This window comes from Callospermophilus lateralis, chromosome 4 (genome assembly GCF_048772815.1).
Source record: "Callospermophilus lateralis isolate mCalLat2 chromosome 4, mCalLat2.hap1, whole genome shotgun sequence".
NCBI lineage: Eukaryota > Metazoa > Chordata > Mammalia > Rodentia > Sciuridae > Callospermophilus > Callospermophilus lateralis.
In genome coordinates, this window is record NC_135308.1 from 152,726,577 (window position 1) to 152,870,755 (window position 144,179).

Sequence of the window (144,179 nt, forward strand, 5' to 3'; positions counted from 1 at the left end):
CCGCTAAACCAGAACAGAGGGAAGTAACCAGCGCTTGACAGCTCCCCGCAAGGAGGGGCAGTTTCCGCGACCGTCAGTCAGTCCAACCAGCCAAGTCTGGAGCAGGATGGTCAGCGGCGTAGAGAACAAAAACCCAGGCAGGGCAGAAACTTAGACCCTCCCCCTAACGGTCTCGCCGCAGCTGGCCTCAGGCGGTCTTCGGACTCCAGTTTCCGGCCCTCGCAGGACCACAGTTCCCAGCATGCCCTTGGGGGGGGGGGAAAGGTCTGTCCTTCTGGATGACTACCAATCCCGGCATGCCATTCGGTACCCCAGTAAATCAGAAGGCAGAGTGGGATGACCTCATTGCATATAGGGAATTGTAGTGCACTTAGCCGCAGGCCCGCAGATGGGCGGGGAAAAGCCGGGTCGTTCTCGTCCGCTGAGAATGATTCATAGAGGAGCGTCTGGAGAGAACAGTTCTGTCCGTGAAAGCCCGCTCAAAAGACTGGGCTCTTCTCTAAGGCTGAGAGACCGAGTAGAGCAAGCAGGGTCTCGGGCCTGACCCCGCCTCAGGCCGCTCGCCGGGCCTCGACCGAGTGCTGGGCCTTGTCGGGGACGGCGGCTAGGCGCCGGTTGCTTGGGGAGCGGTGACGTCGCGGGGTGAAAGTTGAGGGGCGGTGACGTCGGGCCTGCCCGGGCGGAGGCTGGCGGGTTGGAGACTGGAGGGAGGGAGGGAAGGAGGGAAGGAAGGAAGCTGGGAAGGAGCGAGCGAGCGGGGGCGCGAGGCGTTTACCTGGAGGCAGCGGCTTGGGAGCGCAGAGCGGCCGCGGCTCCCCCGCACCTGCGGCCATGGATGAGGAGCGCGCCCTCTACATCGTCCGGGCCGGCGAAGCGGGGGCTATCGAGCGGGTCCTAAGGGATTACAGCGACAAGGTAAAGAGCTCTGGCCCCGGGCGTGCGCTCACGCACCCCCGGGCCGCCCTCGGGGCTTGCACATAGCATCCCTCCCCCCCCCCCATTCCGGGGATGCGCGTTGCTTCCCCCCCCCCAAAAAAAAAGGTTTCCCGCTTGGGCATGCGTGTTTGTGCCCCCAGCCTTTTCCAACCGTGCATCCTCATCCCCCCTTACCCCAACTCCGGTGCCCACCCCTCTGATTCCTTGTTCGTCAGCCCGTCGTAGGGACCTCTTCTTAAGCGTGCCAGTCACACCCCCAGAATCCATACCTGTTCGTTTTTTTGCCCGGTGCGGCACTCTTGGATGCATAAATGTATGTGAGGCTTCCTCACTTGCATAGCATAAAAATACGCGCCTCTCTGTGTAAACCCAGCCCTTGACATGCATAAAACATGTCAGCAACCATAGCAGTTCTTTATATACCTACACCACTGTGCAGTTTTCAAGATGTTGATATCTCATATATGATCTCATTTGATTCCTCAAAGTGTTTATAGGGTAGATGTTATTATCCTTCCCATTTTATAGATGAGGAAACCGAGGTGCAAAGAACTGAAATCGCCCCCAAGGTCATGGACATATTATGTTGTAAGTGGGTGGAGAATCTAACTCCTAATAACACCTATTTGTATCGCATTAACAGCTTTGCTATTCATTATATCCTTTAATCTTGACAGCGATCCTGTGAGGTATTATCAGTGTTTTGCAGTTAAGACTCAAGATGGATTAAATAACTTGCCCAAGGTCATACTTGGGAGCCAAAATTTCAGCCTAGGTCTTCAAACTGTCCATTTATTGTTCTTTCCACTTACAACTTTGCAGTGAAATAGTATCTTGTTCTAAATCCCAGTCTCTTCTTTGAATCTGGGACCCGTTAGCTCTCCATTACTTTTCCTTCCAGGAATTTTACATATTCATTTCAAAAGGTAGCATACCACACCTTTACTAGGTTAGAAGACTATTGTATAGGAATGACTGATTACTCCCTTCTGTGAAAGCACACCCAACACCAAGTCACACCCTAGATGTAACATCTTTCTTCCTTCTCTTAGCCTCAGTGCATGGTTTCCCCCTTTGTGTTTGCTCTTTGCCTACTATTGCACTTGCGTATGGTCTATATTATTGAGCTGCCAGTATGCCATTTCTGCCCTGTGTGAAAAAGATCCAAAAATAAGACATGGTCCTTTTTATGAAAAACTTTCATTTTAATGTTTCTGATAACCCTGTGAGTAGAGTGGTGGTATTCCTACTTTCAAAAATGGTAAAATTGAGGATGACAGTGTAATCCTAGCCCCACACAGCTAAAAAAATATGGAGCAGAGATTTGAGTGGAAGTTGTCCAGGTCCATATTCAGTGCTCTCTCTACAATGCCACTTTCATTGGAAGGATGCATTGGTTATATTTTATTCATATCTTAGCCCCTTCACTTTCTTTTTCATTAATGAAGATTGAACCCAGGGTCCTCTACTGCTGAGCTACATCCTCAACTCTTTTTAATTCTTATTTTGTGTCAGGATCTCAGGTAAGTTCCCAGGCTGACCTTGAACTTGGGATCCTCCTGCCTCAGCCTCCCAAATAGCTGGGATTACAGTCATCAGCCATTGTGCCCAGCAGTCCCTTCACTTTCTGATGTTTTAGTGTCTGATTTAGGAGAAATTCACTTGATGTGTAGGAGTTCATGCTTTGTAGATTATATTCTTTTATCTTGATTTGTTACTGCTTTCCAGAAAAGATAGGAGGCAGCTATAGATTGATTTTCAAAAGATAGAAATAGAATAGAGAACTTGGCCATTGTGTTGAAACGACTAATGTTTATTTAGCATTTACTGTCTACCAGATACCCAGCAATAAATCGGAACTTTCTTCCATAGAGGAGGGAGGAAGAACAACCTCCAACTGGATTTTATCACGTCATTCAATATTTCTCTTTCCCTTCATGACTAAACTAATTAGACCTCAGATTTGCTTCCTCCAATTTATCTCTTCCTCTCCTTGATCTCTCTCCAGGTTGGTCTCCATTTACCATTCCTGGCCAAGCATTGTCAGAGCTGGACATCTCCAGCTCCCCCTTTTCACATTGGCAATGTTTTTAAAGTTGTTATTCCCATTGTGTATTATTTAATATGATATTCTGAAGTGCTTCAGAGGATTCCCAGATACTTGTACTTTTTGGCCAAGCCAACCCTGAGAATGTTCTGACTTGATGTAAAGGGGGTCAGTTAGCTCTTTCAGAAGAAAACTGTCATGTTTAATGCTGATTCTAGTAGGATCAGTATAGTAGGGCTGATTATAGTACGAAGAAAATAGCTGAGCTTCATATTGCAGTGAGGCTTTGCTCCTATAAGGAAGAGACTTTGGGAGCAGATGAAATGGAAGGGGAAATATGATAACAGTGGTCAGGCAATAAGAATGGGGGGTGGAGTGAAACTGCCCAGCTTATGGTGTATGGAGACTGAAACTCTAAGATAGAAGCTGGATACCATGTGCTTCAGTTTCTTTGTCTGGAAAATGGATTTGAAAAATGTTTGGAATAAGAGATGATAATGGAACATTGAGGAATTTAAACAAAAGAGGAATGAATGATAGAAGGAACGAATGATTAGTTCATTGATTGGAAGAGGAGAGGGGAAATTCTTTGTTACCTTATTTCTCTAATAAAACCAGACCTTTCAAGTGTAGTGGAAGAAAAATGGGATGTGGCTTCAGATAAACCTTCTAATTCTGACTTTATCATTAATTAGCTTCATGACTATGAAGAAGTTATTTACTTTTTGGTACTGGAGATTGAACCCAGGATGCCTTATCACTGAGCTACATATCCCCAGCACTTTTAATTTTTTATTTTGACACACAGTCTGGCTAAGTTGCTGACATTGGCCATGGACTTACAATCCTCCTTCCAAATCATTGGGATCACAGGTGTGTACTACTGTACCTGGTGTGGATTAAGTTATTTTAGGTCTCCTGTAGCTCAGTTGCCTTATCTGTAAAATAGAGATAATAACATAATTTTCTTACTTTATTGTGAGGATTAAATTAAGTGAAATATAATACCAAAGACTGAGCACAGTACATCCAGGGGGTGTGCACTTAGATTGTAAGCATAACAATAAAGGTACTCAAGAGATTATGGAGCCAGAGCATAGGCTCTTGAGCCAGACTGCCTGGATGCTGATCATCATTTTATAATAGGTGTAGTCTGGGACAGGTTATTTAGCTTAGCTATGTCTTAGTTTCCTCATCTGTCCAATGAGGATAATGATAGTGTCTGTATCACAGGGTTGTTGATAGGCTTAAATGAGTTATATGTATAAAGCATTTTAGAACAGGGCCTGCCATTGAGGAAGTAACCCTTAATTGTTAGCTTTGAACAGCAAAGGCAAAAACCAAACTTGTGGCACCAAGTTAACAAAAATAAGAAATTTAGGGATATATTCCATTTTTTCCCTTTGGCATGACCCTTGCACTTTATAGTGGGTATCATTAGTATGGCGTATCTTGTACCATGTTTAGCACAGCAGTTACCTGTTTGACTTCAGGAATCTCTTATTTTCTACTGTGTTACAGAGTCACTGATTTCTAACTGCTCTTGTTTTATTCACTAGCCCTTGTTATCTTAGAGAAAGGGAAAAATCTCTCTCTCCCAGAAAGAACTTGCTTATTCATCAAGAGCATAATACACATTCAGAATAGGAAAATTGGTGGGGTTTTTTGTTTGCTTTTTAAGTAGGAGCAATTTTTTTTATTACTCTTCTCAGTCCACCTGTTAACATCTATTGAGTACCTGCAATGTAATATGTGTCATTCTAAGAACTTTCACATATCATGTATTATCTCTTATACTAAAAGTTATAAGGGAGAAGGCAGTATTCTGTCTCTTTCAATAGAAAACTGAGGTTCAGAGAGACAGCTCAGCTCTACAGGCTCAAGAGGACATAACTAGAAAGTGACAGACTTAGTCTACACATTCCATATCCAGGACTTTCTTTGTAGGGCCATGTTACCTCTTCCCTGTCCCATGTTTGTTTGTTTGTTTGCGTACCAGGGATTGAACTCAGAGACAGTCAACCCCTGAGCCAATCTGCAGCCCTGTTTTGTATTTTATTTAGAGACAGGATGTCACTGAGTTGCTTAGCATCTTTCTGTTGCTGAGGCTGGCTTTGAATTCACAATCCTCCTGCCTCAGCCTCCGAGCGGCTGGGATTACAGGCATGTGCTACTGTGCCCAGCTGTGTTTTTGAACAAAGAAGAAAAAGCCTTTTTTTCCCCCCTAGGAGCAGTATACTGCTTCCTTTGGCTACCTTTGAGCCCTAATCACTTCTACTTTAATTATAGAAAGAGCTGTTCATTTGGATATGTATTGCTGTAGTCTAAACTATCCAAGCTTCAGTTCCTCCTGTAGGGCATATTCTGATAACAGGTTTAGCAGAGAGATTTGGTTGCTATCATTATCATCATTTTCAACAAAAAACAGCAATCAAGGGCCCTGAGGTACACAGTAAATTAGGATTCCTTGAATCACAGGATTTTATTTATTTATTTAGGTACTGGGGACTAAACCCAGGGTCTCACAAATGACAAGAATGTGCTCTACCACTGAGATATACTCCAAGCTAGAATTATGATATTTTGATTAAAAGGAATCTCAAAGATAATTAGGTTCAAACTCCTCATTTAATAGGTAAAGAAACTGACTTGGAGTCATCAACTATGATGGGAACTGGAAAGCCATCTGGGTATATAGGCTATCCTGTAGCAAGCTTCCAGCAGAATTTGGACATAGGGTAGTTTATGGCCAAATGAAGAGTAACAGTTAATGAAGGTACTATCAGTAGATGGGTCTCCAAGTGTAGTCCTTATAGAGAGGAAAACTGCACTAATAGCTATGAAGTCTTCATTTATATGCTCAAAGAATCTGATTCCTAGAGACCTAATATTGGGACATTTCTAGAAATATAGCCTCTACATTTCATTCGGATATGTAAATGTTCTGGACCATGTAGGGACTTTTTGGTGCTACTTCTAAGGGTGAGCTGATTCTTTGAGTTATTCTTGAGTCTTTGCAGAGGAGTATGTTTAATGGGCTGTTCTTTGTTATACCTTGTTCTTATTTCCAGATTTGATTATGTAATCTATTACTTAGATCAAGAAGTAGTCTCTGTTCATGAAACACAGCACAACACACACCACCCCAGTTAGGTTTATTCCCTTGTATTTGTGCTGTTTGAATATGCCTTCAGAACTTTTTGAAATAATTCCTAGTTCTTTAATAAGTCAATATTCGATCAGACACCGTATCAAGCCATGTAGTAAAAACAGTAGGGCCATTTGATAAACCTCTGCCATGTGCAAGGTGTCATACATAAAAATAAGGAAAATCTGGTGGTGGTAAAGTGGAATAAATTGTCCAAGGTCACACTTAGTGGCAGGCCTGAACTCAAACTCAAGGTTGTCTGATGCCTGAGCTTTGTAGAGCCTACTCATACAGTATAAAACCTAACAGGAGTCTTCATAACAAGTGTTTTGTGTCACAGAGCTGTTCTAGCTTGCTTGATCTCTTGAATGAACAGTGGTTTTACTCTTTCATTTATATTTGACTTATTGCTCCTGTTCCGCTGGAAATTAAGTGTATGGAGAAGGTGAGGTGGTTGACTATTGGGTAACAGTTCTAGAAAGGTGCTTATAGGTAGGAATACTCGCTCCCTTTCCCCTCATTTTAGCTTTAGAAAGGGGAGAGAATAGGGTTAGAGGTACTGAATATGTTAGGTGTGATCCAAATTGGATAAAAGAAACTAGCCTTATAGAAGCCAACATCTGTTGGATCCAGATAATCTTAGAGGGTTGAGCTTCTGAATTGATTAGTACATTGAGTTCAATTTGTAATGCCTCACATACCAATATATTTTCTAATTAAATTAGCCCTCATGCTGGTTAGAGAAGCTTTTTAAAGCTTTTTTTCCCTTTTTAAAAATGTTGAGGTTTTATGATAGGATTAGCCTTGCATTTGAAATGCAACAGAAAAATCAGCCCTTGAGTATTATTCTAAATTATCACCTAAAAAGATTAATTCTACATAGGAACTATTTAAAAGATGCTTTTATAACTTAATGGGTATCTTTCCAAAAGTCAATTTTTTTTATTGTCCCCTCCATATAAATCCCAAAACAGTTTATGAGAACCATAATATATTAATTAGGTACATTTATTTCAGATAATTTACAAAATTAATATTTTATGTAGAATGGCAAAAAAATAAGCCTTCTTGGTTTCTAAGTAGGATTATTTGTTTTGAACATTTGTTTTGAACCTTTACTAAGCTTCTATTTACAACTTAAGCCTGATGTCTGCTGCTTCCTTATCTTTAATATTAGTTTTTAACTAAACCTCAGGTCTATCTATAAATTCCTAAGTATAGTCCTCAGATTTACGACATGTTCTTTCTCCCTTCCATTTTTTTCTTCCTTGTTTATTCATTCATTCTTCATCCTTCATTTATTTATACTTATTTATTTTGTGGTACTGGGAATTAATTGAATCTAGGGGTACTTTACCACTTAAGCCTCATCCCTGACCTTTTTTATTTTTATTTTGAGATAGGGTCTTGCTAAATTACCCAAACTAGCCTCAAACTGCTTCAGTCCCCCAAGTAGCTGGGATTGCAGGAGTGCACCACCACGCCTGACATTTATCCTTTATTTAAAAAATTTCTCTTTTTTATTATAAAAAGAATTTTCCAACGATGAGTCTTTTTAAAATTTGCTATGTAATATTTTATTAGTTTGAAATGATATGTTCAATAGAACATTGTTATATTTGAAATTTTATCAGTCTCTTGTGGTTGCTCAGGTTGACTGTTTTCTTTCACAGTATTAAAAAACATTGCAGTGAATATGTCTACATACAAAATTTTTCTCTCCTGGATGATTTCATTACGATGAATTCTTGGGAGTAGGAGTTCTGGGTCAAAGGGAATAAATATTTTTATGGTTTCTAATATGTGTTGCCAAATCACTTGCCCTTTTAGGGTTTGTAAAGGGTTTGTGTCAGTTTATACTGCCACCGGCAATACTATGCCTGGATGGTGTCCATTCTGATGCCCATTCTGATGCCCGTTCTCCACATGGCTTTATGTCCTCAGTCTTCAGTCTAGCCTGTGAGCTACTGCCTGAAATACTCTTCCAGAATTCTACTTCCCCTAATTCTCTGTTACCTATCTGCTGTTTCAGGTGATGAAATTTTTAAATCCATGCCCTTACTAACTGACTTCATCTGTTTTAATTATTTTGCATCCATATTTGAGGCAGCCTCCTTGAGCTTTCTTCAAATGGTCCATATCTTTTTACCTCTTGGCTTCCCTCTAACCATTTCTTATATTCAGAACTGCTTCTCTGCCAACATTTCTCCATCTCATTTGATTTCAAAGTTGCTTCTTCTACAAAACTGTCAACACAGAAACACCTGTGGTGATTCTATCTTTATTACTTAATATGCTTAACTCTTGGTGGGTTGCCAGTATGTATATGTCAATGTGGCCAAGGAGAGAAATACAAAGGAAAAGTAGAGGGATGTTTAGAGTTGTTTTTTGTTTGTTTGTTTTATTTAAAGGATGGCTTAGGATTCATAAGTGCACATATTTATTTATATATATAATGACTGAAACTTGAGAGGAAAATGAGGAATTCTGTATTCTATTTCTTTGATACCCACTTTTCTGTGGTTAAGTCAGTTTATTCTATCCTCCATTCTCTCCTACTCAGTTCCAAGGTGGAAAATAAGAGCATTGCCAGTTATTTCAGGAGAACCTTAGCATTCTCTTCCCTTTCAGTTATTTTACTCAATATCATTGGCATCATCATCATTATGATCCTAATATTTACTGGAAATTTACTGTATGCCAGGCACTGATATAGTATTTTATATGCCTTAGCTCTTTGAACTCTCACACTTAACCTGTGAACCTACCCTCTGTTTCCAGATGAGAAACCTAGTCAGTTTACTTGCTCAGGGTCACAACTTGTAAGTGGTGGAGCCATGATCCATGATTTAAACTCTTATTCTTACAGAATTACTTTTCTAAAAAAAAATATTGTGTCCTTAAAATTTTCTGAAGATTTATTGCATATGAGAAAGGAAATACAGTTTCCTCTGCAACACTGTCAATCTCTGTTCAACCTACTTTTTCATTCTCATCTTCTTCATTCCCTAACATGTGTCCTGTGTTCTGGCCTCAGAGCTGCTTGTTTCATGAATATATCATAGTGTTTCACACATCTGAGACTTTGTATTTGTCCCTAGGATGCTCTCCACTTGCCCCCTGGCAAATTCCCTTTTATCCTTCCAGAAACAGTTCACATGCTCTATGCTTTGTTCGAGTATTTCAATTTTCCTGGGCAATTAGTAACTTGGTTCTCTGTACTCCTTTGTGTATATTTCTGCTACAGTCTTTCACACTGCTTTATAATTATTTGTTTACATGCCTGTCTCTTCCTTAATAAGATATTGAGATAGGGGAAAGCAGCTTTTTAGAGGGATATTATTTCCTGTATTTTTAAACATAGCCTAAGTTTAAAATCTGTGTATTTAAAATAATTTTGTTTCCCTTTTTTCCCTCCTCAGCATAGGGCTACTTTCAAATTTGAATCAACAGATGAAGATAAGAGAAAGGTAAGCCTTGATGTTACTCTGTGTGTGTGTGAGAGAGAGAGAGAGTGTGTGTGTGTGTGTGTGTGTGTGTGTGTGTTATTCCTGGACATTTTAAGCAGTGGAATTATTTTCAGTTGATTATTAGTACTTAGTTTCTTTGGTTTGTTTTGTAGGAACCCTGCAGGTGAAGAAAGATAGATGCCTAATTTAGTTAACACACAACTTCCTTCTGCTTCATCCCTACAGGACCATTAGACTTGCAAAAATCAGGGGCATGGGAATGTTATGGTAGGGAGGCTTTGGGGGGGATCCTTTCCCTAGATTTCCTCACTGCCAAAGGTTGCCTTTGTTTGATGGCAGTACTTCAGGTTTCCCAAATTTCTTACTAATGTTAAGCTTGGCTGGGATGGGTTAGGTTTTACTAACGCAGCACCAGAAGCTCAACCACATATCCTTCCCCTTACTGGCAGTTATGTATGTTGTTAGCAATTTTCTGGGTCACTGGCTTCATGGGCATAGAGGAAGATGAAGTCAAGAAACTCTAGGAGTTATTCCAAGAAAGGGTGCATCAGAGATATGACCATGCAGGATATGCCTGCCTTTTGGGGTTGCCTGTTGTTGCTTTACTTTGTTGGTTAAAGCATGATGCTGATAAGGATAAACTCACTAGTTTTGCTGGGCTCCATACATCTGTCCTGGTTTCAAAAATACCAGAATCAGATAAAATAGATTAAATCTTTTTTTTTTTTTTTTTTCCTGAGCCATATCCCTAGCCCTTTTTATTTTTTATTTTGAGACAGGATCTCACTAAATTGCTTAGGGCTTGGCTAAGTTGCTGAGGCTGGCTTTGAACTTGTGATTCTCTTGCCTCAGCTTTCTGAGTCACTGGGATAACAGGTGTGCACCACTGTGCCTGGCCAAAAAAAAAGGCTTAAATTTAGTACTTCGCTGATAGACAAATTCAGGGGAATGGAGCAGGTGTCACAGGTCTAGAAGTCTGGACAGGGATTTGGATATGGGGAGGAAGGCCAGGTGCCAAACACTTCCCTGTGAGCTGTAGGAACTGGGATATTTGCTTAGTGCTTCCCAGGCTTCTGCGCACATTTTCCATGAGCTCTTCTGGTCACTCTGATTTGCTTGCACCAGGACAGTTGAATACCTGACAGCCTGAGTGTGAGAATAAAGGTCATCAAAGTGTCATGCTTAACACCCTGAACCTTACTGTGGAAGCAAATTTCTGATACTATTGAGAGAAAACAAGAAGATGGAATTATTTTCAGATAGAGGACAGTCCTCTCTTTCCCTCACGCCTGACACATGAAGAGTTCTTTAACATGGAGGGCAATCTCGGGGTGTTTTCCTGAAAGACATTTTAGAAATAGAATGTGTCACTCCATGGGCCCGCTGTCTCATGTCAGTGGAAAATTCTGCTGCCTGTAGATATGAGACTCTTATTAGAGGAACAAGGTATTACAGGCATTGTCTCCCGATAGAAAAATTATTACATCAATACATATTTATGTTATAAAAACAATCTAGTTCTTCCCTAGTACCAGATTGATACCACCTTGAAATCATCTTTTCATTCACTTCTATCCCCACATCTAACATGTGTATCTATCTAATTTTACCTCCTAAGATTTCTGCAGTCCATTTTCCCTTAATCCTTACCCTGAGACTGTCATCTGGATTACTGCATCAGTTTTCTAACTGTACTTTCATTTTCCAGTTACTTGCTTTTCCAGCTGATTGTCAGTTACTTGCTTTTCCAGCTTATTGTCAATAAGTCTAAAATAGCAATTTGACCATGTTATTCTCAGCCTTAAAACCCTTTAGTTAACTTTTGCCTATAGAATAAAATTCCATCTTCTTAATGTGACATAGTAGATGCTCAGTGATCTGATCTTTGTTTCTGCAGCCTGTATTTTCTCACTTTCTTATATTTTATGTTTTAGCCATATAAGATATTTGCAGTGACATACACATACATATCTCTTCCATTTTTTCCTTCCTACTTTTGCATGTGTTGTTTTCAACTTAGAGTGCCCTCTTCTTTGTGTTTACCTCTTTTCCTTTTGACTAACTAGTTAATCCCTCCTCATCTTAGAGGCACCTCCTTCAGCAGTCCTCCTCCAGCATTTCAGTTAGGATAAAGTTCCCCCCTTCAATGTTATAACATTTTATGTACGTCTCTTATGCTTAATATTTATACCTTATCATTATATTTCTGTGCCTTTCATTGTTAGATCATGAGGATACCTGATGATGGATACTATTATTTACCATTATATCCTTGGCATCTGGAGTACCCAGCATATTATAAGCACTCAAAAAGTATTGAATGAGTGATCATGGAGTGTAAATTTTAGAGACTAAAGGAGACTTTCTTTTGGATTTGAACAACGTAAATAAGACAAAGAATACCTTTAAAAATGGGGATTTCTCAATTAGAAATGTGCTTTTGGGTAGTTTTTCAAGATAGTCCTACTCTGTCCAACCCTTTTATCTACTGAATCAGAATTTAGGGAGTGGTCTATGGTATGTGTATTTTTATAGTCTTCAGAAAATAAATTCTCATACATTTGATGTGAGTGCAAAGTTGCATGGTGTCTGTGGAAGACAAACTGGCAGTATCTATCAAAATTACAGATGCCTTTTACCCTTTAACCATAGAGTGTCACTCAGTATTCTGTGTACAGATTGAACCCAAAGTTATTCATTGAAACAGTGTACATAAAAGCAAAAGATTGGAAACAACTAAGCATCCAGCAATTAGGGAATATTTGAAGAAACTGGCAAATTTACATAATGAAGTACTATAATATAGTAAAGAGGGGAAAATCCTGTTATGTGCTAATGGAAGAGTTAATGGGGGAAAAAGAAGGTATTAGAATGTATTGTTCCGGCTGGGGATGTAGCTCGCCTGGCATGCGTGCGGCCGGGGTTCGATCCTCAGCACCACATACAAACAAGATGTTGTGTCCTCCGAAAACTAAAAATAATAAAATAAATATTAAAATTCTCCCTCTCTCTATCTCTCTCTTTCTCTTTAAAAAAAAAAAAAGAATGTATTGTTCGACAAATTCATGATGGGAATTCAGCCTAGGAAGGAGACTGTGACATGTTTACTTCGGAAAATCTATATTACACATACAGATTCATAGTGCTATAGGAATCTGACTTTCGAATCTTCAGTATTACTTTCACTGGTCAAAATCAGCACATTCAGACAGAGCTTCCCTCACCTAATGTAAATTTTAGTTGAGGGAGAGAAATTTCCCACACAGTTAATAAAGCATGTTGTTTATTTCCTGTAGGGTAGTAGAAAAACCTTACATTTTTCCAAGCACTCTTGTTTCTCAGTATCTACGTGGGTTTGTTCCTGGCTACCAAAATCTCCAGGTGCTCAAGTCCTTTATATAAAAGGGTGTAGCATTTGCATATGATGTATGTACATCCTTCCTTAAGCTTTTACTAGTACAATGTAAATGCATGTAAATACTTGTTATATATTACTGTTTAGGGAACAATGAAAAAGTCTACATGTTCTGTACAGATGCAATTATTTTCCTAATGTATTTGATCTGGATGTTGGTTGAATCTGCAGGTATAGAGATCTTTATTAACTTTAGATATCTGGAGAGAGTAATTTCTGTAGTAGTGCTAACTTTGGTTATAATGTGTAGATTTCTGCTTCCTGGGAGATCTGTTATAAACAAGTGTCATTAGGGACTTTACTAGGTAATCTTCATTAATGGAAAAACATCAGCAAACAAATCTGTTTAAGTCTCCAAGGGTTAAAACCATTATTGACTCCTTCATGCCTAAAACTCTTTTTAGATTTTTACATCAAAACTATTGGGGAGTTGGAAAAGATTACACCCAACAGCATTGTAAGTTATTAATGCAGAGACTCATTTATCTACATTAAACCCAATTGAAAGTAAAATTCGGATTACTGTGCAATTTATTTTGCTGTTTTGTTCTCCTTTTCTCTTTCCTAAATATGTTTCTGGAGTCTTTTGCCAGAAACCACTTGGTAACAGCACCATCCCTCTCAAAAGTATGGTGCTGTCTCTGAAAAATATTTAAAAGAAAAAAAAAAGTAGTAGTGTAAGGGAACAGTGCTCTTCAGAAAAATAAAACCTGATTATATGAGCTTTTCAGGATATGGTTATAAATGAATGGTCCTTAGACTCAGTTCTGATTCTTAGTAGTGTTCTGCATTTTAAGAAAGTTTTGCGGGGCTGGGGATGTGGCTCAAGCGGTAGCGCGCTCGCCTGGCATGCGTGCGGGTTCGATCCTCAGCACCACATACAAACAAAGATGTTGTGTCTGCCGAAAACTAAAAAAAAAAAAAAAAAAGAAAGAAAGAAAGTTTTGCTTCTCAGCACTAGTACCTATAAGATGAGAATATTCCTATTTTATGGATAAGGAAACTGAGGTTCACATGATGACAACTTGCTAATGCTCACACCACTAGGAAGTGGCAGAGCCTCAAACAGAAAACAGATTTTTCTCACTGTTCTGTGCTTTCTTTTCACAACTTACCACTGTATAGCTTCTTCTTATTATCATTTGAGCTATATTTCAGAAGATTTAAAATTATGATCCATTACCTTGTTTTATCTTTTATTTCACAACTTGAGACACTACTTGGGCAACTAGATAGAATGGAAGTTAGCAAAGGAAATTAGAAACTGAGAGTACTTAAATTTTTCACAAGCAGTAAAGGCAGATACAACTTCTAATGTTTGAGCATATTATGCAAATAGTTTCCAGTGCATGTGGATTGTTGTATATTTAGATATAAGCACCTAGGCACCTGTGTTTATTGAAGCATTTGCTTTACATTTTCTACCTAAATTGGTAGACTGTGATTACCTGCTAGCACATAAACAAATGTATCATGCAAATATGTAGGACGGAGGAGGAAAATAATGAATAATCTGAAAATGCACCTCTTGAGGAAATGAAAGTCCAAGACCTCAAAACCAATAAAAAGTACTAATTGCAAAAGTTGAAAAAGATGTCATAAAATAAGTAAAAGCTTGCAGCTCTTTAACCTGTAAGATAAGAATGAAGCCTTATCAAATGTGGAAATACTTGTTGTCTGAGATAAATCTTGGTGAATATAGTAAGTTTCCTCTGAAGAGTAAAGTTTAAAATTTCTATTTTTTGTGCATATTTCATTACTTCACACTCACACAAGTAAGTCCATATTTCTGCTAAGACATGAGGTAATTGCCAAATTGATTGTGAGCTCATTGAGGACAAGAATTCTGGATTACTTATCTTTATATCTTCACCCCTACCACTGCACGTGACATAGAATAGTCACATACAGTAGATGCCTACTAAATGATTGTAGGGAACTTGGAGATTGAAGGAGGCCAGAATTCTTGTGATTGTTACAAGTTGTTTGGTTTTGTGTTTTTGATTCTCTTTTAACTATACAGCAGAATTTTAAAGCACACCTTTACAATGTTGCTTACTAAGGAAGTAGGATTCAAAAGTATGCATATATTATGATCATAACTGTGTAAAACTAATGAAAACTATACAAAGAAATGATATGGGGCTGTGACTCAGTGGCAGAGTACCTGCCTTGTACATGTGAGGCACTGGTTCGATCCTCAGCATCACATAAAAATAAACAAACAAAATAAAGATATTAAAAAAAATAAATGACTACAAGGAAATTCACTAAGTGGCACTACTAGAATACTGTTACTGTGGGTTATTTTTTTTGTTCCCTTTTCTGTATTTTAAACTTTTTTGTTATAACAGACTATAACAATTTAAAAAGAATAATTTTATAAGAACCTAATATTGCTATATATTATTTTATAATAGTATTATTTGAGATGTAAGCCAAGAACAATATTTTCTTTTCTTAAAATTATATATTTTCCTCTAAAATTGAACCTTCTTGATTACTGTACATATTTCTTTTGGGGTATATAAAAATGCTGTTAGGTTTAGGATATTATTAGTTACAGAGCCAGTTTATGACATGAAATGAATGTATATGAATCTAAATGTCCATTTTGCCATTTTTTTTCTTCTTATTCCCCACCCCCAGACTTGGATATATTTGGCATATTAGAGATTTCTGTAGTCCATAATTTTTTAAAAAATAATTCCTGTATGCCAGGTCCTGTGTTGGGCCTAGGTTCCTAAACTGGCTATTTGCATATAATGTTTGATTTGACACTTTCTCTTACAGATACATGAGAATTGCCATTGTAGATGATAGAAAATGAATGGGCTGTATTAAATTCTTCTGAGAAAAATGTGCCAATATAGAACCATATATCCTTGACTGTGAATCTGTGCTTGGGAATAGCTTGAGGCATGGATGCTTTTTCTGAAGGTCCTTTATACTTATTTCTGTCATCTGAAATTGCCAAACTCTAAATTTTACTAAAACAAAATAAGGTTTCTCTCTTGCAGATATGGCTCAAATTTTATTTGATGTCTTTACCTAAGGGGGTGTTTTGATACATGATATATGTATAGTTCTTACTTTGAAACCAACAGCTTCAAAGATAAATTATCTTGATTTCTTTAAAGAGTATACTATACCAAAAGAACATCTAAACTTTTTAATTTTTAAAAGTTTCTGTCTAGCTGGAATCTGTCACAAAACTTGACTTGGAAAGGCTGAGTTATATCTTAGGATAGGATGAATGCCTCACAGTAGTTCAAATAAAATAATTTTAAATTTCATTTCAAACTCCACTTCTCATTTTAGATGTTATGCCAAGACATTTAAAGACACTAAATCTAGGGGGAAATGACAGAATAGCTCTTCTGATGTCGTAGGCCATAGGTGTGGCAGTCTGTACATGATTTGTAGATCACTTTTTGGGTTTTCTGTCTGGGGCAATAAGAATACTACCTTTAATGTGTACTTCAGAGCCCCAGATGCATTGTGTCATATAAAAATTTCATTAATAAGTTCATCTTCCAGCCATAACAATGTATGGAGTTCTGCATGCCTGCTTTCCAATAATGAAATTATTATTTCACTTTTTTAGTTGTCAGTGGATCTTTATTTTATTTATTTATATGCAGTGCTTTACACATGCTAGGCAAGCACTCTATCACTGAGCTACATTTCCAGACCTGGCAAAAATTATTTTAAAAAACAATTATTTTAAGTCTTTGGAAATAATCCCAATAGTATATAGTCAGTTTAATAAACATTTATTCAAGAAAATCTAAAACTTAGTAAGAAAAGTGAAAGACTGGTATTTGAAATGCCACCTGCCCCCTCATTTTCCTCTTTCAGTTAAGATGGAAACTCTTCTCCAGACTGGAGCAGTGAAGAACATAGAGTTCCTTCTTCCCCCGTTGCTCAGCTGGAGAACTGTCTTCCTGGGAGGGAAACAGAATTCTCGTTCTGTTTCCAGCTACCTGTTTCTCAGACCTCTTAGCTTCCATCTAACCACTGCCCATGGAGTAGAGGCTGTACCTTAAGTGTGACACTGCTGAGAAGAGTAAGGCCACAGTTGTGCTTATCCTGGCTGGTGGGACATGGTTCTACCCCAGGAAAGCAAACCAAGAGACCTGGGGCTACTGCACACCTACGTCAACTGAACTCTCAACTTTTAACGTAGGTGTGTCACTCAGAAGCATGCAATTGTCTCTACCTCCAGCATCAAAGGCAGGGCTCAGAAATTTTGCTCAGTGGGAGAAGCAGGCTTTGCAACAGAGAGACATGAATGCTGTCAATTGCACTGACTTGTGTAGTGGAGTGTGGAGAAGTCATGCCTAAGAGTTGTGAAAGGCTGCTGGGGGTAGATTGACAGATTCATTAGAAATACAGGTTAATCTAAAGGCCAGCTAGTTTGTTAGAGAGAAAGGAGGGGAAGGATAGCTGGAAGGAACTTTTGTGGTGGAAACAAATTTCAAGTAACTTTAGGAATTGTTTATTCAGAAGAGCTCCAATGGATTAGTTCAGTTTGTGGAGTAGTTTTTGTCCCAGGACAGTGTAGAAAACAATAGGTCCATCAACCAGCAATTAGAACAGCACCTGAGTGTGGTCAAGAAAAGAGAAAGTCGAAGGGATACTTCTCAAAGACACTGTCATACCAAAGTTCCTGGGCATATCCAAGGGTGTACCTCCTAAAGTGCACCATCAGGGCTTCACACTGAGAGGAGAGATGGGAGAGAATAAACTTCACTGAAATTATTCAGCCAGTCATTAGACAAATAAGCAAATAACTATAGCAAGTCCTAGACCAGGGGAAAAGGAGAGTTGACCAGAAATTGGAGTTGCTATAATGTATAAAATGTCATCACCCCCAAATTATGAGATGGAAAGGAACAGAAAAGAATGACCCATAGATGGAAAAAAGCAGGCAAAAGAAACTGCCTGTGAGAATGACCAGATGTAGGACTTAACAAAAACTTCAGCAATAAAAGATGTGATAACAATGCCAGATCAAGTGAAGAAAAACAATACAGAGAAGAGTTGTTTTTTTTTTTTTTTTTAAGTCAAATGGACATTCTGTAGTTGAAAAAGAAGAGTTAACTACAATAACAAAAATTCACTAAAGGAACTGAACGGTAAATAGGAACTGGGAAAAGGAAAAATAAAGAGACTTGAAGTTAGCTCAGTAGAGAGTAGGCAAAATGAAAAACAGGTAAAAAGAATAAGGTGAAGAAAGCCTCAAGAGAAATGTGGGACAATATTTTTTCACAGCAGTATATGCACAATATGAGTTCCAGGAGGAGAAAGGGAAATGAAAAGAAAACATTTGAAGAAATCATGGCTGAAAACTCCCTAAATTTATTGGAAATCTACTTCAGGAAGTTTGTTGAACTCATAGAGATTCACAGAAGGATTCATCAGTTAAAATGCTAGAAGACAAAGACAAGGAGAAAATCTTGACAACAGCAAGAGAAAAATGACTCATCATTTACAAGGGAACCTCAGTAATACGTGGACCAGAAAAGTCCCCAAAGTAAAGACCTGATCCATGAATCCTGCACCCAGCAAAACTGTTTTAGCAATTCAGGGAGAATAAAGACATTTCTAGATTTCAAAAAGACAAAACAAAACAAAATGGAGTTTGTTGCTAGCTGACCCATCTTACCAGAAGTACTAAAACAAGTTCTTGAGATTGAAAGCAAGTGACTCCAAAGGCAATTTGAATCCATAGGGGAAAAAAAAATAAAGAGCATGAGTAAAGGTAATTAAACAAAGTGACTCCAGAAGGAAACTAGAATTCACAAGTACAAATCAATAGAACCAGAAATGATAAAGACGATGGTTAATACAACAAAAGCTCTTAAGTATATTCTTCTTCTCTTCCCTTAGATTCTTTCAGAGAATTATATAAAATAATAATTATAATAATATACTATTGTGTTTGCAATGTATATGTACATACATATATGTATATATAAAATATGAGTAACAATAATACTACGAAAAGAGGAGAAAAGGAAGAGTGCTGTATAGAAACAACATTTCTATATCCCAAAGGAATTAACAGTATAAATCTGGAGCAAATTATGATAAGATGTATATACTAAGCCCTAAGGACATAATTTGGACTCAAACCTTGAAATCTATTAAACATTGTTGAAAGAAATTAAAATCTAAGTGAGAAAACATACCATGTGCATGGATTGGAAGACTTACTATTGCTAAACTGTTGGTATTCTTCACAGTGATCCACAGATTCAGTACAATCCCTTTTGGAATCCCAAGTAGCTTCTTTGTAGAAATCAATAAGCCAGTTCTAAATTCATGTGAAATTGCAACAGGCACAGAATATCCAAAACACAGTTGGAAAAAACAAATAACTCAAGTTTTCAGTTCTAAAACATATTATAGAGCAATGTTAAGTAAGACAGAACTGGCATGAGGATGAATATATAGCTGTTAACAATTGTGATATGACACCTAGGTAGCCATATGTAGAAGAACAAATATGAATCCTTACCTCATACCATATTTTTTTTAAAAAAAAGGTGGATCAAAGATCCAAATATAAGAGGTAAAGTCATAAAACTTTCAGGAGAAAACAGAAGTAATCTTCATATCCCCAGATTTTTTGACACGAATTTTTATAGATAATACCAAAAGCATGAACAAAAGGAAAAATAAATAAATTGGATTTTCCAAAACTAAAAAATCCGTGCCTCAAAGGATGATTTATATATATATATATATATATATATATATATATATATATACACACACACATATCTCCCACAGAATTGGATGAAATATTTGCAAATCATGTATTTGATGAGATTTATATCTAGAGTATATAAAGAACTAAAAAAAAAACTGAACTTAAAAACGGGCAAAAAATCTGAATAAACATGTTTCCAAAGAAGATATTCAGATGCTCAAAAGATACTTGACATTAGTTATCAGGGAAAGGCAAATCAAAACCACCATTAAGTAGGAGTTCACACACATGAGGATGGCTAAAATAAAAGAGTAAGTAAGAAATGATGATAACAAGCGTTAACAAAGAGTATGGAAAAAGCAAAATCTTCATATAATGCTGGTGAGGGTAAAATTGTGTAACCACCTTAGAAAATAATCTGGCAGTTAAAAGGTTAAACAGTTAACATAATTTAACAGTTGTACTCTGGGTATCAATTTGCTACAATAGATTTATTGTAAAAGAAAATGGGACTATATGTCTATACAAAAACTTGTACACAAATGTTCACCACAGCATTATTCATAATAGGCAAAAGGTAGAAACAACCAAAATGTTCATCAGCTGGTAAACAGATAAAATATGTTATATATTCATATAGTGAAATATTATTTGATTATAAAAGGAAATAAAATAACTTATAAGAGGCAGATGGACCTTGAAAACATTATTGTTAGTGAAGGAAGCCAGTCATAAAAAGCCACATATTTTATGATTCCATTAATGTGAAATGTCTAGAATAGCAGATCAGTGATAAAAAGTAGATTAGTGATTGCCAGGGGTTAGTGGAAGAGGGGAATCGGGACTTACTGCCAGTTGGTTTGGGTTTCTCTGGGGAGTGATGAAACTCATCTAAAATTAGATGCCAATGATATTTGCATATGTGTGAATATGTATACTAAATATAGATGGATATGTACTTCAGTAGGGTGAACTTTTTGGTATGTGAATTATATTTTGATGAAGCTCTTTTAAAAATAAATTCTAATAGATAACATACACTATATGCTCATCACTATTCCAAGCACTGCATAGATATGAACACATTTAGTTCTCACAGCAAAGCTATAAAGTAGATATTGTTGTTTTGCTTATTTTACTGGTGAGGAAACAGGCACACAGAGAAATAACTTGCCTAAACTAGTGAAGTAGGAGACCATGATTCAAGTCTTGGCAGTCTGGCTTCATAGCCATGTGTTTCACCACATTGTCACTCATTAATAATTGGATTGACCCATTGTGTAGCTTATGAATTGATTCTATTCATTTTCTAATTTTAGTCCAAAATTTGAGATTTGATGCAGAGCATAGACAAAGCTTTGACAATGAACTAATTATCAGCATTGACAGGAAACAGAAACATGCTTTCCAGTGTAAGTGACTGAACAGGGTAACTAGTAAAGATGTCTATGTCAGCTCTTCCCATAGACAGTATAGTATTTGACCTGTAGAACTTAGCTGTGTTACAGATGTTGTTTAGATGCCTCAGACTTATTTTTTGCCAAGGTTTCTTTTTCTCTAGTTAGCTTTTTTCCTGCCTTAAAAATGTTGATCACACATGCTAAGGAAAATGGAAATTTCACACATTTTCAATTAATGGAAAATTCAGAGTTATGATAGACTGACCAGCCATTACCAGTGTTTCCAACTTTTCCATTTATAGGTGAAAACTTGAGAGATTAACTTACCCAAGTTCCCAATGAGTTGGAGAGCTGGGACTCAAACCAGGTCTTAGGTCTCCTTTCTTTCTTTCTTTCAGTGATCATCTTTGCAGGGCTGATCCTCAGGGAGCTCACAGCTCAGCAAGGGAATCAGAATATCTTGAGTACAGCGATTACTTCTCAGAAATGCTAGCATTAAGGATCATCACGCTCTGACTGAATACTTTGAGTAATGAGAAGCTCACAGCAGCCACTCTGCTTTGGATAGCTTCATTTAGAAAGCTATACTTAACATGAACTTTAAATCTGCTTTGATTAATTCTCCTGGTTTACCCATATTTTTCTCTACTTCTGTTCTTATTGTTCACCATTTGACTTACCTTTATACCTCCTTCCTGCCAATCAGTTTCTCAGTTTTTTCTAACTGAGATTGTCTAATACATTCCTCAAGAAGCTTTTTTTTTTGGCTAAATTTCCTTATAGTTTATTCCTCCAACCATTTAATACACAACTTAAATTGTTGTATATTGAAAGATACTTGGCATTCCTTATTCATTTACATGAGTTCACTCTACTATTATGAATTATTTGAGCCGCAGTCTTTTATAGCTCATTAACCCAAAATAGATGTCACTTAGTTAGAATATATTTCTCTTAAGTAATTTGTTTGCACTGAATTTTTAAATTGGGAACATTTTTAGTTGTATGCTTGTGTTAGGGCTCTGACTTAGTATTGGATACTATAAAATCTAAATAGTATAGAATCTGTAGAATATTAAATGGCCTTGCCATTAAAAGAAAAATACATGTTAAAATCTTTCCAGCTGTTTTTTTGGCAGTATAGAATATGCCTGGCAGTATTTCTTGATTTATTTCTTCATCTGACTGTCCTTATGATACAATGTGCCTTCTACTAGCCAGAAAAAAACTTCTAGACTAGAAGTTTTAAAATGTCATCTCATTTTATATTTATAAGCCATAGTTATTATCCCTAATTTTAGAGATAAGGAAATGACTCTCAAGTGACTTCCAGAAATTTGCCCAAGATCACATAACCACAAGGGGCAGAGCTAGTGTTTGAATGCAGGTGTTTCCTTTATTTCAATTGTACTGTTTCCCATTAAATAAGATGCCTATACCTTAATGTTCTCTCAGCAGCTGTCTATATTAAATAATTTCATTAAGCCTGTGACATAGATCGACTTCTGTCTTACAGATGAGAAAAATCCAGCTTTAGAACAATTAAGTAAATTGCTGTAGATCCAAGTTCAGAAAATAGTAGAAATATGAACTCGAAAGAACCCAAATATTCTTTCTGCTTTTTCTGCTACACAGTTGGCTTTCCATATCTGGATTTTACATCTACCACTTCAATCATCTACAGATAAATATATTAGAAGAAAAATTATGCTAATTATTTGTGGATTCTTTTCCTTATTATTCTCTAAACCATATATTATAACAACTATGTAGCACATACATCGCATCAGGCATTATAAGTAATCTAGAGATGGTTTAAAGTATGTAGAAAGATACGCATAGGTTATATGCAAATACTGTAGCATTTTATGTAAGGAACTTGAGTATCCCTGGATTTGGGTATCTCTGAAGTAGTCTTGGTACCAATCCCCTGCAGATACCAAGGAATGACTGTACTACTAATGGGTTCCTATACCTTGGAGACCTCTAATATCACAACACTATCGCATTGAGACAACTTAGCTTCCCTTTTGTCCCTGTTCTTAGCTGCCTTGATCTTCTTCATAACAAAATATGTGTGGCTTAAACAACAGAAACTTGTTTCTCACTGACTGGGAATTCTTAGATCAAGGAGCCCCCAAGGGTAGGTATCATTCCAAGGTGGTTTCTCTTAACTTGTATGCATCTGCCTTCTCCATGTACTCACATGACCTCTTCTCTGAATTACATGCAGAGAAAGTAAGTTCTTGGGTGTCTCTTCCTTATAAGGGCATTCATCCCACCAGTTCTGGGTCCCACCCTTATTACGGTCTCCTATAACCCTAATCACCTCCCGAAAGCCCCATCTCCAGATATCATCACAATGTGGGTAGACCTTCAACAGGTAGGAGGTGAACAGGACACATTCAGTCCATAGATCAATTTACCCTCAGAATCCCTATCATCTGTACATTCCTAGGCTACTAGAGCAGAGAAGCAGGGAATCAAAGAGACAGGAACTAGTTCAGAAGAAGTCATTGATTATTGTGGGGTAGATGACAGTGGAGATAAAATAAGAGAACTCCAAAGAAATGTTTATAGGAAAGATCTTAGTGCATTGAAAAAGACTACAAAGATCCATGGGAAGGCTGGGGTTGTGGCTCAGCGGTAGAGCGCTTGCCCAGCACGTGCAAGTCCCAGGGTTCAATCCTCAGCACCAATCCTCAGGAGATATTGTGCCCAACTACAACTAAAAAAAATATTTTTTAAAAAAAAGATCCATGGGATCAGGATCTATATAAGCCATCAACATGAGGTAAATGTTATGATAGTGCTCTTTTCCAAACTTGTTAATATACTACATAGTCAAACTACTTACGCTAAGAACTTTCTAATGACTAAATGGGCTCATATGGTAAATTCTAATATCCAACAAATGTACATACGTACTTCTGTATCTAATGTATTAACTTAAAAGACCAAAGTCTCATAAGCAATGTGGAGAAAAAGACTTTCTGGAAAACAAAGATGCTTAAGTAGTAGGAGAAGCAGAGGTATCTGGTACAGTGTTGAAGATAAATAAAAAGTTTTTACATACCCATTTCTGCCACTAGACAAGAAAGGAAGGCCAACTGATTGGTTTTGTAAGCTTTCATTTGCACCTAAGTTGTCTCTCTCATCTGCTAATGAATTCTTGATGATGCAACATGTCTTTCTCAGGATTGCTAATGAGTAAAGAAAGTTGAGCCAAACTCATTTAATTATCGTTACTTGGAACTCTTGTGTTTTTGGCAGGATCACCACAATATAAAACATAGCCAGAAGGATTTTGTTACTGAAAAATGTACATGTATAAGAAAGAAAGTTAGAGAAGAAATATAAGAAGTGAGATAAAACCTCATCCACAGACCTTTTTATTCATTAAATAAAAGAGGGAATTTTCATTTCCTCCTGTACTATAAGTAGGAAAAATCCTCAAAGTGTTTAGATATAATATTAAGCTAAATATATGTGAACCGAGTTGCATAAGTATTTATTTTAAAAAATCTCTCTTTAGCTTTTTACAAAGAAATTCCAAATTGGACCTCCAAAATCCTTTCTCTGACTTTTATGAAAAGCATATTTTAACATTTTGTCAATAAGTCACTGTTAGTATTTTTGTTAAATACAGTTTTTGCATAGGTCTGTCTTATGGAACTGACAATATCATTGCAAGGATTAATTATAGTAAGCTTATTTCTATTAATTATAGTAAGATTGTTCCCCTCTTCCTTTCTTATTTCCTCTTCCCACCCTTTGCTTACTCACTCACTCTATACCAAGGGCAAAAGTTTAGAACTATCAGATTTAGGTGGCTGACCTTCAGTTCCAGTTAAGAACTAAAATTAGATCCCTGTGGAATATATATCCACTGACATCCATCAGAGGAAAGAGTTTAGGCATAACCTTGAGAGGCCAGGAAGACATCTTCCAAGGGAGTCTGCGTTAACCACTAAAATTTCTTTGACATTTCACTTTTTAATCTTAAAAATGTATGTGGCTTTTATATTGTGATTTGTTTAACGTGTTTGTTTATTCTCAGTTAGAAATCCATTCCCTCTAATAAATCTCTTAGTAAAATAGTGGTTCTAGAAGATACACTGGGATTATCCTGTGACTTTGAGTATCTCTGGCACTGGGCCACATCTCCCAGAGAATGTGCATAGCCTATTTTAAGAGCAGAATGCTATCCCATCACTATAAGAGTACTGGTTGATTAAGGAAGAGTACAGATCAAGTGTGTGCCTACCACTGTAGCCAGGGGCAGGGGGTGGGGGTGGGAACGCAGAGGAAAAGTCCATGCTTATTAATGAGAAAATGGCAGATTATAAGGATAGGTATTTTACTACCACTACAGTAGAAGAACAGAAACGTTAAACAAATGAAAAAAGCAGAACTGTGTTTAAGAACTTAAGTCTGTTTAATTAAGAAGAAAAAAATCCGTCCTCATTTCCCTTCACAGGCCTAGGTGAACCTGAATTACTTTTAATATCAAGAACACCTATTTTTTGCTTTTTTTTTCTTTATATCATTAGATAGAAAAGAAACTAGAACTGAGTCAAATAGAAATCTATGAGTCTCCTTTGTAGTGTAGCTTTCTGTGCTACTTTAATTAAATCATTTATCTCTTTGAGAGTCAGTTTTCATGTCTGTAAAATGAGAAAAGTATCCCCTTGTTCTGAGTCTATTAGTGTTATTTTTTAAAAAAGAGTTCTGTGGACAAATAAATTAAGGAAATATCAGTTGAAAAAATTAAACAGGTTTATTTTCCATAGTGCATAAGTTTCCCAAACTTATTTGCCCAGAAAACCTACTTTTTAAAGACCTTTTGCATTGCTAATGTTCATAAGACAGTCACTATAGCCCCTTGTAACTCTTAACATTCTGATTCAGGAAATTGTACTCATGTCTTTTGACTATTTGGCTCTTTTCTGGCCTTGTAGTAACTTATTCTAGGGCTAGATTATTGAGTTGAGTGCCTGTGCTGTGTATGTACACTGCCCTTCTTTCCAGTTTGAACTGGAAAGCTATTGTGTTTTCCTGTTTCTTGTAAATAAAGCAAACATTAATCCTTTTCTTTTGCAGTGTTCACTTTTTTTTCACTGTGTCAGTTTTTAATCATTGGCCCATTTTTATTCTAATCTATTAATTATTACCCAACTATCACCAAGAATTCTGAAGTCTCAGGTCATTAAATCCTTTTGATAAGCAGTAATGTCAAAGAGAAAACTGTAAAGTCTGCCCATAAGGCTTATTGTTTCAATCAGGAAAATAAGTAAAGATACTGTTACTGGTTTGGGTCTTATAGGTCTTGTTCTTGGTGGTATAAAATTTTAGCTTTTACTGTGTATTATCATCTCATTCAGTAAACAACATTGTAATGCAGGGCGTTATCCCCATCTTATAGGTAATAAAACTAAAAGTCAGAGATACCAAATACTTGCCCAGATCTTACAGGTAATAAATAGCAAAGTTATATCTGTCTGATAGCAATTCATAATACCTGGTAGCTTCTGAATGGAATATTAATAATGATATGTGTGTTGTAGTTATAATGATAAGTAAAATTTACTGACTGTTTAATTTGGGGAAAACATATACATCATCTTTTTAAATTCCTCAACAATTCCCCTTACCCTATGAGGTAGATGCTATTATACTCCATTTTACAAATAAGGAAATTAAAGAAGCCAATCAATTTATTCAAATCATACATCTAAAGTAAGTGGCAGCATATATCTAAAAAGAACAAATATAAAGAGTAAAGTCAGTGGCAGCTAGGAATTAAATGCAGAACTTATGAATTTTGGACATAATGTTCTGTAATACACAGTGCTTTCAAGATGCCACACTTGGTATATACATGTATGATTTTCAGCATGTTTGACAGTATCTTTGTACCAAATATATTAGACAAATTCCCATCCCGAAAAGTTGGTAAGAGATAAGTCTCCAAAGTCTCCATAAATATAATTCAAGGTCAGAAGTGTTAAGTTCTATAACAGTAGTAGAGATTAAGTACTCTGGATTTAGAACTGGAAGAGATTACTTCCTGCTGGGGGATGGTGAAAAGATGGCATTTCTTTTGAAGATAGAAATAACTTAAGAAAGTCAGGGGTAGGAAAGATTTCTGAGTAAAGGAAATAACATTAAAAAAAGGCCTAGAAGTTCACACAATTATTAGAGCAAATTGTTGTGCCTGGATCAAGGATATTGTGACAAGTAGTTGAATATGAATTTTAGAAAGGTAAGTTACAGGGACTCTGACCTCTTCCTAGTTAATGAGTTTGGATATGTTTTATTTGAGGTATCTACTGGGGGACTATCAAAGAGACATGTCTACAAGGCAACTCTTTTTTTTTTTTCCAGCCAGTTTTTAGAATTAAGTCCTCTTATCTCAGAAGTGAATGACATTACCATTAACCAGTTATCCAGGCTAGGGACCTGAGAGGTTCCATGTCTCTTTCTTCTTCACTCTCGGCCAATCATTCAGTCATTTCTACTCCCTTAAAATCTCTTTTTTTCTCCACTTTCCTAATTCTATTACTACTACCTTAGTTTAAACAGCCATTATTTCATTGGGACTACTGCAATATCCTCTTAATTGGTCTCCCTGCTTCTGGTCCTCCCTCCTTTGCTTATTCATTTTCCACATTAATATCAGAGTAATGATTCCCAAAGTACAAATCTTATGTCATTCCCCTACTTAATACACTGCAAGAAGTTCCTCATTTTCTTCAGGATTAAATGCAAACTCTTCATTCCTCTTATATAGACATGGACTAATATATCCTTTCTTTAAAAAAAAAAAAAAAAGCTTCTCGACTTTATAGTCCCTCTTTTTTTTTTTTTTAAATATATTCTCTGGGATTAACCTCCTGAGTAGCTGGGGTTACAGGCATGTACCACTGTATCCAGCTTTTTTTATTTCTTATTACGGTTCTTTCTCTCTGCTTCCTTTATGTTTGAAAGGGATCTGTTTCTTTCTTCACTTTCTCACCTCCCAAGTATCTTCAGAAACTTCTTTTATCAAGGTTGTTGTAATCTAGTATTGCCAAATTCTTATGCCTTTTGATCTTTCATCTGCATTTGAAACAATTGATTACTACATTCAGAAAATACTTTGTCCTATCTTGTCTTCCAGAACCCCACACTCCTAAATTTTCTGTTGCTGATATCTCCTAATCTCCTTTGTCTATCTTGGCATTTTTCAGGACTTCTCTTCTGTCTGTATTTTTCTCTAGGCAATCTAATCCGTTCTTAAATGAAATGCCCTTACTCATTCTAGAAAGCATGGCCCCAGGGCTTATAGCTCACATACATTCAGTATCGTACATGATACTTCTTATAAACATTTCAAACTTTACGTTATCTTGCAGAATTTTCCCCAAACTTGTTCTTCCCCTAGGCTTTCCTTCTTAATAAGCCATAAATTTCCTTCTCACTCATAAACAGCAATTCTTATTGATCTTTCCTCTGAAATTGGAGCAAGTGCCCCTATGTCGCTTCCTCTTCACTGATAGCATACTTAAAGCTGTGTTTGCTCCCCTTTAATCCTTTTTTTCACATAGCCTGGGTGATTTATTTGTTTGTTTGTTTTGACTTTTTATTATAATTGAGTTAACACCTCTTCTTTGCATAAACTCCTTTGTTGACTTTTTATAGCAGTTGAAGTCAAGTCTGATTTCCTTACCCTATAAAACTAAAACTCCACATAATCTGGTTCCTGCTTGCCTCTTAATTTCATCTCACAGTAGTCTACGTCTACTCTTACATCATCCACCTAGCTTTCAGAACCTTAAACACACCAGACTCAGCCCATTTTGCTCTTTTCTTTGCACACTTGGCAGCTATCGGAACTTTGCACACTATCAGAACTTGGCTTAAATATCACTCTATCTAAAGTTGATTCTTTCTCCAGTTATTTTCTATTAAAACGTCCTGTTCATTTCTCTTGTAATATTTAGTAACATTTTAATTATATTCTTTTCATTCATTTATTACCTATTTTCTCAATTAAACTAAACCCCAGATTATGTCTTTGTTTACCACTCTACAGCCATCACCTAGCACAGTACCTTGAATACTGAAAATACTTGTTGGATGGCTGAATGGAAATTGAACCTGTGTGTTTTGGGTATCCTTTTAGATATTGCTTCCTTAGGCAGCTTTTGCCTGGATTGGTCTGGTTTCCTCACATAAGATTTAATTAAGGTGTCTCAGGTTTTTATTATAGTATTTTATGTTTAGTTCAGTGTTTCTCAATAAGATAATTTGATTTTGCCCCTCCGGAAATATTTGGCAATTTCCTTTTTTTTTTTTTTTTATTGGTTGTTCAAAACCTTACAAAGCTCTTGACATATCATATTTCATACATTAGCTTCAAGTGAGTTATGAACTCCCATTTTTACCCCAAATACAGATTGCAGAATCACATCGGTTACACATCCACATTTTTACATAATGCCATACTAGTAACTGTTGTATTCTGCTACCTTTCCTATCCTCTACTATCCCCCCTCCCCTCCCCTCCCATCTTCTCTCTCTATCCCATCTACTGTAATTCATTTCTCTCCTTGTTTATTTTCCCATTCCCCTCACAACCTCTTATATGTAATTTTGTAAAACAATGAGAGTCTCCCTCCATTTCCATGCAATTCCCCTTTTCTCTCCCTTTCCCTCCCACCTCATGTCTCTGTTTAATGTTAATCTTTTCTTCCTGCTCTTCCTCCCTGCTCTATTCTTAGTTGCTCTCATATCAAAGAAGACATTTGGTATTTGTTTTTTAGGGATTGGCTAGCTTCACTAAGCATAATCTGCTCTAGTGCCATCCATTTCCCTGTGAATTCCATGATTTTGTCATTTTTTAGTGCTGTGTAATACTTCATGGTGTATAGATGCCACATTTTTTTAATCCATTCATCCATTGAAGGGCATCTGGGTTGGTTCCACAGTCTAGCTATTGTGAATTGTGCTGCTGTGAACATCGATGTGGCAGTATCCCTGTAGTACGCTCTTTTAAGGTCTTCAGGGAATAGTCCGAGAAGGGCAATAGCTGGGTCAAATGGTGGTTCAATTCCCAGCTTTCTCAGGAATCTCCATACTGCTTTCCAAATTGGCCGAACCAATTTGCAGTCCCACCAGCAATGTACAAGAGTACCCTTTTCCCCACATCTTGTCCAGCACTTGTTGTTGTTTGACTTCATAATGGCTGCCAATCTTACTGGAGTGAGATGGTATCTTAGGGTGGTTTTGATTTGCATTTCTCTGACTGCTAGAGATGGTGAGCATTTTTTCATGTACTTGTTGATTGATTGTATGTCCTCCTCTGAGAAGTGTCTGTTTAGGTCCTTGGCCCATTTGTTGATTGGGTTATTTGTTATCTTATTGTCTAATTTTTTGGTTCTTTGTATATTCTGGATATTAGGGCTCTATCAGAAGTGTGAGGAGTAAAAATTTGTTCCCATGATGTAGGCTCGCTATTTACCTCTCTTATTGTTTCTCTTGCTGTGAAAAAACTTTTTAGTTTAAGTAAGTCCCATTTGTTGATTCTTGCTATTAGCTCTTGTGCTATGGGTGTCCTATTAAGGAATTTGGAGCCCTACCCCACAATATGTAGATTGGAGCCAACTTTTTCTTCTATCAGACGCAGAGTCTCTGATTTGATATCAAGGTCCTTGATCCATTTTGAGTTAACTTTTGTGCATGGTGAGAGGAGGGGGTTCAGTTTCATTTTGTTGCATATGGATTTCCAGTTTTCCCAACACCATTTGTTGAAGATGCTATCCTTCCTCCATTGCATGCTTTTAGCCCCTTTATCAAATATAAGATAGTTGTAACTTTGTGGATTAGTCTCTGTGTCCTCTATTCTGTACCATTGGTCCACCCAAATATTTGGCAATTTCTATAGACGTGTTTTTGATTGTCATTACTTGATGGTAGTGGTGGAATGTTACTGGCAACTAATGGGAAGAGGCTAAAGGTAGCTATTAAAAGCCCCGCAATACACAGAATATCCTCCCCAAACAAATGTTTTCCAATGCAGAGACAGTAATGTTAGGGCTGAGAAACTTCTCGTCTAGACTTATCCGTAGCTTGAGTTTCTTTGTAATTCTTCACTTGACTTTAAATTTCTTAGAAGTTTACTGTTGTCTCTCCACACTGCCTTGGACTTATAAAATAGACATTTGGATAATTCTTGCTTGATGGATGACTGAATGAATAAATGAATATAGAAACCAGCCATGATACATCAGTCTGAGTTGACCTACCTTCTGGTATTAATAGAGAGAGCAGTTGCTTAGTCTTTGAGTAAAATATAACATTTGTTATTTATGGAATGATAGTATAAGAGCTTCTGTATGGGGCACTGATAAGCTGTCATATTAAAACTTGCATTCTATTTAGGTTAAAGCTAAGTTTTTTTTTGACAAAGGAGTCAACAACTTGAACATTAAGAAGGAACAAAATAGAGATGAGTATGGTGGCACACACCTGTAATCCCAGTGGCTCAGGAGGCTGAAAGATTTCATCTTTGAAATCAGCAACTTAGTGAGACTTAAGCAACCTAATGAGACTGTGCCTCAAAATAACAAAATAAAAAGGGCTGAGAATGTGGCTCAGTGGTTAAGTGCCCTTGGGGAAAAAGAAGGAACAAAATAGAAGTGGTTTTAAGGAATATAGGTGTTTGTTGCCTTTTCAGGTAACAGTTCTGAGGTAGTTATCCAGGTAGGTGGATGGCTCTATTTCATTAATTTATTCAAGAGAGCTTAGTTTCCTTCCAAATTTGGGGACAAGAAAGTAGAGAAGTCACATCCACTGTCTTAGAGACCCAGACTTGGAAATGGTATTGAGCTAGTCCATATATATTCTGTAGGCAAGAGCTTAGTTCTGTGTCTATGAAGAATATCTGGGGAATGTGGTATAGCTAGGCAGCCATGGACATGACACAGTTCTGTTACTACATACATACGAAGGGGAGAGTAGATTTTGTTGGTGAACAACTTCAGTTTCTACCACAATGCCTAACAAACTCTTAGATAAGCACATTTATGAAGATTTATATTATTTATTCATTATTCCAGGAACTAAGTTTTACTATCTTTTCTGTACAGTTTAAGAAAAAAGGATTAAATAAATCATCTAGAACAGTGCTTCTTAAGTGATTTATGACCACAATTTTTTGTTTGTTCATTTTCCCTAATTTGCAGTAGAGCAGTACTTTTATACTGTAAGTTAATCACTTTAAAAAAAAATCACTTTCTTAAATGTTAGAGTCAAATTTGAAAGATTTCAAAATGCATACTCTGACTATTTTATATGTATCCAAACTTACCTATCACAACATGTCTAGTAATTGTTTGTGAACTGGCACTAATCTCACTTGTCTCAAAAGTGTTTTCTGGGGATGGGGCTCAGCGATAGTGTGCTTGCCTAGCATGTGCGAGCCGCTGGGTTCGATCCTCAGCACCACATAAAAATAAATAAATAAAATAAAGATATTGTGTCCAACTATATTTTTTAAAAAGTGTTTTCTAACAACCTTTTAGGTTATTTAAGTGTAGTTGACTATGATGTCAGTCTTTTAAGTAAAGTCATTTTTTTTATGTATAAAATTTGACTTCTAACTTTTTATTATTTTTAAAAATCACCTCTTAAGACAGTTTATAAACCATGGTAGGTCTTTTGAGTGTTCACATATCCTTCAGAGTCTGTTTTGCTTGTTTCTTAGCTAAAATCAAAGCTGATCTTGTAGTTTTACAGATTCATGATGAAAACCTGCCATTATGAAGCTGGAAGAAGTTTGTTTTAAAGGACATTTTGCTTTAATGCATGATACAGAGGGAAAAAGATGCCTAATAAAGTGACATGCTCAAGATTATACTAAGTAAGAGACAGCTATGGTACTATCACTGATTTACATTGGAAATTACTTTGTAATCAGATGATCTGGATTGAGTCCTGGCCTCCTTCTTGGTTAAATGTCTTTAGGTTCTTACTTATTATTTGTAAGAATTATGTAGTGTTCAATAAGCATTTTTTAGATTGAATAAGAATATATAATAAACATATATAAAAGTTACTTGTAAACTACAAAGTACATAAACAAAAAATAAAATTGAGAAGCTATGCCTTCTAATGCCAAATCCATTGTTCTTTCTGGACTCTGCTGCATTTCATGCTAAAGACTCATTGAAAACAGGAATTATATTTAATATTGCATCCAGTTAAAATTAGGTTTATGAGAAATCTGTAGTAATGTGGAAAAATGTTTATGTTGAGTTAAAAAATAAATCAGGAAACAAAATTATATGCACATGTGCCGCAGTCTCTGGCTGGGCACAAATCACGAGTCTCCACACAGCTTGTAGATTCAAACAGCAATTCTTTATTCCCGATCTCACACCGGCCGTCTACAAACACGCTCTGGGGGAATCCACGTTCTCTGCCCAAATCCACTCTCTCCCAAATCCACCTCTGCCCAAATCCACACCGCATGGGCTTCTGTCTCCCAAAATATACTGTCTGACCCTAAGCACTCAAGAGGAACTCAGCAGCAGGATACGCCCTATTCTAAAGGGGGAACACCCTAATCTCCTATTATGCTAAACTTCCCTATTCTAAAGGGGGAACACCCTAATCTCCTATTATGCTAAACTGCCCTATTCTAAAGGGGGAACACCCTAAACACGGATCCTGCCCTGGTCCTTGAGCAAGGTCACCTTTCAGAAGTCCTTCCACTAGACAGTATGGGAGTAAGCTGGCAAGGAATTTGTCATACCTACTTGGCTGATGGCTCCCAGCACACATGGGCTGGGGTTGTAGCTCAGTGGTAGAGCACTTGCCTGGCATGTGTGAGGCACTGGGTTCAATTCCTAGCACCATGTATAAATAAATAAATAAGGTCCATTGACAGCTCAAATATTTTTTTAAAAATTATATGCACAGGGGCTGGGGTTATGGCTCAGTGGCATAGCTTTTGCCTCGCACATGCAAGGCCCTGAGTTTGACCCTCAGTACCACATAAAAATAAATAAATAAAATAAAGTTAAAAAAATAGAGAGTGTAGTATTTTTTAAAAAATTAATATATGTATTACTGAAAACCAACTAGATTGAGAAAGAATAAGGCCTTCTGTCACTCATAAAATATAACAGCTAGAATAATTGTAGACATTGTTTCTATTTTCTCTAAAGGTTTTTATTAATTTTATATTTATAACATTTATAAAGAACATAGGTATTTAAGTAATTTAAGCTCTTCAGGAAAAACAAACAAAACTTTAAATGAAGGCAGATAACTTCTATTGCCTATGTGTAAAGGCTTTTTTACCCAGTGGGGCAAGTCACCCTACCAATACAATCACAAGAACAGTCTGTGCTACTGAGCTTTGTAATATTTTGAATAACCAATAAAAAAAAATTTAAAAAAAGACAATATTAATAGATCTCTACTAATGTTTGAGATTTGAAGAACTTCTTAATCTATTTTTGGCAGTGCTAGTTGCTCTGCTAAGGACTATAAAGATTATGAAGTAATAATATTAAACATAATAAAAGTCACTATTAAAAATTACTTATGGGGGTATAGGTAGGAAGGACAGTAGAATGAATAGGACATTATTACCCTATGTGCATATATGACTATGTGACCAGTGTGATTGTACATCATGTACAACCAGAAGAATGAGAAGTTACACTCCATTTACGTATGATGTTTCAAAATGCATTCTACTGTCATGTATAACGAATTAGAACAAATAAAATATAATTACATTAGATGTGGATGATATTACTCTTATTTAACAAAGGGAAAACTGAGGATCAGAGAAGTTAATAACATATCTAAATTGTATAACTTGCAAAAAAACAAAACAGGTATTAAACCCAGGTCTTTCTGACTCAAAAGCCACTGCAGTGCATTTATTTCATAAAAAGAGATGTCATTTCTACTTTCAGAGAGTTTTTAGTAGTTGAAGCAAACTCAGAAGGAAAATCAACAGGACAGATGTGCTAAGCCCAAAATGATTGCTGCAAATTGTGGTTTGGATATTGCTTGTAAAGGAAGATGTTGAGGTCTGAAGTGGTTATGAAAAACTTTATATTGAAAGTGTATTAAATATTTGAAACCTATATAACCAGAGAAGAAAAAGGACTGATGCATGTAGAGGCAAGTGATAAGAAAGCAGACGGGTTCAATGTGAGTAGTTTGGACAGGTAAGTACCTAGAAGATGATTTGATAGAAATAGTATGAATGAATAAAGACTTGGAAAAGAGCTCATTAGGGATATTAAATGCCAAGCTGAGGACTTTGAGAATTTATCTTAGATAACCTGTACTGAACATTCTTTGCATGCTTGGCACTGTCCTAAATGCTGTAAATGTGTGATCTCATTTGATTCTTACAGTTAATGAGGTCCAGAGAAACTAAGTAACTTGCCATGCATATACTATTAATAAGTAGAAGAGCCAAGATCGAATGTAAGCAGTTTGAACCCACTACCTCTTCTCTTAATTACCACACTGTTTTGGCTCTAGGGGCCATGGTAGGATGAATACGTTTTAAGCCCAAGACCAACCTTTAACAAATAATGTGCTTCATGTCTCTGGTAGTTTTTAATATTTGAAAAAGGCATTGTGACCAGAGGATGACATCCCATTCCCATCCCTGCCACCCTTGTACATCTTCAGCACAGGGTAGTGAAGAAGTTAAGGTGTTTGTGCTAATGGCCTTCAACTTTGCTTATCGTTCTAATATACTTCTGGTCAGTTACCCTCAGCTAACCCTTACCCCTGACATCCAAGTTATGTCAGTCTGTTGCTAACCATAATACAGTAGTTCTCAGTGTGGCTTCTGGATCACTACCAGCAGCAGCGTCAACTGAAAACTTGTTTAAAGTTACAGTTCTGGAGCCTCACCCCATACCTATTGAATCAGAACTTCGGGGTAGGTGGAATAGTCTGTGTGATGAGCCCTTTAGGTAAGTATGATGCATACTGAAATTTGAGAATTACCATAGTCTACTCTAGGGTCTCAGTTCAGGCACAGACTGCTGAAAATGTTTTTGGCAACCCTAGGTACTGGCACTGGGAAACTGTTTGGGATTTTTTATTTAAGTTTCTGCTGTAGGTCTTGTAGTATGACATTATAGAAATAACCATACCTTACTAAGCTAACAGACATGTAAAAAGAGCTTTTTCTTATTTTTTATTAATTTTATTGTTATATTATAATTATACATAATAGTGGTTTTGTGACACATTTGTACATGCATATAACATAATTTGGTCAATCCCATTCCCTGGTACCTCCGATTTTCCTCCCCTCCTTCCTCCCCCTGGTTCCCTTCTTCTACTCCACTGGTCTTCCTTATATTTTTATGAAGTCTCACCTTGATTTTTTTCTTTTTGTCTAACTTTTCCATATGAGAGAAAACATAATTTTTGACTTTTTGAGTCTGGTTTATTTCACTTGACATAATGCTCTCAACTTCTATCTGTTTTCCTGCAAATAACATAATTTCATTTTTCTTTATGGCTATATAAAACTCATTGTATCACATTTTCTTTATTTAGTCAGTTGTTGATGGTTATCTAGGCTGGTTCCATAACATGGCTATTGTAAGTTGCACTGCTGTAAGCATGGGAATGCATAGATTGCTTTTAGCAGGCTGACTTAAATTCTTTTAGATAAATACTGAGGAGTAGTGTAGCTGGGTTATACGGTAGTTCCTTTTGAGGAACCTCCTTATTAATTTTCGTAATGGTTGTACTAATTTACAATCCCACCAACAGTGTATTATTAAGTGTTTCTTTCCCCCCCAAATCCTTACTAGCATTTATGGATATTTGTATTCTTGATGATTTTCATTATATATATATATATATATGTGTGTGTGTGTGTGTGTGTGTGTGTGTATACACACATATATATATACATATATATGTATGTATATATATATATAGTGTGTGTGTGTGTGTGTGTGTGTGTGTGTGTATTAGAGCTTTACAGTTATACATAGTAGTTGGGTTCATCCAAACAAAATCGTACATGTGTAGAATTTGATTTCCGTTCACAGTTCTCCCCATTTCCCCCTAACTAACCCTTTTTCTAACCCTTTGTATCTTTATTGTGAGTTTTGTTTTGTTTTTCATCCTATATTCTCACCGTGTGGTTTTGATTTACATTTCTCTGATTACTAAAGATATTGAACTTTTTTTTTAGTGTACTTTTTAGTCATTTGTATTTCTTCTTTTGATAAATGTCTGTTTCATTTGCCTGTTGATTGAATTTTATTTATTTATTTATTTGGTAGTAAGTTTTTTAAGTCTTTATTCTGGATATTAATTTTATGTCAGAAGAGTAGCTGACGAAGATGTTTTCCCCTTCTGTAGGCTCTCTGTTCATGCCCTTGTTTCCTTTGCTGTTCTTGAGAATTATTTCTTGAGTTTTAGGAATCCTGTTGAGGAAGTAATTGCTTTTGCCTTTATGTTAGATATTAACCCTGTGTTTTCTTCTAGCTGTTGGAAAATTTCTAGGCTAATTCCTAGGTCTTTGATCCATTTTCAGTTGACTTTTGTGCCGGGCAAGAGATAGGGATCTAGTTTTATTCTTCTACATATGGATATCCAGTTTGCTAGCACCATTTGTTAAAAAGGCTGCCTTTTTTCCATTGAATGTTTTTGGCATCTTTATCAAGGATCACATGATTGTATCTTTGTTGTGAGTTTGTTTCCATGACTTTTGTTCTGTTCCCTTGGTCTGTGTGTCCATTTTTATGCCAGTACTATGCTGTTTTTGTTACTGTAGTTCTGTAGTATAATTTAAAATTTGGTATTGCGATGCCTCTAGCCTTTTGCTTATAGTTGCTTTGACTATTCTGGGTCTTTTATTCTTCCATATGGATTTTGTAACTATTTGTTCTAGTTCTGTGAAAAATATCTTTCGTATTTTCACGGGAATTGATTGACTCTTTAGATTCATTTTGGTAATATGGCCATTTTAACAATATTAAGTCTGCCTATCCATGAACAGGGGTGGTCTTTCCATCTTCTAATATCTTCTTCAATTTCTTTTTTCAGTGTTTTATAATTTTCATTGTAGAGGTCTTTTATTTTCTTGGTTAGATGTATTCTTAGGTGATTCTTTTGTTTGTTCTATGTTGATTTAGTATATTGCTACTAGGCTGAATTAATTAGCTCTGCAGTTTTCTGGTCAGATTTTTTGGATTTTCTAAATACATTATCAAATGATTTGCAAATGGTGATTATTTAACTTCTTTCCTTCTATTTGTATCCCTAAAAGGGATGATACAGGGGATCATGATACAGGGGATTGAAACCAGTGGTGCTCTACTACTGAGTTACATCCCCAACCCTTATTTTTAATTTTGAGACAAGGCCTTGCTAAATTGCCTAGACTGGCCTTAAACTTGACGTGGCTAGTGTCATTATTGCATGCTGATTTTAATTTCTGTGGGTATTCTTGTCAGGCATAGTGGTGCACATTTGTAATCCTAGCAACTCAGGATGCTGAGATAGGAGGATCTCAAGTTCAAGGCCAGTGTCAGCAACTTGGCAAGGTCCTATCTCAACATCAAAAAGTAAAAAGAATGGGGATGCAGTTCAGTGGTAAAGCACCCTGGGTCAATCCCAGTACAAAAGCACAAAATAAATAAATAAATAAATAAATAAGTAAAAAAAAAATTCCTGCTGTAACATTGACATTAAAACACTAAAAGAAAGTTACTTTTAGTTATCAGATATGACAGGATAAAGTTGTTATTTTATGAATTTTTTTTTAGCTTGTCAGGTAAGGTTCCTTTCCATCTCTATTTAGAGAACATATTTTCATTTAAAGTTAGTATTTCCATAGCTGTATGACCAGGATATACTGAGAAGTTGCACATAGTCTGGGATTCTTGCCAAGATCATGTTTGACCCCAGGTAGCCTCTTTTTCAAGGATTTAAGTCTGTCAGTAAGTTAATATCTTATATTGGTAATTGTTGTTTTTATAAAATGTAAGGGTGTATAGTAGTATCCAGCAATGAAATGAGTATACTTGTTTGATCCACATATAAGGATAAGAGAAAGCTTACATTGAATTTGGAGGGAATGATCTGTGATTTTAAAATTTGACAATAGTATAAGTAATTTTCACACAAATAAGATTGAGTATACTTTGGGTTCATCCTAAAAGAATTGTTTCTGAGATGATGTTAGCAAAATTTGGATCCACCACTGCTACTTATTACTGTTACTGTTACAGTTACAATCTGCACCCTACACCAAGGCAACAAAGGAGAGTTAAGATTCTATCTTCTCAGAGCTTCCCAAACAATATGTCTTAGCACAGGGCTGCCCAGAGGAAGAGAGACTTTTTCCTAGTTTGCCCATCTAGAGGGAACCTTTTTAGCATCTAGTCTGCCTAGAGGGGTCACCTTTTTTTTTGCAATTGGTTCAAAACATAATATATGCTAGCTGAAACCTCTTTGGAGCCCCATATTTGGAATAACTTTTATCAGTTTTTGTCAGCAAAAGTACTTCTCTGGGTCATTTGATGAGTAAGTATTATTAGATTTTAGCTAAAGAAGAGGGACACTTGGGATGACTGCCATGGAAGAAATATTAAGAAATATTTAGAAGAAAGAGCACAACTAAACATTGGCAGAAATGCTTATCTCCTTCAGTTATTTTACAAGAGCATGTATTGTGGGCAATTGTGAACTAGTTCTTAATCTTTATTTCTGAGGAGGGAGTAGCTATGATTCAGACTGATTGCCTTCAAACCTGATACTGTTTAGTCTGATGTTGAAAATCAAATAATGGTTTTTGCATATTCTCTTGTTTTTCAGAAACTGTGTGAAGGCATATTTAAAGTCCTTGTAAAGGACGTCCCAACAACATGTCAAGTGTCCTGCCTGGAAGTACTCCGAATTCTCTCCAGAGACAAAAAGATTTTAGTTCCTGTAACAACCAAGGAAAACATGCAGATATTGCTGAGACTAGCCAAGCTAACTGAGTCGGATGATTCTTTGGAGAAGGTGTCAGAGTTCCCAGTTATTGTGGAATCATTAAAGTGTCTATGTAACATAGTGTTCAACAGTCAGATGGCACAGCAGCTCAGCCTGGAACTTAATCTTGCTGCAAAGCTCTGTAACCTCCTGAGAAAGTGCAAGGACCGAAAATTTATCAATGACATTAAGTGCTTTGACTTGCGCTTGCTCTTTCTCCTGTCACTTTTGCACACTGACATCAGGTCACAATTGCGCTATGAGCTCCAGGGACTACCGCTGCTAACCCAGATCTTGGAAAGTGCCTTTAGCATCAAGTGGACCGATGAGTATGAATCGGCCATAGATCATAATGGACCTCCTCTCTCACCTCAGGAGACAGACTGTGCCATTGAGGCCCTCAAAGCTCTCTTCAATGTGACAGTAGACAGTTGGAAGGTGCATAAAGAGGTAAGGTTGAGAATGGTATTCTTATCTACCTGGAGTTTAATTGTCTGGTATGTTCTTATAGCTGTCTGCAAGGGAAGCATGCTAAATTGGAAAATGGAAAAAGTTACCAGTTCCTCCATGAATCAGTTGTATGAACTGTGATATTTCTTAACCATTACTAAATCTTATTCTTTCCATTTGTGTAATACCTGTTGGAAGAATGGGGTGGAGATGAACTACTGTTTTGTAAGATGCCAAATATAGTTTTCTGACTTGTACTATCACTGTCTTTTTCACAGTCTTTTTCATGAACAAGATAAGATTTAAAGGGAAATAAAACAAGGCAGTTAATAAAGGTATAGGTATTTTTGATGGCTGCCACCTTAAAAGCTCAGATAATGCCAGTCAATTAAAACTGATGAGTCTTTGATGTCAGCTCAGAAGAAGAAAAAAATCCTATGTGTATATATACCTATTAGCCCATTCTCCTAGGTGTTCCTATGTAGTGTAAGATAACTGTCAAAAATATAGGACCTCAAACTAGAGATATCCATGCTTATACATAATTCTAGAAAACAAACATAATTACACAAGGGGATGAGAAAGGTTATTTCAAACCATTTAACTTATTTCTAGACTAAGAGTCTTCTGAGGCTTGGACCTTCCAGCAAACCAAAATGAGGCAGATTTGGTAGTTTATATTTGAATACCCACAAGAACAATATGCTAACAATGAAACTTGGCTTAAGGAAATCAACAATTTTAAGTAAAATGGACATAAACTGTTCCTTTCTTCTAAAATCCAGACATTTCACATTTTCTCTCTCTTTAACCATAAATGACTAGTGAAATTTACCCTGTGCCTTTAAAAAAAGACATCTGACTTTAGGATTTAGGTTAATATTTTGATGTGTCCATTTGAAATAATTCTCACCCATGAATAAAGATCTGTATTTGCCAGAAAACTACTTTAAAAGGATTATCTCAATGCAGTGCTATAGTGAGAATATGCAGGCATGAGTTTTAAAGTGCAGATAGGTCTGTATTTTGAAACCAAATATTTGAAGATCAGTCCTAACAGCTGTTTTAGATGACTGTAGCATGGTAAGTTTTTTTCCTGAGAGTTGGCAGGAAAAGATGTGGAAAGCCCACATGCTCCATTTAAGCTTTGAAACCAAATATTTGCAAGTATTTGAAATGTTATGTCTCTATGCTTATTTGGTACCTTCTATGGTTATTTTTCTTATACTGTTTGTTTTGGTGTTTTTTAAGTTCTTCATTTAGTTGTAAGAGGTACTCTAAGACTGTTGGAGTCCCTATTATTTTAAGTTATACCTAAAATAGTAGCTCACAGTGTTCAGATTCCTAACAAAAACACTTTATAATTTAGTGGCTGCACATCAGTAGATATGTGGGATGACATGTAATGAAAATTAGTAAATTAAGATTAGCCCTTATTAGTGTGCTTTAGTTATAAGTAATAGAGGGACTGGAAGGAGCTTTAGAAAATATTTAAGTAGCGTATACTTATTCTGTGTTATAGAATGGTTTTTCTCCAAAACAAAAGTATCTACTGATAAAGGGCCCAAGATTAGGTATCTCAGACCTCCTACTACCTGTTTGAGTCTGGATCAATTGATACAGCCATTACAAAATGTGCAAAATCAGCATGACTCTTGGCTATTGTTGAAGTTTTCAGAAATATGAATAGTATTGAAAATAGGATCTTTGCCAACCATTTAGAAAAGAATGTCTTCATGAGTCTCCAAATTCAGCTCTTAGCAAACATTTATCATTTATCATTGTCCGAATATTTATGGACAATTACTAGACATTACACTGGGCATTATATAATGTATTGGCAAATAACAGGCATTGTTCATGAAACCTCCATTTTGTGGGTGAAATAGGTGATAAATCAGTAAAAATTACATAATTGAAATTGTGTTATTTGCTATGAGAGAACAATGCAATGATTGACAATATATAATATAGTTACAGAAGACTCTGAAAGTCTTAGATTCTGAGATCTGAAGATTCAGAATGATTCAGCTATCTGAAAAATAGAGGGATGAATGGTTCCTAGAAATTGTGTAGCATGTGAAAAGACCACAGAAACCAAAACAGGAGTTTTTAGGAAAATAGTCACAACTTAGTTCAAAGAAACCTAATCAGGGCAGAGAGACTTACTACTAAGAATCTGTTTACTGGGTTTCAAGATCTCCTTAGTTTGTCAACTGAAGTGTTTTACTTTGAGCAAGCACCCAAAGACTAGTTAACACTTTAAAACACCAACTGAAATAAAGGAATATGAAAAACTTATTAATCAAAAGAATCTAACTTTAAAAATAACTAGAGGCTCATTGTAGAGGATCTAGGAAAAAAAAAAAAAAACATAGAAGCAAGAAAATACAAACTACCTGAAAACTCACCCCTGAGAAGATAAGCACTGTTTGCATTTTGATGTGTATCTTTCTAACCATTCTCTGTTATGTAATATATAAATAGAAATATATATTTCTGTCTATATATTTCTCTCTATATATATTCACATATACACACAAAATGTAACCATTTTATTATTTTCATCTTTGTGGCACAACCAATGTTCTTGAAGACTAGTTACTAGTTTTCAACTCTGGGGGTGTTAACTCTGTGGAGAGCGCTTACTGGGCATGGGTGAGGCCATGGGTTTGATCCCCAGTAACTCCCCACACACTTACACAGAGTATTAGTTTTCAAAAATGCGTTTCTTGAAGCTGGGAGGTTCCTAGGAGTATCCTCTAGGAGTGGGTGAGTGATATCCCAGGTTCCCCACTTCCACTTTATAAAACAACCTTTGATTGTTGTTGCTATTGTTGTTGCTATTGCTGTTGTTTTAATTTAGGTTTGTAATTAAGATTTCATTTGGAGGATAAAAAAAGAGTTCTGCAAAAAAACCCAAAACTTTGACAACTACTCCATAACTCCTATTTGTTGAAGATGATAAATCCTTATGAAAGAATGCATACAAATACTTGTGAGCAAGTAGAATACTTCACCCTGGCATGGTGGCACACGCCTGTAATCCCAGCAGCTCAGGAGGCTGAGGCAGGAGGATCACAAGTTCAAAAGTAAACCTCAGCAAAAGTGAGGTGCTAAGCAACTCAGTGAGACCCTGTCTCTAAAAAAAATACAAAATAGAGCTGGGGATGTGGTTCAGTGGTTAAGTGCTCTGAGTTCAATCCCCAGTAAACCCTCCCACCCCCCCACAAAGAATACTATTAAGTATAAATATAAAAATACTTATGAATATTCCTTCATAAGGATTCTCAACCTTTGACAAATCCTGTTTGGAGGCACTTAAATCATAATTGCTTGCTATTTTAAATATCAATATAGTAAATTCTCTGGTTGTAAAAGTTTTAGTATAACCTGAAATTGATGGGCCAGAGCATTTCAAATTTTTCAGGTTTTTTTGATTGATAGCTATTGCCCAACTGACTTCAAAAGAAGGGTGCTGAATACACCTTTCCAAATGCTAGGCATTTATTTCACTTCTGTAGTTTTTTGCCTGTTTCACAATTACTTAGTCTAACAGTTACAGAAAAATACAGACATTTGGTTTTGCTTTTAACTGTTTTAGCAAGTATTTTTATGACTTCCTTCATTTATAGTTCACAAAAAACAGAAAATGAAGGACTAGATGTTTTGTGAGGTTTAGCAAATTAGTGCCATTTGTGCATTTCAGATTTAGGCCTCAGTGTTGAATTCCTGCCTACCTGTTGATATCATCAGCAGATTAATTTGGAGATTTCCTTTTCATGGGAAATGTAGCTGGCTTTATTTCCATGTGTAGAGACAGAGTCTCCCTCCCTCCCTACTCCTTGTCTCCTCTTTCTCTCCCTTTCCTAGAGATAGTATATTTGAAAAGGTTGAATGATTCCTTTAGCAGGACATAAAGTTAGCTGTAGAAAAGTTAATTGAAATGGCCTTGTCTTCTTCCTGCTTCAACATTTTCCTAAATCTCTGTTGATGGAGGAGAGCATGTTAATCTATGGGTCCTTTATGTAGTACACATTTCCCTGTCTGGTGCTTCCTAAGTATCAATGCAGGGTAATAAGGAAGTACAAGGACCAGTAGACTTGATAGAGCCAGATAACTAAGTGCAAACAAAAATACATGTTTTTAAGGAGTCAAAAGATGCTGTTTGAATGAGATAAAACAGTGAGTGCTCACAGAAGTTATTGAGAATGTCACACTGTAACAGAAAGGTTAGTTCCCTCATTATTTAGAGACTTTGAAGGAAATGTAGAAAAGGATAGGATATTACTTAAAAATAAAGCTTCAAGCTGTGCATTTTTTTCTTGTTGAATAAATTTTCCCACAAACATTAAGTATCCAGTTCGTGCCACCTTTTATGTTAGATACACAGAATGCAAGGTAAAACATCACTGTCTTCAAGGCAGTAAAAACCTAGTAGAGAAATTAGTCATGTAAACACACAGGTGGAGCCGGACATGGTAGCACACACCTATAATCCTTGCAATTCTGTAGACTGAGGCAGGAGGATCACAAATTGAAGGTCAGCCTCTGCAACTTAGTGAAACCCCCATCTCAAAATAAAAAAATAGAGCTGGAGATATAGCTCAGTGGCAGAGCACTCCTGGGTTCAATTTCCAATTGCTGCTTCCCCTCCCCCAAAAAACTCTACACAAGTGGTTGTGTGGTTCTGTCTTGGTACATTTTATGTTGCTATCACAGAATACCAGTCTGATAATTTATAAATAATAGAGGTTTATTTTGCTCATGGCTTTGGAGTCTATATGAAGTCCAAGATCTAGGGATCATAACTGGTGAGGTCTTTTTTCTAAGGGAGCATATGGTGAAAGAGCATGCATGTGTGTGCATGAGAGAACCTGTGAACATATAAGGGTGCTAGGACTCACCAGAATTTATCCTAACCCACTCCCATTATAATAGCATGAATCCATTCATACATGACCTAAACATTTCTTAAAGATCCTACCCACCCAGTACAGTTAAATGAAAACTAGATTTCAATATGAAGTTTGGAGGGAACATTCAAAATAAAGCAAGCTGTTTGTAATATTATATTATTATTTTCTATATTTTCTGTATGCTTAAAAACAATAATCACTTCAGCAGTGAACAGCAGCTTCAGGTGCTGTATATTCTGGATCTTTGGGCTTTTTCTCTGGCATTGATTAGAAAGGTTAAAGTTTGAATAAAAAGAGAGGAAAATGGATATTTTTTTTCTAAATAAAATTAAATCTTCCACAGTTTGCAAAGGAGGGGGAAAAAGATTTCATATAATAACGGAGTCTGTAATTAAGAAGCAAAGCCTTTGTAAAAAAATTCCAAAGAATTTCATAATTTTTATCTTGCTTTTACTATTATCTGATTTTAATTTCCACTATTACAACCAAACCTACTTTCTCACTTTTTCTTCCCCTGCTCTTTGTTCTGAGGGATTTTCCCCCCTCAACCTTTGGAAGTGATATCATTTTAGAGTAGCAAATGTTGATATCCTAAAGATACAAAAACTAAATCATGAAGCAAGTAAATAACAGTTGTAAAAGCTGTGATTATATACTGTTTTATAAGAGCAATCACATTCAGTCCTTCTGGTATTCTGGTGAGCAGCATTATTAACCCCACTTAAGAGATGAGGACATCAGAGATTGGAACATTGAGAAAACTCACACAGCAGAGTAACCAACAGTGGGAAGTAGTGACCACAATAACCTCTGTTAAGTAAGATTTCTTAAATAATAGCATTGCTTTAACAGCTATTTATTGAAACATTGACTGATGGTATAGAATAAAAATCTAGAAATAAACCTGCATATCTGCAGTCAACTGGTTTATGATACAGGTGACATGAAAGTACAGTGGGGTTTTTCACAAATAGTACTGGATCATTTGTATGGAAAAAAACCAGTTTTGAATCCTTACCTTATATTGTATACCCCAAAAGAGAAGTTGAGTTATGTGAGAGCTCTAAATACCCAGGATAAAATAATAAGGCTTTTAAAGTTTACTGCTGTGACTTTATCTCAAATAAGTTAAACCTTTCTTTTTTTGTGTAGTACTGGAGATTGAACCTAGGGGCGTTCTACCACAAAGCTGCATCCCCAGCCCTCTTTACTTTATTATTTTTAAAAATTTGGACAGGGTCCTGCTAAGTTACTGAGGTTGGCCTTGAACTTTCGATCCTCCTGCCTCAGTCTTCTGAGTTACTGGGGTTATAGGCATGTACCACCATGCCTAGCCAAACATTTCTTAAATAAGCAAATATTTCCAAATAAAATGGAATACAATATGGATCATATCTAAAGGAAAAAATTGTCCTTCATTAAAATGAGTACCTTAGAAGAAGAAAGGAAAATGGCAGCCCACTAAGTGGGACAAGATATTTGCAGCACATATGTACAATAAAATATTCAGAACTCATTAGAAAGTCTTACAAATCCATAAGGATAAATCAGTCAACCCTATAGAAAAATAGGCAAAAGGTTTAAATAGGAACTTTCAAAACAAGCTTTCCAAATGACCAAATAAACATAAGACATACAATAAAAATAGGTGTTCAGTTTTATTAGTCATCATGAAAATGCAAATTAAAACAAAAAATAACCTACATATCCATGAGAATGACTAAAGTTTAAAAAGCTGACAATATTCAGTATCAATGAAATTATAAAGAAACTATTATAAGTATAGGTTAAAACACTGACAGTACCTTATAAAGCTTGATGTATGTATGTTCCCTGTGACTCAGTATCCCCTCTCCTGGATGTATACGCGTGCATTCCAGATGACATGTAAAAAGCATGTTTATTGCAGCACTTGTTAGAATACCCCCCAAACATTCAACAATTAAAGTGTCATCAAGAGTAGGATGGAGCTGGGGCTGTGGCTCAGCAGTAGAAATCTTGCCTAGCATGCATGAGGCACTGGGTTCAATCTCCAGCACCACATTAAAAAAAAAGCACACACACACTAAATAATAAAGGTATTGTTGTCAATCTACAACTAAAAAATATTTTTTTAAAGAGTAGGATAGATAAGTTAATGATAATACATTTATACACTAGAACACCGTATAGCAGTGCTTTCTTAACCCATCTGTGGTGGAGGGACAAGATTTTTTTCCCTAGCTGTCAGAATGAAAGTCTTGTATGATCCAATATTACACACAATGTCAAAATGCTCAAAAAGTTTATAAATGTTCCTGCGATACCTTCTGTACTCATGACTTTGAAGATGAGTGACAAACAGGGTGTGGACCAACACCACACTTTGTATAGCGCTGCTCCCAAGCAGTGGAAAAGAAAAAACTAACTACATACAACAACATGGGTGAATCTCACAGTCGCTGGCAAGAGGGTCTATACTTTATGGGTCCATTCATGTAAAGTTCAGTGACAACACTAACCTGTGATATTAGAAGTTAGGATTACTTTTCAGGAGCAAAAGGCTGTCATTGGAGGGAGTGTGAGGAGAATTCTGGGGTTCTTAATCTTGGCCTTGCATGATTTTTTTATTGATGTGCTCATTTTGTGAGAAGTTATCTAGCCACACACTTATAATTTGGGCATTTTTCTGCTTATTCATATTATACAACATTTACATTAAAACCTGTTGATCATGGGCTGGGGCTGGGACTCAGTGATAGAGCACTTGCCTCACATGTATGAGGCACTGGGTTTGATTCTCAGCACCGCATATACATAAATGAATAAAATAAAGGTCCATCAACAACGAAAAAAATATTTATAAAAAAACAAAACTGTTGATCACCTATTAAAGCAGTGCCCTCATCTTCATGAGGGTAATAGATTAGTGGAGAAAACAAAGATATATGAGTAAGTAAACAAATGTGAAGTTACAAATTATGGTTTCATGAAAAGAAATCTTTAAGATAGAGAATCATGAAGGAATATACTTAGATCAGTGATCAGAGAAGGGGCTTCTCTAAGAAGATGTTTTAGCTGAGATCTGAAGGATGAAAAACAATCAGCAATGTAAAGAGCAGAGGCAAATAATCCAGTCATTTCAGAAGTTGTTTTGAGTAGAGAATGGAGAGAACTTAGTAAATGTTGGGTAAAAGAGAGCATTGCAGTGAGAAAGTATAACTTGGGAATAGGTGTTATTAAAAACTAGAAAAGGAGGAGATGCAATGGAAAGTAGGATTTGGGTTTGCAGTTACAAATAACAGAAAGACCAAAATGGATACTTTTGCAGGAGGCTTGTCACTATCAGCATGAGAAGAGAAAGAGTGTTATATATAGAACAAAAGGAAGTAGATCCCCCAGTTAATTTTCAAAACCCAGGAAAATGTGACCTTATCAAGAGTTTAGTAATAGTTGAGTTTGGCATGGGTTTTAGTATACCTCATGTAATTTGTGGTAAGTGAAAGTATATTTACATATAGAGAATTTTCACCCAAGCATTTGGGGATGGATGATGAACCCTGCAGTCTCAGTGCCTCTGGCATTCCACTGGTCCCTCTTTCTCCTTTCCCTCTCTTCCTACCCATACAGTTGTTTTTTCACTTCACAGTCTCACTCTTTGACTTCTTCCCCCACACCCTCACATATTTTATTGAAAGTTTTAAAGCATTTTTATGCATGACATTTTCTTTAACTTAATCCTAAGAGCCTTGTGTTTGTGGAGATGCATGTGGGGAAACCAAGGTTCAGGAAGCTGTATGAATTGTTTTAGGTCAGAAGGTAGGCTTCTGACTCCATATCCAGTACTTTTTCCATTAATACCTTCATCTCTTGTAAATGTACATGTTTTTAAAATATTATCACCCACATAAGTAATGAAAGTTTACCCTGTATGCTAGATGAGAGACATCTCCCTTAAAGGGCCTGTGTGTATGTGTTTGTATATGTATGTATATAGTATATGTATGTGTGTGTGTGTGTGTGTGTGAGAGAGAGAGAGAGAGAGAGTGAGTGAGTGAGATATACTTCACTTTACATGGACTTGAAATCAGGTATATGCTAAGAAATTTTTGAAAATTTTAACAGTATTTCAAGTGTTTAGAGCTTTCTGAAGTATGGCATATCCAGGATCTCTATCTTAATTATCTCTAATTTCCTGTGTCATATTAATTTCTTAAGAGCTAGGACCTTGATGCAGATGGTTGTTTCTTTAATACCATTGCCAACGGTTGTTTTTGGCAAAGTAGGAGGAGATAAACTCAGATCACTTTTTTTTTGACTCACTTTCTGGTAGTTTTGTAGGAACTGGGAGATTAAGAGGATTGATCAAAATGAAGTTGATGAACTATTTTTGAAAGTTGAGAGCAGACATTTTTTATTCAGGATGTACAACCAACTCAAAATAACTATTCCAATTTGAACTTTGATAATGATTAGTGAATTGGAGCAGTTCATCAGAGAATGAAAGAATCTTGACTTTCTGAAAATGAAAAATAAAACAAAATGAGTAGAATTGAATCTTCATCAAAGGTAAAACAGAGTGGCTAGATCAGAAACTCACTGGTGTCAGCTATTACTGGAAGTGGTTGGAGTTGTTGAAATAAGATAGTGACCATTTACTTAGTAGTGCCTTGGGAATTCTTTCTAGAGTATCCTGCTGTCTCCCTGTATAGTGTAAGAAGGTTTGGAGGAACAGGTGTTATAGTAATGTACTGGACTTTTTCCTTAAGGCATTCATCTCCCAATTTTTCCTCTCCTTTTCTTTTTTGACCATAGAGTGACTCTCATCAGTTCCGTGTCATGGCAGCTGTCCTTCGCCACTGTTTACTAATCGTAGGTCCAACTGAAGACAAAACAGAAGAGTTGCACAGGTGGGTATTCTTTGTATTGATATCTCAGTGAAGGGTATCATTAGATCTTGTTTTTTTTAATGCATTTAATTTCAATCATTATAAGCACAAGAAAATGGAAATGTTATAGTAAATCAGGTTATTGGTAGGTCAGAAATTGTAACAACTTCCTGATGAGAAATTTTCATTCTGTCTTCTTTGACTTCATTATGTTAAAATCCAACAAGAGAAGAGAATTTGAAATTTTGTTGTATTCCATCATAAGCCCCAGAACAACCAATAATAAACATATCATACAAGTTATTGAATACTTTTTTTGTATGGCATTATTCTGAGTGCTGTTTAAAATCAACTTCTAGGATCGTGATGTAGATCAGTGGTAGAGCACTTACCTAGCATGTGTCAGATCTTAGGTTTGGTCCCCATCACCGAATATGTGCCCGTGCACACACACAAGATTAACTGCTTTTTTTTTTTTTTTTTTTTTTTTTTTTTGAGAGAGAGAGAGTTTTTTAATATTTATTTTTTTAGTTTTCAGTGGACAGAACATCTTTATGTTATTTTTATGTGGTGCTGAGGATCGAACCCAGCGCCCTGCACATGCCAGGCGAGTGCGCTACTGCTTGAGCCACCCCAGCCCAATTAACTACTTTTAATCATCATACCAACCTTATGAGTGAGGAACTACTATCTTCACGTTTCAATAAATGAGGAAACTGAAGCATAGAGAGATCAAGCAATTAATTTCTCCAAGATGGCAGTCCTAATAAGTTGAAAGAGCTAGGATTTAACCCTGGCTTTTAATTACAATACTCGAGTAATACTTGTATTAATTTCATTTCAAGAACATTTCTCTTAAAATGACATATACTTACGCATTGATAATTTTTAAAATAATTTATAAAAATAGGGTCACAATGTCTAGTATTAAAATATATTAAAATAGTTAAAAATTTTGTGGCTTGTCTGTTAGAAAATTAATAGGCTGATGTTAAAATTTATTATTCTCTGGGGCTGGTGATATAGCTCAGAGATAAAGTACTTTCCTAGCATGTACAAGGCCTGTGTTCCATCTCTAGCACTGGGGAAAAATACATATATATGCGTGTATTTTCTCTTGAGAAAAACTAAGTTAGAATTAATGCATTTTCTAGTTTTCTTACTTTCTATTCGAGATCAAATTTGTAGCAATAGGACTTCATACTTTATCATAAGACTATTTGTACTTTATAAGAATATGAATGGTATCCATTTTTTAATATATATATATATATATATTTTACAAATAGTAATTTAAGCAGTAAAGATATATTCAGATTTTCAAAGAAACAACTTTGGCATTAACTGATTCATGAAAAAATTAACATGGGTTCCTCTTTTGAGCACTTAAAATTTTATTTTCTACTTTTTAAGCACTTAAAGTTCCATTTTTCAAAATATGGCTCAATTAAAAACTGCATAGAAACAACCAGAGTACAAATAAAACATACCCTTGTTATTTTTCAGTCAAATCAATATTGTTTTAGTTACTTTTGGCAGGTATATTATTTAACATTGAACTGAGTTTGTAGGTATGTTATCTTTAGTCTCTGCTCTATGAGCTTTCAAAATATTGTTTTCTTCATATTCTTGAACTAGGGTTTTGGCTCAGCGGTAGAGTGCTTGCCTTGTACTTACGGGACTCTGGGTTCAATCCTCAGCACCACATAAAAGTAAATAATAATTTATTGTAGTTGGAAATAAAGGTATTGTGCCCAATTACAACTAAAAAATAAATATTTGAAAAAAAAAAAGCATATTCTTTTTTCTGCAGCTATAGATCTTTCTTTCAACTTTCTTAAAATTGTGCCCTTAAAAATTAATCAGGTTGTTGGGTGTGGTGGCACACATCTGTAATCCCAGTGACTCAGGAGGCTGAGGTAGAGAATCTTATTTGAGGTCAGCCTCAGAAACTTATAGAGATCCTAAGTAACTTAAGTGAGACCGTGTCTCAAAAAAATAAAAAATAAAAAAATAAGGCTGGGAATGTGGCTCAGTGGTAAAAGCACCCCTTGGTTCAATCCCCAGTACCAGAAAAATTAAATAAATAATCAGGTTAACTGCAATAAATCATATCCTAAAAAGATTTTTATAAACCATTTTCACCCACTGTAATTTTTTCATACTTCAGAGACACTAGAAATCTAAACTGTAAACACTAATATTAAAAGAAAATTGACATAAACTCAAGTAAATGGACTTTCTTTTTGGGGGGGGAATCAGATATAAGTTAAGGATGTGAGGGGAAAGAATTTTGATACTAATTGTTATGCTAGTTAAAAATATATTGGTAAGGATTTCTCTGTAGAATGAATTTAATATCTAATAACAGCATAATATTTGTCAAAAAGAGAACATAATTTCATAGTTTTTTTTTTTTTAATCAAATATTTTGGTTTTTACAGTTCTGGGGATCAAACCCAGGGCCTTGTACATGTTAGGTAAGCACTTCAGCCCTCAGCTATACTCCCAGCCACTAAAATCAAATTTTTTAAAAAGACTACTTTTTTTCTTTGTGATGTTTCCTTTTTTCTTTAAACATGCCTTTATTTTAAAAGTTGCTTTGATAAAAATCTAGACTTTACTGTAAATAAGTAAAGTAAAATAAGAGCCACAGACAAGATTATGAATATTTCTCAAAGGCTTTCCTGGAAAATTGAGGTTGCTGCTGACTTAGCTCTTTGTCTATAATGGTCCTACATGTCCCTTTAATTGGAATTAAAGTGATTAGTATCATTTTGAGCAGTAATGACTTTAGGCTAATCCACTTAAATACAGAGAAAACTGCATCAACCACAAGAGCTATTTTAGGAACTTACTAGAATTATAAATCTATTAAAATCTGCTCTCTGAAGCAACTCTGAAAATAATTTCTGTGTGTGTTTGTATGCACATGCATGCAAAGTATACATATGTAATGCTTAATTTTTTAAAAATAAGAATGTTTCAAAGTCATCTCCCATTCTCCTCCCCCCATTCGTTAGTTATTTTTCTCTGTGTGTGTGTGTGTGTGTGTGTGTAAAATACTTTGTTTCAAAGAAAAATGTAATATATGAGTAATCATAGATAGACTCGTTTATGGTTGTACATTATCAAACCCGTAGGATTATGATGATGATTAAATGAGAAGTTCATAAAGCACCCTGTCCCCAGTGCTGAATAAGCTCTTAGTAAACAGGAGCTGCTGCCACTGCCGCCACATTACTTTTTTTTACTGTTATTAAAGTAAGATTATTGGCTCTTAGATCTAATACTCAGTTCTAATTTTTTTAAAGTTGTTTCTTTGAAAAATGATAAAAATAAAATAGTTTTTGGATTTTGACCTTTTATTTAGAACATATTTGTATGTTTATCCTGTAATCGTAAAGAAATTCATTTTCCATTATTTTGAGTATTTTTCTGAAGTCAGATATATTCAGTGAACAGCATGTCCAAAGCCTATAAAGGTGATGCAGAAGAGTGACTGAAAAGCCTGGCAACTTTTTCTGGCAGGTTGTCTCTTTTTATAAAGTGGCTGGGTTTTGTTGTTGTTGTTTTGTTTTTGTTTTTGTTTCAGATTAATCAAAAGGACATGAGCATAGAGATAAAATGAGAGCTCACAAAAACAGCAGACCTTGACCTTCATTTCCACTAATCAACGTTTTAGTTAGTTTTTCTGTTTGTTCCATTTCATTCCCTTTTGTCTGTGCTTATGGTAACAAGAATGTTGGTGATATTATCCACCTTTTTTGATACATAAAAAGACATCCTAATTCTGTTTCATCTCTTCTGTTTGTCTGAAAATATTTTCAGCACTTCTGTCCATAATCAATAAGCTTATGCATAAACTTAGCCCCCAAAAGTTGTGTGGGATGTGGATTTGTTTTATTTTGGAGACAAGAGGGAAGCAGGGAATGTCTTATACATTGATAAGGAGAGAGGACCAGATCTGATTTAATTTTAATTTATTTTGGGCTTTCAATTTAGTTTCTTTTAGTCACTTGAGTACATCTACAAAGCTTTTTGTGGTTTTTTTCCTTGTTCTTTGTTTAAATTAATTCATTTTGTCTCACATACCAATGGGACAGTTCAGCTCCTGACTTGTTATTGCAATGCTAAACATTATGTCTTACACATGACACACTTTCCCCCTCCAATTTTTAATATTGTGCTTTACACTTATAAAATTTGCCATCTTTAACAATGATTAAGCATATAGTTCAGCGTTAAATACAGTGTTGTGCAACCATCACCACCATTCACTTCTACAGCTCTTTTCATCTTGTAAAACTGAAACTGTACCCATTAAACAGTAACTTCTCATTCCTTCCTCTCCTTAGCCCCTCGTAACCACCATTCTACTTTTGGTCTTTGTGGCTTTGGCTGCTCAAGTGTAAACTCATACAAGATTTGTCTTTTGGTGGCTGACTTTTTTCACTTAGAATAATGCCCTCAAGGTTCATTAATGTTGTAACAAAAGGCTGCATTTTCTTTCTTTTTAAGGCTGGATAACATTATAGATATATACCACATTGTAGGTATATATGCTTGGGTTGATTCTACATTTTTACTGTTGTTACTAATGCTGATATGAACATGGGTATACACATATTCCTTGAAGATCCTGTGTTCATTTCTTTTTGTGTGTGTGCTGAACTCAGAGCTTTGTGCATGCTAGAGCATTGAGCTACATCCCCAGTCTGTGTTAATTTCTTTTGTGTGGTTTATGCCTAGAAGTGGAATTGCTAGATTGTATGGTAATTAAGACTATTTTTAATTTAGGGAGTTTTGTTTGTTTTTCGTTTCTTTCTTTCTTTCTTTTTTTTTTTTTTTTTTTAATGTGGTGTTAGGGATCAAACCCAGGGCCTTATGCATGCTAGTGAGTGTTCTACTGTGAACTACATCTCCAAAGCCTGTTTTTAGTTTTTTGAGGAACCTCCATACTATTTTTTCACAGATGCTTTCCCATTTTGCAATCCCTCAGCAGTGTGCAAGGATTCCAGTTTCTCCACATCCTTGCCAACAATTTTATTTATTTTGTTTTGTTACAGTAGCTAAACTAATGGGTGTGACGTGGTATCTCATTATGGTTTTGATTTTCATTTTCCTAATGATTGGTGATGTTGAGCATCTTTTTATGTGCTTATTAGCCATTTATGTCTCTTCTTTAGAGAAATGTCTATTCAAAAACTTTGCCCATTTTTGAATTTTTTGTGGTACAGGGGATTTATGCCAGGTTTGCTCTACCACTGAGTTGTACTCCCAGCCCCTTTTTATTTTTGAGACAGGTTTCATAAAATGTCTCAGGTTGGCATTGAACTTGTGATCTTCCTGCTTCAGCCTCCTGAGTTGCTGGGATTAAAGGTGTGCCCCACTGAGCCTGATTTAAATCACATTGTTCATTTTATTATGTTGAGTTTAGGAGTTCTCTGTATATTGTCTTATATATAATATGCAAACATTTCCTCTCATTGGGTCTATTGCCTTGTTAATCTGTTGTTATTGTCCTTTTGTGGTACTGGGAATTGAACCCAGTGCTCTGCCACTGGGTTACACCTCCCTCCTTCCCCTGTTTTCCCTGCCCCCTCTAGTTTTGACACCAGGTCTCACCACTTAAGTTGCTGAGGCTAGTTTTGGAACTTGTGATCCTCCTGCTTCAGGCTCCCCAATAGTGGGAATTATAAGCATGTGCCACTGTTCCTTTTGTTGCCTGTGTATTTGGTGTCATGTCTAAGAAATTATTGCCTAATCCAGTAGGTGAGAGTCCAGCGTCATTCTTTTTGTGTGTGTGTTATTTTTTGTTTTGTTTTGTATTTTTGGTTGTCATTGGACTTTATTTTATTTATTTATTTGTGGTGCTGATAATTGAACCCAGTGCCTCACACATCTAGGTGAGCACTCTACTACAGTCCCAGCTCCCAGCTTCATTCTTTTGCATGTGGATATCTAGTTTTCCTAGCCACCATTTGTTGAAAAGACTGTGCTTTCCCTGTTGAATGGTCTTGGCACCATTGACAAAAATCATTTGACTATATATGTAAGGGTTTATTTCTGGGATCTGTTCTGTTCCATTTGTGTGTCTGCCTTTGGGCCAGTACCACATTGTTCTAATTACTATAGCTTTGTTTTTTTGTTTGTTTGTTTTTTAAAGTTAGTTTTTATAATTTTGTTTAATTTTTTTATGTGGTGCGAAGGATCAAACCCAGTACCTAACATGTGCTAGTCAAGTGCTCTACCCATCCCTAGCTTTGTTAAGTTTTAAATCAGCGTTTTTCTTTTCCTTTTTCTTTTTTTCCTTCAAATCAGTTTTGGCTATTTGGAGACCCTTAGATTCCATATAAATTTAAAGATGAGTTTTCTATTTCTGCAAAGAAATATCATTTGGATATTGATAAGGATTATATTCAATTTGATACTATGGAGTATTGACATCTTAATGGTATTGTCTTCTAATCATCATGAATGATACACTTTTAATAAATTTTTTAATGGAATAATTTTATTTCTGTTTGTATTTATTAATTGAGCACTTAACATTGTTAGGCACCATTTTGAGATTTAGGGCAACAAAGATGAATTCAGTGCAGTGTCTGTTCTCTAGTGATCACTGATTATTTACTTACTTATTTGTAAATAAATAAGTACATTTTTTTGGTGAGTGTTGTTTCAGATATGAACAAGCTTATAGGTGTTTAGAAAAAAGGGAGTTTACTTTTTCTGGAGAGATCAAGGAGAAGGGGGGTTTTATTTTGTTTTGTTGTTTTTATTGAAGTTCTCAGCTCTTTAACCTGATTTTCTGTAGATAACAGTTATCTAAAGAGCTCCACAATGCATGCCCTGCAGGAACATAGTCACTAAGTGAGGAAATAAGACATAAATATTATGAAAAGTGGAATAAAAATTCAGGACAACAATAGAAATATATTATAAGGTAGTTTTTGAGTAGTTTCCCAGTGAATTTTATTCAAATAATAATTGCTAACTAAAGTAATGGACAAGCCCACTGTGGTCCGGAATTCATCATTCCAGAGGAAATCTTCCTCACTCATACTCTTCCTATTCTCCATCCTCTTCCACACCTCTGCTGATTACTTTTTATTCTATCTAGAAGCTCCTTGTAAGGGGTTTACTTTTCCCCGCCTCCTGTCCCTAAACATTGGTTCATCATTTCAACCTCTTTCTTTTCCCTCATTACCATGTCCTGCCAGTCTCAACATACCCATTCTAGATCTGACAGACCACCTCCATTACAGTTGCATACTCAAGCTAATGAACCCTATGGGTAAATTTTATGTAATCTGACAGATCAAAGCAAATGTCTGCTTAAAATTTTCTTATGGCTCCTCTCTGTCTTAAGGAATAAAAGAAGTCTTTTTAAGGGGGTGGGGAATTCACTGTCCATTTATTTTTGATCTGCAGCCTCATCTGGGAAATCTCTTCTTCCTAGTCAGTCCTCTTGCATCCTCTGTTCATGATTTTATCAAATCTTTGATGTGAAATTTCAGCTCTTACCTCAAGATACTACTATGCATATGTTTACAAATGGGGAGCACCTGATACAAGATTCAGGCTGGGTACCATTGTCAGTGTATTTATTAAATGTTAGTAAAACTTCTTTTCACCTTTTTAGATAAAAATTAAAAAATAGAATCTGCACTCCAGTGGATCATTTTATGTGCCATTATGGTTGCATATGCCCCACACCACTTTGCAGTTTAGACTTATTATTTCCATGGATTTACCCTATATTCATTCTTTATCTTACCATAACCAGGCTTCTTCATCTACTGCTTGCCAGCACAACTCTGGTTTAAGGTCATCAATAAACTATCTTATCATAGGGAGAGAAGGGCAGAGTAGTTTGAACACAGAGTCATCTTCTGCCTACTTGCTGGCCTGCCTTCCAGCCTTTCTTCCTTCTTTTCCATTCTTCCTTGAGGAGAAGGAAGAGGATCACAAAAGAGCCTGAATAACCAAAGCAGCTTTGAGCAAGAACAATGTGAGAGGCATTTGATTTCATAATATATTGCAAAGCTGCAATAATCAAAACACTTTTTTGCATAAAAACAGACATTCAGATCAGTGAAACAGAATAGAAAGCCTGGAAATAAACCCATACATATACAGTCAACTGTACTTTAGCAGGGATGCCAAGAATACACTAGACCCTTACCTCACACCATACACATTCAAAATTGATTAATTACTTAAATGTAAAATCTGAAACAATAACTCTTAGAAGAATATTTAGGGGAAAAGCCTAGGCCCTAAATAGGCATTTCTCCAAAGAAGAGAGATAAATGGCCAATAGATAATGAAAAGTGTTCAGCATCACTAATCTTTAGAAAAGTGTAAATCAAAAGCACAGTAAGCACTTCACATGTGTTATAATGGCTATTATAAAAAAAATAACAAGGGTTACTGAGGATGTGTAGAATGGGGAATTTTTGTATGCTGTTAGGAACAATGTAAACTACTATTGTGGTGTAGACATTATAGAAAACAGTAGAGAGGTTCCTCAATAAATTAGAAATAGAATAGAATTACCATTTTTGATCTAGCAATCCCACTTTGGGATATATAGCTAAAGGAAATAAGATCAATATCTCGAAGAGACATCTGTATTCCCATGTTCATTATCACCATTCACAATAGCCAGGATATAGAAACAAATATCTATCAGCAGATGATTGAACAAAGAAAATGGGGCATGTACATATAATAGAATATTATTCAGCCTTAAAAAAATTCTGTCATTTACAACAACATAGGTGGCTTTAGAAGACAGTATAATAAGTTAAATCAGACATAAAAGGACAAACACTTCATAATCCCATGTTTATGAGGAATCTAAAATAGTGACACTTATAGAAGCAAATAAGACAGTAGTGGGGGTGTGGGTGTGAGTTGCGGGAGGTATCCTCCAAGGAACACAGAATTTCAGTTATAAGTTCTGGAGATCTACTGTACACATACAGCTTGTAGTTAACAATACTGTTTTGTATAATTAAAATCTGCTGAGGGGGTAGATCTTAGGTGCTTTTACTATAAAAGAAAAAATTATTTTAAAAAACTTCTTTTTAATAAAGTAGAAGGGAAGTCATTTGGAGATCTTAAGATTTGTTTTAATAGACTTTCCAACCTTGAAAAAAAGATGTGAACCCCAAATATAAAGAGCATTTGACCAGAAAGATTTATTAATGTCTGTAGACATACATGGGATATTAGCATGCTCATCATTGTTATTTGGTGTTAAATTTTGTTTAGTTCAGCGATTGATAGAGGACTAGATTTTAGATTGTCTTCCCTTTGCCACAAAGCTTTAATTGGGCTTTACGGAGCTCTTAAATAGACCTTGCTTTTGAATCTGCATATCAGGAGGGGGCTGGGAGCCAGAGCTGGAGGATGTCATGTCCCAGTGATTAATGATCTCTAGGAAGCTGAAAAGGAGAGAGTAATATACACAGTATTTCTACCCCCTGGAGTAGGAATGCAAACACCATTGTGCAAATCTGTGCATAGTCACTGACTTCCTGGTAGCTGGAGAATTTCATATACTCTTCTACCACAAATAAAACTGTCAGAGAAGTGACAGAGCTCAAAAAGCTGGCCTTCCTTACTTAAAAAGAATAGCTCAAACACAGTGAGCCAGAAAATTAATTTTGTAGTTGTTTGGGAACCCAGTTGTTTAATAAGAAATGAGAATATGGGAACTTTTCTTGAAAAGCCTAAATCCTCCAAATATTTGTTGATTCCAGCCCTACATGTGGTTTCTTAAATTTCCTGAATTCCTGGAAACTGTTTAAATTTAAACAAATTTAAAGGGGAAACATTTTTTTGTAATGAAATGCCCTATCTTTAACTTTTCAGTCTGGTCTTTGATAGATTTAGAGAATCATACTGTTGATGGAGTCCAGCGCCTATTGTCTTATAGTTAGGGGGGAAAAAAAATTCTAACATTTCAGAATGGTTTGTATAGTTTTAGAAAGTCACTCTTAGGTAGTCTTTTTTTTTTTCCCAGTGAATTTATTGTATTTAATAGCAATTTCCAGATGCTTATTAAATCAGAAATGAACCATTTTAAACTATAAATAAGTTTGCAAAAAATTTTTAAAAGAAGGTTTGTGGGGAAAGCATTATATTTCAACTACCTTTGATTATTTACAAATAACCAAAATTAGACGTTGTGTAATAGAAATAGGGGTAGATTTTAGTGAGAACACCCAAATAACTTGTATTTTATCAAGAACTGTTTATTTATAGACTGGATAAATTATTTTTTGCTCATATTTCATATTTTAATGCTCTATACATTATTCCTCATTATTCTGCATTGATTGTTTAATTTTCAAACAGATTTATTACCAATTTTTATTTTTCTATAACATAAAGAGAAAGGAAGTATTTATTCTTGGAGGGATAGAACCACAATTCATGGCAAAGGAAATAAAAACCTTGGTGTTTTTATTTTCCTATTTTTTTAATAGTGTCACTATAATTTAAATTTTAGACTATGATGATCTAAATTAAGACAGTATCAGATAGTTTAAGCCCTGAACTTGGTTTCCAAGTGGTTAGACTTTTAAATTGCATTTGCAAGAGTTTATTTTTAGTCAGGATGTGGTTATTTTTAGAACTGCTTCTCTGTCACTAGGAAATGTAATGCCTGTCTTTCCATTGTTGTTTATCAGGAAGTTCTGAGGCTCAGGCATTTAAGATCCAGTTAGTATATAATACTACCTTTTCTTTTAGATGAAAATATGAAATAATACCTGAAGGGAAATATGCTCATTGAGAACATGTCTAAGTTTTAAACGGTTAGTGTCATTTTTCTTGTACACTGAGTGCAAGATTTTCAGGGAATGCCAAAAATACAAGGTTTGAGTTCCCCCTACTGGTGCATTTCAAGCTCATGTATAACCAAAAGGCCTAGGAGATGGAGATTAGAAATGAGGCTATTTCTAATCTTATCATTTCTGATGAGAGAGAAAAGAAACACCATTTTCCTTTTTTCTGTAAATGTCTTACACAAAATGGGATGACTTAAAAAATTGTATTTGTACATCTAGAAAGAACAAAATTTAGTACTACAGTGTTGTCAGTCTATTGTGATAAGCTGCTTATATGCATTTCTTCTTGAATGCTTTATGGTGTAAGCTAAGGAATAATAAAACACCAGTGGAAGCCGGGTGTGGTGGCACATACCTGTAATCCCAACAGCTCAGGAGGCTGAGGCAGGAGGATCTTGAGTTCAAAGCCAGCCTCAACAACTTAGCAGGGTGCTAAAGCAACTCAGTGAGGCCCTGTTTCTAAATAAAATGTATAAAAGAGCTGGGGGTGTGGCTCATCGGTTAAGCACGCCTGAGTTCAATTCCTGGTACCAAAAAAAAAAAATTAATTAAATTAAAAAGAAATAAAACACCAGTAGATGCACAAAAGGATTTAAAACTGCCCCCTCCCCAAGAAAATGCAAAGCTAGCATTGTTGTCATAATAAATTTAAAGGGCTGGCATTAAAGCTCACTTAATCCTGTTGTAGCATTTCAGAAAGTAACCTGACATCATTTGATTTTTGTCTATCCATTTTACATCTGTTCTTCCTAATTTTGTCAAATGTATATTTGAGACAGTTTTTATTTTCTTTTAGTAAGGTCCAAGTAATATTAATGGCTTATTTTGAAAAAGAAAAATTTTAACTGACTTCTAAAAGTCACCTCTGAACTTATTATTATGTTTGCATTGTAAAGGAGTGTTCAATCAAGTTAAAATATTGTATTTTTAAATTGCTTTTCAGCAATGCAGTCAACCTTTTAAGCAATGTTCCGGTCTCTTGTTTGGATGTTCTCATTTGTCCATTAACCCATGAAGAAACAGCCCAAGAGGCAACGACTTTAGATGAACTGCCCAGTGATAAAACAGCTGAGAAAGAAACAGTTTTGAAAAACAATACCATGGAATACAATGGTATGAATATGGAAGCCATTCATGTTTTACTCAATTTTATGGAGAAGAGAATAGACAAGGTAAGGCTGATAGAGTGGAAGCCTTTGAGAAGATGCTTCTAAAGTATGTAAATGTGCCCTACATACAAACAGACCACAGAGCATGATTTTTAAATCTAAGCTTTTTTTATATAGCTGACATGTTGCTTAATTTTACTTTAGAAAGCATTTTATTGTAATATAGGATGAATTACTGAAAAGTAATGAATTTATTTGTTTAATGCTGAATATTTGTTTTTGCAACATGTTTACCAAATTTGTAACTATTGCCTGAAAATAAAGGTAAAATTAATTACTCCTTCATGTAGGTACTTTGAAAGTCTCAAAAGTAAAAATCATCCCATCAAAAACTTGATGATATTTTCTGTAATGCCTTTAAAAGACATTTAAAAAAATTTTTTTTCCAATTTTCTACTTGTGAACTGTTTATTTTCTCTCATCTGCCATTCAGTTTATCAAGTAATTATGTTAAAAGGCAGCAGGGGAGCATAGGTAGGTCACCATAACCTTTGTTTCATTTAAGCACATAACTTGAGCTGGGGGAACCCTAGAAAATATAGGAAAATCAAGGAAGGATAAAACCAGTCAATAAATATGAAGATAACTGGGGGGAAAAATGGAAATATTGTTAGGAAAAAACTAATGTATCCTGCTCCCCACCACCAAAGAAAGTGATTCATATGCTCATGTAACATGGAGGAAAGGAATACTTTCAGAAACCAAACTAATAGAGCATGTATGGTTTTCTTTGTAGGGAAGCAGCTATAGAGAGGGTCTAACTCCAGTTCTCAGCTTATTAACAGAATGTTCCCGAGCCCATCGAAACATCAGAAAATTTCTCAAAGATCAGGTAACTGCTTAATGCATAATACATCTTAAAGTTAATCTTACTGTATATGTTTTTCTTTTTTTTTTAACACAAAACTAAGAATTCTCACATAATGATTTTCAGAAAATCAGAAAAGTTGGTTTTAATCTTTGGAATCTTCCAATCAGGAAATAAGTGATCTTGCTGGGGATATAGCTCAGTGGTAGAGCACTTGCCTAGTATGTGCAGAACCATGGGTTTGAGCCCCAGTCCTGCCAAAAAAGTTAAAAACAATTGATCTTGTATAGTTTTTTGAGTTATTCATTCATTTATCCAACAAATGTTTATTGAAATCTATGTGTTGTTTTATAAGCATTGTTCTGAGTAATGGACAACAGATGAAATCTGTCTAACCCTAACCTTTGTAGAGTTTACCTTACTGTGGGGGATAAAAAGTAGATAAATATATAATGTACTGACAGGAAATGATAAGTGTTCTGCAGAAAGTTTTATAGCAGGGGAAGAAAAAGGGAATATTTAAGGGGAGAAGGGAGAGCCTCTGTGAGGAGATAACTTTTGATCAGAAAGTTGAATAAGTAAAAAAAATATCTCTGAGAATGTCTGGAAAAGGAATCTACTAGAGAGAACAAGTTCCAAGTCCCTGAGATAAGAGGATGCTTTGGGGGGCTGGGGTTGTAGCTCAGTAGTTGAGCGTTTGCCTCGCATGCATGAGGCACTGGGTTCGATCCTTAGCACCACATACATACAAACATACGTAAATAAAGATATTGTGTCCATCTACAACTAAAAAAAAAAAATATTTTAAAAGGAAAAAAAGAGGATACTTTGGTATGCTTAAGGAAAAACAAGGCAGCCTGTATGATTAAGCAAAAATACACAAAGGAGAGAGTGGTACATCAAGTAAGAGGTAAACAAGTGCCAGATAACACAGGTTATAAGGACTTTTGATTCTAAGTGAGATGAGATAACATGAGTATTTTGAGAGGAGAAGTGAAGTGATCTCATTTATATTTTAAGATTGCTCTGGCTAGGGTAGACTGTAGAGTAGACCTTATTGGAACCAGGAGACCAGCCCAGAAGAGAACTGATGGTGACAGGTTGGCATGGGGTGAAAGCAGTGAGTCCGTATGTTGGGATATGTTTTGAAAGTAGAACTTGTATAATGTGCTGATATATCAGGATATGTGTTGAGAAAGAAAGAAAAAATAATCAAAGATGACTTTTAAACTTTTTGATTATAGTTTAAATTCTAAGTCTTTGCTTGTAACAGTAACTAAAACTGACCTCTAAAATCCCAGTTTCCAGCACCTCCTCTTGGTGCTTCAATTCAGCTTTCTGTTAACCCCAAGAGGACTGGCAGTCTATTATTCGTTTTACTCCATCACTTACCTCTTATATTTTTTTTCTTGCCCAGGCTAGATCTCACCTGTAGCTCTTTACTACAATCTCTGTTTTCCATACATTTTTTTAAAATTAATTTTTAGTTGTAGTTAGATACAATACCTTTATTTTATTTATTTTTATGTGGTGCTGAGGATCAAACCCAGGGCCTTGCACATGCTAGGTGAGTCACTGAGCCACAACCTTAGCCCCTTTCCATACATCTTTAACTAGTATTTCTCATTTCTCTTCAAGTCATACTTACCTGCAAAAATCCAACAAACAGGTTAATTGCAGTCTTCTAGTTACTCTGGGCTTCCACTGAGCACTTAAATAGGGTAAAGCAATGTAGCCATATGGATTAGCCTGGCCCTAAGTGGCTCACCGGAACATTCCAGGATAATTATTTTATAACTCCTTTTCTTAAATCTCCACCATCTATTCTCTCCACACTCTCATTTGTTGACCTTACTTTCTGTTTCCATAAGAAATTGGCAAAACTTCATTTTTCACCACTGCATCTACTGTCTGTCGTATTTTTAGCATTAATACTTTGTCTCTTCCTCTCTCAGTCTTTGAATTATCCCCACTACTGTCTGTGGCCAGCATTTGTTCTGGATCCATTTCCCTTTTACCTGATGAGCTTTGTTCTATACTTATTCTTCTTCTCCCTTCTTATATTCAACATTTTTTTTTAATGTACTAGATTATTTCTGCCAACATCCAAACACATCTTCCCTCTTAAAACAACAACAAAAAAAACCTTTATATTAATCCTACTTCTCTATGTCTTCCCATTTCCCTGCTTGTCTTTATGCAGTGTTCCTAAAGAGTTTCTGTATTCCTCATTTATATTCTTTGTAGTTAACCTTTGACTCTCTCCTGGACCCTCTTTAATTAGGCTTTCATGCTTTCTACTCCAATACAAAGGTGTTTATCAAAGTCAGCAACCCAATATTGCCAAACTAATAGTTCTCAAGTCTTTTCTTTTTATTATCCAATAGCATTTGGTCTAAGTATTCCCTCTTCCTTGTAATTCTTTCTTTATGTGGTTTCTAGACACCGTAGAGAACCTCTTCTTTGATGCTTCTCATCCCAACTGTAAATGTTTGAGTGCCCCAAGGCAATACTGCCTTGTCTCATCTCTACTTTCCTGGTGATCTTATTCAGGAGTTTTGATTGGGAGTGTGCTGATGACTCCCAAGTTTTTCTCTCTAGCTGTGATCTATTTCCTAAGCCCCAGACTTACATATTGAACTGAACTGCCCACTCATCTCCTCCCATTGAATATGTAGCAGTTAACTTAAGTTTAACATGTCCCAAACTTTATATGATTTCCTATGTCCCTAACCTAGTCTTCCCCTTCGTTCCACATTTCAATATATGGTGCTACCATTCACCTCATTATTCATTTATTCATAGAATTTCCCCTAATAAATGAACCAGGTTTATTTTGTCTGTCTGTATTTATGATAAGATTTAGTAAATACTAATGCATAGTGCTGATGAAGAGAAATTAGAAAGTTGGGACTGTATGTTTAAGGAATTCACATTCCATTGAAAGAAAAGAAAGCTATAAACACATAAATAATCATCTAAGCAAGATAAACTAATCATTTGTAGTAGTTTCTAAGTTAAGACATTCTACCTTGACTAAGAGGGCTTGGTGAAGAATAATACATGAAAATGCTATATTTTCTCTATTTTATGCTTTTACAAAGATAATCTTGAGATCATCATTCAGGCAAACTGTTTAGATTTTGTTGTCTCTAACTTGAACAACCAAAACCAGCTTCTTTATAGGAAGTCTTGAGCCATGTATAATGTAGATACAAAAGCTTGTGAGGCCTACTTTCTGTCCTCAAGAAACACTACAATATAGGAAAACAGGTGAAATGTAACAGGTAAAAAGATAAAGATACAAAGTATATTAATCTGTTTTTCATTACTATAACAAAATATCTAAGGCAGACAACTATATAAAGAAAATTGCTTTACTATTTTGGCTCATGGTTCTGCAGGTCCAAGGTTGAGGGACTACATCTGGCAATGGCCTTCTTGCTAGCAGAATAAGGAGATGTAGGGCATCACTTGGAGAAGATAGAGCACTTGTGTTTGTCTCTTCTCATGTCTCTCCCCCACATCTTCTTGTAAAGCCACCAATATTCAGTTGTGGAGGCTCTACCCTCATGATCTTATCTAATCCTAATCACTTCTCAAAGGTGCCAACTCTAATCACCATAATGGGATTAAGTTTCCACCCTCTTAATGACTCATATGAAAACTTGGAGGATATACTCAAACCATATCAAGACCATTGCATTCTACCCCTGTATCTCAATGTTCAATGCAAAATACAACTTTTCCTTCCGCAATAGTCCCAGAGTTTTAACTTATTCTAGCATTAATTCAAAAGAACAGAGTTTTATCTAAGACTCAAAGTGAGCTCATTTTCTAGCTGTGAGCCTAGAATATCAAAATAAGTTATCTCCTTCCAGCATACAATGGTGGGAGGCCATTGTATACAATGGGATATACCTTCCCATTCCAAAAGGAAAGAATAGGTTAATACAAAGGGTGAATTGCCCCAAAACAAGACCAGAAACCAGCAGGGCAGACCCAAGGGGTTGGTCCCCAAGACCTGAACATTCCCACCCCTACAACTTTGCTGGTCACAACCTTACAAGACTGCATACTGATGTGGGTGGCTTTCCTGGATGGGTATGACATGTTGCTAGTTACTCTTGTCTGTCTAGGATCCTTACCTTGGTTCTACTCCCACATATCTACTATGCATCACTCCATTAGGTGCTCCTTGAAAGGGCTCTGACCCTGTAGCATATTTCTGCTTGGCTTCCCTGGCCTTCCTTTGAAATCTCAGTGAAAGCCACCTTGATTCTGTAATTCCTGCATTCTTCATGTCTGCAGAGCCAGTATTATGTAGAAGCCAAAAAGCTGTGCCTGGCCTGGGACAGGAGAGGTGGCCTAGAAGATTTGTGAAATGCCCTCAAAGCCTTTTTCAGTTGTCTTGATAGTTAACATTCCTCCTGCTAAACTTTTTAGCAAACATTCCCTTTGCCTGGTCCTCCTTGGCTATACCTTTACATTCTTTTTCTTTGCTGCTTCCTTTGCCAGAGCGTGAATTCTCTAAATCTTTCTGTTTCCTTTTGCTCCCAGCTCTTGCTGTGAATCTGACTAAAAGCAGCCAGTAATTCCCATGTCACAGCCTGAATGCTTTGTTGTTTTGAAATTTCTAGTCCATCATTATTAATTTCAGCTTTCCCTAAGTCTTGGGGCATGGATGCAATACAAATTCTTTGCAGTGGTGTAACAATAATGATCCTATTTCCAGTTTCTATTCAGATCCTCATTTTCACCAAAAACTAGTTCCATAGTCTTCTGAGCCCTTCCTTATTAGAATAGAATCTCCCATAACTATATGCTTAGAGCGTGCTAGGCATTTTTTTTTTTTTCATTCCAGCTGTCTTAACTACTGAGCTACATCCCCAGCCCTTTTTATGTTTTATTTTGAGAAAGGGTCTCACTAAGTTGCTTAGGGTCTCCTAAAATAGCCGAGGCTGGTGATGCCCCTGCCTCAGCCTCCTGAGCCACTGGGATTACGGGCATGTGCCACCATGCCCAGCTTGAGGCTTTTTAAAAAACTGCTCCTCCAAACTCTTCCATTCTCTACTCATCTCCCAATTCTAAAGCTGCCTCCACATTTTCAGGTATAGTTATAGTAGCAATGCCACTTTGGTACCAATTTTCTATATTAGTCTGTTTTTCATTATTGTAATGAAATACCTGAGGCAGGCTAACATTATGAAGAAAACTGGTTTATTCAGCACTAGAGATTTAAGGACAAACCACTGGCATTGGTTCAACTCTGATGAGAGCCACAAGGCATTGTGGCAGATGCATATGCAGGAAGAATAAATCACATCTTAAAACAGAAAGCCAAAGAATAAATAAGTCAAGTTTGTTCTTAACAACAGCTTGCTCTCACAAGAGCTTCAGAGTCCCACAGAACTTACCTTAATCCTTTCTAAGTGCAGTTCCCCAGTGGCCTAAGGACCTCCCTGTAGGCCCTACCACTTAGAGGTCTCACCATTCTCAGCACTACCAAACTAGGGACTAAGATGGACCTTGGGGTTTGCATTCAAATCATGCCCAAATCATAGCACAAGCATATACGGAACTCAACTTGCTTCTGAGGAGGGTGCCTACTGACTATGATGATCAACAAAGCAAAACTTAAAAGTACCAAATGATTGGATGTGGTAGCTCAATAGCAGAGCTACACACCAAGATCAAGAGAAAAAAAATATATATAATAGCTGATTACCCTTGATAATAGTATAAATGAAACTCTAGTTATTATGGCCAGTCATTACTGAATACCTAATTAAATCCAACTCGCATATACCCAAAGAAAATTGGTTTTGAATATTCCATATATGGACAGTTAGAAAACAGATGGTAGAAATTACTTATTCAGGTTGAATTAGTCTTGAAAGGCTTATAGAAGAGGTGTGTATTTAGTAGATTTGAAAGAAAAACTAGACACAATTTATCAAAGTAAAACTTGTTGGAGGGTAGTACTAAGGGAGAAATACATATGTAGTTGGGGAGTGGTAGAAAACAACAGCAACAATAAAATTACATTTAAAAAAAGGAACCAAAATAAATAGCTAACAACTTTTACATGGTAATATAGATTTTGCACTGTGGGACTATGGACACATGCTATATTTATTACATCTCATTCTTCTAGAAATGAGAGATAAATGGGAGTACAGTTGGCATAATCAAATAATAATTTTTTGCATAATTACTTTGTGCCTTGTATTGTGCTCTACCCTCCCAGATATATTGAAATATGAATTTTATAACATTTGGGTAAAGTATTCAATTTTCTGAGATTTAGTTTTCATTTTTTATTTATAGCCTTATCTCCAATGTTTCCAGTACTTTCTGATTCATGGTAGGCACTTAGCTATAGAAAAAGAGAGAGGCAAGGAAGAAGGTTAGTTGACTGAATAAAGTAATATTTTTCACAAAAGGTCTGGCATATAGTGGGTGCATAGTAAATTATTACTTGACTTTGTGTCTACCCTCATTTCCTAGCACAAGTCCTCACTATATAACAGCCACCTGCTATAGTTTGGGTATGGTTTGTCCTCCAAGGGTTCATGTGTTAGAAGCTTGATTCCCACAGTGGTGATGTTGGGAGTTGAGCAGTTCTTCAATCATTGGAGGAGTTGCCCTCCTGAGGGATAAAGATAACCTTTGTGAGACCCTTGAGATTTTCTGAGAGCAAGTTCTTAAAGAGTGAGCCCCCCACTGAATTGCAGCTTCCTGTTTTAAGGTATGATTTTTTTCCCTCTCACACATGTCCCTGCCATTATGATATTGTTCTCCACCTTACCAAAGCTGTCTTTGATGGATATAGCCACACAGTCTTGGAATTTGAACCTTCAGAACTATGAACTAAATAAACCTCTTTTTTTTTCATGAAATTAACCAACTCAGGTATTTCCTTATAATAATAAAACAGACTAATATATCACTTAATAGAAGTTATTGGAATTAATTCATTTTCCCTTCATTCAATAAATATTTATTGAGAACCATAATATTCCAGGCACTGGAAAGAGAGCAATAAGCAAAGAAAGAAATCCCTACCCTGTAAGTTCTGTAGAAGGGGGCAGACAGTAAACCAAAAGCATATATTATGCCAGATGGTGGTCAATGCTGTGAGCAAAATTAGAGTAGAGGGCTGAGGTTGTGGCTCAGGCGGTGGCGTGCTCGCCTGGCATGCGTGCGGCCCGGGTTCTATCCTCAGCACCACATACAAACAAGGATGTTGTGTCCGGTGAAAAAAACTAAAAAATAAATATTAAAAATTCTCTGGGGCTGGGGATGTGGCTCCAGTGGTAGCGCGCTCGCCTGGCATGCGTGCGGCCCGGGTTCAATTCTCAGCACCATGTACAAACAAAGATGTTGTGTCCGCCGATAACTAAAAAAAATAAATATTAAAATTCTCTCTCTCTCTCTCCTCTCTCACTCTCTCTTAAAAGAAAAACACCTCTTTAAAAAAATTCTCTCTCCTTTCTCTCTCTCTCTCTCTCTCTCACCTCTCTCTTTAAAAAAAAAAAAATTAGAGTAGAGGCAGGGGTAGGGTGGCAAAGGAGAGAATGCTAAGGTTAGTGAAGGGGTGGTCATGGAATTCTTTTGTAAGTGATATTTGAACAGAGACCTTGAAGGAAGTTAAGCGAGAAAGCCATGCAAGTTTGTAGAAAAATCGTTTCTGGGCTGAAAGAACAGTAAATGCAAGGACCTGAGGTAAGAAAACACTTGGCATGTTTAAGAAATTCCATGGAAGTCTGTGTAGCTGAAGTAGTATAAGCCAGGAGAATAGTAAAAACAAAGTCAAAGAAGTAGCAGGAAATGAGTGTATGTCACCTCATAAGGGAGTTATGGGGACCTTACCTTCTACTATGAGAGAGATGGGAAGTCATGGAAACTGGAGCACTCTGAGGAGTGACATGACCTGACTTTCAAAAGATGATCCTAGCTGCTGTGTATAGAATCGTAGAAGTAGCAGGATAGAAGCAGGGACCACTTAGAGGCTATGATATTCGTCCAGGTGAGAAGTGTTGGTAGCTTAGACTTACTTGGTAGTGAAAAGTGGTTGGATTATGGGTGTTTCAGAAATAGAGCCAACATAATTTGCTAGTAGATGGATATGGGGAATGAAAAAGAAGTGAAGGATATTTTCAAGGTTTTCGTACTTAGCAATTGGAAGAATGAATTTTAATTAACAGTTAATGAGACGGAAAACTGTATGAGGAGCTTTGGTGGGAGCATCAAGAGTCCCATTTAGGACATGCTAAATTTGAGGGGTCTATAAAAATCTGGAGGTCATAGCAGAGTGGAATTAGTGTTTACCAAGGGCTTGGGGAATAGTATGGATTTTACACAATATAACATCTACCCATGATTGACTGTGACATATTACATGAGGTCAATATTCTTGTCGTGTGGAATTTTCCATTTGTGGCTTCTCTTAAGGCTCAACAAGTTTTAGATTTGGGAGCACGTCAGATTCTCTGGTTAGGGATTTTATATCTATTCAATGGGTATAATAAAATTTCAGTTACATAAAATGAGTAAGTTCTAGAAACCTGTTGAACAATATTGTATGGATAGTTAACAATACTGGATTATTTGCACACAAATTTGCCACCAGTGTTTATAAAAAAAAAAAAAAGAAAAGAAAGAAATGCAGAATTATAGGTCTCACCAAGATTTACTGAATCAGAATCTGCATTTTAACAACATCCATAGTTATTTGGAATGTACATTTGAAATGCACTAGCATAAAGGTTAGAGGGATGTCTTCATGACACTGATTTGCTCTGTAATCAGTCTGTAAAGAAGGTGGTCGCAGCATATTAAATATTGTATTATGTTGAATATTCTCTGTTATTGTAGATGTAATCTTAAAAATCAAAGTTAATTTTAATATAATTTGTCCTTACATTTATCTATTACTTTCCATAGCACTTTGTAAAATCCTATAATACATTTCTATTCAGTGATTTTAAAAAATCTGAAGTCAGGAAGAAATCAACATGCCAACATAAAATGAACATGCCAACATAAATTCAAGAGTCATGAGGAGGTAGAGATTGTATAAAACTATTAAATTGAATGAGACCACCAACAGTGTGAGCGAATATAACAATGAAGAGTTGCTCAAGAACTCAACCCTTGAATATTCCAAGATTTACAAGACAGGAAGAGAGAAGAGAATTGACAGAAAAGGGCTCAGACAAAGTAGCTTCTCTCATAGGACAGCCAGAGAGAAGTATTTGGGTGGACGTTTGGGTGAGTGAGCAAACAAAGGAACAGACAAAGTAGGCAAGTGACACTAACCCTTTGAGGATAGATCTATAAAATAGGGATGAGAGTCCTGTTGTTACTTCTTTGCAGAGTTACTGCAAGGATTATAAATAATGTACGTATACCTCTATTACCACAACTAACACATAGAAAGTGCCCAGATTATCTCTCACCAAAAATGTTTGAAATTAGGTTGATTTTGAAATATTTGCATATAAACATAATGAGATATTTTGGCAGTGGGACCCAAGTCCAAACAGGAAATTCATTTATGTTTTTTATGTACCTTATACACATAGTCTGAAGGATTATTTATTTTGTTACATTTGTTTTTTGCTTTTGATATGGGGGATTGAACCCAGGAGTGCTCTACCACTGGGCTACATCCCCATCTCTTTTTAAAAGTTTTTTAATTTTGAGACAGGGTCTCACTAAGTTGCCCAGGCTGGCCTCAAACTTGCAATCCCACTGCCTCAGCCTCCCGAGTAGCTAGGATTACAGGTGTGCCCTATCACACCCAGCCTGAAGGTAATTTTATACAATATTTTATCTACCCATGATTGACTATGATCTGTCACATGAAGTCAATTTTCCTGTCATGTGTGGAATTTTCCATTTGTGGCATCCTCTTAGTGCTCAACAAGTTTTGGATTTAGAAGCACTTCAGATTTTCTTATTAGGGAAGCTTAACCCATAATAGTCAGTTTTTTATTATAAACATCAAGAAAGCATAAGTGTAGTTTTTTAGTGAATGCTTCAGACTTAAAATAATGAAGAAATCAATATGACTCTGGATATTAAGGAAGTTTCTGTGGACAAAGGAGAAACTTGAATCGGACTTTGAAATGGATTTTGATAGGGGCAAGAAACAGCATTCCAGGTGCTGAGATGAGTAAAAGTTTGGAAATGCCTTTAGGAGACCCTGGTGATATAGCAGAGATGATGCTGTTCAAATGAAGCCTCATTACAGGCGTCAAATTATTTGAAGTTTGGTTTTTTTGGTTGTTGTTTAATTTTATTTGGAAGCTAACATATATTTGTTTATTCTTTCACTCTTATAAAATTAAGCCCAGTAAATATTGCAAGACCGACCAATTGCAAGACCAACCATCCTCAAAGACTCAGGTACCCTCAGTTGATGATGGTTTTTTCATTTGTGCCATCAGGTTTTACCACCATTGAGGGATGTGACAAATCGACCTGAAGTTGGCTCAACTGTGAGAAATAAGCTGGTGCGCCTCATGACACATGTTGACCTTGGAGTCAAGCAAATTGCTGCTGAATTCCTTTTTGTCCTTTGCAAAGAGAGAGGTAGGTTAAACTCTCTTTGCCTCCTGCTTTTTATCTTTTGGAGGGAACTTGAGAAATTTTCCTGTTGGTAGTAGCCATCTTTTTCCACCCTGACCAGAGCTTACTATCTAACATATTAGAGGGGCCGAGAAGACAATATAAATAAACAATTTAAAAACATTTTATAAACTGGGCATGGTAGCACACACCCGTAATCCCAGTTACTTGAGATGCTGAGGCAGGAGAATAACACAAGTTAGTGAGACCCTATCTCAAAATAAAAAGGGCTTGGGTGTACCTCAGTAATAAAATGAATCTGAGTTTAATCCCCAGTACCAAAGAACAAAAAATTAAAAAGCATTTTATATGCTTCTGAATTCATTAAGACACACACAGACAGATACATTGCCAAGCACATACGTTTATACTTTCTGTATCTTTAACGCAAACTTCTTAATCTTGATGGGGCAGGACCTGGAGCCATTATGAAAAGTCTGTATAATAATTCAGGTGCTACATCATGTTCAACCACAAGAATGGGATCCTAGTTAGAATAAGTTATACTCTATGTATGCATAATATGTCAAAATATACTCTATAGTCCTGTATATCTAAAAAGAACAATTGAAAAAAAAAGAGGTTTAGGGAGGAGAAAATTGGAGTTCCCAGAAAATTTCAATATTCTGTATTAATTTGGGTTCTTTAAATAAAGGAGCTCAGATACTCACATGTATTTCTTTCTTCTAGTTTATAAATATCCTAATATAAAATCCCATATAAGTATATTTTTTATTCTATTTTTTTGAAAGACTCAAGTTTTATGAGATAGATAATTTGAAGATGAAAAAGTTTACTTCTTGGGGCTAGGGTTGTGGCTCAGTGGTAGAGCGCTTACCTGGCACACGTGAGGCACTGGGTTCGATCCTCAGCACCACATAAAAATAAAATAAAGATATTGTGTCCATCTACAACTAAAAAATATATATTAAAAAAAAAGTGCACTTCTCTAAAACTCTTAAGTCAACTGCATTTCTCAACTTTATTTCTAACATTGATCTGAATACTTAAGTTCCTGTTCAGATAGTGTACTAGCAACATGATTTGATCATTATCATAATGGTAATAAGCATAGCTCTTATGAAGTAGAGGTATCATGTGCCTGACATTCTATGCGTAAGTCATGTTATTTTCAAAAGAACCCTCTAAGGTTAATATTATTTCAGTTTCTTCTGTTCTTTTGAACAATTTTCTTCCTTAATGGCTTTGAAAAAAGATTGAATTATTATCTTGGAACAAAGTGGTTATCATAATGTCTTGTGTATAGTTGTCTATAAGTATTGACTAAATTGAATCAATTTTTCTGAGATCAAAAATCTGTTTTTTAAGTATGTGTATGTACATAAATCTAAAGCACTTGTGTATGTACCTGTTAATTGAAAAAGGTTTTCAAAGTCAGACCTGGTGGTGCATGCCTATAATCAATATGATTAAGGAGCCTGAGGCAGGGAACACAAGTTCGAAGCCAGCCTGGGCAAAATAGTGAGACCCTGTCTCAAAATAAAAAAGGGCTGGGGAATGTAGCTCAGGGGTAGAGTGTCCCTGGGTCCAATCCCCAGTGCCACAATAAAAATAAATAATAAGGTTTGTCAAGATATTAAAATTAATATGATGTGATAATATTTTATTATTGATATTGTTACCTCTGAGTAGTAAGATCACTGGTGGGTTTTTTCTTTTTTAGTTCTCTGTATTATAATTTTTCAACAAGGAACATGTATCCCTTATATACTTTATAAAAAAAAATTTTTAAAGGCTAAAATGAAGTGTGTTTCTCCTACCATTATTATGTCTAAATATTGTATTAGCTAAATGCATAACTAAATATATATCTAACTATAATCACCTTACTGATGAGTTACTGTTGTAGCACATGTGGTATATTCATTTATTATAAATTTTTCTTCCATTTGAAATGGTTGGCTTTATTCCCTTATGGACCCAGTATTTTGTAGTTATGACTTTGAGCCCAAAAGCAAATCCACATTAGCACAGGTGTATAGATGTATTATTTTGGAATAAAAATCCAATCATTCAAAAATATTTTTTGAGCTAAACCATGGGATTTTTGAGATACATAAGATAAACAGGTCTCTGCCCTAAGGAGTCACAGACTCAAATGCCTAAGGAGTCACAGACTCAGCTAGGCTAGTGATAAAAGTAAACCAGTTGGGAGCTGGGGCTGTAGCTCAGTGGCAGAGCGCTTGCCTCTCATGTGTGAGGCATTGGGTGCAAACCTCAGCACCACATAAAAATAAACAAAATAAAGGCATTCTGTCCATCTGTCTATCTACAATTACAAAAAAAAATTAAAAAAGAAAAAAGTTAACCAGGTAGACTAATAGATATAAGATGATGAATAAAAACTGATACTTTCCAGCAACTCACTATTGGAGAGACAGTGGGGACACTAGGGGGTTGGAAAAGGGATGTTGCAGTTCAACTTCAACTTACTGTTACCATGAACAATCAGATGTGTTACCAGAATTTCCAAGTTTTTCAAGAGAAACTAGAATACTGGATTGTTACATAAAATCTGTTTATAAATGTCAGCTAATTCAAATATAAAACTTTGGGCCAAAAAAAAAAAAAGAGTCTACCTTCAATTTAAGTCATCAGATTTTTGGAAGTTGGGTTTGGAGAGACTATCAAAATGAAATAGATTTCAAATAATTTGTTAGAGTAACTGAGATTTCCTCTTTAGGATAGGCATAGCTAAGTTTGAAAGTGAAGGAAGGTACTTTGATCAATGCTCAAAGCTCAGACGGCAAGGTAGAGACTGTAAGCAGTAAGCAAATTGGGTTAGGAACACAGAGAATAGAAGTAAAGAAGGAAATTAAAATAAGATGAGATACAGCATGCAAAATCTTATGGAAGATTAGGCACAAAAGGAACCTTCCAGGTGTCTTAAATACTCATCTGTGCCAGGCAAAGTGGCATCTCCAGCTGATAGTGGCCAAAAGGCTAACTTTGTGCTTGTGCCACCAATTTGTTCTCTTAATCCTGCCATAACTAAACTTTTAGGATCACTCTGCAAATTGGGTTCTTTCTACAGGAAACATAAAGATAGACTTTATGTAGTTTAATCAAAAGAAAATAATTTGTGAAAATAGTCTCCTGCTTTGGTGGGGTTCTCCCCCCGCCCCTTTAAACATATTTGCTCAGAGATTAGACTTCAACTCCCTCAGCATGTAGCCCCCAACACTTACAAATTTACTTTAATCTCCACTTAAGTCTCAGAGGAATAGGTGTCTAGCTTGGAGCTAAACATTCTCTCTTCCTGTTGATCTTTTCTCTTCCTGTCTTTGCAGAAGCTTTGCTTCATCAGTTTTTACTCTATACTTTTTTTTTCTTTATTCTCCCCATGTGCTTTCCTCAAACTATATACATACATATCATTGTCCTTCAGATTTTGACATCTTGTAAGACTTATCTGTTTTTCTTTTCAGTTTCCTTACTCAGTCTTCAACTTGGTAAAAGCCAGCAATTTCTAAGGTCATCTTTATATCTGCCTATAACTCTTCAACAGTTGACAGTGCTGACAACTTGTATTGTTTCTGTGCTACCACACACTTCTAGATTATCTATTGATTCCCCCCTCCTCCATTTCTTTTCTTTTCTTTTTTTTCAGTCTCTCTTGCTGATTCCTGTCTTTTTCCATATTTAATTCCCAGTGCTCTCTACAGTCATCTTCTGGCCTCATTCTCACTTTATTTTGCTCCCTGAGTAATCTAATTCTCTCCTTGGCTTTTGCTTCAGCCTTTTTGCTGAGTAGCTTCCCAAATCTCTATCTCTAGCCCCAACCTTTTTCTTGAACCTGTCATATTTATTTACCTGCTCATTGACATCTGCACTTGAGTTTCTCACAGGTGACTTCAACTAAAGTCTAAAGTTGAGTTCATTATCTCCATTACCATTCTCCCCAACATTTTCTTTATCCTTTGGTCAATTTTTCTGGGAAAGTCACATTTTCTATTTAATCGCTAGAGGCAAAAGGCTAGGATTACCCCAAATTTCTTCTTTACCTGCAGATTAATAATCACATCGTATTATTTTACCTCCTAAATACCTCTTTTATTTATTCCCCTTCTTTCTGTTCCCACACCACTACCTTGGTACAGGCCCTTAAAATTATTTTCTTAAACTATTTAAGTAAATCTGTTTCTAGTCAGGTTTTCTTCATTTTATCTTTTACATAGCTAACAGAGGGACTGATATAATCAACAGATATAATCTTGTCATTCCCTCATGTAAAACTTTAAATGATTTCCTGTCACCGGCATAGTAAAATCCAAATTATAGTTTACCTATATAGTGTATTTTACAGCTGTTTCTGCTTAATCATACTAAATGCCTTATTTATTCATGGGATGCTTTCCCATTTTTGTTATCATGAGGTGAACTTTATCATGGGGTGTCCCTGAAGATCAGCTTGAGCCTCATCTCTGAAGACTTCTCTGACCATCACAAGCAAAGTAAAACATTCTTTCCTTTATGGCAGTTTTATTTATTTCTGTTTTTAAAACTTTTGACATTTGCTATGTTGTCATTCTTTATTGGTTGAGCTTGAATTCTAGACATTAAGTCTCTTTAAGCTAGAAATCATATTGTACTCATCTCTGGATCCCCACCATGCTTAACAAAGAACCTTACAGAAAATGAATGCCCCATAAATGTTTAATAAAAGAGCAGTATTTGTGCTCTCTATAAATCCAGTCTAGAACGTATGCCATCTTGTGTATTTCCCAATATAAAAAAATAATAATTTCATTATACTGTAGTAAGTTCCCTAAGAGAGAAATGTGCCAGGTAAATGGTAGCCTGACTGAGGGAATGATTAGGGAGTGTGAAAGTCAGAGAGTGTCTTTGCAAAAGAATACAAAGAAATGGAAAATAACTAGTAGATTCGGGGAGGTGGGGGACTAGTTCAAGATGTGAGAAGTCTACAGTATACGAGATGAATTTGGAAAAGAGGCAAAGGCCACCAAATGAAGAGCCCTTTAGACCCTGTTTTGGAATTTGAGTTTAGCCCGTAATGGAAGGAATCATGTTTTACAAAGATGTCTTGGGCAGTTATGTGGAATAAGGAATAGAGAAATGCGACTCTGGAATACGGTCACTAGGTAGAGAAAACTACTAGTATGGATATCTAAAAGTTGCAGTATTTGACCAGAAAGAAAAAGATCTGTACAGAGAAAGGAGAATGGTATCTGGGGAGATTGGTTTTGCCACTCTTTTCTTCTTGACTACCTATGTAGCTCTCACTGTGCTGCCCTGGTTGCTCGCCTCTGTTCGTAGAGTACCCTCTAGCATCCTGGTAAAAGAGTAGTGAAATGCTACTTGAAATTTTCTGCCTAAATGCTGAATTATTTCATTTCGGTAACATTTTTATATAATTATATGGATAATTATTATGACAAAGAATAAATTGTGCGTGTGAGTGTGTGTCTGTGTGTGTGTGTGTGTAAGAGGATACATGTGGGACCACCATAAAATCTTTTCTTTGTCTTAGCAGCTTACCTTAATATCCAAGGTCAGTCATTTTTCCTTTTCTACTTTCCCAGTATCAAATAGGATATTTTATAGTTTATTCAAAAATAGACTAAAAAATAACGTCAAACACTCCATCAGTGCTTCTCATTGAGAATTTTGCATTCCATTTTTCTCCCTCTCTCTCACCCCCATTTTCAAATATTTATCTCTTTAATAAAAGTTCATTTGCCTTTTAAACTATTGGCTGCGGCCTTAACTGTTTTGAAGGCAAAGTGTGTCTTAAATCATCTTTGTAACCCACACTGCCTGTCAAAGAGTTGGCACATGTTTGCTCCAGTAAAAGAACAATAAATATTTTCACTAAAATGTCAGGCATTTTTACTATTAACTGGCTTTCAGAAGGATTTTCTGTATAAAAAAGCAGTTATTTGGAATTATATTTACTTTTGTTTAGTCTGTTTGGACTTTCATCATGTTTGTGTTCTTAAACTATTTTAATCTTTAGCTAAATGCTTTGTGTCATTTTAAATCGCTGTTAGTTTTTAAGTATTTTATTTAAACCATTTATTTGTGTTGCCACAATTTAGACTTTAATGATTTCAATGAATATTTTTTATGGAAGCATTAAATATCCTTATTTATTTAAATAATAATAAGCCTGGGGGAAAAAAATAGTAAGACTGTGGCTGGAGTGTAGCACAGTGATAGAGCATATGTTTAACATACACACAGCCTTGGGATCAGCACAAAAAAATAAAAATGAAAATAAGCCTTATCAGCAATGCTTGCAGTGAGAGCATCAGTGCTATGTTGGTTTAAGTCTGTGATCTACATCATCAATGGCTTTGTATCTGAACATGCATTAAGTTCATGTCTGACCTCCAAGAATATTAAAAATGCCTATATACACTGAATTTTGATTTCTTCCCCTAGTTTACTGATTCACTAATTTATCTAAATCACTTTATCTTGGGGACCCACTGGTCACAAGATGGGGCATATCAGATTTATTCAGAGGGCTTTCAGGTTACATGATGCCTCTTTAAATTCTAATGTAATCCTATCCAGCATCCACTGAGAGTCATTGGGTGTTTTTTTGTTTGGGTTTTTTTTTTTTTTGGAGGGGGGGTGTTCCTGAAATAATTCTTTTACCCAGTATTACTAGAGAAAAAGAAAGAATTTAACCAGATGCTTTTCTAAATTCCTTGCAGGTATTAACTTGTAGAGTAGATGGTTATTATTTCATTCCTACAGATTTGAAAAGTGGGTTGGTTGCAGGATCTCTTACCCAAGGTCAACTAAGTGGTAGAGTCCTAATTGGAACCTTGTCTGTCTAGCTCTGGACCTATCTTCTCATTGGGCTTCTTGTGTTTACATATTGTTGCTTTTTTTTTTTTTTTTTTATAGAGTACTATATTAGACTAACTTATTTACTAATATCCTTAATTTTCTTATTTCTTACATTTTTACCTCCTATTCTTACAAAGAATACATTATATACCATATTGGTAAAATCCAAATTTGACCTTTATTATTTCTAGTTTCTTATCATTTCTCTTAAACTGAATTTTAGAAATGTAAGATTTAAGATCAGAAACTTTATTATTGCAACATGATCCTTACCAGTGACCTAGCAGTCACAGAGGCCCCACTTCTGCCAAAAGTGTGTTTGGATCAGCTGTTAAGTTTCTTTTTCTGGAAAAAAAAAAAAAAAAAGGCTCTTAGTCCTCAAAACATATAAAACAATTTGTTGAAAGTCCGGCAAAACCACTTCCACATTGGGTGTGAGTGGTTGATGATGATGGTAAGCACCCATAAACTCCTGTCTAAAACCCTGTTCTGTTTTGCAGTGGATAGCCTGCTGAAATATACTGGCTATGGGAATGCTGCAGGACTGTTGGCGGCCAGGGGCCTCTTGGCTGGAGGAAGAGGAGATAATTGGTACTCAGAGGACGAGGATACAGACACTGAAGAATACAAAAATGCAAAACCAAAGTATAGTATCAAGTTTCTTTTCACCTAACTATTGCTGTGCCTATCAGTTGGTTATTTGCCTTTCACTTCCTTTGTCTTTCATTTTCCAGTGTTTCTTTTCTCTTGTGGATTTGGAAGCTTTCCTTTTAATGGTGTTTTTTGAGGCAGTTTTATAGCGAGTGCCTTAGAGAATGACTTTAAGTGATTGAGGAAGGATAATATTGCAAGAAATGTTTAGTTGCATGATGTTTTCAACATGTTCATTATCTTCTCTCAAGATACTAAGAGAGCTGGTGATTTTAGAAGTCTATCATCTACTAAAAACATTACTGCTTACTATTTTCCTTCTTTTCCATAAGAGATTTTATATGTTCTAACCAAGACCACATTTAACTTGGTTATTTGATATTTTGGTCTTTCGTAGAACTCTAAATGTTAAGTTTCATACATTATGATCAACTCCCTTACATAAAAACTCTTACAAGTCAAAAAATAATACAACAAAGGAAGAAGTCTGGCTCCACATTGAATTCTAATCTAACATACACTTATGGATCATTTTTTAACAAGTTAAGTCAGTGCACTAAAAAGGCAAATCTGAAACTATGAAGTCAGAGTCAGTGCTTACAAATTAAAATCACTAATTCTCTGCCCTGCCAAACTCCAAGAAAACCACCTATCATTCCTTCTGCTCTCTCCCCATCCTTTTCATTCCCCATCAACCTCCATCTCAAGTAAATTTCTTAGTTTCTATTCATTAGTAATTATTTGAGCAGTTTTTGCTGGATTCCATTACAAAACATTATAAAGGTATTCCCTTCCCTTTTGGCATTATCAGTAATGTTGATGTGCTCTGTTTTCTATTGATAGTCTTCTGTAGTATGAAGTGATCAAGGATAGACAATCATAATCTGAAAATTTGGTTTTAGGGGACTTGTTTTGGTTTTGGGGTGTTTTTTTTTTTTTAATGTACAAATTATGCCCTGTTGACATAAAAGTAACATAGTTTCAGAAGAGGAAAGAAATGACTGGTCCCCAATAAGATAAATGGCCTATTTCTTGGCAAAATAGGTCTGAGTAGGTAGTGTTGGTTTCAGCATTCCTAGTGCTATCTATTAGACTCTTTAGGATCTTATAGAATGTGTCTTAGGAAAAAAAAGCTTTTTGGACAGGGGAAGCTAGCAGTGACTGTAAACAGTGCATTCTTAAGACTACCACTATTTAGATGTTATAGATTGGGCATTTCTGTCAAGTATTACAAATTCAAATAGAGAAATCATATTCTTTCTTTCTCTAAGTCATCATGCTAAGTTAGTCTTATTAGCTCTTGGTTTTCCCATTCCATTAATTGTTTTTCCATATTAATTTATATCTCTTCATTTGACATGTAAAAATACCCTACTTAAAAAGTCTCACTTTCCTGACCCCCACTGCCATTTTTTTTTTCTGAGATGGGGGTCTCACTGTGAGAACAAACTCAAACCCATGAGTCCCAGCAATCCTTTTGCCTCAGCCTCCTGAGTATCTGAGATTATAGGTGTATGCCACCACATCCAACTAAACATCTCATTTTAAAATGAAGGTGGAGATTACATTAAGCATTCATTGATTCCCAAGGAATATGGACAGTCAATTAAGGCAAAAAACTCAAGAGGTACGCATGGATGGCTCATATTTTTGCATCTCAGTATATATTATCCATTTTATTTGGTGGATGTCTTATAATGCTCATGGTCATATGCTTAGCAAGTACCAGAATGCTACTGTAATAAGAAGGAGCTCAGAGAGAATACAGGAACACTGGGGTCTCTCCTAAGAGTATAGGAAATAGAATTGTTACATAGAGGATTTCATTAGAGCACCTTTTGTCTAAATCAGTAACTGTGGTGTTTGATATTGTTAATGTTTTGGCTATGTCACAAGAAGACTCTATACTTGAGCTTTACATCTTAACTGAAATCATTTTTAGCCTTTGAACTTGGCTTTTTCGGTTCACAGGAGTAGTGTAATAGTATGATCAGAATGATCACCATTGTCAAATATTGTGTCTCTTAAATATTGATTATTACAAATATAAATGTTTTCCAAGTGGCATCTTATCTTCTCCCTTCAGATAGATTTGCATCTGTTTTTCTCTTAAATCATTCTTCTTTTAGATGAAAAGTGTGGTGGGACCTTTAATGTGTTAATTCTTCAAATGGTCCTTGTAAAAGCGGTGGCAAACAGAGTACTTTGTTAGCAAGATGACTTTTGTACTCTAGGGAGCAGTCTACAGAGCTCAAAGAACTTGTTACAAAAACTTTTACTCATCTAGTCAAGCTTAAAAAGTCGGCATCTGAAAGGATTACTTATTCTCCTATCCCCTGATTACCCTTCACCAGTCAGAGTTCCCAAGATCTAGTTTGCTTTTCTTATGATGCATTTATTCACAACAGTTGCTAGTATTGGCAGAAGCAGAGAAATTATTCTTCATCCAGTTGGCCCTAGTCCTATGGTCAAAAATGTAAGTGGATTCTGATTAATGCACCAAGGTAACCTGTAATCCTTTATTGGAATCTGAAACCCAGAATTGCATGGAGCTTACATTCAAGCTATGGGAGACAGTTAATATCACAGCAATTCTTTTTGTGTCAAAATAAATGTATTTAATGGACTGGAAATGACTTTCTACAATTTGCACATTTAGACAAAATATACTCATAGAATTAAATTACGAGCCACGTAAGTTTTTGGTGTATGTCTATCCAGGTTTGTTAACACTTTCCAATGAAGTTTGATCCTTTATCAAAGGGCAACCAAATGTCCAAATTCTAACTTTTATACCTATTTCTTCTATGTCTGTGCGCATGGAGACCCCTTAGCTGTATAGAAAAAATAAAAGCATGACATAACATTACCTTCTGGCTGACATGGTTTTACATCATTCTAAACATTAATAGAATGTGTGTTTAATGACATTTGGCTCATTTTAGAACAGTGGCTTTCAGACTAGGTACACAGGTGTCTGAGGTGTAAAGAGTCTTTATGGAAGACATAAAGGCAAGAGGGTACATATCTCTGAGGTGTAAAGAGATGTGTTTATTGAAGGAAAAGTGGGCAGACTCTTTACCTCAGATATTCAAACTCCACATTAGATCATACTTATATCCAAAACTTAAAATCTTTTTACTGAGCAAATTCAGGGGCACTTCTTAACTATATTTATCACAGCTGTAGCTATGGCAGTAGCTATACAGATGGTTTCTTAAGCAAAAGGCAAGATACTTTTTTTCCTTTTAATTGTCAAGATTTTGTTATGCTGCTTAAGTCAAGTTCTAATATAGTTGTCTCATTATATTTGGGCTATGTAAATAATTTCTTTGTTTTTAGTTTTCTTGAAGTAAGTAAATCAAAAACCATGATTTTTCTCTTTGTCTAGTTTGGGTTGTGATGGTATAATTGATATATAATGGGATGTAATTAGCATCTCTAGGAACTGGGATTTATTACTGCAAGCATTCATGAAGCACATCTAAATTCAGATCACTGAAAGACCAGAGTTGAAAATGAAATTATGACTATTTCTGCCATGCACACCAGTTCTAAAAGTTTACCAGCCTTTGTGATTATTACAATAATATCAATTTTGTAATTTCAAATTTGAGCTGTTTTCTTTTGTATTATAATTTGGGTTAATGACCATCATTAACCAGATGTGTTAGCTGAACTACAATGCTGAACTTTGCTCCAGTTTTTATTTTCTGTAGATTCACAACCATCAGTTTTCTGCCCTTTATGGCAAGGATAGCACTCTTAATCAAATAGCCTAATAGAAAACATTTTTAAAGTACTTTAATTAAAAAAAAATTTAAGTTGTAGATGGACACGATACCTTTATTTTATTTATTTGTATTGGTACTGAGGATCAAAACCAATACCTCACTTGCACTAGGCTGACGCTTTATCTTGAGCCACAACCCCAGCCCCATAAAGTACTATAATTTAAAAAGACATTTTGGAGCTTTTCTTTCTTGCATTCATGCATTTAATATTCATGTAAATGTATTCAGTATTTATGTTTGTGTGGCTGATACATGGTAAACATTTAATAAATATCTGATAATAAATATCTGACACCCATATTACCTAGTTCTTTCCATAGCTAATCTAATGCAAAGACTTGGATTAGGATGTGGTTTCATAATTTATCCTACTTCTTTAATGTGGAATTAATGTGAACATTTATACACTAGTGCTCAAATTACTTGAGACATTTTGAAGAACTGGTTTATCTTCACAGATAAATGTGAATTTAATTATATCAGACTCCAAGAGCCCCCCCACACACACACCAGTAGTAGAAGCGGGGAAAGCACACCCCAAACAGGACTGGCAGCCCACACCCAGCCCTCCCTTGCCGGAGGACAATCAGAGGCACCAGGGAGACGCATCTCGTTTATTGAGGAAGTACACACAGCTTATATGCTGCACAGAAGCCAATCAGAATGAAGGTCAGAGGAGTGGAGCAAGTTCATGTGTACACCTATCCCATAGTCCATAAGGGAAGGCAGGAGCTGTCCATGAGGGCAGCAGAAGAGTCCTGGACCTATCCTGGAGGTGGTCCGCCTTTTCTGTCACCACCCACAGCACCGCCTCCTGGCTGATCACCAGGAGCCATCCCAGCCACATGTGCAGCCCCAAGACTGGGAAGCGGGCAGCCATGCCCTACAGTTGTGTAGTTTCTTTAGTGAATAAAGATTATACATATGTCTCCATAATGATAACTAAATAGAATAAATCACTTCCTGGCTCATCTGAGGTCTTTGTTTCTTATTTCTCAGAAAGTGCCTCAGCTATGCAAATAGTAATAGCTGGTATTTATTGAGTGTTTAACTTGTGCCAAGCACTGTTCTAAAAACTTCACAAATATTATCTCATTTTCACAACTCTTTGAGGTAGGGTTATTCCCATTTTACAGGTGAGATCATTGAAGTCAAGTAACTTGTCCATGACATGACATGGGTGTACATGTCAAGTCCATGACATGACATGGGTGTACATGTCAAGTACATGTCCGTTAGCCTGACTCCAGAGCTTGTGGTGTTTGAGGGATTCTGCTGTTTTTTGAGGTAGCCAGAGTATATTTTACTGTTCTCTTTACTTTTTATTTATGGGTAAAGTACCCATGACATAAGATTTTCTAACCATTACCACTGTCCATCTCCAGAACTTTTTCATCTTCCCCAGTGAAGTTCTGTACCCATTCTCCCACCTTCTAGCCTCTGGTAGCCACCATCTCTCTCTCTCTCTCTCTGAAATCTAGAGACCTAATGTACATGGAATCATATTTGTTCTTCTGTGACTAGCTAACTTAGAATAATGTCTTTAGGATTCACTCATATTGTAATATGTGTCAAATTTTCCTTTCATTTTAAGACTGAATAGTATTCTATTCTATGTGTATACCACATTGTGTTTATCCATTCATCCATCAGCAGACACTTGGGTTGCTTTCAACTTTTGACTGTGGTGAATAATGCTGCTAAACATGAGTGTACCAGTATCCATTCAGGTCCCTGCTTTGACTTCTTTTGGATCAGTACCCAAAAGAGGAATGGCTGGATCACATGGTAGTTGTATGCTTAATTTCTTAAGAAATAGCCATACCATTTTACATTCCTTCCAAGAGTTCAGGGCTTCTCTTTTTTCTGCTTCCTCACAGTATTTGCTGTTTTCTGGAGGGAAGTAAGTTTGTGTTCTCAGTAATAACCATTCTAGTGGGTGTGAAGTCAGAACTGTGGTTTAACTGCTACTGAATTCTGCCTCCAAGCCCTTCAAAAGGAGATGAGTTTTACCTTCATTATAGCTTCCCTATACTTTGATGTAATCAAAACAGAAAACACGAGAAAGTAAATGGGTCTTTATACACCCTGATATCCCTGAAAACACAAAGTTCTATTTGATTCATTTAAATTCTGTAAATATACACATACATCTGTCAGATAGTTCTGGCTGTACGTTCATCATAGTCAGAATTTAGTCACCCCTTATTGCCAGCACTGCTACCAAACTAAAATTTTGTCATTCTCCAGGGTCTTCTTAATAACCTTCTAATTGGTCTTAGGTTTTTGTGTAGTTTAGTTTGGTACTAGGTATAAAACCCAGGGGCTCTCTACCACTGTGCTAAATCCCTGGACCTTCTTATTTTATTTTTAAGTTTTGAGACAGGATCTTACTATATTGCTGAGGCTGGCCTCTAACTTGTGGTCCTGTTGCTTCAGCCTTCCCAGTGTGCACCACTGCTGGCTTGTTTTTTGATTGCAGTGCTAGGAATTGAACCCAAGGCTTCACACATATCTAGGCAAGCGCTCTACCACTTGAGCTACACCCCAGCTCCCGCTGGTCTTGTTGATTCTATCTGTGACATTGTTTTCAACACAGTCCTTTGTGGTCCTTAGAAAATGTATGTCAGATTGTACCTTCTGTGACTAAGAACCAAAGTTCTGGCTGTAGTCTGCTTATACTTGTGCTTTCTCTTGCTGTGCCCTCGCCACTTTGAGCTCTTCACTGTTTGTTAAACACCCCACACATGCTCCTGCCCAAGGCCTTTGCCTTGTGGATCCTTCCTCCTGGAATGTCACTGGGTGCCATTGACTTCCCTCCTTCAAGTCTGTGCTCAGATATCAGCTTCTTATTCAGGGTAGTAGTGCTCCTGCCTTGACCTAGTCACCGCATGCCTCTGTTGCTCCTTCTCTCACAGCACTTATCACCTCCTGCCATAAGCTTCCTTATTCTTTAGATTTATTGTTTCCTCCATTAGAAGATAAACTCCATAGATTTTGTTTGCATCTGTTTTTGTTCCTCAGAATAATGCCTGGCAAACAGTAGCAAATTTTTGTTGAATTAATTCATTTTTCTGAGTTATTTTTTTAGCTGGTCAGCCCCTCCTCAGCGTTAGGATTCTGTGACAATCCAGTTTCCTACCTTCATCAAGCCCCACGTCTAGTTAAGGAGTGGTAGCCAGGGAATGGAATTCAAGAAAAACAAGAAATGGTTAAATGTTTGTTGTGTTGTTATTCTGAGGGGGAATAGGCTGTGGAGTGTCCTGGATGGGCATTTTTAGTATCATTCCCATACACTGTCTCCTTTCCAACCCCACCTATTCCCTTCTTCCCTGATCTGGGCTTACAAAATGCCACTTACCAAAAGCTCTGATCTGTTTCCTAAAAGTTGTAAATTATCGGCACCTAGGCTGGATTTAGCTTACGTAAACATGTTTTGTTTGGCTTACTCATATAGTGTTGATTATGTGGTTTTTGTTTTTGCCTTTTATTTTACGTAGTGCTTCTTAGGATAATTTATTTATTTGCCAACATTTAGAATTCAGATATTTCGTATGAAAATGTGGATTTCAAGCCTTGTTGGAAAAAAAATGGCAGTTCTGATAGGGCCTGCATTCTCATGTCGCAGCCAGCTGCTGGAATTGAGTAGCTGCAGCCCACTTCATCCCAGCCACAGCTTCCTTTATCTTGACAGCCTCCCCTTTCACTTTCATCTTACCTGCCTTGCCCCTGTAGGGATTTGACTTTAAAGCTGCTCCTTTTACTAGAATGCTCTGAGTAAAATTTAAGCCACACTTTAGAAATTGAAGTTAACTTTCATGTAGCTAAGGGGATTTTTCCCCCAATGCTTGGAATGGAACCCGGGGCCTCAAGTTTGCTAGGCAAAGTGCTTTATCACTGAGGCTCAACACAATCCCTTTGAGGGAACATTTAATGGCTTTTTTATTGTTAAATGACCTAGTACTGTTGCTGTTGACCAAAAATGGAAACAATTTGAAGAAAGAGTGAAAGACTTGAAATCTATTTCAGCTTTTACACATGTATTCATATGCTCATACCTTTTTAGTTTGTCTTAATCCTTTTGTCTCTAGGCCCATAGCTGCTGTCAGTTCATCCAGTGGTTTAATATAATAATTTTAAAAATGCATGATGAAGTGTCCAAAGATAGGAGTTTAGATGCTTCCTATCACCTGATTGGAAGACATTAATAATCATAGGATTGGAATGCTAGGAGGATGGAGAGAGGAGTAAAGACAAGGTGGGAGAAATTATGATAAATATAAACTCAATAAAATGTCCACCACAATTAGTGTCCTTAAAGCATTAATTGTCTGTGTCCAAGACTCAGACTTAGGATAAAATAAAAGTAACCCCAGGATTTAGTAGAGAAACCTGCAAAGTTAAATTCCAGACTGCTATGGGAAGTTGTTAAGGTGCCAGGTATTTGTTCAACTGAAATAATCTATTTTATGAAACCGCGCATCATGGTTGTCAAGGTGACCTTTGTATAGTATATTTTTTCTTCCTTTTCTTGGTGGGGAAACTACCAGAGACTCTGGCTTGAAGGAGGGAGGGACAGGAGGATAGACAGAACCATCTTTCTTCAGCTACAGGACAGTGGTGTTTCCCTATAATAGAGTGGCTATGACTTTGTTTATATTCTTCTATCAAGGAGGTAAAATGTCTTTTTAAAGGAAAAAGTGAAACTTGGATCCCTGGAGTGACTTTGGAGGGCTTGGATGTTTTACTGCATAGATGGAGGATGTGATTTTACTCTGTAAGAATGAATTTAAGCTCTGATACAATGTGTTTAAGCTGCAATTACAAAGGATTTCAGAACAAGCCATGAAATCGTTTTAGCAGCTGGGAGACTTAAAGTCAGCTTATAGAAAACAGTCATCATTTCCACTAAACTAAGAAACCAACAAAAGAATCAGCATGTTCTCATCCAAGAATTCATATCTGACTATGTGTTATGGTGCCCATAATACCACAGGGCTCACCAGTGCATCCTTCAGATAAGTTTTTCCTGATTCTTTGTGCTGATATCATATTTGAAACAGTAAATAGTCAACAAATCTGATTTTTCAAATCATACCTCCATTAAATTTGAGAAGTCTTTTCTCAAGTGGCGAAAGAGCACAATCTCCATAGTTAATACATTTACCTTCCCTTGTACTTTATTCCAAGACCTGGTTTTCTTCATCTGCTTGGGATGATCTGTGTATGTAATAAGTACATCTATTTATTTATAAGACAAGGAAGTTTTGTTTTATTTTTCTAATGTATTAGGTAGCAAGGGAGAAACCAGTGAAAACAGATGACTTCTTGTCATTTGCCTGAGGAAATAATGGATGGGGGGTGGTATTGTATTTTCAGTGTAGCATTTGGATATATCTCCATAGTTCTCGAAAATCTTGCCTGAGTTTTTGGGAAATAGGATGACCCAAACAGCATTTTTGTTGCTAGCTTTTAACTAGAGGCCTTTTCTTCTTTTATGGGCACCCGAAAAAAGAACTAGTAGCATACCATGAGGGTGTACACAGACAATGTAGCCCAGTGGTTCCTAACCTCATTGTGTATCAGAATTACCTAGAAAACTTTGATATACACACATGCACACACAAATTAAGATGAAGCTCAAACTTGTTCTTTAAAGTTCCCAAGTGATTCTAATGTATATCTGGCAAAGCTAAGAATTAGTAACTAGCCGAGGGGATTTCAGGTTTCCCCAAAGCCCCAGCATTCCTAAAAGTGCCCTGGGGGTACCTTAAAAGGAAGCAAACAGGTGGAGGACAAACTAGGGGCCCTAGGCTTTACTCTCTTCCACTGCCCTATTCCCCCTTTTGCCTGAACAATTCTGGTTTTTTCTATATTAAATATTGAGGTTCTAAAAGGAACATGTTTTTTAACCACAACTCTAGACATATATGTTCTATGCAAGAATGGCAACACAGATTTTAACTCTGGTTTTCAAAAATGGTGAGCACTGAGTTTTCCAACAAAATTTGTGTATTATGTAGCATCTGAGGAATGTAGAAAAAGAAAGGAAATCCAAGGTAATAGATAACAAGTGTCCCTTGAGCTAGGCTTACTTCAAGTGAGGAAGGGAGGTAACTTGTCCAAGCAGAAATCTCAAACAGGGGCTTTATGCTGGCTACCACAGGATCCAGTTGATTGCAATGTCTTTGTTTTGGCCACATGATATCTTTTAAAATTTAGACAGGCACTGTTCTCGAGTTTACCCCAGTCTACAACATTCCACATGGTTTATACTTGACTTGCTCATTCGTTTGCTTATCATGAAGGCTCTGAAAACTGGTGTTTCTAGACCGTAGAAAATAATTTGTTTATCAGTTTGCTACTTGCAGCGATATTTCATTTGATCAACTTTGGAGGCTGAGGTAGGAAGGATCACAAGTTCAAAACCAGCCTGATGGGGTTGGGGTTGTGGCTTAGCGGTAGAGCACTCGCCTAGCATATGCAAGCTCAATCCTCAGCACCACATTAAATAAATAAACAAACAAGCAAATAAATAAATGGTATTTTTTAAAAAAAAAAAACAGCCTCAACAATGTAGTGAGACCCTGTATCAAAATAAAAATTAGAAGGACTGAGGATGTAGCTCAGTGGTGAAGTACCCCTGGGTTCAGTCCCCAATCAGAACAACAGCAATTGTCTGCACTTGGCTGTACTATAAGATCTTGTAACCTCTTGTCTGCTTCTCTAGAAAAATGTTTTAAGTTACAGATCTTTAGCACCCCTTGGAAGTCTATCTTTTATTTCCCCACCTCAGGAAAAAATAAAAAGAAAGAAGAAGTATGGCTTTTATTTAAGAGAATAATTTTTTGGTATTAAAATGTCATACAAAGTTTTTGCCAAGTATTCATTATAAGAACTGTATTAAATCTGTTTCTAGAAAGCCGAGATGGAACTTTGTCTTTAGTTTGGCTAGATTTTATTCCTTTTTTTTTTTTATCCAGGTCAGATCAAATCTAATTAAAATTGTTCTTCTGCTTTATCTTTTATTATTTAAACACTCATTGCCCTCTGTGGTCTCACTAATGGACTAATTTCCTGAGATTATAAATTGGCATGCTTTCATTTCCAGATTGCAGCCTCTCTGTCATCATTTTTCCAGTTTTTTTTTGACATGTTTGTTTTATGCTGTATCACAAATGGATTTCCTCATTTCACCTTCTATGAAGTCATATGTCCCCTTATAATTAATGAATAAACTGTGCATCCAAGGATATTTATCCAACGGCACCAATCAAATTTTATATTTTTCAAAAGCAACCATGCCTTTAAAATAAGAGTTGGCAAGTCAAGTTTGGTTGTTCTTTTTTTTTTTAAACAATGACTGTAGCCATTTCCCAAATTAGTTGAAGTCAGTTTTTTTTTTAATTACTACAGCAATTCTATGCCATAAAGTTACTACCAATATTATTGCCAATTTTTTTGGCTATTATACTCTTTCTTATTATAACTTAAAACTTGGACCAGAAAAGTATAGAAAGAGCATAGTTTTAAAACATACAGCATAACTTTTTTTTCTTTTTGTAGCATTAATCTTATCACTGGTCATTTAGAGGAACCAATGCCAAACCCCATAGATGAAATGACAGAAGAACAAAAAGAATATGAAGCCATGAAACTTGTCAACATGCTTGATAAACTTTCCAGGTATTGTATTCCCATCCATTTTTTGCTTGGTTTCTAAAAATGTTCTATTTCTTTGTCTCTCTCACTGAGAGTTACCATAGAACAGCAACTCTGGAAATCCATGATGATTGAAACAGGGTGGCCCACGCAGCAGTAGTTCAGACACCTCTTGGCTACCATGGTTTTTCTACATGTGCCGCTTCTGGATGTGCATTCTTAAAACATAAGCTAAGATAGTAACTATTAGATCACTGTAATATTTAACCAACTAACCTCCCTGTCTTCAAAAAGATGCTATGAGTTAGGTTCAATGATTTTGCTGCTTCTTGTATTTTTGTTTTAGCCTGTTTTTGTTTTTGTTCCAAATCATTATGCGCTTTTCTTTCCTTTCATTTTTGATGTGCAAGTTTGCAATTCTGCTTTTTTGGGTTGCTGCTAAAACCAAGAATTCTGAAATGTAATGCATCCAATAGGAAAAAGTGAAAAGAAATAGCTCAAATGAAGGGTTTTCTGAAAGCAGGCACTTGTATTAATTAGAGGTTCTAAAAACAATCTGCCCTTCCCCTCTTGCTTCATGTCTCCTTGCCTTCCAAAAAATAACCAGTTTTGAAAATAATTAAACCACAAATATACTAATCAGCAACAAGTCATCTTGGAGGAGTTATTTGAAAAAAAAAATCCTTTCATACTTGGCTGAATTGCTCTAATTTTCCAGTCATACATTGAGTCACTGTCTCCTTAAGCCATCTTGAGTGAGTGCTTCTGTGTGTTGGTGGCATCTACCATTTTCAGGTGAATTTCTTCTGGTCATCTCCTCTTTCATAGTAGCTATGTGCAGGGGGCGGGGGGTATGAAAAAAAGAGCTAGTATCCCTCAATCAAGAGAAAAAGCAAGTTGGATGTGAAGCCAAACTGGGAAAAGGAAAGGTCTAACAAAGAAACAAACATAGGTGAAGGGTAGAACAGGAGGCTTAGAGTAGAAATAGGCAAGAACAAGAGACTGATGTGGGAAGGATGACAAGTATGGGTATTTTGACACTGCACTCTGAGCTTTTAAATTATGCCAATAATGTGGTAGAAGTTGTTTAGAAATAAGTAACTTCATTATCTACAAAGTGTATACAACTCAAAGACTGCCAGCTTACCGCTTTTAAATATCTGTCCATTCCTAAGAAGGTTAAAGCTTACAGGTAACTGTGCACACAACCTTCAAAAGACATTTTTAACTGTTTGCAATTATATTCTCCATACCTTTGTATGGAATAGACATTTTCTTTTCCTGAAGGAATTAATAGTCACAGAGAAGATATTGATAGGGCAAACCTATTTAAGGCAGAATAAGAAGTTCTAAATGAATATATAAAAATAAGATACAGTAGCTGGGGATGTAGCTCAGGGGTAGAGCACATGCTTGGCATGTACAAGGCCCTGGGTTTAATCCCCAGCACCATTTTTAAAAAATTTATTTATACAAAAATAAGATATGAATGCGCTTGACTGCTTCCAGAAGAGTCTGATGTAACTAATGAAACTCGGGTAGAAGTAGAAGTTGGGAGGAGACCCAACATAGCCCGTGTAGTGGAAGCTAGAGGGGGAATTGTTAACAGAGACCTAAGTGGAGCATTATTAGTGTTTTAGGACAGAGAAGCAGTTAAATATTTCATATTCTGACCAACAGTATGAATTTTTAGAAGTTAGCATAGGTGCTCTTCAACTGGCCCATCTACCTTGAATGAATAAAATCCAAGCTAGGAAAAGTAGACAATGGGGGAAAAACTGCCTAGGATAATGCAATATAATCTGGGAACTTGGCTTGTCAGTAGATACACTACCAATTTCATAAGGCATCCTAATTACAGGCACAGAAAACAAAGGTGCTAAGTCCTTCTTTTAATCTCAACGGAATTATATATTCTAGAAGCTACCAATAAGTAAATACACCAACATTAAGTCTGAAGTACTCAACATCCATCTAATTTAAACTATGCCTTAAAGAAGATGCACACTCACCAGCAGGCACCCAGGGATGCCCAACTCAATTTGAAGGTGGTACTGATTTTTGCATGAAAAAGCAAAGCAAATTTGTCTTGTGTAGGCTTTGATGGTACTATTTTTGCCATTAAAGTTGAAGCAAACAGCAACCTTGAATAGTCCTAAATCATGTACACTTTTTGCATGATATGTGGTGGGTTTTTACATTGTCTGCCTTTGTGTGCTTTCTAACATTTGCTCCTACTAATAATAGTGAATGACAAAACTGTATGAAGATAAGTTGTGGGCATTCCAAAGCAGGAATGCAAAGAATGTAACCATTCTTTATGTGTCTTACTCGTTTGTTGTGCTGTATTCTTCATTAGTCTTAAGTTTCTTCTCTCTTTTCACCTTTTTTTTTTTTTTTTTTTTAGGTTTTAAAAAAAGTCATTAAGCCAAAATAGACTAAATTCAGTACAATTCAGGGAACATTTACTAAACAGATACTCTGTGCTACACTGTGCTAGGACCTAGCCAAGGGAGATGCAGAGGTAAATGGGACAGTCTCTGTCTTTAGAAAACTCACATCCTAACAGAGTGTGATCTATTCTAGAATACAAAGTAGAAGAAAATAATGACAAAATGAGGTCTGTGTTGAACTTAAGCACCCAGGAAAAGGAGCAGTTCATTCTGTTTGGATGATTTAGGTTGTGTTTCACAAGGAAGGTAGTAGCATTTGTGCTGATCATTGAAGTTTAAGAGAGATTTAATGGAAAAATGACTATTCATTGCAGGTAAAGAAAAATTTAATCTCATTAGTAAGATAAGTCTTTGGTATTTGTATTCTTTATCTTTCTTCCAAAGAGCTCAGGTTATTTTATCATGATTTGATTAATACAGAATATTACCAGATTTAACATTGGGGGAAGCAAGGACCAAGTGGCTACTGGAATACCAAAACATTTCCAAGCTATCGACTGATGATGATCCATTTCCTTTTGACGGTTTACAAAAACACTTTCACACACATCTTTCTAGCTTCATAATAAAGTGAGCCTAGGAACTTCATTTTCCAGTACTCAAGATCTTTGCTCTGTCCACTGTGTTACTGTGTCTGTCTGTTACAGGAAGTGTTTGCCAGAATACTTCCTAATCACTCTCTCAGCATTGTACTATTGGTTAGTTCCCTCAGCTGTCACTCTAGGAAGTTCTGCATTCAACCAAGCCTTTATTGTGTTAAAAGTGTACTTCACCTTTGTCTAATTAACTTCCTTTCTCAAAATGAAATCATTTTCTCCTGCACCTGAATTGAAAGGCATGTGAGTAAAGGATAGGGTTGGAGGTGACGTGGCCAAGGAATGGACACTACACACTTCCTTTTTTCCATCCATAGGAGAGCAGATGTGAAGGACCTGCACCAGGATGGTGGTTAGCAACAATGGCCCGTGCCAAAGCACTTACCAAAGTGATGACTAAGGTTGGTCATGCCAAGTACTGTTACTGAGCCTGGTGTAGGGTATAGATGTTATTCACTATTAAAAAGTGTAAAACCACCAATGTAAAGCTTAAAACTACATTTCAGTTTTTCCCCCATGCTGGACTTAGCCACTGTCTCAAGGAGCTCACCACCTTAGCATCTTTATCTCAGCTAGACTTCCAAAGACAGTGGAGAGATTAGTGCTCATATATTTTCTTTCCATTGAATGCCAAATGATTTAGTAGTATTTTAAGTGATTTTGTATTTCTTTAGTATAAGGATTATCTCTGTAACAGATGTTTATATACACCCTTGTATAGGCATTGGCAGTATACCTGGAGGTCTTCAGAGTTGGAGAATCACCTGAACCTTATAATTCCCTTCATATCTAGCTATAATATAGTGCCTTGAACCTTTGGTTTCTCCAGTGCATGGTGATGAAATGATGAACCAGGTGGTCCCCAAATATGAAGGTCAGGTTTCTTGCTGTATAAAATAGCCTACATGGTTTAAGACTTTGGAGCTTATTTTGTCAGTTCCATTTCTTATCCAGACTTGATAAAAGTCAAGGCAGAAAGAGAATTCTACAAAGCACTGTAGACCATGACTAGCCAGTTTAAATATTTAGTGCATAATTTCTTCACCATGGAATGATAATTAAAATATTTATCAAACATAAGAATTGAAGCCTAGGCTGGGCACGGTAGCATATGCCTGTAATCCCAGCAGCTTGGGAGGCTAATGCCAGAGGATCACATGTTCAAGGCCAGCCTCAGAAACTTGGCAAGACCCTGTCTCAAATTAAAAAATAAAAAGAACTGGGGATGTAGCTCAATGGTAAAAGCCCTACTAGAGATGAGAATGTTGATTGTGTGAAAACAAGCCCAGTGTGCCTGAGAACATTGCATCTGCTTGGATGCACCAGGCAGCTCACATGTGATGATGCCTGCTCCAGAAAAGGGCAGAGAACATCCATTAACATAAGTTTAAATTAACCAAGGGAATGATATTCCAAGTAACAGTTTTGTTTTGAATTTTTAAATCCTTAATTGATGCCAGAATTGATTAATCCTCCACTCCACCCTCCCTCTATCACTGTTTAACAAGGTACATTGCCTGTTTGCTTTTATGTTCTACCATTAAAATCTGTTTTAAAATTTATATGTATATAAATAAATTATTGTCCTACCATTTCTTCTTTTTCCCATCCACTCACTTAGCCAAAAATTTGTAGTTTTTCAAAAAATTTCATTTTTTTGCCAGCCACAATGATATTTGGATGTGGCTTTCTTAATAAATGCAAGTGCCAAATATTTTAAAATTCCTTTATTTCAAAGGTCATTTTAAAAACTACTAAGGCTGAGAGTAATTTAGGACTGAAATGTAACAGCTATGTAGTTTTTCTTTAAAAATATTTTATTCTTCTTAACCAAATATCAACAACTATGATTACATCTGTCTTGTGATGAGTTAGTCAAAAAAATGTTTTTCAGATACATTTCAGAAACATGATCCATTTCTTAAAGCACTGTAAAAACTGTTGTAGGTATTAATGTATAAAGATCTAATTGGTTCCATCAGAATATCCTTCAGATCTGCACTCTCTAGTACGGTAACCATTAGCCTTACATACTGTTGAGCACTTGAAATGTGGTTAGTCCAAATTGGGATGACCTCTAAATGTAAAATACTCACTGGGTTTCAAAGACTTAATAATAATAAAAAAAAAAAAAAAGAATGTTAAATATCTTAACTAATTGTTTAATATGGATTACCTGTCAATGATATTTTTGATCTATTGAGTTAAGTAAAATACATTAAACAGCAAATTTTAACTATTTTTTTCAATGTGGCTACTAGAATATCAATATTACATATATAGCTTACATTGTCTTGCATTTTATTTTTATTAGCATTGCTCTCCATCATTAAAATGTACTGTAAGGTTGCTTGGAAATTCAATTACCAGGACTTGGATCCAGTTAAATTAATAACATACAGGGGCAAGGGAGGATTAATTTGAGAAACTCAGTAGTTCTATCATTAGGTTATAGAGGACCTTTCCAATGGTAAGATACCTGAGTAGGGGGCCATATTCCCTGTGGAATGAGGTAGCCTCCATATTCCCTCTAGGTAGTCAGTGTCTTTTAGATCTGTAACAGGAATGACCGCTTGGAGTTCTTGGTTAAAGCACTAGCTGAAATGGCTTTTGACCCTTAGAAAAGGATAAAATAAGAATAATCTCCACTGGCTGTTTATAAGTTAAAAGTTTTTTTAACTTTTAAGCATTCCTAATTGGGAAGAACATAGAAAGGACTTCTTTTTTTTTCAACAGTGTCAGTTAGCATGCTGACTGCTTCATGTTTATTTTGTCAATTTGGACTATAGGGTAGAAAAGTTCTGAGTAGATTACCAAGAAATAATAAAGAACACCATCACCTAAGGATAAAACTGAATTTTATTCTTCTAGCACTGTTCCTAAAATCTTTCTCTATATTTTCTTAACCATGCTGTTTAATATGAGGTGGGCAGCAAATTTTTAGAAGCTTTGCATGCAATCTTCTAACAGAAATGAGAGCAATAATAAAACACTAATATTTACATAGTGCTTAACTGTAAAGTGCTTCCATATATATTATCTCCATTGATCATTAAAATAGAGGTATTTTATTAAGAAGTAAATGTATCAAAGATTAAATAAATGAACCCAGATCAGGTATCTAGTTAAGGACATCTACCAGGACTTGGTTCTCGGTCTTCAGACTCCAGATATTATACTGTTTTGCAAACTTACCAACAGCTCTCAAAAGATTGTCAGTCTGATTATTTTTAAATAAAACTTCTAAATTTTAAACAAATGTGGAGCACAAAAGACCAGTAGTAAACACAAATGTCTACCTTGAAAGAAAATTAAGATGTGGAAAACACAAGCATCATGCAAGTTGCTTTTCATCCCATAGCTGAGCTCTTATCAAAGATTAGATCACGTGCCCAAGAAATACTTTATATTATATGAGGGAAACCATAACATTTCTGATTCTGTTAATACAAGGTTTGGTTTTTTTATTATTTTAAAGAGAAAAACGAATGATGAGTATTCTAACATTCTTACATGTTATTACACTAATAAAACCTAACTTTTAGACATCCCAATTACCTTTACAAAGTCAAATGACATGGTAATATGAGCAGTATACCATATCTAGTTGTCTTGGGAATAATATTTTACTTTCCCAGCAGTACCTAATCTCAAAGCACGATGGTGAGAGATAAGGAGAGACACTCAGAATCATCTATGAAAGATGCAGCCAGAAGACCTCATATTTGGTATGGAAGAGCCACCATACCCTTCTTCCTACTGTGTTAAAAACTTAGTGAAAGATCAATAGAACTGGTCAGCACTCAGAAGCCACTAGATGAAAGATGCAATGAAAGAGGGTCAGGGTCCAAGCCCAAAGGATACTTTCACAGTATCCAATTGAGCATGATAACCAGTCTCAAAGGTTATATAATTTCTCTAAGAAAAAGGGGTTAAAAACACCTATACTAAGTCACAGCTTATTGAAAAGTCCATTGCACTGCAGTGGATCATAAGCAGTGTCCTAGACTTGGAATTATAACTAAGACTATAGAGCTGCTTTCTCCAGACCATCACATGCTCCATTCTAGCAGACATTCTTGGAAGAGCTCTGTGTTAATGAAAATGCTTATTTATATACTAGTTTTTCATCCCATCTTTCAAATGTGAAAAGGAATTAAATATGAAATGCCTAATTTAAAATGTCAGGGTCCTTTTTTCCAAGCCAACCTTACATTAAGAGCAGGAATCCCTGAGCCAAATAAATGGTTCCCAATTATCTTGTCTTGGGTTTTGTTATATATTGTTCAGAAGTCAACAAAACAAGTATGTAACAGAACCTGCCTAAATAGCAGCCACCCTCATTAAAAACGGAGAATTAATCAGGGGTGATTGAAGGAAGCAATGCCTCATAGATTCCCTCTACACACACACTTTTCTTCTTTTCTAATCATAGAACAAAATATGTTACATAAAAGGATCGGAACGATTATTCAGTACTCAATTAGAGGGAGGTGAATAGGTCTCTAACATGCTGTTTTATCAAAAGAGCAGACTGGTGTTTGCATGACTGTTGTTTCATTACAGACCCTGTCATTAATTCCATGTGTCAATACTGCCCTGTAGTACACAGAGCAGACAAGAAAGAAGAGCCCTTGAAAACAAGGGAATGATTTTTGAGTCGTTATCAAGCTAAGTGGCAAGCGGGAAGCTGAAACTCGTATAGGTAAATTCGAAGGGACTCTTGGGAGATCTGCAAGTGGGAAACAAGAATGCATTTTACCAACTGCTTAATTATGTCCTGTTTTTCAGCAAGTACACTTGAATTGAATGCTTTGTTTGTATTGCACAAAAACGTGCCGTGGGCAAGAGTATTCTCTTGCTTCCAGGTCAAGTAAGGTGTTCTATACACACACACATCTGACCTATTCTGTAATGTGCAATTGGGTATGTTAGTATCTGAGCCCCAATTCTGCACTCTCATTTCTGGGAAACAGAGCCCTAAAAAGTGGGACCTTCTCTAAGGTCCTGAGAAGTCATGTAAGCCCAGGCATTCCAGAGTGCCATACCTACAGGAAAATGGTGGCTCAGGAAACTGTTAACATATATCTGGGGAAAGAAAACAGCCAGAGAATTTAAGTATGTATAAATCCCATCATCTCCCACCCCTAGATCATTAAGAAATTTTTTTTGGTTTCCATTAGCAGTTCCAAGGGTTAGGCTGGGGCAAAATAGGGTTTCCTTTTTTGGACGTGCTTTACCTGTGTCCTCTTGCCTGGCCAAGCCCTTATAGATTATGGTTCCTTATCGTTTAGTAAGATCAAATTTCTAAATGATGTTTCGTTCCAGTTGAACATTCTTGGAGGCTTATCTCTTCCCTGGCCAGATGCCTGATCAGATGAGAAGCCCGCCATGATACTGTCACAGTGCCTAGAATGGGCTCTTTATCCAGTAGACATCACTGTACTTTTTGATGATAACGAGGGCAGTCTTAACTTATGTTAAGGCCTGTGTATAGCATTGAAGGTAAGTATGAAGGAGTTGTTGCTATGTGAATATCTTAATCCTGATACACATTTCAATATACAGTATCTCCATTTTATAATGATAAAACGGAGATACTGTATATATATTTATACTGTGTGTGTATATATATAGATATATCTATATATATCTATATATATACCTGACACCTAGCCATCCTTTTTAGATAGGACTTTCAGGACCAGTAACTCTTCATGAAATGGCCTGTTTATTGAGGGCCATGATGGAATTTGGATCCTTCTGTGTAACACATGCCATTGCTTTGATTTGCCTATATAATCATTTTAACCATCTGCTGGTAGATTGCAGAAAGGGTTTGTGGTCTTGGTGTATGCCAGTGACAGGTAGGTAGGATGTTGTGTTTCATTCTTAGGTCTAGACTCTCTTGACTAGAAACAAAGGCTTAGAGTAATGACTTGGAGTGTCTTTAAATTTAGCAGTTTTTCAAATAGATCAAAATTACTTAGTAACTTTATCTTAGACTCTTGAACTTAGTATATAATTTTGGGGATCATCTTGTCCAACCCCTCATTTTATAGATAGGGAGACTCAAGCCTGGAAAGGCAAATGACATGCCCAAGGACACGGAAAAAGTTAGTAAAAGATCTGAGGCTAGAATCTAGAGATCTCTTGACCCATACACAAGAAGCCGAGTCTAACCCAGTTTATTGTTGGTAATTCTAGGCTGTATAGAAACGGGGTCTGACTTCTGGGCCATCAGAATGTCTGATGACCTTGACTCATCAAGGAAATAATTACAGTTAAAATAATATGAGAATGATTTCTGACAAATGGTTCTCTACTATTCTCCCTTTATGTCATGACCCATGTACTGTAGTCTCTCAGAAAATATTTACTGAGCACCTACTATGTCCTGTTTCTATGCTAGGTACTGGCAGATTACAGCCAGATAAGACATGGACTCTGCCCTCAAGTTGCCCACAGTCTAGTGAGAACAAGAAATCCCTGGAAAGCATAATTCAGAATTTCCTATGGAATATGAACTCCTTTCCAAACTCTGTTACTCTTGATGAAAGTGAATCTTTTACCTACAAATTTAGCTTACCTCTTGTTCATGGTTTAGTTATTAGGAGTCCTATAAGACACATCCCTTTTCTTTTTGTGAAAATGCAAGATGATATCAAGTGCAACAAAAATGTAGTTCATAGACCTTATTGAAGCTCTACTCTCTGCAAGGCACTGTGCTAGACACATAGGGATATGGGAAATGAATAATTAGAGCAAATATACTTTTAATATATCAGAACAGTATTGTTTCATAGCTTTCAAACTTTATAATGACAATCATTTTTTTAAATATTCTTAAATATTGGGGCTCTTGAAATAGAAGACAAAAATACCTTCATACTCAAATCCAGACTTGTCAGCCTAAGATTCAGGTCTCCATTCAGATTCTCTTTCATACCCCATATCTCTTGTGAGCTTTCTTTTTCCTTTTCCTCTGCTAAACCTGCCTGCTTGGCAATCCCTGCACACAACTAACTCTTGCTTCTGTGCCTCGCCTGACTAATCCTTCTGCTTTGGGGATGCTTTTCTTCCCATGAATCCATGTTCATCGCTGCCATTATAGCCTGACCCTGAGTCCACCTCCTGCAAGGAGCCTGTAGTCAGTGTCCCTGTCTCCTTCTATGTCCCTCAGACATGCATAGCCTATATGACTGGTGGAGGAACATTTCTGTGGTATGCATTAAAGCTTCCCATTCTCTGTCCACATCTTTCTGATTAGATACAACAGAAAATAAATGAAAGCAATCTAATATAAACATGTTTTTGCCAAGCCTTTTAGGAGCAATTCTATAACAAAGATTTTATTTTGGTGTTTGTGGGCTATAGTTATAGATTAGAAAGATCAGAAAATTAGGATGGGAGATTGAGAAACTTGGGTTCATGGAACAGTCTCATGTCTATAAATGATCATTTCCTACTCCCACTCAGGACAAAAAAATTTCCTTTAAGCAAAGTACAAATACAATGAGGGTGGATCCATGACTTTCACACTCAGGGAAAGCAGGGCTCTGCTTGTCAATCATCTCAAGCTTATTGATCTGCTGTTCTGTAATTCTTTGAATATTGTTTAATGTGTGTGTGTTTTATCTTCTGAACTGACTAAAAGCTTCTTGAGGACAGGGACCATGTCTTTTTTTTCTGGTTGTTTGTTTTTTGTTTTGTTTTTTTTTGTTGTTGTTGTTGTTGTTTTTCTGTTTTTGCTTTTGCATATTCTTCCCCAACTTATTCCTGACTGGCATAGGGAAAACCTGGAAGCATATAGGAACAGGAATGCAACTTGTGAGTTCCAACTACATCTAGCCATTACACTTCCATACTTGATATGTATAATAGTCTTTGCCCTCATGACAACTTAAGGAGGTGGGTATTCCTATCCTAATTCTACAGATATGGAAATTGAAGTTCAGAAAGTTCAAGGTCTTATGGTTAGTGAGTGTTGGATCCAGAATTAGAACTCAGATCTGACTCCAAAACCTGTTTGTATTTTTTATTACATCACAATCACGGTAAATGTTTGAGTCCTTTACAGTTCACAGAACTCCTTAATTTACATTATTATTGCTAACGTTACTGCCACTATTATTACTAATATTATAATTATTCCTTACATCATTACTAGGAAGTAGGTAGTGCTAGTATTATCATGACCCCCCATTTCACAGATGGGGAAACAGACCCAGAGACATGCCTGAGATCACACAACTGGTAAGTGGAAGAATCAGGACTTCATACAGACCTCCTGACTCCACGACCTGTTGTTCTTTCCACAAGGTCAAGTTGCTGCCTTAACTCATTTGCATGAATGCATGATGATGTGGCAGTGCTCACTGATGCCTTCCTGCAGAAAGGCCAGTACACCTGAGCCATGCAAAAGAGAAAAGGAAAATAACTCATACCTTCTGAGGAGCTTCCATTTCCATGGAGGGCTGATACAAAGCACCAAAAATATAAACACTTAAATAGTTCACAAGTGAGAACTAGAATACAGGGCACTTTGTTCTATGAATGAATTCCCATAACTTGGCAAAAAAGCTATGTGATATTTTTCCATCATAAAATAGGATTAGGAAATAGGGATGAAGCTTACAGACGTGATTTGAAATGTTCCCCCTGGGTTTAGATGAGAAAGTGCTAGACGCTTATACAAGTTGGTAGCTGTCCTCAGAATCTTCCTGTTATCAAAGAGGTGCAGTAGTATTTGTCCAAGGGATGATGATATGTCTACCCAGCATATCATCCTTGGTAGATGATATCCTGTCCTTGGTAGAATCCCTCTAGTCCCATCTGCCAGGCCTACTTCTATCTCTCCCTACCCTGCTGCCCCTACCCCCACCTCCCTGCCCTCAGTTCACCAAGCCCTATAGGCCTTTGAACTTCCTCATTCTTTAGTCTCCATTCCCAGCAAGTTGTCCCCCTTCTCCTTTGGCCTCAGTTGTTTGTATGTAGTGTACAGTACCACAGTTCTTCAGCACAGTCACTCAGAATTAGGAAGATATATACTGTAAATTATAACTATATAATTTGTGCATGCTAGAGACAAGTTTTAAAGTAAACAGATGGTTTGTAACTCTCCACCAGACATTTCTACCTGGTTGTCAAACGGGCAACTCAAGCTCTTTGCATACTGAAAGATAGCAGTGTGCCCCACCAAATCTGCTCTGTCTCCCTTCTTCTGCTCCAGTAGATAATATCACATCCACTTGGCCATCCACCCCACAGCTAAAGGACTCTACTCCTTGCCTTCACCGACCCTTTCCCCTCTGTGGGTCATTAGATCTCCCTCAGCAGTGTTGCCTTCTGTTCCCACAACCTCAGCCATACCCCAGCTCTGTCTCCTCTCCCATACAGCTCTTAGAGTAACCTCCTAAGGACTTGTCTCTCTGCCACCTCTTCCAGTGTGGTCTCCCACACTGCTGCCAGAGGAAGCAAAACTGATCAGATACTCTTTACAGGATGAAGTCTAAGCTCCTTACTTGGGCATTTAAGACATTTGACTATTGGGTGGCAGATGACCTTTGCATCTGCCTCTCCTGCTGCCCCTTCCCTGAGCCCCTTCACTCTCCAAACACCAGGCCCTTTTCCAGCTTTGTTAGAGCACACTGAGAGAAAAGATGAACTGGCACAATCAGAAGAGGTCTACAAAAGCACCACAAGGTGATGGGACCACATTCTGTGTGGTTCCATCACCTTGTGGTGCTTTTGTAGACCTTTTGTAGGCTCCTGACATGGTCTCCTTGTCCTGAAACGTGTACCCTTTGCCTAGCACAGAACCCCTTGGTGGCACCTTTCCCCATCTTCCCCAGGCATTTGGTTGGTGCTTCATCTCAGGAGCTGCCACAGTTCTTGGTTCATAATTCTCTCATAGCATCTCCCCCATTACGTTCCAAGTTATTTTCCACATATTTATTTTACTTGCTCATCAAAGGCAGCAGCTGTCCCCAGTCTTCCTTTTCTTCCCCAGTATGTGACATAGTTCCTGTCACATAGTTATTGAACAGATGCTGAACAAATGCACTCAGGGTGTGCTCCGCCAGAGCAGTTAGGCACTTAGTCAGATGTGTTGTGCTGCAAAGAGCACTGGACTGGGATCCAGAAACCCATGTCCCAGGTCCAACTCTACCACTAGATAAGTGACCTTGGGTAAGTCACTCAGTCTCCTCTATTAAAGAAAGGGGTTGGACTAAATGATCTCTGCGGCCCCTTCCAACTTTAAGCTCTGTGATTTTCACTCCATTTCTTGGATCAGGAAACACCGCCTACTTTATAATATTCAGGAGCTTCACTGGAGCCAGCCAGCCACCACATTTCCCAAACAGATTTTTCAGACTCTCAGAAATAGTTTTTCATGCAGGCCAGAGCTTCTCCAGGAGGCTGCTCTTGGTCTTACCGGCAATCACTGAGCTTTCTCACCCCTCCCCAGGTTTTGGGTGCCATCACTCAGTCGTGTGGCTACCCTTTCCCAGGAGGGAGCTCCTCTTTGTGCTGGCCTAAGGGAGGCAGGGGGAGAGGAAGTGTTTTCCTTCACTGCATGTCCCACCAGTATCACAGCTGCTGCCATCATGTTTGGGGGAAGCAATGCCCATTTCTGTGAGAAACAAGTTTTAAGCAGCTCATGGCCCTCTTAAGTATACTGCTGACCTTTTGAGGATGGGAGGAGGACTGGAGTTAGCAACTCCACAGGTACATTTGCCATAATCTCTATGTAATAAATAAGAGTCTATGAAAAGATGAAATAAATCTTTCCTGATGCTTTTTGATTGGTTTAATCAATAATTAATCATCTTCAGATGAGGCTGTAACTTGTGGAGTAGATATAATTGGATTAGCTGAAAAGAGGCAGTTGGGGAGCTTTGAAGAGATTAAAATGGCTGTCAGTCCCATAATTAAACTGCCACAAACAAAAGCAATGGTGTTTTAAACAAGAAGAAGGGAAAGAACAAGCAACAGACAGAAAAGGGAAGAAAAATGGGGAAGAAAATCAGGGAAGGCCAACTGATTTGAAATGCATCAACAAGTATTTATGTATCACTAAAGACTGAAGGCAAAATCTAATCTGACAGATTGATTCCATTGAATGAAATGCATACATACCAAATCAGCCATTTAATTATAGGCCTGGGGTAGGTGAAGTTTCACAGCTTTAGCTTCACTAAAACAAAACAAATCCACAAAAGGGGGAGGAAAAGTTACTTATTGAAAACAGAAGAGACCTGCTCCTTGTCCTGAGCCCATTTAGACCTTGACTTTTCATACTTTTAATTGGCTTAGTAGGTTTGGCCTGTGTGAATGAAGTCTTTTATCTCTTTTTCTTTCCATGCCCCTTTCATCTTTCCTATTACAAACACACAGAGAGAGCTTGAGAGAAAATACTTTGGTTTTTAAAGACTTTTCTTTTAAAAGGATGTGGATTTGGGTGGGGGGAGGGGCGTGTGTGTGATGCTGGTGAATACTTTTTTTTCTCTCTTTTATCTCTTTTTCCAGAGAGGAGTTGCTTAAACCAATGGGACTAAAACCTGATGGGACAATAACGCCTTTGGAGGAAGCACTCAACCAGTACTCTGTCCTGGAAGAGACCAGCTCCGACACAGACTGAAAGCATCACCTGCTCAGCTCCCAGTATTGCTTTTATCAGCATCTTTTCTCTGTAGCTCCAGGGGAATCTTTTCTCTAAAACATTTATGCCCTTGCTTTGGCTAGAAACACATTAACTGGTTTACTCATTGAGAATCCAGCGTATTTAAGAGGTGATCCTGTGTTTTTTGCGATATCGAGGCATTCATACAGAGCTGCAGTGAGGCAGAGTCACAGGGACTAGAAGCAGAAAAACAGTAATTCCATTTCATCAGATGGAACGAAGAACTTCATTCTGTAAAGCAGCCCTGGCCGAATCTGGCCATTCTGTTTGCCAAGATTCTTGACTGAAGATTTAGCCAGGTCCTTCCTCTCACTTGGGTGAGCGGCCCCTTCTGAGTCTCTCGAGCAGCCAGAGGCACATGAGAGCAGAATGAGCTAGTAAATAAGGACTGAGGCAAGTGACTCCTTAGGTCAGTACTGACTAAATGGAAGCCAAGCAGCTGCTCTGTAAACCTAGCCCCACTCTTCAATTTTATATACATATAGAAGCACACACACAAACACACACACACAGGCCCCAGATTTACAAACTGACTACACTAGAAGTTTGTATGTCTTAGCTAAAATTTCAGAATACATTTCTCCCTGTCAGGAGTTATGAATGATGGTTTAGTTCCCAGGCAGCTACAGATGCCTATTTATTCCCTAATGTACCTGAACACTAGTACTGCAGAACTGAACCAGGGTATGTACTGAGGTGGGGGAAGCGTGCATTCTGAGGTCTGACTCGGGGTGCCAGTCACATATACACCCTCCATCCCAGTGAGAGAGTGAGGACTCCCTGAGTATGGGAACTATTTTGTGGCCTCTTCTAGTAGGAGAGTCAAAGGCACCCATTTGTACATAAAGGTCATTCATACATCATGTTTTAAATTGGGGTCAGTGTATATGCTTGTGTGTGTGTATTCTATCTTTCTACCATATGTGATCGGCTTAATGGTAACTTTATTTATTTAAAAAAAAAGGAAAGAAACACAAATAGTTACCATTAAACTGATTAAGGCTGTTTATTTTTACTGTTAGAACTGGTCATATGAAGATGTAGAGACGCCGTCATGCCGTAGACAGTGGGCCTAGCTAATCAGTGGCTAAAGTTGGAAAGGGGTTGGTTTCCTTTGATATGTATGTATGTATGTGTGTGGATGCACATGCATATATACATATGTATACACACACATAGATAATGTGCTTAACCACTGCCTTTTAAAACTTTAAATTAAATAAAACATTGGGGTTGATTGAATTTAGCCATCTGTGTGTGTTTCTTTATGGCTACATGGGCTAAGCAACACTATTTCATAGTTAATCCTTTTTAAAAATGCTTTTCCAACCATTATCTTAACTTCTCATCATAATAGCCTTTGTAAGGACAGGTAAAATATTTGGGGTATTAGCAAAAATGTCATTTATCCAGAAGTTAACTTCTCTGGCAAAAAAAAAAAAGTCAGGAATTGAGTCTTAAAAGGCCTTGGAGCTGCCAGACAGATGTCATAGATTTCTTGCAACTACTCCTAGGGGAGATCCACAAGATTTCACTCTTAGCCTTTTTACTAAAATTTGCATACATCTCTTAACATATTGAGATATCTGCCCACACACACACTCAAAGAAAAAAGAGGCAAACAAAGAGGCTGCTAGACTGAAGTCAGGCAGACTGAAAGCAGAAAAGACCACCAAAAACACTGTGTTAAGATGGGAAGAAACTAGTCAAGGTGAAGCAAATCAAGACTCTCAATTTTGCCATGGGATATTGACCCAGCAAATAAATGTTTAATAGTATGGCCCATAAACTCATTCTCTGCCCGTGAATTTCTTTAAAGGAATAAATTAGCCAAAATATTTTATAAAAGACCCAGAAGAATAAAGACATTAAGGAATTTCATCCAAAATAGTTAAGGGAGAGATTATGAATGACCTACATTTTAACAACAATAAATAAAATAAAACTTGACAATTCTTAATTTTAGATTAGTGAAAAGGGGTTTTTAAAAACTTGATATTTTTGTTATTCTACAAATGCATTTTTTATAATTTCTAAAATCACTTTGGGATGAGTGTCAGCCTGGGGAAGGACCATCCATCTTGAGAGCTCTGCAGAGTGAGCAAGTGAACAGACTGTTAAGAATCTGTGATTTCCTTTCAGTTTGCATTTCCCATTGCTGGGGTGTTAAACTTGGATTTTAAAGAGGGAGAATTTTCAGGGGAGAGGATGGGAGTGACCTCACCTTGCACACGGAAAAGAGCTAACACCAGTGGGTGCTGATGGCACGTGAGCTCTCCTGCAGCCTTGCCGTGGCATCCCTAGAGCCTCACAGCAAGCAAGAGTCCAACTGTGGCCACCTGACCCCCAGCACCCTCCTTCCCCGGCCCCACTGCACCTGGAGTACACCATGCCTCCCCAGGCTTTGAAGGTGGGGAACAGAGTGGGATGGAGAAGGTGTCTCAGGCCATTTTAAGCAATAGCTGTCTCAGCAGAACTTGAAACATTTTTAAAAATATTTTAAGCAGGGAGGGGCCTTGGAATGGAAATATGAGTGGGAAGCTTGCTCAGTTAGGTGAGTACTTGATTTCAATTGAAGACCTGGAAAACTTTAGGGTAAGACAGAGGCCAGGGATGCAGGCCCCTCTACCCACACCCCTCCTGACCTCAGAAGTGGGGTGCTAGAGTATGTTGTGAATAAAGCATTTGAGCTGCTGCTTTGGAAGAACAATTGCCAAATTATTGCAGCCCTTTCGCATGTGTGGTGATCCTGGGCGGTGGCAGGGCAGATGTAACCCCTTCTTTGGGAATGAGGACATAGGCTTTGCGAGGGACTGAACACCAAGTAGCAGGTCAGTCTTGTCACCTCCCAGACAGGTGTCACTTGCATTCATTTCCTTTTTTTCCCTGATCGTAAAAATAATGTCTGTTTTTTGTAGAAAGCTTGGAAAATGCAGAAAGCAATAAAATTAATTTTACCCAAAATCCCACCACCCAGAGAGAATCACTGTTAACATTTCAGTGTATTTCCTTCCTGTATTTTTTCTATGCATATATAATTTATTTTACTACAAGATTGGGATCATGCTGTACTTCAGATTTGTATCCTGTTTTCTTTAACACATTGTGAGCATTTTCCCATGTCAATAAATATTCTTCAAAAGTTAATGGCTATACGATATTCCATCATATGAACTGTGGCAAAGTGATTGCCTACCCAGTAGTTTTCCTAAAAAAACATCAAGGCCTAGACCCCCTGCCCCCAGCCACCAAAAATAAGTTATCTGCTGTCTTCCCACGAGGCAGCTTGAGCCTCGGCAGCACTGCAGAGTCACAGGATCCGGGGATGGCTGGGAGAAGCAGACGATCCACCCCATACCCCCGGTCCTGCAGAAACCTGAGCAGCACACATGACTGATCATCAAGGTAGCTCCACAGCTTTCAAGACGAGCTATTTTAAAGGTAGCAAGAGAGCCGAAATGTCTGCGTGTTCTAAAAAAAAAAAAAACGATGTCAACCTTGTTCAGTATGCAGTCCAATTGTTGACATTATAGTTCTTGGAGAAACTTAATTCTAGAAGCAGAGTGAGCGACCAAGGTTCAGGAGCCATGTGCTTTTCTTACAAGAAAAATAAGATGGTGCCTGTCACCATATTGAGTGTGACAAGCACAGTGTGGAAAAGGAACAAATCATGAGAGGTGGGGAGAGACTTATAACAACTGAGAAGCCTCTGGAGGAAAGGCAGAGGTTTCTAGAGAGCACACTGGAGGGGACAGTGCACCATGCCAAGCCCTTCTCCATGAGCCATCAAAGCAGCCCTGGCAGCCAAGGAGTCAGGACATAGGCAGACGGCACCCACGTCACAGGGCAGGTGCCGAACACACTCCCCTCTACATCTGTGGTGGTGATGTGGCATCCTCAGGAGAACTGAAAAATGCCAGTCCCTGTGTTCTGTGGTCTAGGTCTCTGACCACCCTCTGCCTAAGAAAAGAACAAAAATATTCTCTGAGACTTCTAGAGTCCAATTTGCATGTTAATGTGACACAGTGACCATCCTAAGCAGTAGTCTCTAGCTGTATCCACATCTCAAAGACCTCTACCTTTTCTGCATTGAACAAAATCACAGCCGAAATATATTGAGCAATACTGTGGTGGACAGTGTGCTGAGCACTTCACATGCACATTCTAATTTATAATTTATAAGAATATTAAGAGGTAAGCCCTATTTGTAAAAATTCTACTTCTCAAATGAGAAAACTAGAAAAACATTATTTGCTTTAAATTTGCTATATATAGAAATTTCAACTCAAGCCAGACACCAAAGTGCACGAATTGTTTTTGTAATCAGAAGAAAATGCATAGTCCTTTTATTTATTTAAAAGAAGAAAATGTCAGAAGATTTAAACAAGAAAATCAATTAAGAAAATGACTGGTAACACATTTCTTCATTTCCTTATGCATAGGTTTCCATGCTGGAGTTAGTCTCAAAGAGCAGCCCATATTCACCAGCACCTGATCCACATCAGTTTGTTCAGTAAGCATTGATCAGGCATTACCTGTGTGCCAGGTACTGTTCAAGGTGCTTGACCAAACATGGCCAAAGTCCCCATCCCCGAAGTGCCCACTGCACCAGACGTCCATGACTAAAATCTGAAGGAAGAGTCGCAGGATGTCAGGGGGATTGTGGGGTGAATAACAGGAAGTTTCACAGGTGACATGTGAGCCTGAGCATGAGCTTACCATGGGTAAAACTGCTCAAACAAGCTCCTGGGCAAAAGGTACATGATGCTACAGACTTGAGGAGCAGAGTATGACGGAAACAGTCTCTTGATTAGACACGTGAGCAGCAGCACTTCAGGAAAGGGACGTGGGAAGATCACTGTGGCCACAGGATAGAGAACGGATTGGAGAAAGGACAGACAGAAAAGAGACCAGGCAGAAAGCCAATGCCTCAATATCTGAAGAGTGAACTGGGTCCAGACTAGAGCACTGGCAGTAGATGTGGACAAAGAGGTGGATTCAGGAAACACTTAGAAGCTTGAGTTAACACAATTTGCTCTTAGAGAAAGGCAAGAAAATTCACTTAAACTCAACTGAGGAATAAGAATGATTTGGGGAAAAAATACATCTAAAACTCTAGCTCGTAATCTATTGACTAAGTAACTTTAGGAGCAGAAGAGTAAAGCTAAAAGTTTCTTCAAAGACTGAAAATTTATATGGTTCCTGTGTTAGCTATCTGATTCTGTAATAAAATGCCTGAGATAATCAACTTAGAAAAGGTTATTTTAGAAGTTTCAGTCCATGGTCAGTTGGCCCAGTTGCTTTGGGGCCTGTAGCAAGACAGCACAATATGGTGGGGACTGTGTGACAGAAGAAGCCCCCTGTTTGTACACCTCACGGCCAGGAACAAAAGTGATGAAAAGAAGGAGCTGAGATCCCACATCCCCTTCAAGGGCACACTCCCAATGACAGGAAGAACTCTCGGTAAGCCCCATTTCTTAAAAATACAACACTTCCCAGTAGTGCCAAGCTGGGTACTAAACTTTTAACACAAGGACTTCAGAGAATGTTCCAGAAACTACAGCGATCACCAAGCATCTACTGAATAAACAGTGCCTTGCACATGCACATACTCTGTGTATGCGATTAGTAAAATCAAAGTTCATTTATGAACATTACTGAATTCATAGCATCCTTTTGCCCATCTGTATTTTCTCAGCCAAAACATGATAAAAAGTTATCACGTGGAAAGGAGATCCTGGAAAATCTAGACCTCAAAAAGTAAAATCATTCTCCATTTATGTATGATGTGTTCAAGTGCATTCTACTGTCATTATGTAACTAATTAGAACAAATTAAAATAATGATTCTCATATTTGAAAAGACATAGAAGCCTTGGTAACAAGTTATTAGGAACTAAAATTGGACTAGCTTAGTACTGAAAGAACATGGAGGTCTCCTAAGGAAGGAGATGAACCACGATTCTATAGAAAGAGATGTGGCAAGGTTACAGTCTCAGCCAAGACATAGATCTCATCACACTTCGTGGGGAATAGAGAGGTTTATAAAATCCACATTCAGGATGTCCCCATGGCAAATTGAAATCTACTATGGGGGAAGTGTTTTATATTGGGGAATCAGCAAACTCTCAGGGCATTTTCCCTGGAAAGCCAATCAAACCCTGCAGAGCCCCCCAAAATGGCTTAGGAATCAAATACCAGCACCTCTGAGAATGAGATGGGTGGGGCTTAAAACAGGCAAATCCCCCCACCTGTCCATCACATACACCTGTCCTGTTCTCTACCTACCCACCCCAAGGATAAGCCAGGAGTTTCCCTGAGAAGAGGTTAATTCAAAGGACTCTGGCCCTGAGGACTTAAGCACAGAAGATGGGGAGAGGTTCCTCACTGAAATAGGTAAGAGACCTGTGTGGAACTCTGCATGGGACCTCCGGCCTCCCTCTCGACTTGCTTCCTGTCAGGTGCAAGAGCACTGGCAGCCAGGACTCTTCTGACTGGGAAACCTGACCCAAAAGAAGGAGCCTAAGGAGACTGGATATTAGGGATTCCTGAATGAACGGCCAGAAGACGGAAAGAAATATTACTTGCATTATGGCATTTACTAAGGCCATCGATGGGGAAGGACCTTTTAACTATCAGGCTCAGAGTAACAAAGCTGGAAATGGCAGCATGGAAATCTCATGCCCATTGTTTTAAGTTACTGTGTCACACTGTCAGGAGCTGATCTACAGTCATTCTGTAAAAATCTGTGCCCATCAAATCATATTGCTGTATCATGTGTACATACAAGTATTAACAAGGAATCCCACCACCATGTAAAATTATAATATACCAATAAAAAATATGGAAGAGAGAGAGAAACCTGTGACAGCCAATCACTCTCTCCCAGTTGCCTGGCAGCTGAGAGGGAAGGAAGAGAAGAGAAGGGATGGGAAGTCAAGCCATTATCAACCAGTTCATTTTCTTGATCCCAATTCTCAGGAATAATAATGAAATGTATCGAGCAGGAACTCCATGACAGATCATGAACTAAGGGCTTTCCATGATGAACCTCCTCACAACAATCTATGGCATGGCTACTTATTCCTCATTCACTGATGGGAACTGGAAGCTGAGCAGGTCGGGTCACCTACCTAGTTAGCAGGAGATCTGTGGTGGGCAGATTCTAAGACGTGCCCTCTGCCATCCAAGGGAACATGGCAGCCTGATCTAATATGCCTCTTCCTTGTGCATCTCCAACTAGGGAGGCTTTCTAAGCACCCCTTGATACATTTCCTTTCTAGTTTTGAATCTAAACGTCTTGTAAAAAACTGTGCAGCCATCCAGGAAGCCCAGATATATCCTAGGGTTCCTCTTCCTGGGTCAGATTCCATTTCATCAAATATTTTCATGGAAAGACTACAGAATGCCCCCACAGAATCACCTCCCACCGACGAGCTCATTTACTGCTCACAGCAAAGCTGGGTAGTGAGTTCTTCTCCTATCATTTTTATTTCACAGACAGGGACCCTGTGGCTCAGGTACATGGACAGAGCCAGGCAGAACTTGAGTCCAGTCCTCGGGGTTACATGTCCAGTCCATGAACCACCTAGACTGCTGGTTCTTGGGAGTAGATAATCCAGCTTCATTCCAATTGCATTAGAAAACTTGGTCCTTTGACCCCAACCCTCAAGTCCTCCTTCCTTTCTCAGGGACAGATCCTGGTTCAGGTTGCCAGAGGAGAGAGGTTGGGGGTGTGGGCTGCCAAGGACATCTTTTGACCATCTACTGTGAACCTGGTGTGACTCATTCTGCTACTTCTAGTCTCACACCATAATCTAGCAACCAGCTATGGATATCTTACCTTTTTTAAAATCCATGAGAGTGTGTCCACCTTCCCACCCTCTGCGCACACCTCTGCCCTCTGCCCCCATACACACTAGCCTCCCTGATACACACCAGGAAGCCTTCAACAGCTCCCTCTTTGGGGTCTTCAGCAAACATAAGAGGAGTTTTCTCTCCAGCAGGGCTGGGAGAAAACTAGTCTGAGGCCCACTATGCTTGGCCTGGTAAATTTGTTTTACTTTGCCCTTCATTGTCGGAGAGGAGAGAGCTGGAGGCAGAGGGCAGGGAGGATTGGTGATTACCAGCCTCCCCGACCCCCACCCCAACTTTCTTGGTGTCAATTAGCATAATTTAAAAGGCCAGCGGGTGAAACTGATACCTTGGAGACTGCTTCTGGGCTTGAACTTCTCCATCCTTTGGGGCTGATTAGGGCCAAGCGACCCATATTTAAAAAGCATTTACAATAAAATGATGCACTTTCCTTTGTGCCATCGGCTTTGCTGATGAAAAGCAAAAATGTTTTAAAATTGTCCCTTTTTGTCAGCAGTAATGGCCATGCTATATTTCAGCTCCGTCCCCCTTGTGGGTGTAGAAAAGGAAGGGCAATAAAGGGCACAGCTGTAGACACTTTATGGCCTGCTTGGGGGGCTGCATGGGGGTGAGGGGAGTGGAGGCAAGAAACAGATTGCCTGTGTGTCAACAAATGCAGCTGGAGAAAGAGAAAGCTTCTAAAGACCTCCATGACTTAAAGTCCAAGATTAATGATGTTCCTATTTGGAAAGAAAAAACATGGAGGTGAAATTCAATAAAGGCTGGCTGAAAAGAGCAGGGTTCCAAAGGCCTTTCTCTGCAGCTAGGCAGCTCCTAAGAGAAATGAGCAAAAGTGGCTTCAGGCAAGGGGGGCACAGCCCGGAGAGACAACAAAGGCCCATCCCAGCCAGCGCACCAAAGCGGACAGACGCCAGGCTTGGCCAGGCCAGGCCCAGGGGAGCCTCGCCAAGTCAGAGGAGGGACGGTCTGGTTGAGAGAAGTCCCCCAAGGCAATCAGACTTGAGGTCTGTCTGGTTGGGACTTGCCTGTGCAGAAAAGGCAGAAAAGCATATGACCCTTTGGGGGAGTAGGCAGGGTCACTTTAGGATAGAAAATACCACTGCACTGGGGTCAGGAGACCCAGGACAGGCCACAGCTCTGGCAGTGACAAGCTGCATGAGATGAGCAGGCAGTGACAAGCTGCATGAGATGAACAGGCCCTGGCAGCCCCGCAGACGTCGACAGTTTGTGAAAACCTTCCCTTCTGTATCCTCTTTGAATCTTACCAACAACCCGGGAGGCAAGTTTGGATGCATGGCCCCCAATTTACACAGAAGGTGCAGGGCTGAGGGCTCAGCTCCGTGGTAGAGTGCTTGTCTGTCCCTCCATGTCTAGTCCCTCAACCCGGGGCCTGGCACCAGACACCTGGCTCCCGATCCCAAAGGCCGCAGCCTCTCCAAGGTCCCCCTGTACCCCAGTCACAGCTCTGTGTGCTGGTTCAGCACCTCGCTGGGCCTTTCACGACCCCGTCGGGACTTGTCCTTCCCTGGCATGGACATGCCCAATCCTCTGTGCCTTGAATGATCCCAACTCCCACACTTGCCACGAAGAATTTGTTTTCTTTTACATTGAAAATATGAGACAAACAAGCTAAGTAAGAAAAAGAAGGAGAACAAGGAAAAGAAGGAAACTTGAAGAGACAGAAAGGAATGTGCGCAGAAGGAATAATCCAGGGCCATAAATCGAGTCCGTGGTGAAGAACAGCGGTTGGCTTCTAATTGAATACATGCATAGACAAAGGACAGGAGGGGACTTATCACTACCCACCCACGGAGTGTAAATGTCATCAGCCTCGAAGTGGGAAAAGGGGAAGTGAGGAGAAAAGAGCTGAAGGGAAGGCAGACGGCCTAAAACCCACCCTGTGGAGTAAAGCCCAAGACCCTGCTGCCACTCTGCCTCCAGGAGGACAGGCTCTGCCCTGCTCCCGTGTTCTCCCACATCTGGAGGAGCAAGTACTTGCTCCACGAAAGGAGACCAGAGAATGTTGAAGCCCAAAGGCACCGTGGAGACCATCGAGGTTCACTCCTCTTGCTTCAAGATGGGGCACTGAGGGGAAGCCCAGAGGCACATGCTATTTTGTAGCCAAGGCAGAGCTTAAATCTAGATTCTCTGGCTCTTCAGTCCCATGTTCTTTCCTCCATGCCGCCGTCCTCAGCAAGAGCCCTCTCTGTAGTTGTCACAGGGTAGAAGCGTCACCCTGTGCTTTGCCAAGGGACTCTCCCAGCCTCAGGAGTTCGTCCCAGCACTCACACACACTGGCCTGGAGGAGCTCAGGGAGGAGAGTGGCCTTGGAGACCCTGGAGGCTGAACTAAGACCAGTGGTGGCAACATCTGGGACAGAGCTGTGGGTTAATAGCTTGCTGTTTCTTGCTAGTCTATTTTTTTTCCCTTCACATTTACATATTTTATATTTGTGATCCCATTGAACACATTTTGTATATGTGTTCACTATTTCATTATTTTAACATGAGCATTGGTCCTTGTTACTGTATGGTCTGAAACACTTGGCTTTTAATAAATTTCACAGTGCATCTATGCTCCATGTGGCTCACGGTCGTAACATAAGCACATCCACACTGTTGGATAGTTAACTGGCCTCTTTTAGTTGTTTATTATTTGGGCCTTACTACAATAGTATCCGTGAAGAGCTCTGTAAACCACGCTGGTTTCTCTGGTTCCCTGTTAGTCCATTTAAATTCTATGTGGCTATTTGCATTGGGAGCTTTAAAAGTTTTGTTTTGCCTAAGAATACTAATCCTTTTATTCTATAGCCACTTTCCCCATCCCATGTCAATATCTGGCACATCATTCAAGCCATTCATTCATTCACGAAATATCAAACAGGGCTAAAGATGTAACATAGTGGTAGAGTGATTGTCTAGCATGCATGAGGCTCTGGAAATTTTGCTCAGCACTGCAAAAAAAAAGGAAGAAAGAGAAATGGCATTATTACTGTCTCAGTTTTACAGCTAAAAAACTAAATACACAGAGAAATAAATTATCCAAGGTTATACCATGGAGAGTGAAAGAACTGAAATTCAAATCCAGGTCCACTGACTCCAAAACCCACTGGCTTTCCTCCATCATCCAACATTGGCCCCACATGTGGGCTGCTGGGTTGGCCTATGGCATTAATGGCTCAGAGAGATATTCAGGGCCTTTCATCAATTCCTTTCCCCATATCCCAGTATCTGTTTTACTCTGATCTCTCATTACTGCCGCTGTAAACCCCACTCTCCTCTTCCCTTCACCAATTATTACAAGAATACATTTTGAGCACCTGTTTTATGCAAGGCCTGTGATACAATGCTACACAACAGACATGGTGGTGCCTGACTCTGTGGAGCTTATTGTATAGTTGCTGAGAGGAAACAGTAAGTAGGGCAATGATTATTAGCATAGCATATCAAATTGGAAAAGTGCTTTTCTTGTTTTGCTTTCTATTGCTGTAACAAAACCCCTGAGAGTAGATAATTTATAAAGAAAAGACTCATTTTGATTTACAGTTTTGGAGGTCAGATGGTCCAAATTCTGGCTCCTTCTTTCTTCCTTCCTATTTCTCTTGGGGGCTACTTGCTGACTCAGTTCATGGTGGAAAAGCAGAAGAGAGGGCAAGTGCCAGACTGTGAGGAGAGGGGGCACCAGGCTTGTGCTCTTGCATTCCAGAGAACTAGCCCAGTCTCCAGAGAAAGACTTAAATTCCTTGATGAGGGCAGAGCCTGGTGACCTCATTCCTCTCAAAGGCCCCACTTCCCAACACCTTTACTTGGCAATGAAACTTGAACATGAGTTTCCATGGAGACAAACCACAGCCAATCCATAACAGAGCTGGAGAGAGGATTGAGTGAGAGGGTAGGAGACGCACTGGGAAGGCCATCCACAGAGGAAGCACTGAAGCTGTGTCACAGTCCTGCCATCCAGGCCCAGTGCTGACTTTCTCCACAGAAACCAGGCCTTGCTCCAGTTTGGATCTGGAATGTCCTAAAAGATCATGTGTTAAAGACTCGGTCCCAGCCCAGGATGCTGTCAGGAGGTGGGTTCCAGCCAGAGTCTTCAGGTCATGGGGGCGTGCCCTCCGAAGGGACAGGGGACCCTAGTCTCTTCCTCTTTTTGTCCCCTGCTGACTGGCCCTGAGGTGAGCAGCTTTGCTCCACCAAGCGCTCTGCCTTACTGCAGGTCTGACAGCGCCAGAGCCAGTCAACCACGGTCTGAACCTCTTCCCTGTGAGCCAAGACGACACTTTTTTCTTTATGAGTTAATGGTCTCAGCTGCTTCTTATAATGAAGGAAAGCTTCTTAGCACAGAGCCATATGATCCCTTCCAATCCTAACTCTTGAAAATCCTAGGACAGGGGCTGAAGTTGTAGTTCAGTGGTAGAACACTTGCCTAGCATGTGTGAGGCCCTGGGTTCGATCCCCAGCACCACATAAAACTAAATAAACAAAATAAAGGCATTGTGTCTATATATATATATATATATATATATATATATATATATATATATGACATCCCTAACTGCTCCCCTACCCTCCCTCTAGCTTTGAAATTTTTTTCTAGCTCTGTGTTTTGAATTTGTTCTCCGAACAATGACCTGCAAACTTTTTTGATGGCATATGCCATCAATAATGGCACAGAGCTGCATATACATGGTTTTTAAAAACTTCTCAACATATTCACATAAACCACAGTATAAATATACAGTCTAAGCCTCTTCTCCCACATGAGGCTATTCAAATTTTATGGAATTTCCTTTTTTTTTTTTTTTTTGCATTAGGATTGAACCCGGGGTGCTTAATCATTGAGCCACACCTCCAGCCTTTTTAAATTTTTTTATTTTAAGACAGGGTTTCTCCAAGTTGCTTAAGGGCCTTGCTGAGGCTGGCCTCAAATTTGTGACTCTCCTGTCTCAGCGCCCCTGCCCCTCCAGTCGCTGGGATCACAGGTGTACACCTGGCTAAATTTAAATTACTTTAAATAAAATTTATAATTCATTTCCTCCATTGCACTGAGGAACATTTTGCCACCACAAAAAGTTCTGTTGTACAGTGCTGTTCTAAACTTCATACCAAAATAGATATGTTTAAAGGATGAGAAAAAAGAAGAAATTCCAACACTTTCCTCCCACCCTGGGGTGTATGCAGCCACTCTGTTCTCTAGAGATCCCTGCTTCAGATGTTTGATGCCATGAAATTAAAAAGAAAAATCATGCTGAAAGCAACATTAAAGGGGTTTTCCAAGATGACCCTGGGTTATCCCCACCCTTGGGGGTGCTCAGAGACTTGAGATGCACAGCAAGAGGTCATCAGACTCTTGTTTCATGGACATTTCTTACTAAGTGTACATGCTCTTTTCTTTATTGTCTAGAGGACCCGTAGTCCTGTCACAGACTCTCCATTTTCAGCTCCAGAAGAAATTTCCCCACAAAAGAATTTTTCTGCTTTGTAATAAAACAACACCTGTTATAGAGTGGATATAAGGTGTCTCCCAAAAGCTTCTGTGTTAATGTAAGCGGTGAACTGACTAGATTATGAGAGCTGTGACCTAATCTGGGCATTAGTCCATTTGGTGGGTTAATAATTTGAATTCATAATTTGAATGGACTAACTGGGTGGTCACTGTAGGCAGGTGGCATGTGGCTAGAGGAAATATGTCACTGAGGGCATGCCTGGGGGTTTATACATTTTGTCCCTGGCTCCCTTCCTCCTCCTCCTCCTCCTCCTCCTCCTCCTCCTCCTCCTCCTCCTCCCCCTCCTCCTCCCCCTCCTCCTCCTCCCCCTCCTCCCCCTCCTCCTCCTCCTCCTCCTCCTCCTCCTCCCCCTCCTCCTCCTCCTCCTCCTCCTCCTCCTCCTCCTCCTCCTCCTTCTTCTCTCTCTCTCTCCCTCTCTCTCTCCTTCCTGGTCACCATGAATTGAGCAGCTCCCCTCTGCTGCTTCCTTGTGCCATGATGTTCCACCTCACCCCAGGCCCAAAGCAATGGAGTCGGCTGACCATGCATGGGCTGAACCTCTGAAATCATGAGCTCAAAACAAACATTTCCCGCTCTAAGCTGTCCTGCTCAGGTATTTTGGTTGCAGCTGCAGAAAGCTGATTAACACAACACCATTTGCTTATATAAGCGCCATGTTCCCTGCCTTCTTTCAAACACTAATTTAGAGCTATGTTTCCTGAATTGTACTTCCTAAGACTCCAAATAAAGTCCTTTTTCTTTGTACAACTTCTGAGTTGAACTGAGAGATAAGCATGAAGTAAATTAAGCTCATGCAAGCGCATGCACAGACACACACACACACACACACACACACACATACACACACACACATACACACACACACACACACACACACACACACACACAGCCACACTCTGCCTTCTTGATAAATATGCCTGAAGTTATATACTGTAATTAGGATTAGCCCATCTTCATGTTTTTCTATCCCCATTGTCACCCCCATATGTTTTGGATCTGCAATGTCCCCTGAAGCCTCCTGTATTAAAGACTCAATTCCCACTGCAGCAATGGTCAGAGGAGGGACACAGGAAGTGGTCAGCTCATGGGGCTCTAACCTCATCAGCAGACTCACCCACTGACCACTACGGATCCATAATTTGAATGGATTATTTCGAGGCCCTGTCATGGCCCTGGGGCTCAGCCTCTGCTTCCCTCTGCCACACACGCCCTCTCATCAGGATGTCCTGCCTTATCACTGCAGTCAGCTGACCATGGACTGAAGCCTCTGAAACTGTGAGCCACACAGATCTTTCCTCTTCCAGGTTTGACTTTTCCAGGTATTTTGTCACAGCAACAGACAGCTGATAACACGTCCTCCATAACTAATATCCTACACACACTTACCTCACCAACATTCCCAGAACTCCTAGTGTGCCTTTTATACCTGCCAAAGCTCCTCTGGAATAAAGACTCCCCTCTTCTCCGTTGGGTGAACTCAGATTTCAAACTTCAGCTCAAAGTTGCCTCCTTCAAGAGGCTGAGAGCTCCTAGGCAAAAAAAGTCAGTGATTTTCTCCTTCCATTATGCTTAACGTAAACAACACTTCTTATAAAGTCCCTACCATGAATGAATATACGTAAAGAGCTTAGACCAGGGCCAAGTACATCAAAAGCACTGCATAGGTGTCAGCCATGATGCTGAGGATGCAGCCGCTCTAGACATCAGAGAGATGACCAACTGGCAGTGCCTGAGCTTCTGCAGTCCTAGGAACAGGAACTTCCTGATAGAGCACATGGCTCAGGGGGCATCACATACACAGCATTTAGGTTCTGGAAGAGGCCAGAGAAGTTCCTCCAAAGCAGCGGCGTACAATGGTGGGTTAAATAAATAGAAATACATATTCCAAGAAGCTGCTGAGACTCTGACCTCTCGGTTCCACTCTTCAGATGTATGTGCACAGCCGATTTACACAGAGCTAGAATCAAGCCATGTTTCTGACCCAGAGTCTTGGCCACCCATCTTGTTCAAGACACGCAGCTCAGAAGTGGCAGAGTGAAGACGTGGGTTCAAATATGACTCAGAAACTTCCAAAGGGAAGTTTGTCCTGGACCCTAAGAGACAGCATTTTCCTTTCACAATTCTCACAGCTTGTAATTACACAATCAAGTCATCCATGTTCTTATCCACAGCTCTTGGTGGCCTCTTAACGTCAGTTGCACCATCTTTACGATTTGTCAAGAGCTTACTCTAACAGTGCTAAAGACATAATACCATGGTGATCTAATTTTCATAGCAATCTTCAGACATACATACGATTACTGCTTCTAATTTACACAAGAGAAAACTGAGGCTTGTTCAGGCTCATGAAGCTCAAGTTCAGAGAGCCTTGGGAGGGCCTCTGTGAGTTGTTAACTCTCCCTTCGATGTTCTATGTCCATTTTATATGCAGACCTTTGCATATGCCTTGTCCTGTGCCTGACTCTCTTCTGTCATCCACTTGCTAATCTCTGCTGTACTGAATGCAGCTCAGTTTAAGTTTCAGGTTCTCTAAGAAAGCATTTTGTCATTCTTTTTTTGCCTGACAAGGCTAGGTTAGGTGCTGTCTATACCTTCCCCCTGCAGCCACGTGGCATCTTGTGCTTCTCCTTATCTGAGAAGTCTCAATCAGGCTAGGTTGTGACAGTAGCCTTACAGACTGTCTCAACCACTTGATTGGAAGAAAAATTTTTAAAAAAGATCAGGAAGATGAGCAATAACCTAACTGTTGCATTGAGATTATGGGGTTGTTTGTTTCTGCAGCATAGTATAGCCTATACTGACTGATATATTCCTAAGATTCCTTGAGTGGAAGTCAAGAGAGAGAATAATAAATCTTTCTCTTTCAGAAAAGATATGAGACATACAAACTGCTGACAGTCACATGAAGAACATTGATCTGAGAACAAAGAAGAGAGGCAAGGATGGAGAGGTTGTGGTGACAATCACAGATCCCTGATTCTGGTTGTCTATGAGACCCAGCTGGATCCCTGTTTCCTACACAGTATGTGAATCCATAAAGCTCTGAGCTGCCTCTCAGAAAACAGTATAAAACTTATTAAACCACCAAGAAGCCAAACTCGGAAGGTCAATGGTCACATTTTCTCTCATATGTAGATGCTAGAGAGGAAAAAGGGAAAGATATGATGGAAGGTATGTCTCCTGAAAATCAAAAGGAGATCAGAATAGAGGGAAAGGACAAGGCAACGCGGGGAGGGAAGGGAAAGGTGAATCACTGGGAATGACATTGACCAAATTATACTGTCATGTTGAGTGCATGAATAAGTACGTAACAACAAATCCCGTCATTATGTACAACTATAGTGCACCAATAAAAATATGGAAAACTTTCTAAACAGACCAAAAAAAAAAAACCAAAAAACTTATCAAACCACCATATGGCTGAGATTTAGAAAAGACCTAAAACATAAAGAATCAGAGCTCGAAGCCCAAACCCTAATGTTTTGACATATGGGGGGACTGGAGCAGGGTCTGCTAAGTCACTAAGAACCCCAGGGACAGGTGCCTAGCTATTCTGACCTCCAGAAGCCTACACCACAGGTCTGAGAGGTTTGAGTCGAGAAACTAACCAGTTAAGGTGTGGTTTCTGAAATCCTACTGTGGATCTCCTATTAAACGAGGGTCTCCAGAGAGTTAAGTTTTGTGAGCAAAGCAGAAACCCATTTTCAGTTGACAAAGAAAGTGGGAAAAAAGGAGGCTGAAATGTGGCCTCAGTACATTAAGAAGCCAGCCTCCCCCCACCCCCCACAACCCAGGGAGGAAGGAACAAAGAGGCAAAGGAGCTGTTGGGAGCCATACGCAAAGGAGCCCTGGGGAGAGGTGAGCCTGCAGGACCAGAGGGACTGATGGGTGTGAGCCCTGGAACAGCCACCCTGAGCCTCCCTGACTCCTTGAAAAACTCGAATGTGCTGAGAAAGAGGCTGAGAACATATTGAGAAGATGCCTGTTCAGAGGGCCCCAGGGAAAGACAATCTCCTCGAATCCCAGGCTTTCTGGACTCTTCCCTTAGTGCTTCCTTGAGGACTGTCCCCAGCCACTCACACTCTGAATCTTCTGAGTAACATCTGTGTCTGCCTTGGCTCCAGAGGAGGTGGCACAGACAGGTGTCACCACAAGAGGGTGAGAGTATTCTACCCCAAAGTGAAGCCTTCAGAAATGGAGTTTCTTTCTGACCTTCTCCTGTCCTGTCTCCTCTCCACTTTCTCGTCCTAGGGAAGCCTTAGAAACTAGATTTTCTCTTCCTCACCGAGGGTGATAGAAACCAGAACTCTTCCCCAAAGCCAGCCATAAAGTCTAAAAATAGTACTGGAATCTTTCCCCGTTCTGTCTGTCTTGGAGCTGGCTATAAAGAAATTCTGTGACTTGTCTTGTCTGATAGATCATAAGACCCTCATTTCAGAAGGAGTCTTGTCCCAGACCAGGAAAGAAAGAATGTTGCAGAGAGGCCAAGAGGAACCTCAACAGACGGTGTTTTCCTCCAGTGGCTCGATTTTGTTTAGGTCACACCCTTTTTATCCAATATATTTCTACGTGTCCAAGCTCCCTCAACCCAAGTGTGAAAACAGAGAGCTCACCCTTGGTCTTTGGGGGTCTTTTCCCTGAGGTTCCCATGTCATGTAAAACTATAATCAAATAAATTGGCTATTTTTTCCCTGGGTAAAACACGTCTTGTTCCTGGTGATGGTCATGATCCAGTATAACTGGCAGGAAAGGAATCGCCTTCCTTTCTGCCCCTGTGCCCTTAACCCGGTAGGTGTGACATTTATACTTGCATGTATCTGCAGTGGGTTCATTGCCAATGCTCTGTATTATCTCACTTCATGAGTACCACAATTTATTTTTCCCTTCCACCCGGACATTTGAATTATTTCCTGATGGTGGCTATTACAAAAGAATGCTCCTGTGAACATTCCCGTGCATGTCTCCTGATGCTCCTGGGTTCACTTTGGTAGGGTATGTACCTGTGAGCAGGTTTATGTTTGTTTCCTACAGAGAAGATAATGGCACTTTGGGGTGGATATATCCATTCACACTTTCTATGGCAGCGTGTGCCCAGAGTTCTCATTCCCATCCTCTCCCACTGCCTCCTCTGTTCTCCAGGGGCCTCCAGTTTTGGTCTGGGTTACGGAACACAGAGGCCTTGGTGGCAGCCCTGGGTCCCGTCCCTATGTTCCTGGTGGCTCCTGTTGTGCTCACAGGGCAGCAAGCCCAGCTGCTCGGTCTCCCACTGCATCAGGCCCTTCCTGAGGGCGGACAGTAAACGGCAAGCCCAGGCTGCTCTCTGAGGACGGGAGCCAGGGAGGGGAGGCAGAACGGACGTACCGTCTCATTCCTTTTGAAAGGATGGACACTACCTGTCTCACAGGCCCGTTTAGTGTGGGCCTCTGGAAACCGAGTCAGGACGTGGGGTGCCTGAATCCCTCTCTTTGCTGGGCTATGAATTAGTCCCATTCTTGGTCACAGTCATTAGCTTCTCTGTAGACCACTCTTCCCTCTGGGAAAAAGAGAGAAGCTAAAACCTGCCTACCTCCTGGGTGGGAGCTCTCCTGGCATCCCCAAGTGACAGATAAGAGGGCCATCAGAAAAGAATGCAAATGCCAGTCACATTGTACTTTGTGTTACTTCTTGATTTTGCTAATCCAAGTAATAGGCAAAACCACTTTTTTTTCTTCCTATAGATCTATTTTTTAAAAAAAATCTATGGTGGACATTTTACTTCTAGTTTTCTCAAAAGCCTAGAATCTCCGTGGCTTTAAGCAAGGGAGAGAGCCATTCCTGCAAAGAGCAGAGGGTAGATTTCTACCTGGTCAAGTGTTATGCTACAAGGGTTGTTCATGTCACCACTCACAAGTGACAACCTGTGTTCCCTGTGGTGTCCCATATAGAGAGCTCTTGAATGGTGGGGACCCCCCAGGGGTTCTCCAGCAGAGGCTACCAACATCTCAGGATGTGACAGGAAGAGAAAGAGAAGTACATTTGACCCAAGTGCAGGATCAGAGCCACTTTGATACATCTGAAGTGGACTTTATTACCTTCATTTTCCAATGGAGGAAATTGAGTCTTGGTGCAACACATTTTCCTCAGAAACCTACCTAGTAGGCTGAAGTCTGCCTGCAAATCTGTCTGCCTTGTTCCAGGAGCCAAGGAACTCCTACTCTGTAACTCTGTTTCAAAACTACCCTTTTCTTTACTGTGGGAGGTTAAGACTCCAGCCTGCCAAAGCAGAGGACTCCATTCTGTCCAAGTGGGAAATTTCACAAACTCCTCCATCAACAGCAAATGGGAGAATTTTCCTATAAATGCTTTGGGCATCTACAGAGTGGATGGAGCAAGATCGTGTTTCTCCATTAGGGTTCTTCCACGTAGGTTTCAGTTCACGTCGGTTTCAGTTCACGTCAAATGAGGGGGGAACAGCGGTTCAGGAAGCTCCTGGTGGCTTCTAAGGCTTGACTTCATTTCTCATCCTTGGAGACCACAAGATGCTGAGATGCCCCTACATCCATAAAGAGACCTTCCTTCCTTCCTTCCTTTCTCTCTCTCTCTCTCTCTCTCTCTCTCTCTCTCTCTCTCTCCTTCTTTGTTTCACAGTGACCTTTTTTGATAAGTAGGGAGAACAGATTTTTGCTTCTTGCAATCACACAAACTCTGGTTAAGACAGAAACATATTGATCCAGATCTTTCATCTCTCATTTTCTCAAACCTTTCTGGAAGCTTCCATAATGACATTCACGAAGTCTCAGACACCAAACCTGTCTAAACACCGGTCCAATTGAACAGCTCCCTTGTTCTTTCAGCTTGTCTTCCTGTAAAAACAGCTGCCACATCCATGTCCCACTTTCTCCCAGATGCCTTTCCAGGAAGCCCAGCCTCATGGGAGGACTCAGGCTTTAGCATTGGAGCAGAGTTTGAATCCCTATTGTTCAAACCTGATGGAGCAGCATTTCCCCGACTATCGAGTGGGCATGAAATCTCCACTGCATGGATTTTTAAGGACTTTAGAAGATAGAGTCTATAAAACAACCAACGCAGAGAAAGCAGAACTAACTGGAAAGTACTGCTTTGATTTTCACCTCGGATTTGCAGGGACGACCTTGATGGCAGTAGTCTCTGCTGATGCACGTGAAACCGTGGAATTATCCTGGACATTGTGATATTTTGGTATTTAAAAGGCATCTTCCAAACTGAAACCTCATGTTCTAGTGTGGTTTGGAATCTATGGTCTTTGCCCTTGAGACCTGGGCCCCAGGGAGGTGGGCATGGCAGGGCCCAGCGAGGTCATGATTTTATCACTCCTGGGCTGAAGAATCCTGCTTTAGGGTGACAACTTCGAGCAGGCAGCATGGTCCCTGCTGTCCCACAGAGCTGCCATTCAGGCCCTACGCTTGATCCTGCCAAGCTCCCAGAACTCTGGATTCCTGTCACTGGTCTCCAGTGCCAGCCGGGTGAAAAGAGGCCACTTTACATTTGGTACAAAGCCTTAGCCGGTCTCACTCATGGTTCCTGGAACATACTAAGCTCCGGACACACGGCTGCTAAGTAGCAGCCAGGCACTAACTCCCTGGCCTGCCTCCTCCCCGCAGGCCCTCACAGACCAAGACAAACATGCTGCGGCTTGTCTCTCCCACCCCTCGTCTCCCCAGATGTTGAGCACTGTTGTTCTGGGGGACAGCGCGAGAAAAGCCCTATTCTCCTGGCTTCTCCTCACCTGCCAAGAAGCCCCGGGGCCTGCAGGTGCCTGGCGGAGGCCAGCGAGCTCCCAGAAAGTGCCAGCCCATTCATGCTGCTGAGAAGTGGCCTCCTCCTGCCAAGTCCCAACCTTGGCAGCTCCGTCACAGGGCCTGGTTCCCATCAGCAGCACCTGTCGGCCCAGGCCTCAAACCCAACTCCCAATCCCCTGCTGCTTCACACAAATGCAGGTGACCCCATGACCAGGGCCTCACTTGGAGCCTGTAGTTCTTCTCTTGACAGGGTCCTGCTTGTTTTAAAGACTGGGTTTCAGAGAGGTCTTCGGAAGAGGAAGCAAGGGAAGTTGAGAGCCTGATGTTCCCACTCAATGTGCTCCTTATGGATGGAGGAATCCAGGTGGAGCAGGAGGGGACCGTCAGGAGTAGCATCTGGTCCCATGCATCTCCAGCCTGGCTGCAGTTAGAACCACCCAGAGAATCAACTGAGATTCTGGTTTCGCTGGGGAGTGGGAGTGAGAACCCTCCGTGGAGCCCAAGTTGAAAATCCCTGATCTGGATCAACCTAGTTATCATATAGACAGGAAGAACTGGGGCAGAGAGAAGGGGCTTTGGGGATTATTGACCTTATTTAAACCAGCTGTTTTACAGATGGAGAACTGAGGCCCAGAGAGGTTAAGCAGACACCATGGCTCCGTAACCGTATGATATCTTTTAGTAATTTGGGCAGTGTTATGGTGTCCCCCAAAACCTCACATTTCAGACAACGCAAGAAGGTCTGGAGCAGAAATGATTGGGTCACAACCATAACTCAATAAGTGAATCAATCCCCTGATAGGGATGAGCTGAGTGGTAACTAACTGAAGTGGTGGGGTGTGGCTGGAGGAGGTGGGCATTGGCAGGTGGCTTTGGGGTATATATTTATATCTGGCAAGTAGAGACTCTCTCTGCTTCCCTCCGCCACACTCTTCCGTCACCCTGAGCCCTGAGGAATGGAGCTGGCCTTCTATGGACTAAAACCTCTGAAACCGTGAGCCCTCAAATAAACTTTTCCTCCACTGCGATTGTTCTGGTCGGATCTTTCAGTTGCAGCCCCCAAAGAACTGACTAAGACAGGCAGTTTGTTAATAGTCTCAAAACGGTTCTACCTCTATCATCTCTAGTTTTATTTCCTTAAAGATCTGCTGTAAACCCACCGAGGTTCCCCACTGCTCAAAAACTAGTCCTAATGAATAATCTAATTCCTTAACACGGCACCTGTGGCCCAGACACAAGCTGGCCCCCACATACTCTTCCAGAAATTTCACCCACACACCCAGGCAAGAAGTCCCTAGTTCTGGTCCCTTCCAGAAAAAAATAAAAGAAAAAAGAAAAAATGTGCCACCAGGATGCATGCTTCCAGGCCTGAAGGTGGCCGTGCAGCAGCTGTTCACTGAGGGGGGTGGCTGGAGCTTGCACAGCCAGGCTGGGTGCTTGGCCCTCTTTGTGCGGACTGGCGTCCACGGTGAGAACCAAGGAGCAGGCTGCAGGCTGTGAGCTGGCCCCTCTGTGCTCTGTAGAATCCAAGAATTCTAAAGTCACACCTTGCCTTTTAGATTGTCACAAAGGCACACTTGTCAGAGTGGCAGACTAGAACATATTAAACCATTGGATTTATAAATTTTAAATACTTTGGCCTGGTATGTGGACCTCCATCTCCACCCTGACCTTGACCTTGTATGTTTCAGGGACATTCAGCTTTTCGATCACGGCTCTTGTAAGTGGATGCTTCATGGCCCTGGACCTGTGAGAAGGTCCCCCTGGTCATCCTAAGGGAAATTAAAGGAACTGCCCTCAAGGTTGACACCTGTGAGACTTGGCAATGGAGGGACAGCGGTGTGGAGTCCCCATGCCTTGGGTTTCATCCCCCTTCCTTTCATCCTAACCCTTTGATAAAATTTTTTTTCAATTCCAGGGCTATAGATTTTTCCTTCAATTGAATTTCTGTCATAGATGTAAACTAGGAATGGGACTGCGGGGCCATAGGGTATCTCTACTTATTTGCTTAAGTAACTCCAGATTGTTCTGTGGAACAGATGCACCTCTCTGCCATTGCACCAGCTGAGCATGGGGGTCCCCTGTTTCCATGCTTCTGCCAAGAAGTGAATCACAATTCAGCTTTTCAATTTTTGACAGATCACTGTAGAAAAGTTATATCTTGCTGTTGCTCTAATTAGCAATTTTTAAAATAACTCACGGTTTGGGGCATTTCGTTCTATGCCTGTTAATGTCCATCACCTCTGGATCCTCCCATAGGATGACCATGCACCCCACCTTTCTCTAGGGTTCTGTGCAAGGATAGGTGGGGAGAGACCCCACACACCAGTTTGCTAATATCTAGATTTGATAGAGGAGAGACCCATGATGACACTGGGCTTGCCATTCCTGCTACTTCTCCCCTCCTGGGGCCTTCCTCTCCCCGCTCTTCCCCTGTAGCTCTCTGTTCTCCCTTTGTCCTGGGGAAAGCTGGTCCAACTGTAGCACCTAGGGACTTGGACTCCCTCCCCCACCTTCCCTCCCTTGGGTATCTGCTCAATGCCATCTCAGCCCTATTTCTAAAGGTGCTTTAACCACCTTCTCCTCTTAATTTTTCTTCTTAGTACCTCCCACCCTGTGGCACCCCCATAGCTCATGGTGTGTATTTTCTGGATTGTTTATTTCTTACCTCCTTCTTGGGTGCCACAAAGGCAAGGAGTGTCTGTTTCCTGTATCTCAAGTGCTTGGAAGAGTGCCAGGGGCAAAGTATGCTCAGTGGATACCTAGATATGCTGTCAAACACCCAAACGGGCACATATGGATATTATCAGTCTGCTAAGGGATGTTTTTAGATTTTAAGAAAAAAATGAGTTAATGGGGCTAAGGATATAGCTCAGTGGTAAAGTGCTCGTCTCTCATGGACCAGGCCATGGGTTGGCTCCCTAATACCACAAAGGGGGTGGGGTATTTATACAAAGAGAGGCATTACAAAATGATAAAATGCACAACTAGGTGACTAAACTTTTGACTGAGCGGTATTCCTGGAGGGATCCAATTCATTTCTCAAGGGTCTTTGGTACTGTACCCAAACCGCTCAAAGTATTTCCAGATCTGGCTTTGGAAAAAATGGAAAATTTCTCCTATATTCAAGATTATTCCCTAGAGCTCATATACTAAAATTATTTTGGTTGTCATGTATTGTTTTTGCTATCTTTAGTTTCAAATGAGGTACTGGGAATTGAACCCAGGGCATTCTACCACTGAGCTATATCCTCAGACCTTTGTAAATTTTATTTTGGGACAGGGTCTTGCTAAATTGCTGAGGCTGGCCTCACACTTTCCATCCTCCTGCCTCAACCTCCCAAGCTGCTGGGATTACAGGTGTGCCCCACTGTGCCTGGTAATAATTTTCTTATTTACAAAAATACATTCCTCAGTAAGCAAGGCTCCATTCTTTAGGCTTAAAATCTTAATCCAATATAGTGACAGATAAGTTAAAAAGCATCTGGTTACAGTTGCATATTAGCACTTTCTAAAAAATATAACTTCACTAGCTTTCTCTGAAATTCTAAAAAAAAAAAAAAAAAGGAAACAATGCAGCTAGAATTCATTCACATCGTTCTTTAAAAAAAAAAAAAAAATCGGTTGGAGTGCCAGTTGTATAGGCTCTGTCCTTTGTTGACCAAAAAAAAAAAAAAAAAAGTTTTAACTCCACAGTGGAAAAACTAACATTGTCACTAGGATATGAAGAAACCATGGTGAAGAACTAAGGACAGTGAGGCCGGGCAGAATGGCTAGCGGCATCTGCTCCGAGGGCCTTTATCAGCAGCCTTGTATGTTCTATTCAGGACTCTCAGAATGATTGTTGGCATGATGTAGACAAATTGACGCAAATTAGTTTAGCACGGGCTATGCAAAGTTTAAGCTTGTTGAGCAACACGCGGGCCACATAGCAACAGCCCCCAACACTGCGCAAAAAAGTGCTGGATGCAAAGTACTAAGTACCCTAGAGCCCCGTCTTCCAGATGGGAGGCAGAGCTTGCAAATCACTGGTGGAGGCTGGGGGAGGCCATGGGGGAAGGGGGGCAAGCTGGCCATAGAGGACAGAGCCCCCACACTGACCCTGAAGGCCAGCGATGGTTGAAAAAAATGTCTCCTTAAAGCGCTGCCTGCTCTGCCTCAAATCGACCTCCTGTTATTTCATGGCCACAAATCCTCAAAGGACTGGCCCCAAAGATTAAGGGGATTCCGCCACTTTGCTCTTTACTTTGGGTTCAAATATCTGAAGACAATTCTTTGGGGGCTGGTGTCACACAGACCACCTAGAGGGACCTTCTAATTGTATTTACAGTAATTTAATTACAGCAGCGAGAGCTTCAGAAGGCAGGATTTACCCAGAGCCACACTGTGGGTGCCGCTGGCAGTTTTAATCTGTAAAATCAACAGAGAAATGGTAAGAAACAAAGCCTCTCCAGAGTTTGGGAGCCACTTCACCGACTCTTTCTTCTTTTTTCTTAGGGAAGGCTGGGCGGGTGAAGAAGACGTTTTCCCGGGGTCAACAGCTTTCTCACTTTTACTCATATTATTTTATACTTTATGCCTGCGATCTATCTTCCTGATCACTCCCACATACACTCATACACACAGAGAGATCAGAAATTGCACCACGGCTGGGTGTGCGTGTGTGTGTGTGTGTGTGTGTGTGTGTGTGGTTAAATCTCTCTGGATGGCTCTTGAAGACCTGGTCGTCTGTCCTGCTCTGGGAAGGAGACCTGAGACTTACTTTTAACTTCATGTCTTATTCTCCCCCCCGCCCCCGCCCCCCAATATGTTTTTACACAAAAACATTTAAAATATTTTTTCCAACATATTCCTAGGGCAATGTTCCCTGTAGATATCAAATCACAAAAGTCAGAGATCTGTATACAATTCGGTGGATTTTCGATGGCTCGGCCAGCTCCTTACCCCGCTTTGATGGATGCCCTGGCCTTCCAGGGCCTCAGCTTCCCCTCTGTAAGATGGGAGGGAAGGGAGCGGCTGCCCCTGAGGCTCGGTCCCCTGAGTCTAAAAACAGCACGTGCTGCTGCTGCCACCTAGCGGCCCCACGCGGGCTGTGCGCGCCCCGCTTTGCCTCGGCGTTTGGAAACCCTCAAGGTCGGGGCGGGAGCTGTTCAAAGACCCCGTGGGATCTGCGGACGCCGCAGCCCCTAGGCGCCTTCCGAGCAAGAGAGAGTGTGAAAATACAAACCCTCAGACGTTCAGAAAGTGGTCACGGGCGGGGATTGTTCTCCCCCACTCTCTACCCATCCCTGCCCCTTCCTGGCCAAAGAATAGGTTGTGCTCTTCGTTTTTGCGTCACCTCCAGGGTTCCACACGTGTACACCAAAGGATGTAAATTAAAGCCCAAAGCCTATTCCCTGGTCGAACAGATAGGGAAAGTGTGCCCAGGGACAGCGTGGCCAGCCCAACGGTTGTCAAGAAGCCACGACATGCTGCCACCTGTTGGTGATGCGTTGAATTATTTTAAATTTTAAGCAAAATTCAAATTTAGCATTTCAATTTTAACTATACCCTAAGGAATTTACACACCAATTTACAGTAGAAACTCATTACGGTGCCAAGGTCAAGAAATCTTTTCTCTGAAGGTGATAATAATTAGTAGATTAGGAGTAGTAACAATAATAATAAGTAACACTTAAGGAGCAGTCCCCACACTGAATCCTCCCAGCTTCAGGGTTCTTGGATTATCCTCAATTTGCAGATGAGAAGACTGATAGTCAATGAAGGGGTGACTAGCTCAGGTTCACCTGGGTGAAAAGTAACAGATGGAGCTCACTTCCTTGTTCTTAACAGGGATATTCCAAGGTCAGGGTATTCTACAATGTTGATTTTCTTGCTCTGAATTTGAAAAGTACTTAACATCATTGCAGACTAATCCTAGCACTAAAAGGAAATCAATGCTGATATTTTGTGTATATCTCTCCAGTGTTTGTAATGCTTATATTATGTCTGTAGTTTTACTTTTAAGCATAATTATAATGTCGGTCAAAACGAAAAGAAATTTCTTTTTTCAAATTCATTCACTTATCCAATTAAGTTTAGTAAATGCTTAATCTGTGCCTGGAAGAGATACAGTGGATGGAAAGAGATGCCGAAGCTAACTACGAGAACAGGTTACTGCTTCAAAGGAAGAACAGATCCAGGTCACAAGAGAAGCCTGGTCTTGACTGAGGAACCACAGAAGCTTCGCTGGGGAAGTGGTGTTGTCCCAATCGACTCTCCAAGCAATTCTTGGCTTGGAGGAGGGAGAAGCCCACCCTCTTCAGCCTTTCCCTTACACACTAACGCTTTGTCTCCCGTATAAGATATTACACATTCTGGCTGGACATTCTAGCTCTATACTACAGAGCAGAAATAATGTCACAACTGAGTTGTCCAGGGCTCGGTTGAGGAAATCTCTTTGTTCTGAGGAAATCTCCACCCCAGGCACGGTGTCCCATCAGCTGGTCCTTCCCTAAGCCGGTGACAGAGTAGGAGTGTTAGTCTTCTCTTATTGCAGGCACCCCAATATTTACAAGGGATCTCCCCTCTCTTGGTCTCAGAGGAGCACTGCACCTTCATCCTCACCATTAAGGTGTGGGGGTGTCTCGCCCCCATTGTTGGTACCTGCCCTCTTGGGGGAAAACTGAGTCCAAGGTTTTCTGTTTAGGTCACAGTGTTGATTCCTGAGTGACAGGGAGAGCGCCTCTCAGCAGCGGCACTGCTGGTTCTCGATCCTCCCTGCACCCTAAAATCGCCCCATCTTTGGTCCTCACCCACAGAGATTCTGCCTCCATCGGTCCCGGGCAGTGCCTGGGTTCTGGGGTTTTTAACAACCCTCCCAGGTGCAGGGCAGGCTGACGAGGACCGTGCCATGCTTGGTGTTTCTGCAGCATTTAAAACTGTGACTCAGTTCCTCTCCCTCTGGTGTGGCCCCGTTCTGATTCCGTGGGACCCTCGGCATGCCCCCATCCCTCCCTTTGTTCGTTGCTGGACCTCTTTCTCAGACTCCCAACCACAGGTGTCCCCTGGAGTCTTTGCCTTCTGTATTTTATGTGTCCAGGGATTCAGCAGCCTCTCCCTAGGCCGAGTCTCTTGCCCCAAACTCAGACTCATACTTTATCTTCCTGTTGGACGTTGGCACCTGGGCATCTGGCAAGACCTGCAGAACTGTCGCGTCTTCCTGTCCAGGCTTCGCGGTGCCCAGTTTCACGACCCTGCCATAGCCCTTAGAGACAGCTGCACACTCGACTCAGGGCCCCCTCACAACTAAAAGCCAGCGATGGCCGGCTGCAGCTCTTCTGCCTCCTCGTCCCCTAGTGAGGATCCCTGTGACGACGTTGGGGCTACCCGGGAAAACCAGGACAATCACCCTATTTTCAGGTCAGCTGGAACCTTCATCCCTCTCGCCAGGCAGCTGAGCCTGGGCACGGGGTCTGGGGACGCCGATGTGGGCGAGCTCAGGCCATTATCTCTCCTTTCTTATTTCTCATCTTCTTGGTCTCCTTCTTTTGCTCCTCCTCACTTGCTCTGTCCTGCGGTGGACTATAGAACCAAGCCCTCTCAAGAACATTCAAATAAAGCCATGAACTTGGTCAAGACCTGCCTGCACATCCCTAGATGAGGTCTTCCCTAATTCCATCCTCTTCCCTCCTCCCCAGGGAGAGGGCCCTCTTACCTACATGAATTTAGGGACTTGCTGCATAGATAAGCCTAGTTTGAATGTGTTCCCTTAAATTCCTTGAGAAACTTGGTCCTCAATGCCATAGAGCTGGGAGTTGGGGCCTAACAAGAGGTGGTGAGGTGATGACGGCTCTGCTCCCATGAATAGATTCATGTTACCACAGGGGTGGGTTAGTTATTGGGACAATGGGCTTGTTAATAGAAGTAGGTACTCCCCTCTCTTGGTCTCTTGCCCTTTTGCCTTCCACCAGGGGATGATACAGCATGCCTGATGTGATGGGCTGCTTCCAATCTCCAGAACTGTAAGAAAAATGTTTTTCTTTATAAATTAACCAGTCTGTGGCATTCTGTTACAGCAACCCAAAGCAGATTAAGAAATAGGATGTTTTGAATATATTTAAAATTTTTATAGAACTAATATCCCACTATTTGTATCTTTCTGGAAATTGCTTTTTTTTCCACTCTACTTTGTTTTTGAGATCTCTATTTATTTATACATACAGAACTAATTCATTCTTTTAACTGTTATATTGAGTAAATTGAATGCATATACTATATCTTAGTTTTCAGTGTTTATTTTATTTTGGATGGGTAATCCGTTTACATGGTTCAGCAGTGAAATTAAATAAAATAGTACACCCTAGGCTTTTTTCTACCTCTCCTTCTATCTACCCTATTTCCATCACATCACTTATAACTGAGTTTCTTATGTAACATTCTAGCATTGCATCATACAAACAGGTATTTATATTTTTAACTCCTTTATTTTTTTAAAAAAAAAAAGGTGCCACATTTTCTTCAGGCTTTTTAATTTCACTTATCACTGTATTCCAGAATCACTATGAAGTCGTGGGTTCTCAGTTTTATGGAGGTGCAGGGACCCAAGTTCCCTTAAATAGGGAACCCTGGGGCCACAGACCTCAACTGGGAACAGCTGTGTCCATCCCTCGGGCCCCAGCCCTGGCCCACGTGGCCCATCTTGTCACGGGGGAAAGAGGTGCCTGTTTTCAATGGGGCAATGGCAGTGGTGGCCCCTCGGACCCGGCCCTTCCTAGACCACTGAGTTTGAGGAAGGAAAAGGACATGGGACTGTAGCGATCAGTGATACCCACCCTTGATGACAGATGGAAGCAGTTCTGACCACAGGCCTCAAAGCATTTCCCGTGAACACAAAAGTACTGTCTAGAAGTTCGTCTTATGTCAAAGACCCGCAAGTCCACCAGGAGGCGTGTCCATGGGTCTACCTATTAGCCAACAAGCGACAGACCAAGAGCACGCTTGAGACCTGGAGAAAGCGTATTCATGAACTTGGGGTGAATGAGCAGGAACGATTTAATCAGGATGGTAGTGGGGTATCCAGTCGCAGATGAAACAGGGCAGACAAGCTTGCTGAACCCACTCTGTTTCAGCATATGCTCTTCTATTAATGAAGCTCTATGTATTTATTTATTTTTATATTTTTAGTTGTAGATGTTTGGTTATCTTTGTTTATTAACTTATTTTCATGTGGTGCTGAGGACTGAACCCAGCGCCTCACACAGGACAGGCAAGCGCTCTACCACTGAGCCGCAACCCCAGCCCCGGCATATGCTCTGAATGAAACAAAAAGGAACCCAACTCCTATAAACTCCTCCCCAGGAGGAGTTTAACCCCACCTCATATCGGCTTGGTGGGTCACTAGGATTTCTGGCTAGATACTTTTCTTGTTTTTAATATAGTGGTTTTCTCAATTTTTCTTCTTTTCCTTGCAATAGCAAATCTGATGCCCTAGAATAATAAAGAATCCCAAAGAAACTCACAGAAACAGAGTAGAAGAGTAGTTTACCAGGAGGTGGGAAAAATGGGGAGGCGCTTGTTAAAAAGGATAAACTTCCAGTTATAAGAGAAGTGCCCGAGGCCTACCACACAGCCCCGTGACCAGAGCTAATAAAACTGTATTGTACACCTGAAATTTGCTAAGAGAGTAGATCTCAAGTGTTCTCACCACACACACACACACACACACACACACACACACACACACACGGTAACTACCTTGATTGTGGTAATCGTTTCATAACATTTGTCAAAACATCATGCTTTAATAATGCTTTAATGGATAACACCTTAAATACAATAATATTTTTTAATTATGCATCAGTAAAATTGGGGGGAAACCAAGTCTCATCTTTTAAGATGATTTATAAGAAATTTAAGGAACTAAGTCTTGAGATCTGGGAATAAATACTTTTTGAAATGAGCAGCACTCCAAAAACAACTTTAAATTCTGTATAACTGATTAACTCTGTGTATGTCTAAAATCAAATTAAAACTAATGAAAAAGCCAGGCACGGTGGCACATGCCTGTAATCTCAGCAGCTGGGGAGGCTGAGGCAAGAGGATCCAGAGTTCAAAGCCAGCCTCAGCAAAAAGCGAGGTGCTAAGTTACTCAGTGAGACCCTGTCTCTAAATAAAATACAAAATAGGGTTGGGGATGTGGCTCAGTGGTCCAGTGCCCCTGGTGCAATCCTTGGTACTTCTCCCCAGGAAAAAAAAAAAAAAGAAGGGAAGGAAGGAAGGAAAAAAAATCAACAATCTATTTTGGAAATCTTTCCAATTGAGTTTTTAGCTGAACTTTTTAATGGCTACATAGTATTTCAATTGTGGCAGTAGCATGGTTTGTTTAATCATTGCCCTATTGAAGTAAAGCTTTAATGGATAACCATGTATGTCATCATCTTTGTACATTTGCAAGTGGGTCTTCAGGATAAATGCCCAAACATGGGAATACTGCGTCAAAGGGTAAATGTGTTTGTGATTGTGTTACATGTTGCAGTATTGCTTCCTGGAAGAGTTGATAATTTAGCACTCCATCAGCACAGGGTAGCAGAGATGTTTCTCTCTAAGCCTCTCTGACAGGTGTTGAACAACTGGGATTTGCTGATCTGAGGGGGAGAAAAGAGCGTCTCAGTGCAGCTCACACTTGCACTTATTCTGTTACATTTAGGAGTCAGAGCCCACATCTTTCTGTGTTTAAGAGGCATTTATCTTCTTCCTTTCTTCCTTTTGGAAATCTCTACTTTGTCTAATTTTCCTTTTGTGTTGTTTCATTTTTTATTATTTTCTAGGAAGTGTTTTATAACTTACTAGTTGATTAATGGACTAACCACAACTGCCTGTAATATGAGTTTAATATGAGGTTTAAATATTCTTTCCAACCAACGATTTGTTCTTTATTATGGTTGTTTCTTCCCCTCCCCTTCCTCCATCTTTCTCCTTCCTCCTTCCTTCCCCTCCTCCTTCTTCTTTCCAACTCTTTTTTTTTTGAAACAGGTATTAAACTCAGGCATGCTTAACCACCAAGCTACACCCCCAGCCCTTTTTATATTTTATTTAGAGACAGGGTCTCACTAAGTTGCTTAGGGCCTCACTAAGTTGCTGAGCCTGGATTTGAACTTCGGATCCTCCTTCTGAGCCACTGGGACTACAGGTGCACCACGGTGCCCAGCTGGTTCCTTTTGCTAGAAGAGCTATTTGGTTATTGCATGGTCATATTTGTTAATTTTTAAATGACACCCGAATTTTGTGTCATAGTTAGATCTTCCCAAGCCCAAGGTTGTAAAGATATTCTCATGTTTTTCTCTAATACTTCCCCTCAAATGATCACCCAACTCTGTTTATCTTAAAAAGCATTTTTTTGTGGGCCAAATGGAGATGTGACCTTTATCATAGAGAAAATTCTTACTCTTACTTGGCTCTTCTGGATTTCCCATCATATGACTCTAGTCTATTGCATATTAATGCAGACCATTTTAATTATTGATGATTTATAGTGTGCTTGGTATCTGATTGGACTCGTTTCCTCTCATTTTCTTTTTCAGAATTTTCTTGTCTACTTTTGCATGTTTATTTTTTCATATTGGCTTCATATCCAGTTTACCCAGACTTTAAAAAAATGGTTAGTATTTTTATTGGGTTCAGACTAAATGAATATGTGAACTGTTACTTCTTTTGATGTTCAAATTGTCCTATAAGAAGAGCTTTAAATTGATTCCTGAGGATTTTTAAAATAAACTTTTGACTATAAAAAATTTCAAACATGCACAAAGTGGAGAGGCATGAACTACAAATCCCGCTCCTCATGTACACATCATGCAGTTTTAAATACTCTCAATGAGTGGCCAGTTTTGTATCCTCTATGACTCCACTCACAAACCCCCTACAGGTTTTTAGGCAAATCTTAAACATAATATAATTCAATTCAGAAATACTACAATAGGAAGTGAATTATAAGAACTCTTTTTTATAAGAAAAAAACATAGGCACTATATCACTGTCACAACTAAAAACTTAATAATAATTCCTTACTATTATTAAATGCCTGGACAGATTTTAAATTTCCCTTAGTGTCTTAAATTTTTTTTTAAATAATGGTTTGTTCAAAATGGGACCAAATAAGGTTTCTGTTGATACGGTAAAAAAACCACCTCTACCTCAAATCCAGTTTCTCCACCGTGCTTCTGGTGGCCAGGTGTACGGGGGTTTCTCCCCACCAGTAAGCAAGCAATTAATTCTGCAGAGGACAGTGCAGTTGGGTGTCCTGTAATCCAATCGCGTCTGACACTATCTACCTGCAGCCAGTGTGTCCCACCCTGCAGGCTGAGGGCTGAGTCCCCAGGACTGCTGCTGACTGCAGATGCCAATCACAGGCCCCAAGTGTTTTATGTGCTTCTGACTCACCAGCTACCGACTGAGGTTCCCATGACCCTCTTCCTGGGTTCAGTTAATTTGCTGGAGCAGCTCTGAGAACATACTTACAAGTGTATTATAGAGCCTATTTTAAAGGCTACAAAAAGAATAGTTGAAGACTACATGGGGTGAGGTCTGGAAGGGTCCAGAGCGCAGGAGCTTCTGTCCCATGGAGTTGGGTGCTCTGTGCTCCCTGGGAAGATGAGTCATTGTTTACCTACCTGCCTCCACCGTGTCAGCTGTCCAGGGCGCTCCAAGCCTTTTTTTTTTTCCTAATGATGACCTCATTGTCCAGGCATGACTGAAGCAAGACCCCATGGAAAAATGTCATTGGACAAGAAGGGTATGACCTAATGCTCACAGACCGCGTAGACTCACCCAGCAAAGCCCAATTTCGTTTTATCTGGGTATCATGGCACACGCCTGAAATCCCTGAGACAGGAGAATGGAAAGTTCAAGACCAGCCTCAGCAATGTATAGAGGCCCTAAGCAACTTAGCGAGATCCTGTCTCAAAATAAAAAGAAATAAATAGATCAATGTAGCTTCCTCGTGGCCTCTCTGTGCGGTATCCCCCCTCCCTGGTGTGGGGCAACGCCCCTCTGCAGTGGGGTTCTTCTGATCTCCTATCAGACAAGTTAGATGGGAGAATTTCTTTTTGACCAGCTACAGCGGGTCTCAGGGAGAGAAATTCTAGTTCCCCCGACCTGTCCTGAGGAGACAGTGGTGAGCCAGGACCCACAGATGAACACCAGTACGTGCAACATTTTTAAGGGCCATAACTCTGGTTGCCATGACTCTTAAATTTCCTTTCGTCTGTGGGTTCTCTCTCCATTTTTTCCCTTTTCCTGGAACTTCCCTCAGTCTGTGATCGTTGATTGCATTTCCAACCCCACAGTTTTCAAGAAGCTCTGTGAGTTCTGGAAGCCAGATTCCATTTTGATAATGTGCAGGAATCCTCCCCGGAGCTGGAGGTGTGTCCTTCCATCAGGAGGCATCTGGTATTTGTGTCTAGTGTTTTGCTATCACAAATAGCATGGGGATGCGCATCTTTTCTTGTGATGTCAGCCTCCATTGATGGATTTAGACGATGATCCATATCCATCATCGTCTATGGATAGTAAATCCTCTATGTCGTTAATGGTTCACAGACTGATGATGGTGTTCTGATTTTCTCAGTCATTATTTCTTAGCTGGGGGGGAGCTTTCTTTCATCAAGTGTTTTAGTTATTCTGCGCTGTAGTTCATGTAAGAAGGAAGTCAAATGCTTGATCCTTTCCCTTATTTACTAATTTTCAGAAAGATTAGTTGATTTGCTAGCCATGTCCAAAAAGGACTACAGGTTTTTGGGGTTTGTATACCATTATAAACTCATGAATTTTTTAATATTTGATGTGTTTCACGCCACTGCACTTCCTCAAATTGTTCCATTTTTGGCCTGGGAAAGCCTTTTTACAGAATCCTTCTCCCAGGCCTCTCATTAGTGAATTTTTAATCCCCTCCTTTCTTCAACAGTCACGTACTGAAGCGTACACTTCTCCACCTGCTTCTTTCACGTAGTGCTACGTTCTAGAAGCCATCCCATGGTAATACGCCAAGAGCGGTGTACTCCTTTACACAGGCTCACGATTCTCTTGTGGGAATAATCCTTTTGTGTGACTGTATCTAGTTTTTAGCATGATTCTCTTCTGTGAACCTGTTTCTGGTTTTTTTTGCTATCACAAATAGCATTGAAATGAACTACCTTGTGTGTATATCATTTCATAATTTTTTCAGATTCCTTTTTTATTTGTTCTTTTTAGTTATTCATGACAGTAGAATGTATTTTGACATATTCTACATACATGGAGTATAACTTACCATTCTTGTGGTTGTACATGATGTGGAGCTACACTGCTTGTGTGTTCATATATGAACATAGGAAAGTTATGTCTGATTCATTCTACTGTCTTCTCCTTTCCCCTATTCCCCCCATCCAACGGAATGAACCTCCACTACTTCCTCCCCTCTGCCTGTTGTGAGTCAGCATCTGCTTATCAGAGAGAATTTCAAATTGGGTTTTATGGAATTGGCTTATTTCACTTCAGGTAGTCTCCATTTCCATCCATTTACTGGCAAATGCCATCATTTCATTCTTCTTTATGACTGAGTAATATTCCATTGTGTACATTGTCTTTACCCATTCATTTATTGAAGGGCACCTTCAATAAATTGAGGTGAATTGAGCTGCTGTGAACATTGATGTGGCCACATCACTACAGTATGCTGAGCTGAAGTCTTTTGGGTATATGCCAAGTAGTGGGATAACTGGGTCAAATGGTGGTTCCATTCCAAGTTTTTGGAGGAATCTCCATACTGCTTTCCAGAGTGGTTGCACCAATTTGAAATCCCACCAGCAGTGTATGAGTGTACCCATTTCCCCACATCCTCACCAACATTTATTGTTGCTTGTATTCTTGTTAACTGCCATTCTGACTGGAGTGAACTGAAATCTCAGTGTAGTTTTAATTTACATTTCTCTAATTGGTAGAAATGTTGAATATGTTTTTCATATATTTGTTGACTGATCATATTTCTTCTGTGAAGTGTCTGTTCAGTTCCTTTGCCCATTTATTGACTGGGCTACATGTTTTTGTTAAGCTTTTTCAGTTCTTTATATGTCCTGGAGATTAATGCTCTATCTGAGGTGCAGGTGACAAATATTTTCTCCCAAGCTGTAGGTTCTCTCTTCATGTTCTTGATTGTTTCCTTTTCTGTGAAGAAGCTTTTCAGTTTGATACAGTTCCATTTATTGATTCTTTTTTGGGGGAGGTACCTGGGATTGAACTCAAGAGCACTAGACCACTGGGTCACCCCAGCCCTATTTTGTATTTTATTTAGAGACAATCTGTAAGGATGGCCTTAGCCTAAGCAACTCCATTTTAAAACTCCATCTTAAAATAAACCTGCTGTCTCACCAGGCAAGCCACAGAGCCCTCCAGTAAGTCATCAGGCATAGCCTCATAAAACAAGCAACCTTCCATAACTCTGATAAGAGTCAG

The 144,179-nt window shown here is 38.6% G+C and overlaps 1 protein-coding gene across 6 annotated transcripts; it reads left to right on the forward strand.

Moving 5' to 3' along the window:
- Nucleotides 1-368: 368 nt before the first annotated feature.
- On the forward strand, nucleotides 369-108,973 carry Ric8b (RIC8 guanine nucleotide exchange factor B). 6 transcript variants are annotated; one of them, XR_013091244.1, is made up of 13 exons: nucleotides 369-915; nucleotides 9,554-9,601; nucleotides 40,011-40,619; nucleotides 50,333-50,427; nucleotides 62,218-62,446; nucleotides 63,180-63,275; nucleotides 73,709-73,853; nucleotides 81,233-81,377; nucleotides 92,744-92,863; nucleotides 96,206-96,289; nucleotides 100,455-100,593; nucleotides 101,217-101,393; nucleotides 107,421-107,477. XR_013091244.1 is itself a non-coding variant. In XM_076855068.1 (11 exons), the coding sequence occupies exons 1-10, from the start codon at nucleotides 832-834 to the stop codon at nucleotides 96,243-96,245; spliced, it is 1,611 nt and encodes a 536-aa protein (XP_076711183.1). In that variant the 5' UTR covers nucleotides 369-831; the 3' UTR covers nucleotides 96,246-96,289; nucleotides 107,421-107,479. The 6 variants fall into 6 exon arrangements, 4 of the variants coding, with proteins under 4 accessions (XP_076711183.1, XP_076711182.1, XP_076711181.1 ...); XR_013091245.1 differs by lacking the exon at nucleotides 96,206-96,289; XM_076855068.1 differs by lacking the exons at nucleotides 100,455-100,593; nucleotides 101,217-101,393 and having other exon boundaries at nucleotides 107,421-107,479.
- The last annotated feature ends 35,206 nt before the right edge of the window (nucleotides 108,974-144,179 follow it).

Coding starts and splice junctions, on each gene's coding strand:
- Ric8b (XM_076855066.1), top strand. CDS start 832: ATGGATGAGGAGCGCGCCCTCTACATCGTCCGGGCCGGCGAAGCGGGG. Junction 9,602..40,010: donor CAGATGAAGATAAGAGAAAG/GTAAGCCTTGAT, acceptor CTTGTTTTTCAG/AAACTGTGTGAAGGCATATT. Junction 50,428..62,217: donor AAAACAGAAGAGTTGCACAG/GTGGGTATTCTT, acceptor ATTGCTTTTCAG/CAATGCAGTCAACCTTTTAA.